The sequence below is a fragment of the Callionymus lyra genome, chromosome 12 (genome assembly GCF_982586985.1).
Source record: "Callionymus lyra chromosome 12, fCalLyr1.hap1.1, whole genome shotgun sequence".
Taxonomy (NCBI): Eukaryota; Metazoa; Chordata; class Actinopteri; order Syngnathiformes; family Callionymidae; genus Callionymus; species Callionymus lyra.
In genome coordinates, this window is record NC_141829.1 from 25548999 (window position 1) to 25692391 (window position 143393).

The 143393-nt window shown below is 40.4% G+C and overlaps 9 protein-coding genes and 1 pseudogene across 10 annotated transcripts in view; 5 read left to right on the top strand and 5 right to left on the bottom strand.

Annotated features, from left to right (window-relative positions):
* LOC148068777 (MORC family CW-type zinc finger protein 3-like) overlaps window positions 1-3546 on the bottom strand; it is an 8296-nt gene extending 4750 nt beyond the window's left edge. Inside the window, exons 1-7 of one of the 2 annotated variants that reach the window (XM_087804870.1) lie at window positions 3501-3546; window positions 1760-1832; window positions 1445-1577; window positions 1159-1379; window positions 931-1087; window positions 538-673; window positions 1-96 (exon numbers count right to left, since the gene is read on the bottom strand). The exon at window positions 1-96 is cut by the window's left edge and continues 33 nt beyond it. In XM_087804870.1, coding sequence (XP_087660996.1) covers window positions 1-96; window positions 538-673; window positions 931-1087; window positions 1159-1379; window positions 1445-1577; window positions 1760-1832; window positions 3501-3539 — 855 coding nt within the window. In that variant the 5' untranslated portion in view covers window positions 3540-3546. Of the gene's footprint in view, window positions 97-537; window positions 674-930; window positions 1091-1158; window positions 1380-1444; window positions 1578-1759; window positions 1833-3500 lie in introns of both variants that reach the window. The other variant, XM_087804869.1, reaches the window with a different exon arrangement.
* Window positions 3547-12068: 8522 nt separating this feature from the next.
* Window positions 12069-16967, bottom strand: LOC148068778 (MORC family CW-type zinc finger protein 3-like). Its single transcript, XM_087804876.1, has 4 exons — window positions 16880-16967; window positions 13633-14090; window positions 13419-13546; window positions 12069-12440 (listed from the first exon to the last, which is right to left on the bottom strand). The coding sequence occupies exons 2-4, from the start codon at window positions 13711-13713 to the stop codon at window positions 12290-12292; spliced, it is 360 nt and encodes a 119-aa protein (XP_087661002.1). The 5' UTR covers window positions 13714-14090; window positions 16880-16967; the 3' UTR covers window positions 12069-12289.
* A 7579-nt stretch (window positions 16968-24546) lies between these two features.
* LOC148068779 (MORC family CW-type zinc finger protein 3-like) lies at window positions 24547-30217 on the bottom strand. Its single transcript, XM_087803453.1, has 12 exons — window positions 30167-30217; window positions 29129-29201; window positions 26945-27077; window positions 26644-26879; window positions 26430-26571; window positions 26037-26172; window positions 25504-25632; window positions 25304-25423; window positions 25131-25228; window positions 24966-25070; window positions 24779-24907; window positions 24547-24604 (listed from the first exon to the last, which is right to left on the bottom strand). Exons 1-12 carry the CDS (start codon window positions 30215-30217, stop codon window positions 24547-24549), a joined length of 1410 nt encoding a protein of 469 aa, XP_087659579.1.
* A 2777-nt stretch (window positions 30218-32994) lies between these two features.
* Window positions 32995-57241, bottom strand: dop1b (DOP1 leucine zipper like protein B). Its single transcript, XM_087804861.1, has 38 exons — window positions 57088-57241; window positions 54116-54291; window positions 52852-53033; window positions 52622-52792; window positions 52373-52562; window positions 52200-52298; window positions 51197-51320; window positions 50994-51103; window positions 50357-50468; window positions 50029-50149; window positions 49837-49956; window positions 49630-49738; window positions 47647-47877; window positions 47305-47570; window positions 46976-47244; window positions 46076-46344; window positions 45856-46008; window positions 45661-45761; window positions 44455-44645; window positions 42687-44268; window positions 41923-42022; window positions 41659-41850; window positions 40121-40243; window positions 39923-40057; window positions 39814-39869; window positions 39621-39725; window positions 38256-38322; window positions 37992-38151; window positions 37602-37684; window positions 37428-37537; window positions 37221-37370; window positions 37076-37137; window positions 35401-35529; window positions 35197-35333; window positions 35074-35129; window positions 34869-35012; window positions 34104-34236; window positions 32995-33652 (listed from the first exon to the last, which is right to left on the bottom strand). Exons 2-38 carry the CDS (start codon window positions 54251-54253, stop codon window positions 33395-33397), a joined length of 6738 nt encoding a protein of 2245 aa, XP_087660987.1. The 5' UTR covers window positions 54254-54291; window positions 57088-57241; the 3' UTR covers window positions 32995-33394.
* Window positions 57242-60207: 2966 nt separating this feature from the next.
* Window positions 60208-69759, top strand: slc5a3b (solute carrier family 5 member 3b). The gene is made up of 2 exons (XM_087804872.1): window positions 60208-60381; window positions 66367-69759. Exon 2 carries the CDS (start codon window positions 66546-66548, stop codon window positions 68658-68660), a length of 2115 nt encoding a protein of 704 aa, XP_087660998.1. The 5' UTR covers window positions 60208-60381; window positions 66367-66545; the 3' UTR covers window positions 68661-69759.
* Window positions 69760-77662: 7903 nt separating this feature from the next.
* casq2 (calsequestrin 2) lies at window positions 77663-83008 on the top strand. Its single transcript, XM_087804875.1, has 11 exons — window positions 77663-78635; window positions 80400-80484; window positions 80859-80959; window positions 81086-81197; window positions 81376-81449; window positions 81512-81642; window positions 81701-81746; window positions 81805-81859; window positions 82201-82301; window positions 82368-82442; window positions 82513-83008. The coding sequence occupies exons 1-11, from the start codon at window positions 78399-78401 to the stop codon at window positions 82723-82725; spliced, it is 1230 nt and encodes a 409-aa protein (XP_087661001.1). The 5' UTR covers window positions 77663-78398; the 3' UTR covers window positions 82726-83008.
* Window positions 83009-84372: 1364 nt separating this feature from the next.
* On the bottom strand, window positions 84373-102034 carry LOC148068783 (vang-like protein 1). The gene is made up of 10 exons (XM_087804874.1): window positions 101907-102034; window positions 97935-97971; window positions 97746-97863; window positions 95913-96081; window positions 92052-92480; window positions 91721-91896; window positions 88743-88876; window positions 86192-86342; window positions 85896-86130; window positions 84373-85631 (listed from the first exon to the last, which is right to left on the bottom strand). The coding sequence occupies exons 3-10, from the start codon at window positions 97814-97816 to the stop codon at window positions 85371-85373; spliced, it is 1626 nt and encodes a 541-aa protein (XP_087661000.1). The 5' UTR covers window positions 97817-97863; window positions 97935-97971; window positions 101907-102034; the 3' UTR covers window positions 84373-85370.
* Window positions 102035-107591: 5557 nt separating this feature from the next.
* Window positions 107592-116034, top strand: LOC148068784 (NAD(P)H dehydrogenase [quinone] 1-like; annotated as a pseudogene).
* A 4074-nt stretch (window positions 116035-120108) lies between these two features.
* Window positions 120109-122144, top strand: LOC148068785 (NAD(P)H dehydrogenase [quinone] 1-like). Its single transcript, XM_087803455.1, has 6 exons — window positions 120109-120112; window positions 121110-121274; window positions 121329-121459; window positions 121516-121629; window positions 121689-121790; window positions 121845-122144. The coding sequence occupies exons 1-6, from the start codon at window positions 120109-120111 to the stop codon at window positions 122142-122144; spliced, it is 816 nt and encodes a 271-aa protein (XP_087659581.1).
* Window positions 122145-138032: 15888 nt separating this feature from the next.
* Window positions 138033-143393, top strand: part of ackr3a (atypical chemokine receptor 3a) — an 8293-nt gene continuing 2932 nt past the window's right edge. Inside the window, exon 1 of the mRNA XM_087804670.1 lies at window positions 138033-138119. The gene's annotated coding sequence lies outside the window, so the exon portion shown is untranslated. The remainder of the gene's footprint in view (window positions 138120-143393) is intronic.

Genomic DNA, 143393 nt, shown 5'->3' on the forward strand with positions numbered 1-143393 from the left:
ATAAGCCAAACTCTTAGCAATGAGCTCAGATTTTACTTTCTGGCCTCTTATGACGATTTGCAATCGAGGCTTCAGGTAGAGGATGCTGCAATACGCCTGCAAATGAAAAAAAGGAAAACCAACTTAAAACATTGTAATCATTTAAAAACGTATAATTAATTTAAGTGAGATAGTAAGTTTGAGCTATTTGACAGAATTACAATAACAAACACACACTCCTGCACTTTCAGGAAGAAGGTGAAATCTTTGTTGCTGCTCACACTAGCCTCACCAAAATAGGTGATGAAGTCTGAGATCCATAACAGAAAACTCTAAACTGCATAAAATAAATTCAGCAAAACTCCATTTCACTACTATGTGAAATCTCTAATGGGGGCGGGAGTCCTTCACTTCAACTTTGCCATCAAATATTTTCCCTTCTTGGTACATAAGTTCCTGGGTGTTTAAAGCCGTTTTGATATAACTTGAAAGAGTGAACAGTTTAATTTAAACCTCTCATATCATGTGCTATGTTTTATTCAGTGTGAGCAGTCGTACCCTCAGAGAGAACACACACTCTGGTGTGTGTGGGTTTAGGCTGTCTTGACGGTGGTTCATTGCGTCATAGACGTCGGACGGAATTTTGATGTCGTAGCTGTCATTCTCGAAGTCCAACTCAGTTTTGTCGTTTTCACTGGTAAAAAACAAGAATCAAAGAAATCGATTTAATAAATGAATATACCTGTCGAAGAACAACAGATGCTTTAAATAATTAAGAAAGATAACATTGTCAGACAAGATGTAAAACCACATCAATATTAATCATTAGATTATTTTAGAGATCACGTTTAACAGAAATTGTCAGGCTTCTATACATCATCCACATTAGTTCGAACACTATACCGGCTCTGAGCTAAAGACCCTAGTTAAGTCACCTGGCAGGATACACACCTTCGTAGATTCCAGATGATGATCCGAGTTCCTGTGTTTCCAGTGAACAGCGCTGAACCGATTATGTTGATCTCTTTGAGCAGCTCCGACTCTGACTTGAATGGAGAAAAGCGTAAAATGTCTTCCAAACTGGCTTTCTGCTCTTGCGGTACACACAGTGGTAAACAAAGTCAAGACAAATAACAAACTGGAGCTGCATCAAAAGAGTCACACTTGAGTGAAGGATATAGCTGTCAGTCTGCTTGAAGCTGATGATCGGCACTTGGATTTGCTCCGCTTTAATTCCTTTCAGGTATGTCTGAGATAGCATTCCGACACACGAAACATTCTTGGACTTGGAGAAAACAATGGCATCATTGCCAATGCGCATAGATCCAGATTTGAATCCATTGCCATAGACGCCGATCGGACTAATGCCTTTCACAGCCTTCTTGTCACTGTAGCCAAAACTGGGTCAATAAGAAAAAAGGGATCAGAAAAAGACTCAACTTCAACTAGACGCCAGTGAAGGTACCTGAGCATCTTGTGCATGGTTTCATGGTTCAGACCGTTGCCATTGTCCATAAAGCTCAGGCACTCCCGGCCGTAGACCACGGTCTTGTCGATCCAGATTTGCTTAGCGTTGACATCTGGGTCATATGCATTGTCTGGAAACAAAATCAAAGACTTTAGTTCAGACGAACAACATTTCTAACACTTCAGGTTGTAGCTGAGGGAGGAAAAATGGAAACAAACAATGTAACCACAAACACACAAAGAGCAATCGTCATCAAAAGCACGGACAGGGTGTGGTTATTCTCACGAGCGTCACCTGCCACTGTTTACTCACCAATTAGCTCTGCGATGGCGCTGAAGGGCCAGGTGTGGCTGGTGGAGTTAGAATGGAGATACTTACGGCAAAGCTGCAAGAAAATGGTAGTCTAAGTCAAACGGAGACACTTTTGTTTAAATTTCGAGATCGAGATCGAGAGAGAAAGAGTCTGTGCGTCAGCAAGTATGTTGTTTAATAGTTAAACACCTGCAGATACGAAACTGAAGAGGTTAAAATAAAAAAATAAAAAAGATGTTTAATCGTACCATGATAATACTTACCTCTTCTAATGTTTACTTTTAGATGGAAAGATATAACTTTATTGATCCCTTGGAAAAATTGGCATCAAATTCTTTGGGAAAACTATAATCTGTCATAATTCAGACGTATTTTCTCTTCACGCCCAGCTTTGTTCAAATAATAAGTTCCAGACCAGGGTCACAAAGCGCTTAAACAATCAAATCAATTCCCAATAAAGTGGAGACTTCCAGGATTGATGACATCCTGTGACAAACCTTGATGCTCGACCATTCAAAGGAGAGTGGGTGTGGTTGGGGTAAATGAGAGTTCATCGAACCGTTTTAAGTGATAATATTTCAGTAAAAAGAGTTAACAAAGACACATATTACATGAGTAAAATGACTTCAAATTTAGTGGCGTGAAAGATATTAGCTACTGTCAGGAAAATAACAGTCTTTCAAGTCTTGCTTCTTCTTGTGCAGTGAATAAATCCAGCCTGGATGTTTTCTCTTGTCTGGACCTTTATCCTAATATCCAAATAATGATCTATATTATTTACCATCATGATAACTTGTATAAAAATGTTTCAATGAGACCAAATTTTGTGAAGCAAGTTTCACAGGTAGCTTTCGATCCTGAGTACTTTTGAGAATCATCATGTTCTTCAAATTTGGAATTATCTTTTAAAAATGAATAAACTAAAGGAAATTTCTTTTTAATTAATTCAAAGTTAACTCTTAAAATCTAAACTCCAAATAACAATCATTAAAAAATACACCAACAGTTGAGGAAGCAACAACCAAGGGCTAAAAAGGAGTTCATTTAAAGACATTAAACAACACTTTTAATATTCAAATAAAAAGGGAACTGTTTGAACTGAAGTTTTGCATTTTTCTCTCTAGTCTGCACTAATTCACACAGCTTTTGATTCACTTTCTATTTCCAATCTAAGGCATCTTCACTCTATAAACTTAAAAAAAAAAAGTGTTAAATGTTTGTTAGGATGAATGAATGTCATGACGTCCTGTGACAAACCTTGATGAATTTGATAAACATACTTATATTCAACACTTTTCCATGAGCAACATTCAGTACGTGATAGGGTAAGAAGAAAATGATTTAAAGACGAATTCCACATGAAATAATATACACATTCACAAAAATTGAAATCCTGTTGCGTGTGTGGAGATGTAAAAGCTTGAACTACATCAAGTGTAAATAGGGGCCTGGTGCCGCTTTAAAACATGAAGCAAAATGTAAGTTGAAACACATGAAATTTATAATTGAAACACCTCCATGCTGCCATAACCACAGCCTTAAAGTTCCGTCTATTCGCTTACATTGTCGAACATCCAATATGAAACCAACTTTATAGTAATCATCGAGTAGGTTGACACCCGTCTCTATATGCGTCAATATTTCAGTTTTTGCAAACACAAGGTCCGCAGTGCTGATATATATCAAACTAGCAGACTTTTAAGTGCATTTAATTGAGTTATTGCTCTATTATTCTACTCACAGTGCTCACTGGAACTCCGCGTTCAGCCTGCGCAGCCATGTTTACACAACACTGAGTCAAAAACGAAACTCATTAGGATTGGGGAAGGAAACGGGTTCTACGTCATTTGGTGCCCCGCCCTCTAACCGCTTCGCTATTGGTTTATCCTCGAGGCCCTGCCTCGGCTTTGAGAAAGCTTAAAGAACTCACCACCCTGCTGGGTGCAGTCAATTTACTATAAAGGCGGGAAATACCCGCCCCACTCCCTTTCCTTTTCAACTCAGCAGAAACTGGCTGACAGTGGAATGTAATGATGGCGAATGAATATTGAATTAGACAAATATGTGTGCATGAAATGCTAAGACTCCCTGGAGAGGGGGGGGACACACATGTCTGCTTCGTTTGCTGAGGCCAAAATAACACAATGGCTGATTGTGTGGCCTGCCAAGCGCTTCCCATGGCTCTTGACAGCGACAGGAAGCGTTCGAGGCTTGTCGACCCACACTGCCTCGGAGATCATGATTATGATCGAGACAGGTTAACGCAATGCTGTTTAATAAGTTCCCTCGCAAACAACACGGCATTCCTGTGCGGTACACTCGACAAGCACACGCTCCAACGTGATGAGAAGAAGAAGGTTGTTGGGCCCTGATGAGTCGAGCTGATTTGTCCCTCGATCGTGAACAGACCACGACGAGGACGACAGGTGTTTAACAACGCGGCTCGCTGTTGTTAGATTAAAATTATTATACACGTATACGCCATACTTAAATTAATGCTCAAAGATAATCAAAATATAAATGATAAATTACTCGCTTGATCTAAAAGTGGGAACGTTTGACTACACATTCACAATCAACATTTCCCTTGGAAAAATTGGCATCAAATCCTTTGGGAAAACTATAATCCATCATAATTCAGACGTATTTTCGCTTATTTATGTATCACATGACTCACATGGCAAAGCTGAAAGAAAATAGTAGTCTGAGACTTTGATGCTCGACCATTCACAGGAGAGTGGGTGTGGTTGGGGTAAATGAGAGTTAATCTCCACAGAAACGATCAGTTTTAAGTGATAATATTTCAGTTAAAAGAGTTAACAAAGACAAATATTAAATGAGTTAAATGACTTCAAATTTAGTGGCGTGAAAAGTATTAGCTACTGTCAGATTAAAAACTGAAGTAACACTTTAAACAATGATGTGAAATCAGATCTTGGTTCAAAGACACATTTAAATTGTAATCACAAGAGAAAGGACCAGTGGAGTTTTCAGTTCTGTGTCCCAATCCTTTCTGGAACAATGATTAGATTAGATTATAAAGACTTTATTAATCCCTATGGAGAGAATTGATGTGTTAGGTTGCTTAACAAATTTGGAAAATGTATACAATCAAGGTCACAGGTTTGCTCCCTTAAAGCTAGTTCTGGCACAGAAACTAAATTCCTTCCTCACACAAACAATAATAAAAACAAAAACATATGAATTATTTTCAAGTATCTGAATAAACTCTCGTTCGACCCGAACAGAAAAACGATGGGAGGCGAACACTAAAACGATAACGAAACAGTTCATGGTGAAATATACAGAACTTCAAAACAAAAGAAAGTGAAACAAGAAAATAAAACAATTAAAATTGAGTGTCACAGTCACGCAATTTGACCCATTCTCACACCAGGTTTTTTGTTTCTATGTTAGCATTTATTTTATTTTTATCCCGAAGGAAATCTCCAGAGGGATTAATAAAGTCAATTTATCTATTTAGTTATTTCCTTTAAATTTCTTAGTTCATATTGTGTGCAGCTAGCAGTGTAAAGTTGCAAATCTTAATTTTAAATTTCAATAAATCAGAATGGAATATGAAAATGAAAATAATATTCTTTCAAGTCTTTCTTCTTCTTGTGTAGTGAATACATCTAGCCTGGCTATTTTCTTGTGTCTGGACCTTTATCCTAATATCCAAATAATGATCTATATGTATTAAAAATATTCAATGAGACCAAATTTTGTGAAGCGAGTGTCGCAGGTAGCTTGTGATCCTGAGCACTTTTGAGAATCATCATATTCTTCCAATTTGGAATTATTTAAAAAAAATGAATGAACTAAAGTAAATTTCCTTTTAATGAATTCAAAGTTAACTCTTAAAATCCTAACTCCAAATAACAATGATTAAAAATACACCAACAGTTGAGGAAGCAACAACCAAGGGCTAAAAATGAGTTCATTTAAAGACATTAAACAACACTTTTAATATTCAAATAAAAAGGGAACTGTTTGAACTGAAGTTTTGCATTTTTCTCTCTAGTCTGCACTAATTCACTTTATATTTCCAAGCTAACACATCTTCACTTTATAAACTTAAAAAAAATACCAATTTATACCAGCGAGGTCACAGGTTTGCTCCCTGGATGCCAGTTCCTGGCACAGAGACATCTCTCTAAATTTCTTTCTCACACATGAAGCAAACAAACAACACCAGCATTAATTTAATTATAATACTGTTATATGTGGTTAAGTAAATTTGATAAACATACTTATATTCAAAACTTTCCATCAGATACATACAGTATGTGAAAGGGTAAGAAGAACATGATTTAAATATGAATTCCACATTAAATAATCTACACATTCACAAAAAGTTAAATCCTGTTGCGTGTGTGGAGATGTAAATGCTAGAGAAAAATTAATAATAAAAGATTGAATCCAACAGTAACAGATGCTTGAATGATAGAAGGGTTTTTCTCTTACAGCCGGAGCACATTGCAAAACTGGAGACTGATTTTATGTATATTTCTGTATAAAGAAATGCGTGTTTCTATGTGCACAAAGTTTGTAAACAAATCTTCTACATAACTTTAATTGGCTGCTGTGCCTAATTTCCGACAAGTTGTGGCTGTGAAATATGACACTTGTGAGGCAGAAACTCTCTTATTGTGGTCAACTAATTGGTCGCCATGCAGTGATGTGTGCGAATCTTCCTCTTCCTGGAAAGCCATCGTCTGCTCCGGCTCTTTTGAGTCGTTCTGCTTCCACAGAAGAATGGCCACATATAGACCTACAGACACAACAGTGCTCAGTAACAACACACACACACGCACACACCACTAATTGTCACTCATCCTTACTGTGGTGTCCACTCCGGCCGTGGCCAAATGACAAAGGCGTCCATCGCTGCTGCGTTGGAAGTCAAAGCTTGTTGTGCCAAACAATCTAACACGTCACCACCTTCATCTTCAGTCTTGGCTGCTTCAACTTCTGTAAAAACAGAGAGAGCAGAGCCTTGTCCAAACTGACATTTGAACATTAAGAAGTGACTTTCATTTAAACAAACAAACGGTTTAGAGGCTGTTGTTAGCCTATCCATTAAGATAGATAATAGGCTGAGGGAACGCTGCAGGGAACTTGTCAAAGATGCTTTCTCTCCTCTTCCTTTCCTCTGTAACCGACCAGTTCCTCAGATGACTCCCATGACCTCTACGCCGCCACCTGACGAGCCAATGCAACTTGGTCGAACACGCTTGACTCTGGAACTGCGTTCACACAGGTTAACAAGGGGGTTGTGCCCGTACTGTGGAGAGTCTGGTCACAGACTACGTTTCTGTCCTAGTCCACCTAAGGTCACTGCTCAGGTGGGAGACACCCTCTCTTCTCCTGACCCTTCTCACTGTATCACTCTACCTGCACTCTTGACGTTTGACATGACTTCGACTTCTGAGTCTATTTTAATAGATTCTGGCGCTGACGACAACTTTATTGACAACGACGCTCTTTCCCTTAACTTTCCCCTGGTTGAGCTTGACGTTCCCCGACCGATCAGTGCCATTTATGGCAGACCCCTGACTGACGTTACTCACGAGACTAGGCCCCTGTCCCTCAGTATTTCAGGTAACCATTCTGAAGTGATTTGTTTCCTTGTAATTTCCTCTCCCTCCTCTCTGTCAGTTCTTGGTCTGCCTTGGCTCCGTCTTCACAACCCTCACTTTGACTGGGTGAATTCTTCTGTCTTGGGTTGGAGTTCTTCCTGTCACTCTCAGTGTCTTCATGCTGCTCCTGTAACTTGCCCTCAGTACGGTGTACATTTTAGGACATCGTCAGGTATCAGACCAAACGGCTTCATCCTTCAGACGAAGCAGCCTCAGACAAACATCTGTCAGACGAAGCAGCCTTAGGCTTCATACAAAACAACATTAGATATATAAATACAATTATCTATTTAATTATCTGAGTTCGGAAATTCACAATTCAAGCAGAAGATTTACAGATGAACACATTTAAAAAAAATAAAAAGCAAGAATACAAAGTTTTGCTAACTTTGGGAATTTACATAGTCAGGTATCAGACCAAACGGCCTCAGAAAAACCTCCGTCAGACGAAGCAGCCTCAGAATGAACGGCCTCAGACGAAGCAGCCTCAGAAAAACCTCCGTCAGACAAAACGGCCTCAGACGAAGCAGCCTCAGACAAAACGGCCTCAGACGAAGCAGCCTCAGACAAACCTCCGTCAGATCGAACTTTGTCAACCTTCAAAATAAAAGTCCCCAGACAAAACTACATCAGATAGCGCCTGGAAAAAATAAGCGAAACATTTTATTGCAAATTGAACCGGAAGTGCATGTGATAACGACGTGATATTAGACAAATCGACATCAGATAGCATCTGGGAAAAAAATCACCGGACCATTTTATTTCGAATAAAACCGGAAATACATGTGACGTCACACGTCAACATGCCATCGGATTTTGTAGTATAGTTATCACATGAATTTTGGTTTTCATTCGAAATAAAATTATGCGTTTATTTTTTTCACCAGATGCTATCTGATGTCGTTTTGTCTAATATCACGTCGTTATCACATGCATTTTCTGTTTTATTTGAAATAAAAAGGAGCGATTTTTTTTGTTTCTGATGTAGTTTTGTCTGGGGAATTTTATTTTGAAGGTTGACAAAGTTCGATCTGACGGAGGTTTGTCTGAGGCCGTTTTGTCTGAGGCTGCTTCGTCTGAGGCCGTTTTGTCTGAGGCTGCTTCGTCTGACGGATGAAGCCGTTTTGTCTAACACCTGACGATGTCCTAAAATGTACACCGTACCTCAGCTTGCTGTGTCTTCCTCTCCTGACCTCTCCTGTGTTCCTCCTGAGTATCACAATCTGTGTGAGGTTTTTAGTAAAGAAGGGGCTCTATCTCTGCCACCACACCGACTGCGCTATAGACTTGCTCCCTGACTCTCCTCAACCTTTCAGTAGGCTCTACAATGTATCTCTCCCAGAGAGACAGGCTCTTGAGACTTATATAGGGAAGTCACTGGCAGCTGGGTTGATACGACCTTCCTCATCTCCGTTAGGTGCAGGGTTTTTTCTTTGTTGACTCTCAGACCTTGATTTGACTACCGGGGACTAAGGCCCGATTCCAATTTTCAGTTTGAGCACTTGACCACTTGGCCCTAATTCTACGTTCACGCGTGCTCGCGAAGTGTAGTGGATTCCCGTTTCTACTTTCGGCGTAGGGATAGTGTTCAAGGTAGTGCCAGGTCTCCCTACTAGAGGTAGTGATGTCGGAGGCACACTTCGAAACCGAGTGCTGACGGAGAGGGAACAATGGGGAGGAATTCAGTACACAAATGTGAGTATTCTCGCTTTAAAACTAATGTGTCTTCATAAAATTCATGTGAAAGCATTGTTTTTGCTGATATTGCATGTTGATAAAATATAAACACACGGTGAAGATGCTAACTTTAGCAATTGTTTGTTCGTAAACTCTTGAGTATGCATGATTTCGACGATATTTCATGCTAATAAACTTTTAAGTCGTTAACCTTCAACAGTGAAGACGTTAGTTGTTTGTGTATTTCATGTGAAAAGTATTATTTATTGCATATAAAAACTATGTTTAATTCGACGCTAATCAAGCATTATTTTCAACGATATTTCATGCTAATACACTTTTAAGAGTAACAGTGAAGATGCTATTGTTTGTGTATTTCATGTGAAAAGTATTATTTATTGCATATAAAAACGATGTTTAATTCGACAAATTTAATTCGACAATTTCTCTAAATTCTACATTCAAATGATATAATATTTTGTGGACTCTTCAAGAATAGATCAATATCAGTCCATGATTGTTACCCATGAAAAGTATTTATTTATCATAATCTTAAATTTTCCATTTAAATGATCTAAAATAGGGGTGCCCACACTTTTTCGGTTTGCGAGCTACTTTTATAATGATCAAGTCCACAAGATCTACCTTCATCAAATTTGTAAGTAAGTACATACTTCACTCAGATGACTTGCACTGAATGAAATGAATGGACTGATAATCAGCCATGATGGAAGGATGTGTGGATTTAATCATCTTCATAAAAATACTGACTAACATAAATAACTAGATTCAAATAGTGCAGCCCGTCAGGAGCATATTTCCTCATAAGAAGATACTTTTCCTCTGAGAGTAACTTCCAAAAATGTCCATGAGACCTGGTCTTAAGCTCAGTGTCAGCCTGTATTAAATCTCACCCTCCACTGCAGACTCAAGTTCAGACTCGTATATACTAAGAATTGCATTGATTTTCAACTAAAAATGGTCATTAATTCAAACCCAAATGGTGCAAAAAAAATATCCAGATGGAAGAATCTGTGCGTGACACGAATTTGAGCCTCTTTCTATGTCAAAATCAACAAAGAATTCAGATGGGTTCATCCCCTTCCATGCCTCCATTTCAATACGTCCATCATGTTTAAATGAAGCACAAGACTTAAATTTCTCCATTTCTGTGATCATGAAATGACAAAAACAAATGAAAACATGAATTTAAACTAACAGTTTACAATTGCTAATTTTAAACATGTCTGACATGAATCACAATATTGTAAATGAGTTCAGATGTGGTTCGGTGTAAATGTTTATATTTTACATACACGCTTATTAACAAGAATACTGCATTTACAGAGGCGAGCAGTGGATTATTTACATTTTAATAAAACACGCATTATTTTGTTCGATATATTATTTAAAAAAACAAAGCTTATAATTCTATATCGTTTTTCTGAACTGCATAAAATGACTGTCGGGAAGTCCGCACGTTTTGCTCTTTTTATTCTCGATTCATGTTAACTTTACCGTGCGTACTCTGGAAGAGGCGGGAGCTCAGATTGGCTGCTGTGCATGTCAATCAAATTGACAACCAATCGGCGCACTGTTGTTAGCAAGCTAACCTGCACGGTGCCACAGCGTGTATGGGTGGGCACATACACAAGCGCTGTGTGCTATGATTGGCACACTGCTTAGTGTTAGAAAACCGTATCGTATCATTGGCTGGACACCTGTCACTCACTGAGGTGCGCTGCAGAGATGTTTTTGTGCGCTGAGTATCTTCGAGCGGTGCGCGATTGCGCAGGCGCGCAGCTTAGAGCTTAACATTGGCTCGCGCCCACCCTCTGGTGGCGCGTTTCTTACGGGGTTCCTGCAGGCTTCGGCCTCCTGCAAGGCCTTTCATTCCTCAGTGGGATCTCCAGCTGGTACTGGACTTTCTCACAGGCCCGACCTTCGAGCCTCTTGACCAAGTCCCACTGAATATCTTGTTTTTCAAGGTGTCGCTCCGACCAGGAAGAGAGCGAGTGAGCTCTGTGCTCTCTCCATTAGCCCTAAGTGTCTTTCCTTCGGGGTCGAGGAGTCTTTTGTGTCATTAAGTCCTAACCAAGAGTCCTAACCGAAGGTTCTCAGTTCCTCCTTCCGGGCGACGACCCTCATGCTGCGGGCCTTTTATCCACGGCCCCACTTGGACCCGGGTCAGGAACGTCTTTACCTGTTGTGTTCAGTGAGGGCTTTCGCCTATTACTCGCGGGGTGAGGCAATCGGCCATTAGCCGGGCCTACCAAGCAGCGGGTGGATCTACTCCTAGGTTTCTGAGCACATTCCACCCGTGGTGTGGCAGCCTCATTGGCTCTTTTGCGGGGTGTGGCAGCAGAGAACGTCTGCTCAGCCCCTTCTTGGGCGTCCACATCAACCGTTGCCAGAGCCTATCTCCTCGACGTGACGTTGGGATCAATAGCTCATACGGTTTTGAGCGCTGCTGTCCCCCCACGAGGCCCGAGGCGCCAGATTTTGGACCGCGGGGCCCTAGCAATGCTGCTTCAGAACGGGGTCCAGCTGGGGGTACATATATCCCGTCGGATAACCGTTTAACGGTTTAAACCAATAGCGAAGCGATTAGAGGGCGGAGCACTTAATGACGTAGAACCACTGAGTTATGATCATAATCTCAGGTTCTACAAATTGTTGCGAGAAAGCAGCTGCCTTCTTGCTGAGTTTTCAGCAAGTGGCGAGTTCATTAAGCTTTCTCAGAGACGAGGCAGTGCCTCGGGGGTAAACCAATAGTGAAGCGGTTAGAGGGCTTTGCACCAATTCGTAGTGATTATGATCATAACTCAGGGGTTTTATTGACACGTAGCAACTTCCAGAATGAAGAACCATGTCCCCTTTACTGCACAAACAACAGGAACACACAAATATTCTACACAAATCTTTATTAAGGGAGCTTAATATACATAACGAAAACCTGATTGGTGACAGCTCCTTGCACAGTGATCCAATAGTAAGAAAATATTATTTCTTGTAAAGACAGTGTAAGAACAATATAAAAGACACATTAACACACATTATCTAAAGCTGCAACAGTGAAATATTATCATTAGACTCTCACACATTGTTTTTGTTTCCTTCAATCATGTTTGTAATAGATATGGACACACATGTATGTTTAAATAAAAAATGTCAGAGGGTGTCATTTAGACGGAATGGCACACGTTTGTCCTCAGAAGTCAGATTGAAGTCCCACAGCCCAGTCTAACCCTTGTTCCAGGATCTCATCGATGACGTTACATTCATAGTTGACTTGGTCCAGGTCCAGGCAAGGCACGTGTTGGACGAGCAGACGTCCAATGTTGTGGCGAAGCTCAACCAGACTAAGAGAGCAGAGAAGACGAAACTTAAAACGGCAAGTATATACACACACACTATATTAAGAGATTCCTGACATTTGTTAATAAATACTAATTAAATTAAATTACATTTTAATCCTCAGATCTTAATTTTAAATGTAAAAGTTTTTCAAGTTTTCCAAATCCCACAGAAGACAAATAAAACATACATTAAATGTGTTGACGAAATATGGTTAGGGAACAAAACTTTTGCAGATTAAAGTACAGGGGGCTGTTCAACCAATCAATGCCTTAAAAAATGCTGTAAACTTCCTGAAGATGAAGAATTTAGAGGAGAATAAAAAAGGGTTGTCTTTGTAATGTAACCAAAGCTTCACCATAGGTTTTTTTGATGACGCCCCACAAATTCATCAGGAACGCTCCATTAAAAATCGTGACTCATGAAAGATTTGAGAATCTCATGCTTCAAGGATGCGTAAACTAGACATGAGCTCCTTTACTTCCTTCTCTATGTTCATATATCATGAGCTGTTTCACGTTGCTGCAGGAGACGCTACTCTGCTATAAAGATCCATATCCATACGTGTTGTCAACTTCCGAGTGTGTGTAAGTATTCCATAATAATTCATGACGATTTTTGAAAAAATCTCTAAGACCCACACTTGTTTTCCTTTCATTTTTACAAAGGAATGATTGGCAACTTCACCTGAAGACATCACATGTGTAATCGAGATCATCAAAACATTTAAAAAATGTACCAAAATTCAAATATAGCGCAAAATATATATATTTCCACAAACACCAGGCAAAACTATACTTTACATTATATTGAACCAATAAATGATCCAAAAAGTAGGTTCCTTCTGTGTATCAATTGATTGACAGCCCCTCAAACCAGTCAGTTTACCATATGGCTCCTCTGACAAGTTGTTTATACTTAATTTTATACTTGAATCAGCTTCCTAAACATGAATTTTTCAACAGAAAAAGTGACTGATGAACCTGTTGGAAGGATGTGACTCTGTGGACGTGCTAGGCTTTGGACTGGATGCACAAGTCAGCTGCAGACGGGACTCGAGCTCTTCACACTTCAGAACCAAACCAGCCTTCTCCTCCTTCAGACGCTCCACCTGTGCGAGTAGATTCGTTAGTTCTGAAAACACCATCTCAAGTCTAGAGTTTCCATGGCAATTTTTGTCAGAGAGAAACCACTGACCTGAGCCTGCAGGTCCTGCAGCTGACACGTCACTCCGTGCAGTTCTTCTTTGTACTGGTCCCTCTCTGCTGTTGCTGTCATCGTCTCGATCAGCTGGGCCTGCTGTGTATTCAGCTCTTCCACAGGATCTAAACATATAGGTTGTATCTCATTTTTAACAACTATTCTGTAGAGTCTGCTCAGCAGTGCTCCAGACTTGATGGGACGCGGTCTCCCCTGAGGTCACAGTGTTGTTTAAGTCCAGGGTAGCCATGTTGCTGTAGTCCAGCAGCAGGAAAGGACAAGGCTCCTTCATTCTCTTCAAGTTCCGATCTTTTTTATTGACCGGGGGGCTGGATTCTTCCATTAAGAAGTTGTCGTCATTGTTGTCCAGAGCAACGACCAGGGACAAGGATTTTGGGTTGACTCTGTTCCTCTTTGTCTTTGGCGTTTGACCGGCGTCTAGCTTTCTTTTTGGTCTGACGACAAACCAGAAACAGACAAGACAACAGCTCAGAGCTTAAAGATTCTGCTGAACTTCACCAGTACAGAATTTCTTAAACAACAAACAAACTACCTGGAGGCTGTGTAGCAGAACCACTTGCTACACTGAAAATCAGAAATCTAGTAAAAGTTTGTCTAGTGAATAGTTGAGTGTAATCATACAACTAGGGCATTCAAATTCATGTTCTCATTGATCTGATATTGGATGCTTTATCAAGGATTCCACCCTTTTTTTTTATCCTGGTTGACCTGAAAATTTCAAAGATTGTATTTGATAACCAGTCAGTTTCCCTAATCAGTCATGGTCAACAATGATCCAGTTGGTTAGGTGTAGTTAAATAGGCCTTGCAGGATAATGGCTTCTATGAAAAGTTAAAGAAGCTATTTTAAAAATAATTAATAGTAAAGGAACTCATCTGTTTCCTGTCTAATGAGTTCTGCGCATTCGTTTGATCCAAGGAAGAGTAACATTTTAGAATTAAAACAGTCAATGTATTATTAGTAAAGAATGATTGCAAAAGTAGGCCTTACAAGACCTTAAATACAACAGTTAAAAAATGAAATGCAAATTATTCAAATTGTTCAGAAATACCAGAAGTTCCGGCGCTTGGTCCAGTCTCTGTCAGACATCCTGGCGCACCCCCAGATCCTTCCAGAGAGTGGCCCCTATCTTGTAGAACGTCCCTTCTTTTATAGCCCTCAAGAACCTCAAGACACTCCCATAATAAGTTAAGTAAGTTCCCCAAATCTGACTCCATAATGAACAACAGATGTTGTTTGACCTACTCACTAACCTAAACAAAGAATCTCCAGACTTCCTTCACACCTGTTTTCTCAAACCAGGTTCGTGGACCTCGTTGCACGAGTGGCACATTCAGTACTTTTAATTTTTATTTAATCAGGGAAAAATCACAGAGAGATTAAAAACCTCTTACAGACTTAGTCAGCTTCTAGTCTCTTTGCAGCATAGAACGAGCGTCTCCCTTAGAGATAGGGTGAGAAGTTCTGTCACTTGGAAGAGACTCGGAGTAGAGTCGCTGCTTCTCAGGAGTCAAATGAGGTGTTTCGGGAATCTCTTGTGGATGCCCCCTTTGGAGGTGTTCCAGGAGCGTCCAGCTGGGAGGAGACCAAGGGGTCGACCCAGGACCAGGTGGAGAGATTTTATCTCTCCCACGATAAGTTCACTGTGTGCGCGCCTTCATACAATTATCCCGATTGTGACACCATAAAGCACCCGCCCACATATGACACGTGACTAAATGATTCTTGATATAACTTCATATCTTTTGGGATTTTTTTTAAGGATTGGATACTAGTTTAGCACTTAGCGTCTGATAAGTTTGCATTGATTTTCATGAGGTGCTGTCGCACGGTGCTTGGTTTGAGTCTCGGGTTAGTTTAATTTTAACAAACTTAAATTAAGACTTAACAAAATGTCTTAATACATAAAACTAAACGGGTTTTCTAGTGTTTATTGAATGTGAATTAGTTACTAAAGTAGTTGAGTTAAAAGACTTCCACATTTTTCCAACTATAAAACCTACTGGATTATATTATATAGATTTGAGCACTGTGTACCACATAAAATCAGTTTGAGGTCATCAAATACAAGTAGAATGAATACGTAAGGCCTATAGGGCGCAAAATATGGAATATATATATATATATATTGAAGTAGGTTTACAAGCATGTATTTTTACTGGAAAGGCTTTGCAGTTATGGTATTAGGTCGAAGGTGTTTGAATGGAGACAGAATCCTCTAGTGGTTTATATACAGTGACTTGCAAAAGTATTCATTTTACATATTTTGTCACATTACACGCCACAAACATGAATATATCTTATTAGAATTTAATGTGAAAGACCAACACAAAGTGTCACACAATTGTAAAGTACAAATAAATTTACATGATTAAAAAAAAACCCAAAAAAAACCAAGTGCAGTGTGTACAATTTTTCAGCCCGACTAATTGCCTACAGGATTTTTCATTAAGACTGCTTAATGATTGAATGTTGACCCAATGACTAAATATATCCACCTGTGTGTAATCTAATCACAATACAAATACAGCTGTTCTGTGATGGCCTCAGAGGTTTGTTAAGAGAATATTGGGGAGCATACAGGACCATGAAGTCCAAGGAACACACCAGACGTGTGGAGAAGTTTAAAGCAGGGTTAGGCTATAAAAAGATTTCCCAAGCTTTAAACATCTCACGGAGCACTGTTCATTCCATTATCCGGAAATGGAAAGAGTATGGCACAACTGCAAACCTACCAAGACGCGGCCGTCCACCTATACTTACAGGCTGAACAAGAAGAGCACTGACAAGATCTAAGTCTCTAGATGGGCAAAGCTGATAGAGACATACACCAACAGACTTGTAGCTGTAATTGCAGCAAAAGGTGGTTCCACAAAGTATTGACTAAGGGGGGCTGAATACTTTTGCACTTTTCACTTTTTTATTTGTGAATTTCTTTTTTAAATCATGTATAATTTTCTTTGTACTTCACAAATGTGTGACACTTTGTGACGGTTAAGATTATGTTACACATAAAATGGTAAATGTTGACATCTCAAGTAGTTTTACTCCTTGAGGTATCTGACCTTGGCTTTGTAGTTTTCAACATTTTAATAGATTTTAGAGCCCCTCTAATCTAAAATAGTAAACTTTGTAGTACATAAAGGATTAAATGTACTCTTCCTGTGATGACGGGAAAAGATCTGTATGACACAGACTGAACTTAAACAAAAGAGCTCCTCACCTTTGTTTGCTAGACAGCGAGTAGTAGTTGGTGTTAAACAGGTGGCTGTTGCTGCTGGACGGACTGCAACCTGCATAGATGATATTAACTGTGTTATTTCACTATTTTGAACACAAACACACTCACTTGCCTGACTGAAGTGGTGGGAGGAGTTTGGGAGAGTTCTCTGCCCTCGCGGAAAATACTGCTCTGAAATCAGATCTGACCCTGCTCTGTGGTGTCACTGGTGGACTTAGCATCGGACTTGTCTGTGCAGCACCAGCAAAACATTTAAAATAAACTTCCAGAGAGAGATAGTGATTTCAGGTAAACTTACCGATTGTAGATGTTGCTGATGTCTCTGAGCTATAATATGCTGCTAGAACCAAACACAAACATCACAGAAGAGTCAGAGACATCAACACACAGATAACCTTAGACCGATATTAACCCTTTCATGCACAGAGGTTGGATATTAAACAAACTGGTGAGTCATGTGACGACGGAGCGACAAGGTGCAAGACAGAAGTATTACATTTTCTGATTCCTTCTTCACTGTTGTGGATACAATGTGAGGTTACCAGGACTATTTTAATCTTTGACAACATCAAAAAACTAAGGCATAAAAAGTTTAAATTTGGAATATTTGTTTTGTATTTGTTTAACCAAGATCCTTAAAATAAATCTACTTCATTTATGCTCTGTCCTACAGGCTCTAAAGGATGTCGTTATGGATTACCTGAGAAAGATAAATGCACTCGCCACCCAGCAGGGGGCAGTAGGCTTGCCTTCCTCAAAATGGCAGCAATTCTTTACTCAGTTTTGATGAAAGGTTGTGTTGCACTGCTCGTCGAAAATCCTTGTCTTTGAAATTGATGCAGTGAACAATCTTCAAATCTTCCAGAGGACTGAAATGAGGCTTCCAGCATGTCCTAGCACAGGTGTATATAAAGGAGGATCACCGCTGATAAGAGGCTGATCCTCGGTCACTCGTCTGCTTTTTCCTGACTTTTAATTTCAGTGGAGACTTGAATTGGTGTCTGGCTTCCTCGTGGTTCCTGACGTCACCGGTAGTGGAGATAACTAATCCAGTCAAATGTGGCATCTCCCAAAACTGTCAACCAGCGGAGCTGTTGGAAACCCAGTTGAGTGGGACACGACTAGACCATCCTCTGCAGCGACTCCTTTTGAACGGTCTTTTAGAGTACATGGTTGGAAGAAGGGAGTTCTTCCCCCGGAAGCAGAAGACCAGCTGTGCCTAAAATTGTGGTCGATCCTTTGGTGGATCCAAGTCAGTGCTAACAAGCTATGTCTTTGTCCATCAATCCTGATTCCTCCCATTGGTGTTGTGGAATCTCTGGGAATGCTCTGTTTCAAATCCATTTTCTGCAAAAGGACTTCCTTGAGTTCTCTAATTTTTCCCCATCAAGTCCCCCTAACACTTTTTCAGTTAAGGGACGTTCTCCGGCCGCTACAATGCAAGTGTCAAGGTGCGGAAGGAAACCCAGGCGCAGAAAGTTCGTCCTTCGTAAAAAATCAGGATATCGTCTAAATAAACGAAAACAAACTGGTTAAGGAACTCCCGTAATACGTCGTTCACCAAGGCTTGAAAAACCACAGGGGCATTGGTTAAGCTGAACGGCATGACTGAATAGTAAATAATAATAAAAAAATTAAAAAAATAAACTAAATAATGACCGGAAGGGAAGGAGTATTAAAAGCATTTTTCCATTGGTCGCCCTGGCGAATGCGAACGAGATGATAGGCGTTGCGCAGGTCTAATTTGGTGAACACAGTGGCCCCTTTAAGAGTCTCGAACGCAGATAACATAAGCGGGAGGGGAAAGCGGTTCTTAATAGTGATGTTATTAGGCGAGCGGTAATCAATACATGGTCTGAGGGACCCGTCCTTCTTGCCTACAAAGAAAAAACCCGCGCCAGCCGGGGAAGAAGAGGGACGAATGATGCCTGTCGCCAATGACTCCTTAATATAAGTATTCATAGCCTCAGTCTCAGGGAGAGAGAGGGAGTACAAGCGCCCTGTTGCGGCTCAGCACCGGGTAAGAGTTCAATCGCGCAATCATAGGACCGATGAGGAGGTAGACTTACGGCACGAGTCTGCTTTAAACGACCTCCCTCAGGTCATGGTACTCACGCGGGATGCAGGAGAGATCGGCGACGAGGTTAGGCGCACTGGAAGAAGAGGCGAGCCTACAGGCAGAACAGAGAGAAAGAGAGGTGAAACACTGCTGGTCACAACCCAACCCCCACCCGACCAACGAGAGAGGAGACCACTGGATCCGTGGCTGGTGTTGCTGGAGCAAGGGGAGACCCAAGATGAGGGGGTGCGGTGAGCAGGCCAGGACGAGGAGCTGGATCTCTTCGACGTGGCCATCAGCGAAAGAGAGGCAGAGCGGTAGAGTGCGCTGCTCCACTCGGCTCAGGACGTGACCGCCGAGAGCTTGGACCGGGATGGGACGTGGCAGCCGCTGGAGAGGAATGTCGTGTCGACTCACGAGCGCCGCTGAGACGAAGTTGCCGTCCGCTCCTGAATCGATGAACGCGGGTACGGACCAGGTGTGCCCGTACCGGCTCAGAGTCACAGAAATGGCGGGATGTGAGGGATGAGGAGATGGTGGTGCCGGACCCGTCCTGAGCCTCCTCTCCTTTACTGGACAGCTCCTGGCACGGTGTCCCTTGATGTCCTCACACTGCACGTGGCAGACAGCGGTGCGATGCATGGGCAGAGTGGAACCGCTGGATGGCAGAAGGGGTTCCCGACCCCGGGACTCCTCGGCGCGTTGACGAATCTCGATGCGGGTGACCAGCTCGATAATCTCGTCCAGGGTCCCTGGCAGCGACAGCGGGATGAGGTGAACCCGGATCAGGGGAGCGAGGGCCTCGATGAAGACCTCAGCGAGCGTGGAGTCGGGCCAGTTGCTTTCCACTGCCAAGATGCGGAACTGGATGGCCGAAGTCCGACACGTGCCGTGCCCCTTGGCGCAGGCGGAGGAGTGATCAAGCTGACCCTCGACCCAGAGGGCCGCGCTGAAAAATGCGCTCCAGGGCCGTGGTGAACTCCTCCACGGAGTCACAGATGGCTGACCGCCGTTTCCACTCAGCCGTGGCCCAGGCTTTCGCTCGTCCGCACAACAGAGAAATGATATATGCTACTCTGGTGCGTTCGGTCGGGAAAGCAGCAGAGTTCAGTTCAAAGTGCAGGCTGCACTTAACGAGGAATCCACTCACTTTACCGGAGTTACCGGAGAAAAGGGACGGGCGGTTGAGTGCGCTGGTGGATGGTGCAGTGACGGCAGCGGCGGTGTCTGACTCTCCCTGACTTGGGTAGCCGGTGTCATGGAAGTCCTGGCAGCGAGGGCAGGCCCGGGGGGCAGGAACTGGTTGGAGAGCACCTCCATCTGTTCACCCAGAGCTTGGATCTGTGCCGCCATGGTGGCCACTTGATGGCCCAGTGTCTGCTGCTGGGAAACGTGCCGGGCGGCCATTGCCCCCATGCCGTACCTCAGCTTGGCGAGGGAAGAAGCATTACTCGTGACCTGCTCAAGGTAAGTCGCACCGGACTCGGGGGAGGAACTTTCCGCTGGGTTCATGGTTGGTCGGTTCGTTCTGTCAAGGTGCGGAAGGAAACCCAGGCGCAGAAAGTGTCTGATTGTCAAACTTGACAGATTTATTAGCAGCAGGCAGAGGGATCGTCACAGGTAGTCCAGGAAATATACATCCAACAGGTACGATATCCAGAAAAACAGGTCAAGGGCGCAGGCAGGCAGAAAAAACGAGAAAACGTACCAGGGTCAAAACCGGGAAGGCGAAACAATGTCGAATTGGGAGTCTAAAACGTGAAACACGAACTAGACGAACACGGGACAACAAGTGTGACGAAGCGACAAAGACTGAGGGAGAGTGAGCAAAATATGAAGGCTGCCAGCAATCACTGGCAGCTGCAGAACGGGAGAAAGCAAGACAGGTGGAGACAATAACAATCAGCAGGGGGAGGGACCGGAAAGGAAACTCACAGACACAGAAGGGAGCAGAAACCAAGAAAGACACACGAGACATAACAGCAAGTGCTTGCCTGCTGTGTGAGGAGCCTAAAGTAGATCTGACACACAGTTGGCTGGTGTGTTTAAAGTTTGTGTTATGTGGGAAGTATGTTGTCTTTAAAGGGCAACTAGTGTGAAAAGCCAACTTTCCTGCATTACTCACATGTTTGAAATGTTGAAGTCTGCCTCTCCAAGACGCAGTAAGTCCCTCATCATGACAATGCTCTGTTTTAAAGTTATTACTTTATAATATAAAGTTCCCTCCGCGTGAAGCCTCGCGGAATGAGAGGTTACGAGTACTATTTGTTCAGAGCCTATTATGACGTGATAATGGGTTTCGCTCCTGCAGCTGCAAAGAGGGTGGTGCTTCTTTCTGTATACACAGTACCTTTGTGGCAAAGACTTCCTGCTTGACTAATCACAAAAGAGTGGGCATGGTTATGTAGAACAGGATTTTAGCTTGAAGACCAAGTGTTTTTATTTGACGGTGCTTAAGCGCATTTTCTAATGTAAATATCTGCAAACACACACACTGGTTAAAGTGTGGGACGCAGGCCACTGACACCCAGGTTCAATTGGTCCACAGGCTGGAGAATTCCCGGGCTCCAACGTCTACACGTAGGCTTTATGCCTCCAAGATCCCTAGACCACAGCTCCTGATTTGTCTCTGCTGTCCTGTCTTTCCTGCAACATTGCTGGACGACGGACAGACTGTAGCAACACTGAGAGTGTTCGCATCAGCCATGGCAAGAAGCCACGTCGGGTGCTTCGGCTCGTACCCACCCTCTGGTGGTGCGTTTCTTACGGGGGCCTACAGGCTTCGACCTCCTGTGAGGCCTTCCAGCCCTAAGTGGGAGTTCCAGCTAGTGCTGGATTCTCTCACAGATCTGACATGAACCTCTTGACAAAGTCCCACTGGACATTTTGTTTGAGGTCTCGCTCCTTCTGGTATAGACATCAACGAAGAGAGCGAGCGATCTTTGTGCTCTCTCCATTAGTCGTTGACAACACAGTTGCTGGCGCTGTTGTGTCCCTCCTGATGCTCATGGCAGCAGCTCACACGGCTGTGCAGCTTGGCTTGCTGCGAATGAGTTACATTTTTATCTTTTAAGGTTTCACTCCTTCTGGTCCGGACATCCTCGAAGAGAGCAATTAAGCTTTGTGCCCTCCACATTAGCCCTGAGTGTCTTTCCTTTTGAGTCGAGGAGTCATCAGTCTTATTGCGTCCGAACCCAGCATACCATCGTCCCGAAGGTTCTCAACTCCTCCTTCCTGTCCTGTGAGGGTTTTGTTTAGTGGCGCCTGGCCTCATTCAGCCGCTTTGATGCCTTATTCATCTGCCACCGTAGATGTTGGCTGGGTGAGAGGTCCCCCTCAGAGGTCTCTCATTATTATTATCCAGGCCTACCAGTCAGCGGGTAGATCTGCTCCTAGCGAATTAGGGGCACATTTCACCCGTGGTGAGGTAGCTTTGTCGCCCTTTAGCGGGTGTTGCAGCTGAAGACATCTGCTCAGTCGCTTCTTGGGCGTCAACCTCAACCTTCGCTAGAGCCTATCTCTTCGACGTGGCGACAGGATCAGTAGCTCATACTGTTTATGAGCAATTTCATCCCTCCCCCCCGAAGGCGCCAGTCGATTTGGATCCTTGGCCGGCGGGGCCCTAGTGATGCTGCTGTCAGGAGCGGTGTCTAGTTGGGGGTAAAGCTTGCCTTGGGTTTAAACCAATAGCAAAGTGGTTAGAGGGCGGAGCAACAAATGACGTAGAACCCCTGAGTTATGATCATAATCTCAGGTTCTACGAATTGGTGCGAAGCGCTATAACCTCGTCACCCAGCAGCTGCCTTTCTCGCTGAGTATTTTAGTGGGAGGAAGTACAGCGGGTACAACTTTCTCAGAGAAATGACAGGGCCCCAATATCGAAGCGGTTAGAGGGATTTGCACCAATTCGTAGAACCTGAGAGTATGATCATAACTCAGGGGTTTTATGCCAAAATAGAAACATTAACAAATATTGAAAGCAGGTTCTTATAATCGGGCATGTAAGGGTTAAATGAGTTCTACTGTCACCAGCTGGAAGATAGAAGTGGCTCACCTGTTTTTCTTGCATCTTCTTTTCTTCTCTCTCTCTGCAAGTAAAACAAGAATTAAAGATTTTAGGAAGACAAAATCCAGTAACAAAAGAAATATGATTTAAACGTCAGATGTATAGATGTACATACTTATAGCCTGGGCTGTAAGTACGTTTGTTTATGTACGTATAATAACACAAGGAATTGATTTTATTTGATTAAACATGACAAAACTTACTTTGAAATGGTACAGAATGTTTTTGACTTTGAGTGTTCCATGAAACTGTGAGTAAACTAGAGATGTAATGTATCTCCAGCACTAAGGCCTGTTCGATATGCATCTCAATACACTGCCAGTCATACTATACAATACAATACACTGAAACCCCGGACAATACGATGCGATTAAAACAAACCTCTTTACTGTCTGTAAGTTGAGTTTGATATGTGATCATTCGATATAGGTAGTTGGGGTTTGGGAATGTAATAGTCTACTCAGCTTCCATACCTTTAAAGCACAATTCTGTTTTACTCTCTTACAATTTGAGGAAAGCAACTTGTAGACCACTGTACCCTTAACAAAAAAAATTAAGAAATTACATAATTCAGTATTTTCAGACAGATCACTCAAATTCATTTACACCAGTAACATTGGAATTTTAGAATATAAATAAGATTAGACATCAAACACGTAAATGTAAAAAAAATGTTTTAGCCCTTTATAACGTAAACAATATAAACTTCAAAAACTGCATATTAAACAATACTCATTTCCCTCAACACCTAATACATAGCATGATCCATTTAATGTGACTCAGCGTAAAATTTTATATGAGAAATTTTAACCGTAACTTCTGTGTCAGAGCCTACAGCCTACAGTTTAGGGTGCCTCGTAAATCGATGTTACTATTGCATTTGCCAATGCAAAAAGGCTAGAGCCGAAGCATCATGAATTTTTACAAAACAAATAAAATCCAATCCACCTTGAATCTACCGATGCAGCCGCATCTTAAAACAAAGAAGTGAATCTCCACATCCCGAGAGGGGATGGAATCTCCTTCCCCAAACCGAACATGGACATTTATTTTTTGTTGAGTGGTTCAGACTTTTATCAAACAATAATATGAAAGGCCATAACATAAAACAGAAAATGCCTTGTTATCTGTAGTAATCACTTTTCTACATCACAACTCTGACTGGATCTGCGATTTCAGTGCATTGACACCTAGTGTGAAACGTTTGAGTTTTTTTTTTCAAAAATTCAGATGTTTACACTATCAGAATAAATTTTAAAAATATTATTTATTTATTTCTGACTTGTGGAAACCCTGGTAGAGTCCCTACATGTGTTTTAAAGTTTTTTTCCAAAATAATTATGATTATGAAAGACAAACAACGTGTCCTTGTGTGATCAGCAAGTGTTAATTCATCCAAGTCTCCTAACTTAAACTTCCCATGACCTGACCTCAGAATAGAGGAACATAAAACCCAATGCTTTAATTTAAGGGTATGGAATATTTGAACTCTGCTTCCACTGAGACTTACTGTTTTCTGTAGGTCTAGGTATACGATTGCTCGTCATCTGAATCTTCAAGCTCTTGTGCTACCTGACAGCTCCTGGTTTTTAAAAAATATGAATGAAAATGAGTTTTGTTTTCTCTTCAATAAAAGCCTGTGTCACATCCAGCAGGTTGAGGACAGAGGCTGGGTGACATGGCATCAAATAATAGATTTGGTATAATTAAACATGTTAAACAGGATTGGGAAGTATTTTAAAGTCATCCATCTCACCTGTACTGGGGGTCTGGATTCATGTTGCATGACCATTTTTCAGGAAGCTTTTTGATGTCGATACCATCAGGAAGTTTACGCCAGTTCATGCAGACGTCACACTGGACCCAGTTCTGGTCAGGACGCTTCCTATAGAGCAAGGTTTAAAATTAGAATCAACTCAAGACTGCTCAATAATGTCAATCACAATGTATCTTCCAAGGGTGTATTTGTGGGGTTCTCACCCTTTTTGCGGTGTTGTATCTCTTTCCAGTATTCTTCCAGTTTGAATCCTAGACTGTTCATTGTATTCCTGGGTGAACAAAGAAAGTCAAGACCACACAATATAGGTAAAAGCAGGTAGAACCATTACCTGTATTTGTCGTTCTCCATGAAGCTCTGTTTGTTATGTGTAGGCTCCAGGAAGTTGCACTCGATGACGCCGATGACCCCGACTCCTTTGGTGTTTGCCTGTCACAGTGGAAGAATTTGTAAGAATCAGCCAAGGAAATAGAGATCTTTTTTGGCTTCAGAAGTCAGACTCACCTTGATCTGACATCCGACACGCTCGTATGCTTTGATGAGTCGATTCTTGTGATACATCATGAGGCCGTACTGGTCCTTTCTTTTGGTGTTGTATCCAAATGTGATAGAGACATTCTTGGTCTGTAATGTAAATGAAGGACTAATTTGGGACCTTTTCTTTTAGAAAAGCAACTGAAAATGAATCTAAGAGCTTTACCAACCTCACTCTTAGGCTTGTAGTGGTCTTTTTGGGTGAAAGCCAAACTCTTAGCAATGAGCTCAGATTTTACTTTCTGGCCGTTTATGATGATTTGCAATCGAGGCTTCAGGTAGAGGATGCTGCAAAATGCCTGCAAATTAAAAAAAGGAAAACCAACTTAAAACATTGTAATAATTAAAAAACATATAATGAATTTAAGTGAGCTATTTGACAGAATTACAATAACAAACACACACTCCTGGCACTTTCAGGAAGAAGGTGAAATCTTTGTTGCTGCTCACACCAGCCTCACTAAAATAGGTGATGAAATCTGAGATCCATAACAGAAAACTCAAAACTGCATTAAATAAATTCAGCAAAACTCCATTTCTCTACTTTGTGATGAAAAAAATTCTGATGGGGGCGGGAGTCCTTCACTTCAACTTTGCCATAAAAGTTGTTTTAAGCTGTTTTGATATAATTTGAAAGAGTGAACAGTTTAATTTAAACCTCTCATATCATGTGCTATGTTTTATTAATTGTGAGCAGTCGTACCCTCAGAGAGAACACACACTCTGGTGTGTGTGGGTTTAGGCTGTCTTGACGGTGGTTCATTGCGTCATAAACGTTGGACGGAATTCTGATGTCGTAGCGGTTCTTCTCGAATTCCAACTCAGTTTTGCCGTTTTCACTGGTGAAAAAAAAGAATCAAAGAAATCTATTTAATTAACAAATATACCTGTCGAAGAAAAACAGATTCTTTAAATAATTAAGAAAGATAACATTGTCAGACAAGATGTAAAACCACATAAATATTAATCATTAGATTCTTTTAGAGATCACGTTTAACAGAAAATGTCAGGCTTCTGTACATCATGCACATTAGTTCGAACACTCTACCGGCTCTGAGCTAAAGACCCTAGTTAAGTCAACTGGCAGGATACACACCTTCGTAGATTCCAGATGATGATCCGAGTTCCTGTGTTTCCAGTGAACAGCGCTGAACCGATTATGTTGATCTCTTTGAGCAGCTCCGACTCTGACTTGAATGGAGAAAAGCGTAAAATGTCTTCCAAACTGGCTTTCTGCTCTTGTGGTACACACAGTGGTAAACAAAGTCAAGACAAATAACAAACTGGAGCTGCATGAAAAAGAGCCACACTTGAGTGAAGGATATAGCTGTTGGTCTGCTTGAAGCTGATGATCGGCACTTGGATTTGCTCCGCTTGAATTCCTTTCAGGTATGTCTGAGATAGCATTCCGACACATAAAGCATTCTTGGACTTGGAGAAAACAATGGCATCATCGCCAATGCGCATAGATCCAGATTTGAATCCATTGCCATAGATGCCGATCGGACTAATGCCTTTCACAGCCTTCTTGTCACTGTAGCCAAAACTGGGTCAAAAAGAAAATAGGGATCAGAAAAAGAATCAACTTCAACTAGACTCCAGTGAAGGTACCTGAGCATCTTGTGCATGGTTTCATGGTTCAGACCGTTGCCATTGTCCATAAAGCTGAGGCACTCCTTGTCGTAGACCACGGTCTTGTCGATCCAGATTTGCTTAGCGCTGACATCAGGGTCATACGCATTGTCTGGAAACAAAATCAAAGACTTTAGTTCAGACAAACAACATTTCTAACACTTCAGGTTGTAGCTGAGGGAGGAAAAATGGAAACAAACAATGTAACCACAAACACACAAAGAGCAATTGTCATCAAAAGCACAGACAGGGTGTGGTTCTACTTCATATTGGTGCTCCGCCCTCTAACGGCTTCGCTATTGGTTTACCCCGAGGCACCGCCTCGTCTCTGAGAAAGCTTAATGAACTAGCCACCCAGCAGGGGGCAGTCCACTTCCTAAAGAGGTGGGAAACACCCGCCGCACTCCCTCCTTTACAACTCAGCGAGAAAGCTCCTGACAGTGGAATGTAATGAATGCGAATGAATATTGAGTGAACAATGTGTGCACAAAGACTCCCTGAAGAGGGGAGACACACGTCTGCTTCATTTGCCTAGGCCCAAATCACAAGTGATGATTATGTGGCCTTCCCACGGCTTTTGACAGCGACGGGAAGCGTTCGAGGCTTGTCGACCCACGCCGCCTCAGAGATCATGATTATGATCAAGACAGGTTAATGCCATGTTGTTTAAGGAAAACAAACAACATGGCAGTCCTGTGCGGTGCACTCGACAAGCTCACGTTTCAACCTCTTGTTGGGCCCTGATGAGTCGAGCTGAGTCGTCCCTTGATCATGAACAGACCGCGACGAGGAGGACGACTGGCTCGATGCATGGAGTCGGCCATGAGGTATGCTAGAGCGATCAGGTAAGTATCTCTTGCAGACACATTGCCCTCCTGCAGCGCACTCGACGGGTTCACCTGAGAGAGATGTTAGTAGTGCGCATGTGTTTCCGTCTGTGAGTGTGACATAATCACAGGCGTCGTTAGAAACTTTTGCCGCTAATGCTAAGCTAACATGCTCCGCCGTTCATAGACGGTGAGAGTTTCCTCTCAGAACACAGTTCGAAGGAGGTTTTAAACCCCTTCGTCCGGGTCATGCCGAGACTGTAATAACGGAGTCTGTCCACACGAATGAGGGGCAGACTCAATCATGTGTGTTTTATTTCCAGAAGAGCAGATGTCCGCAGATGAGCAGATGTCTTTACACTCAGGTGTTCACAGACGCTTCTCTGACAGGTTGGGGAGGCACCTCGGGTCAGGCCTACGCCAGCGGGTAGACCAGTGTACAGTCACATAATCTGGCTAGAGCTAAAGACAATTTACAACGTGCTGCTTCACCTCTCTCCCCAACTGTCACGGTCCAACGTCCTAGTGCTATCCGACAGCTCCACCGCCATGGCGTACATTCATCGCCAAAGTGGAGCCAGATCCCCAGCCCTTCTGAGTGTGGCAAAGAAGTTTTGGCTGTGGGCAGACGGTCACTTGCTTTCTCTCAGAGCTCAGCATGTACCGGGCAAGCTGAACGCAGTAGCGGGTGGGGGCCGTCCACGACGAATGGAGTCTGTCCGAGGCAGTGGAGAGTCGAGATATGGTCTCGGTTCGGTAACCCGGTGGCAGACCTCTTTGCCAGCAAGGAGAACTTCAGATGTCTTCTCTGGTTCTCCCTCAGGGCATCGGATTAAAAATTAAAATTAAAATTAAAAACATCTGTTTATCTGCCAATCACGCCTTAAATCGTAGATCAAAGAACGAAGCAAGACACACCCGGGAAGGGGGGGGTTAAGAGACGGAAAACCCCACCCGAGAACATTTGAATGATTAGGAAAGGAAACAAATTAGGAAGTACTCTTCAAAGGGGATCGTGGCACAGGGAACTTGAAAGAACCATTTGAGCCGGAAAAGACGACCCCCTGGGCGGGAAATTGGCTTTAAATATAGTGATGTTTCTACAGATCGAGACCTTTTCTGCCCAGGGCTATTGACCTGAACAGTTGCCGGGAGAAAGTTTGACCGATCGATCGTAAAGCTTGTATTTTGTTTGACATGAAGCGGCGGATAAACGACCCGTGACACACTCTGAATTGACCATCTTTCTCCACAAAGAAGAACACATTAAGAATCGGAACAGGAAGTGACGGCGTGTTGGAGCGACCGGAACGGACTCCTGTTTTGAACGTTTTACCAATTAGCTCTGCGATGGAGCTGAAGGGCCAGGTGTGGCTGGTGGAGTTAGAATGAAGAAACTTAGGGCAAAGCTGCAAGAAAATGGTAGTCTAAGTCAAACGGAGACAATTTTCTTTAAATTTCAGCACATACTTCACATATAAGTGATATGAGGGTCAGAATTAAGGTTCAGAAGCATAAATAAGAGAGAGGGAGAGATGGAGAGAGAGAGAGAGAGAGAGAGAGTCTGTGCGTCAGCAAGTATGTTGCTTAATAGTTAAACACATGCAGATACGAAACTGAACAGGTTAAAATAAAAAAAATAAATAGATTTTTAATCATACCATGATAATACATACCTGTTCTAATGTTTACTTTTGGATGAATAGATATTTATTTAAGAGTAAGATATGCTTTATTGATCCATTGGAAAAATTGGTTGCTATGTTATGCCCCCTCCCAACTACACAAGCTATAAATCATTTTATTCCAAAGGTTCCAAACAATAACACACTTGGAAAATTTATAATTTTTAATAAAAATCATTAAAAAATACACCAACAGTTGAGGAAGCAACAACCAAGGGCTAAAAAGGAGTTCATTTAAAGACAGGCCCACTTTAAATATTTAAATAAAAAGGGAACTGTTTGACAAGAAGTGTTGCATTGTTCTCTCTAGTCTGCACTAATTCACAACGCTGTTAATTCACATTCTATTTCCATTTAACACATCTTCACTCTATAAACTTTTTTAAAGTGTTTAATGTTTGTTAGGATTAATGAATGTCAGCTGCAGAACAATATTTCGATTTATTGTTTATCCATGATCCTTTCAACATCCATATTAATTCTACATTATTTATGACATCACAAAAAATCCCTTTTTCCCTTCCACGTATTCACAGACGATTAAAAGTTGCACAAATCTTTCCCAAGAGCCGGCTGGGTTTCACTTTCAGAGCGACGACATTCAGCGAGCATGGAGCAGTTAGGAATGTGAGCTTCTTCACAGTGTTAAAAACAGGTCCAGAGGTAAAACTCTTTCAACAAAACATTACAACATTCGATGTGTGCTTCAGGAGCAGGCGATGGATCTTCACAACATACATTTATGGTTAAACATCAAAGTGAAGCATCTCTCCTCCCGATACAGCAATATTTGGTTGTGCAAATGGAACTGTTCACTGTAGTCTCAGTTGTCCATGCAGTCCAGGAACTCCTCTTTTGGGGGATTCCCTGGAAGGAGCAGCAGAGGGTCTGGAGGAAAGGCAAAAGCTGGGTGATGGAGGAGATGGAGCTCTGGCTGAGTAGAGGGAACTCCAGTCGGTCCTCCACGGTCAGGTGCAGCGGGTGAAGAGTGTTGTCCCTGATGGAGGATAGTCTGGAGAGTGTCCTCCTCTCTCCCACCTCCTCCACCGAGTCCAGCGAGCGGCCCAGGACAGAGCCGGCCCTCGTGACCAGCCTGTTCAGTCTCTTCCTGTCCCGGTCCGTGCTGCCTGCTCCCCAGCAGACCACAGCGTAGTGGATAGCAGAGGCTACCACAGAGTCATAGAAGGTCCTTAATAGTGGTCTGCACACTCCGAAGGACCTCAGTCTCCCCAGGAGGTGGAGGCAACTTCGGCCCTTCTTATACACGGCGTTGATATGTGTGGACCAGTTCAGTTTATTGTTGAGGTGAAAACCCAGGTATTTGAAGCTGTCCACCAGCTCAATGTCCGAGCCCTGGATGCTCACCGGTTGATGTGGTGGGGACTTTTTCCTGAAGTCAATCACCATCTCCCTTGTCTTACCGGTGTTTAAGCAAAGGTAGTTGCTCTCACACCAGTCAACAAAGTCCTTGATGACTGACCTGTACTCCAGCTCGCCCCCCCCAGACACGCAGCCCACAATGGCCGAGTCGTCAGAAAACTTCTGGAGGTGACAGCTGCTGGAGTCATAGGTAAAGTCCGCCGTGTAGAGGGAAAAAAGGAAAGGTGACAGCACTGTCCCTTGAGGCACCCCGGTGCTGCAGATGGTCACCTCAGACCTGCAGTCCTGCAGCCTCACATACTGCGGCCTGTTGGTGAGGTAGTCCATCGTCCATGCTGCCAGCTGTGTCCCAACTCCTGCGTCCTCCATCTTCTTCCTTAGCAGCGCCGGCTGGATGGTGTTGAAAGCACTTGAGAAGTCAAAAAACATGACTCTCACAGTGCTACCGGCGGCTTCCAGATGAGTCAGTGCCCGGTGCTGCAGGTAGATGACGGCGTCTGAGCAGAGACTCCAGGACTGGGGGCCAGCCTCAGTGCCTCCGTGAGACGTTCTGAACAGGGAAGACACATGTTCACCTCAAACCCCACATTGATCAGTGTAAGGGTCCTCGGACCAACCCTGGATGAGTGGCAGGTAGAGATGATACTGGTCAAGTTCTCCGCTAAACATCGCAAATGCCTGGCGCTTCAAGAGCATCGGCTTCTGCTCCAGATTGGCAAACAGCTTGAGGGAGCTGCTCTGCATACCTGCAGCACAAACATGGAGACCAACACGCCTTAGTGTTCCGACGACAACATTTTCAAGGGAATCTAGTTTTAGGACAATTTCAAGGTTTAGTTGAAAGATTCATCCTTAATGGCAACCACACAATAAATGTTTGCAAATTTCTGCAAAACATTGTCCAATGATTCACATTTGATATGTCAATCAAACTCAGCTGCATTAAAAAAAATTGTTTGTTGAACAAATGCTAGTGATGCTATGTAGGTCCCGTCTAGATGTAACCAAATTCACAATTGCAATTACCACTTTAGATTTTTATTTATTAATTGATACTTTGTTTATCATTTAATTTTCACACATTTTCATTTAAGCATTTACACAAGCAAAAAACACATACACTCTAAAATATGGCGCAAGGTTCCAAAGTCATTGTCACTCCCGTTAACTGCTCAATTCCTGACCTGTACTGGCTCAATCGGGATTCTCTTATTCTGAAAATCCCAACATCTGTTCAGGGTAATACAAAAAACGGCCCATTTTTCTGTTTCAGTGAGTCAGTATTTTTTATTTTTTGTTTATCTAAAAGATTAAATATTGACCGAATTTTCAATTATGATGATTTCTTTTAGATTCTAATAATAAAATAGCACTGTATTTCGTTTTTCGTTTTTGTTTTTAAAAAGGAAATTTAATAACCACTTGTTTTTTGTTTTTTAAACTCTGCTCTCACATCGAAAATCTATCTAGTTATTTCCTTTAATTTCCTTGTTCATATTGTGTGCAGCTAGCAGTGTAAAGTTGCAAATCTTATTTCAATTTCAATGAATCAGAATGGAATATGAAAATGAAAATAATAGTATTTCAAGTCTTGCTTCTTCTTGCGCAGTGAATACATCTAGCCTGGATATGTTCTTGTGTCTGGACCTTTATCCTAATATCCAAATAATGATCTATATTATTCACGTCCTGATAACTTGTATAAAAAATGTTCAATGAGACCAAATTTTGTGAAGCGAGTGTCGCAGGTAGCTTGTGATCCTGAGCACTTTTGAGAATCATTATATTCTTCAAATTTGGAATTAGCTTTTAAAAAGGAATGAACTAAAACAAATTTACTTTTAATTAATTCAAAGTTAACTTTTAAAATCTTAAATCCAAATAAAAATCATTAAAAAATACACCAACAGTTGAGGAAGCAACAACCAAGGGCTAAAAATGAGTTCATTTAAAGACATGCACACTTTCAATTTTTAAATAAAAAGGGAACTGTTTGAAGAAGTGTTGCATTGTTCTCTCTAGTCTGCACTAATTCACAACGCTGTTAATTCACATTCTATTTTCAAGCTAACACATCTTCACTCTATAAACTTTTTTTAAAAGTGTTTAATGTTTGTTAGGATGAATGAATGTCAGCTGCAGAACAATATTTCGATTTATTGTTTATCCATGATCCTTTCAACATCCATATTAATTCTACATTATTTATGACATCACAAAAAATCCCTTTTTCCCTTCCACGTATTCACAGACGAGTAAAAGTTGCTCACATCTTTCCCAAGAGCCGGCTGGGTTTCACTTTCAGAGCGACGACATTCAGCGAGCATGGAGCAGTTAGGAACGTGAGCTTCTTCACAGTGTTAAAAACAGGTCCAGAGGTAAAACTCTTTCAACAAAACATTACAACATTCGATGTGTGCTTCAGGAGCAGGCGATGGATCTTCACAACATACATTTATGGTTAAACATCAAAGTAAAGCATCTCTCCTCCCGCTACAGCAATATTTGGTTGTGCAAATTGAATGTTCACTGTAGTCTCAGTTGTCCATGCAGTCCAGGAACTCCTCTTCTGTGATGCTCTCCAGCCTCTCCAGGACTCTCTCCGAGCTGGCAGGCGGGTAGTCTGCCACCGGGAGGTGGTGACTCGGGTAACCATTTTGGGGGATTCCCTGGAAGGAGCAGCAGAGGGTCTGGAGGAAAGGCAAAAGCTGGGTGATGGAGGAGATGGAGCTCTGGCTGAGTAGAGGGAACTCCAGTCGGTCGGTGCATGACTCTTCGCTCAGCCCGTTTAATTTCTAAAAAGATCAGATCAAAAGTTCAAAAGAAGTTGAACGTGCGAACAAGTTTAAAAATAAGAAATTAAAAAAACATTGTTGTTCTGAGTCGCAATAAATAATCAATAGACTAACGGCAAATATCTTTATTGTTAATTTATTTGTATATTGTAAACAGTTTTTTTTTTTTTTCGGTCTCATATCTTAATATATAGCTATATAAAATATATTTTGCAGTATATTAAGTATCGATATTAACTTAAATTAATCAATTTCAAGATTCATTTTCTACCTCAATTGACACTTGATTAACCACACTCAGGTAAACTCTGCTAAATGAAGCTACAGTCCTGAATTTACTGATTCATAGCGTTAAGCTCTTGTTTTCTGCTTGCAGTAACCGTTTGAATATTGTTTCAATTGTGCGAGTGTGACTTGTCTCATGTGCAGGCAAGTCATTTTGACTCCTCACCCCGTATCTCTGCTGTATCTCCTCCAGTATCCTGACGACGTGAGGCGTGCACTCCTGCTCGCCCTCCATCACTGGGTTTCCTGGACCACTGTAGCGGTTCACGTCAACCTCAGGAACAAATGCCCAGCGGTACCTGTGTATGTCGCAGAAAGACCATGTCATTTTCTCCTGCTGCATCTACGTACATGAGGATCAACGACTTCTAAAGAAAACAAAAACAACTCATAACAGTCAACTTGTGGACATAAATGAAATCAACACTTGTATTGCGATTGTACGTTTGTGGAGCACTGTAGCAAGAATCAGCTCATGAGTGAAATTCTTTTATGCCTACATGGGGCCTAAAAATCCAGCCTAAATCATTTAATACGACTTTGGTAAGCAAGGCCAGATTCCGTCAAATTACTCCGGGAGCCTTCAACTTATTATCCGCGAGCCTCCGTCTTATCACTCCGCCTGATTCCGTCTTATTATCGGCCTGACTCCATCTTATTACTCTACCCGGCTCCGTCTTATTACTCCGTCTGACTCCGTCTTATTACTCCACCTGGCTCTGTCTTATTACTCCGCCCGACTCCGTATTACTACTCCACCCGGCTCCGTGTTATTACTCCACCCGGCTCTGTGTTATTACTCCACCCGGCTCCGTCTTATTACTCCGCCTGACTCCATAATTACTCCACCTGGCTCTTCTTACTTCGTGTAGATCTGTCTTATTACCCCACAAGCTAAGGGAGACCGTGAGGCTATGAAAGAACGTCTTACATTTGAAACAGTGGAATCTTCTCTGGGGGAAAAGCCAGCGAGGTGTCAAGAAACTTGCAGGCCGATAGGTACATGTGAAGGTCTGCCTGCGGAAAGTGCAGCGGGCCGTTCCTTTCCACTGCCCCTCGAGCAGCCTTGGTCTGCCTAGATAGAAACACCAGTTGAGTGTCACATCAGTGAACCATGTGAAGCATCATAAACTCACTTGGCGGCTTCTTTGTCCACCCGCAGCGCTTTCTCCAGACGGCCGAAGATGCGGATCTGTGGAAGCGTAATCTTCAAGTTCTCTCTTTTTGAAAGGTAAGGTAAAAGGAACAAAAGATCTCACCAGCTCGGTCACCATGATTGGCCACAGTGAGGTTAGGTGCTGCGACGAGATCCGCAAGAGAATGACTCGAAACATCAGGAACATCTGAGCAGAAACTCCAGGACTAGGGGCCAGCCTCAGTGCCTCCGTGAGACGTTCTGGACAGGGAAGACACATGTTCACCTCAAACCCTACATTGATCAGTGTAAGGGTCCTCGGACCCACCTTGGATGAGTGGCAGGTAGAGATGATACTGGTCAAGTTCTCCGCTAAACATCGCAAATGCCTGGCGCTTCAAGAGCATCGGCTTCTGCTCTAGATTGGCAAACAGCTTGAGGGAGCCGCTCTGCATACCTGCAGCACAAACATGGAGACCAACACGCCTTAGTGATCCGACGACAACATTTTCAAGGGAATCTAGTTTTAGGACAATTTCAAGGTTTAGTTGAAAGAGTCATCCTTGATGACAACCACACAATAAATGTTTGCAAATTTCTGCAAAACATTGTCTGATGATTCACATTTGATATATCAATCAAACTCAGCTGCTGTAAAAAAAAAAATACAAATGTAACATTTTTTAATTAAAATGTGCATTGTAAGGTTTATTATATTACTTTCAGAATACTTTTTTTAAATTATTTTTTGAACAAATGCTAGTGATGCTAGACAAATGTTGAATTTGCCTTCAAATATATTGAAAGGTGTTAATCCAATTATTACAAACAAATTCAACCTCTTAAATATGGAAAGCATTGATGCCAAAAACTTTAATAATACAATATCAACACTTTAGAATCATAATCAGAATTCTTCTTTTGTGCCATTATTAGTGGAGAGTCCCCTAATTTGGCATGTTTCGGTCCACTGTGCAACATCAACATCAAACATCATAGAATAAAATATTAAAGATGAATACAATAACATTTACATAGTGCAGTTATGGAAGTGTGGACATTTACAGCGTTGTATTAATGAGTCTGGAAGGGAAATAGGGGAAGAAAGAATTGTTGTGGCGGTGATTTAATGACTACAGATGTCAGCTTGGACGGGGGGATCACAGAGGTGTCGGAGGTGTGAGTGCAGACGGTCAAACCCGCAGTAGTGTTCATTCAAGCTCTGAGCAAGGGCGAGATTGTTCAGAGCTGGGGGGGTCTCGAGGCTTGCAGTTTGTTATGCTCTTGAGCCCTTTCCACACTGCTGCCGAGTCATTGGTCGAGAACTGCTGCTTGAGTTTATTTGAGTGTACCACTTAAGCTTCCTTCAACTCCCTTCTAAGCAGTACCTCAGCTCCTTGTAGCAGTTCTTCACTTCTGTGAGACACTTCCTTCTCACGTCGAATCTGGCTCAATTTAGGTGAACCAGGGTTTGTCGTTGTGATAACACATCCTGGTGCGCGTTAGCACAGTAACTGATTCTGTACACCAGAGGTTGTAAAAACACACACCTCCACCTGGAACCAGATCTATCGTGCTGTCCAGGACATGTTCGCTCAACCACGTGTTAGCGGACATTGGAGAGAAAAACTCCAGGTAAAGGTGCGCACGCTCTTTGCCAGCGAAGACGCACGAGCACTCCAGCCCGTTTTCCCGCTTGCGTTTTCTCCCTCTATTGGCCAAAAAGTGGTCCAAGTCTGAGGCAGGCAATAAAAAAATGGTAATATGCCTGTTGGAGCAGTAGACATTATATTGAGTAGATCTATAGAGTTGTAAGAGCACGCAGACGCACTCTTAACGGACAAAAACGGAATTTAAATGTTAAATTTAAATTTATTATGAATGTAATGAAGTTTTAGAAACAAGGGAGATAATGAGTTTAAAAAGTGGTTTTAGAGAATGTTAGTATGTAATGATTACACACACATATTGTGGACCGTTACCACCAAACACTTTAGACTTACCCATGAGATCTTTGAACGTGGTCTTCTCATGGGTCAGCAGGTGGTCAATTATGGACTTCCAACTGGAGAGAAGCTCAAATGTTACTTGACTCAACAGCTGAAGAATACTCATCACGATAGAAAGACATGTGTCATCTACACTCACCTTGGGAAACAGGAGACGTCCATGGTGAAGAACAGCGGGTCCATGAAGAGCTCAAAGACTTCTTTCCTCCAGGCCCTTTTTGTGTACGCATACCCACTGAGACTGCTCAGTAGCTGGGCTCCAGCCTCAAAGCTGGGCATGTTGTAGGCACTAGGAGACGCATGGACAGTCAGTCCGGGACAACAGCACAGATGCATTCACACTCACCTGTGGTTCTTCAGGTATGGGAAAACGTAGTACATGAGACGAGAGATGAGAGGCACAGCCTTTTCCTTCTCGTCGCTGCGGTACACCATGTCCAGCAGAGGGGCCAAGACCTTGATGTACGATGAGAGGTATGATTAAAGATGATGTTTGCAGGGGATATTTTTAGAAGCCCACCTCTGCCAGCAGTACAAGAGCCTGGACGCTGTAGACGGAGGGAGCTGAGGATGAGACCATGGTGCTGGACTGAACCATCGACTCTGACGATCGAAACAGATGAGGAAAAAGTTGCTTATCATGACTACGTTTTTGTAAAAATAAGAATAAAATGGGGAAATAATAATTATAATATTTAATTTTAATATGCAATTCAAAGGCTGTCTTTGTACATTATTCAATTTAAATACAAAATAAGCTTGGAAACCCCCAAACAGTTATATAGAAAAAAAAACTATATAATTAAACACATTTAAATCAGTATCTTTATTTTAAGATTTAAGTGTTTACAAAGAAAAAAATGAATACAATTAATTATTATTATAAAACAAAATACAAAATAATTAGTACCATAATGGTCAAAATCCACATCTGCATCTTCGTGTTCATCCGCCTCAGGGCACACCTGAGGCTGAACCTTGACCTCCAGGCTCCTACTGAGCCAACTGGTCTGCTCAAGTGATGACCCTGCAATACCTCCCACTGCCTCCAGGATGCGCTGAGTCACCTCCTGCAGTACATGTAAGTAAGTAAGTAATATTTATTTATATAGCGCTTTGAGCAACAATGTCAATGAAACCATGGAACACTTAACATCTCCTATGGACTTTTTACCTGCAGATCTCTGGTGTCTTTCTTATTATCCAGGTTAGGGAGTCTGTTGACGACGTCATTCAGGATGCTAAAAGATCACAATAAACCAGTTGGACTCAACTAAACAAATCAAATGGAATATAAATTGACAGTATTGTCTACAGGATTTAACCTATGATTTCTATGAAATCCTCAAATCTTTAATTTAATCTATTAACTCCAGACATAATCTGGAAGCAGATACGTGAAATATTTGTGATATTTCAACAAGTCAAACAGAAAACAAGAGTTTTCAAAATATGTATGACACAGCTGCTGTGATGAGTTCTCTGAGAAGGAGTGGGCATTTGTAAAACAAGTATTTATTAAGTTATAAGGGGAATGTGAAAGTGATTTTATTTGAGTAAGAACATTAGTTGTTCAGTAATGAATGGAGGTAAATCGGTGCAATCAGAATCTAATTGAATAATTAGAATATACAAAGGTCGAATTTGTTTTTATTGAATAGTTGAATTCAAAAGTTCGAATATCTTTAATTGATTGTTTTTCTATTTTTTTTTTAAACAGAGTTTGATATTCTTATTCCAATAGTTAAAAAAAAATTAAAAATATATTTTTGTGTAATGTGAAACATTTATAAATCCATATTTTAAATAATCAATCAATCAATAAATCATGTGACACGCAGATGATTATGTGATGACATAGAATAACTCTGGTGTGTCAATTTAGGTTTTGTCCAAACAAAGCTTTCATCTCATCTCATGTTCATCCTGTGGTTTAAATATACTGTAATATTAAAATAAATAAAGTGTTAGCTGAAAACTGGACCACTAGGTTTTTATAGCTCACTCTGCTGTGATTGGTCAAGCATCGGGACTGTCACCACCCGTCATCAATCCCGGAAATCTCAAACTCCAAGTAACTCGTTGTATAAACAAAGCAGGGGGTTATTACAACTGGCTAGAGGAGGAGTGAAGCCCACTGTCAGGTCCTAATGGACTCTGCTCTCGTAACTTCTTGTTCGCCAAGATTTCAGACGGGGGAGAACTTTATAAAGTAATCAATTCAAAACATCATCATGATGGCGGCTTCTCTGCATATCTTGGAGAGGAAGACTTAAACATTTGAAACAAGAGAATGAGTCAGGAGAGTTGGGTTTTTACATTATTTGCTCTTTTACAAAATATGATAATAACCAATCAATATAGAATTAATTGAATTCAATGATTCAAAAATAATCATTAAATGTATATAAAAAAAACAGAACATTTCTAACATTTTTAAATATTTTTAAATCTAAATAAAGCCAGTAATATATAGTTGTAGTACTGACAGGGACACCTTTTCTACATTGAAGTTAATCTGGGACAGAAGTGGATTTACCCGAGCAGCAGGAAGTGACCAGGTGGAGCCAAGTTGAGCTGAACAGACTCTCGTAGGAGAGTGAGGAGAGAAGTGATGTTTTCCTGCAGAGCTTGAGCCGGGATGCTGCCAGCAAGAAGGAGATTACTGACACAGTTGTTCAACACAGCACTTACAGGGACCACCATCATAAGAAAAATTGCTCATTTCCTACCTCTGAATGTAGGTATAGCTAAACTGCAGCATGGGAACATCTACCAGAGACGACTTCTAAGAAAGAAATGATGATATTACACAGGGATGGATTTTAAGACAGCAAGTACCTGATCTCCTTTCAGTTGATGTGGCTTCTTCACCACCTCCTTGATGTGCTGTAAGATGGTGTCTGTTTGGAAGCTGCTCAGTGACTTCACTAGATCCACAATCATGAGGCGGGCCTCGCCGGGTACCGGCAGCACCTTCCAATGCAAGACCATCAATGATCAGTTTGTTTCTTCATACAGGTAAAGCAACTGTCCTACTTTGTTCTTGGGTCTTCTTTTACTCCTCCTGCTGCTCCACACAGCTCCCAGTGAAGCCATGAGCTGGACACCATAATGCCCGTTGAGAGGAACCAAGAACTCAAGAATACGCTGTCGTAGAATCTACAAAGGCAACACAAACATTGATCACAAATGAACTTAAATGACCAAAACCTCATAGAATCCATAGCTTTTCATAAGATTTAATGAGCTGGCCACTGTTGGAGCAGTTACAGGAAACTAGGGCTGTGTAAAGGAAGGAATCTGGAAATACGTCACGCATCTGGTTACAGGGGCAAGGATTTGATATATTGCAATATTTTGTGATACTGGAGGAACAAGTATAGATTAGCGGTATTGCACAAATGAATACCCTACTCTGGTATTACAGAATTAGAATCCCTTATTTGTCCCGCGAGGGGAAATTCGGTAGTGCTTTTTACAGCCATTCACACATACTGATGGGAGTAGGCTGCACACCTGCGCCAAGTCTACCATCAGGAGCAATCAGGGTAAAGTGTCTACAGACCAGATGACTGTTTTCCTTTGTTTGAAACCAAAATAGGCCCAAACATCATCATTAAAATGCTGGAGTCAACTGTATCATCACGTCCTCAATGTAATCTTGTGGGATTTCATTGTTCCTTTAGCTGTGGGGTTGTAATGACTTCTTCTCTATCAAACAGAAGTGTAACTGCAATAAAAAAACGCAGGGAATATTTGCATGTCAATTGTTAATTATTACAAATTTACAAAATGTTATTATATTTTACACACACTTTATTGAAATAAAAAACACACAAAAAAAAAAGAAAAATATCAAATATGATCTTGGCCAAAATAAATTAATCAATAATAAACTTTTTTTTCAGTGCTTTTCCAGTTTTATATATTCTGTTTTTTTATACATTTATATTTTTATTCAACTTCATTGATAATAAACAATCACATTTAATTTTTTTTATTATCTGCCACAATACAGTATAACAAAATAAAATATATGAATGCCATAATAAACATTAATCTGCAACAGAGTCACTGAGCTGGAGTCAACAAAGGCATAAGAGTAAATTAAAAATATTTTCATATTGATTGAATACATAATTATTAATTAAGATTGAGTATCTCTAATTATGTTATTTCATACACATGAAAGCGTGAATGTAATTTTCTCCAGTGAAAGTAATTGAGTTAATTATTTAGTCTGGTATGTTTCAATGTGTAACCTGTGTATAAAGAAAAGTTTTCTTTGCTGCCAAGATCATAATTCTGTGTTGATCTTTATTCTGAAAAATGGGCTTTGATAATAATTCATGTTTTTAAATTGTCTGGAATGTGTGGTTGTAATATTTCCTCCTTAATCTACACATCTCTTACCAGAATTCTTCTAGCCTTGGGCAGTCCCCTAAAATGTGCCAGTGATAATATTCCGCAGATTCACATGCTCTGCAGCCACTCATATCCCCGGCCCTTGTATATGACTTTTTTCGCGGTGAAAAAGTTGTGTGCCTAGTGTCAGAATGGTTTCTTCAGGCTACCTTGGTGCTTTTGAAGTAGACAGAGTTAGAGGTGTGACGTCTGCTCTGTCCAGTCTCAGTCGTCCTCTTCTGTGAATCATCTTTGTTGACGATGCCCCACAGCAGCACCATGCTACTGAGCATGTGTGGCAGCGCCTCGATCACAGCGTTGCGTGCATTGCGGACGTCCACAGGATCGCAGGCGACCACAGACTATAGAGAACAACATTCAGGTGCAGTGTAAATAAACACTAATTTTGCTCTTTCCTCTGCCAGTTTACTGACCTTTTTGTTGTCCAGCAGACAGAAGTGAGTAATGGTGGTCAGGCCTTCCAGCAGAGTGAGCGGGTAATCTGGGGCGATGTTCTCCCTCCTTCCACTCAGACTGGTGAATCCACAAAGATGAAAGTGAATGTGCAACATAATTGCTTTGTAGAACAAATGTATCACAGCAAAGGCCTTCGGGCCAAATTCATCCTGAAACTATATGAAGACATTGAGTAAGAATCACATCAAGCGCTTATTGAAATTTGCCTATTAAAGCAGCCAAAACTATCAGACTGAAGAAAAAGAAATGTTTCTAACCAAAAAAAATGAATTGTTCACTTTTTTTTATTTAAACATTACAAGTGTAGCTCCAACTAAAACCTGTTGGAATTTTTTGTTTAAGGATGTTTTTCTTTAAATTATTTTCAACTATCACTTTTGTGTTAGTATTTTTCGTTCCTTAACACATTTTTGAAAATATATTTGGTTGTAGTTTCTAGTATAATTTTTTTAAAAATATAATGTAAGTTTAATAATAATAAAAATGATATTGTACTAGTGTCTTTTGCATTTGATATTTTTCATGACAGTTTTCAAATCTCTTTGTAGCAGCTTAAGATAATTATTGGTAATCCAGAAAGTAATGTTTTTTTTTTTATAACTAGCTGCAGATGTATGGCAAAAAAGCCTACAAAGAATAAAAGTAAGACTTTGTTAACACTCTCACTTCCTTCTGAGAAGTTTTATTGACAGTGACACTTCTGTGTTTGAGTTTCATCTACCTGTGGTTTGTTTTCCCTCCGTCGTGTTCATAGACCTTGACCAACTCGTCCAGGTTTCTGCAGATCTGATTGATCAGTGGAGCCACGATAATGCCCAGGGAGCGACCCAGGTAGGGCAGAGTGTTGCAGAGCAGAGACACCCAGTGTGGGTGCATGCCATAGCCGTACTGTGGCTGCAGAGCTCGGGACGCAGCTGAGACGAACATCCCCTGTGCTGTGATGGGCTGGTTTTGGACGTACTGGGCTGCCTTGATGGACTGCTGAAAGAGGACGGCAGTCTGCCACTCACGTGCCAGGGGGCTGCTGACTGTGGGTGACCCTCGACTCTCGCCGGCTTGACCGGAAGAGGAAGCTGGCGCGGTGGTGCTGCAGGGCAACAAGTGCTGCTCCAGGACGATCAGTCCCTGCAGGAGTTTGAGCAGCTCTATTTGTAAAGTGTACTGTTCTTGTCCCACCCCGGCGCCTACATTGACAAGACTCTCCTCAGAGAAGCCTCCGTCCTCGTCCAGCATCTCCACGCCCAGTGGACCCTTCTCGACACCCTTCTGGCTGACAAACATGGACGCCGATAGCGTGAGGAGTGCATATTGCTGCACTTTACATTCTGTGAGAAGCTTGCGTACAACCTCTAGTGCGGGTCCACTTCCCTCCTTCTGTCTCTGCACCATATCATCCAAACGGGTGATCATGCGGGTTAGGACCTCCACGCTCTTCACCTGCACCTCTCGGTTCCCCTGCAGATCCAGTGGAGTGAGGGGCAGGTAGGAAGGGTAATAGGAGCAAATTAAGCGGAGGCACATGGACACCAGGAGTTCAATGAGGAGAGACGGAGGCACAGAAGGGCTTAAAGAAGGCGACAGCAGACCGCCATAGAAGCCCTTTCCGTCCTGAGCCTGCTGATGGCGCTGCAGGAGGTTAGAGACCAGGTTGAGATGTGCGGCGGAGCTGGTGTCCAGAGACGTGGAGCAGAGAGAATCTATCAGTGGACACTGAGCACTGCTCCTCAACAGGCTGTCCAACAGAGCCAGGCCCTGAAGCAGGTGGCGCCATCCGCCCGAGACGGGATAGAGCAGCACGTGACGGAAGAGTGAGTCGATGGCCTCCTTCTTCTCACGCTCCTGTTTGAGCAGGCGGGATCTGGCCATGGCCTCCAGCTCAAGATCCTCCTCATCCTCGCTTGACAGGGAGTCTGAGGCTTGTGTGCGCTCGGACTCCACCCTCCTCAGACCATTGACCAGCGCTCCCTCTTCGATGCTGCTGTAGGCCCCTGAACCTGAAGTTGAGTTCTCAGTGGACAACTGTGCAGCGCTAACATCAGCTGACTCGGTGTGCTCGCTTTTCTCTTCCTCTTCTGTCTCCTCCACCTCCACATCCTCCTCCGTCACCTCGCTCTCACTCCTGGACACCAACATGGCGTCCGGTATCATGGCAGAGTCTGGTTCACTTTCCAGCTCGATCCACAAGGACTCCCGATCCACAATGTTCAGAAGGTTAAAGGTGATGAAGTCCGGCAGGGCATCGCTTGAAGTATCCAAGACTTTTGTTGCATTTCTTCCCCTGTTATTCAGACACTTGAGATTTCCTTCAACAGAGAAAATGTTTTAAGGATTCTTCTTCATAATCATCATCATCAGAATACTTGACTATGTTTCTGCAGGACATATTTTATTTTTAAGCTTTTTGCACTGAAACTTGGTTTTAAGAAAATGGAGTTGTCTGCTAAAAAAGGTTATTATATTTAGCACAAAGATTTGTTAGAGGAACTCACCAGCAGTAAGGTTTTGTTTAATGCTCTGAATGGAGCTGCGCTGGGTAGAGGGGTGAAGCAAAAACAGCAGAATGGGCTCCAGGATTCGAATGACGTCGTTGAGTGACAGAGCACGGACGAGCCAGCACTGAGCTGCTGCACTAATGGAGCCATCAATGCAGCTCAGGCTGTCCACCACCACACACAGAGACCTGACAGAGACACAGTAAAAACAGTTTAATCAAAGTCAAAGTACACTTTTGTAGAGTAATAAATGTCCCTAAAAAATAACAATCACATTTTTTTTCATTTTTCCCAGTCATTTGGTTTGTCGGGTTGCAAGGTAAGAATGTGTGTGTGAATGGTTGTCTGTCTTTGTGTGTGCCCTGCGACAGACTGGCGTCCTGTCCAGGGTGTCCCCTGCCTCTCCCCCTATGACTCTGGGATAGGCTCCAGTCTCTCTGCAACCCCGACCTCGGGATAAAGCGCTTGTCAATGAATGAATTTGTTGAATGAAGGTTGACCATTTTTTTAAATATCTAAATATTTTTTAATTAATCCATTTTAGATTCTAGAGTTTTATATTCTAATTCCAAAATATACTATATATACAGTATATATACTATATTTAAGGTTTTATTTTTCTTATAGTAAAATACCAACAATTTATTTAATTTTTAAAGGCTACGAATTAAAAATAAAAAAAATTATTTATATTTATTTCAAGTGTAAAAAACGTTTTATTCATTTTAAACATATTGAAACTTTAATGATAATAAAAAAAGAACACCTTCAACCTTTTAATATACAAATGATCAAATTCAATTATTCAATAAAAACAAGTTCAATATATTTCTTATTTAATTAAATTATTTAATGCTTAAATGGCAATGATACATTTCCATATAGTCCCACATTTTTCTCCAAATTCCCATTCCAAGTGGAGAAGTAAGCTGCCCACTTCAAAAATAAAATTCAGATGTATAATAAAAAAATGAGATGACATAGTGTTAATCAGCTGAGGTCGGGTTTTAGGGTAAACATTTAGTTAACTTTAGTTAAACTAATAAGCTGATAGTTTGCACAAGACCCACTCACTGAGCTGAACACACAAGAAAAGCATCCAAGTTGGTGTATTTTGAATTCGTCCTATTCTGGCGATTTAAATGGCTCGAATTTAAAAGGTCTCTCTCCTTCAAAAGGCTTTTGGTGTTTGTATATACGTACCGGTCAAAAGAGCGACCGTGGGACATGCTTCTGTTGGTGTGGGCCTCACGGGTCAGGTGCCACAGGAGTGTGAATCGATGCAGAGCTTCCAGTCTGATGGCCTAAGGGAGACAAACAGCTCTTTGCTTAATCACACGACCTTTAGAGAAAACAAGCAGGAGGGGAAGTCTTCCTCAAGTGTTTCAACATGCTCACCTTGTCCTTGTGAAGCAGCCCCTGGCAAATGATGTCCTCACAGATGGACGGTGAAGGAGCTAAACAGTGAAGCCGGTAGAAGAGTTCCACACAGGTGGTGTGCTGCTCTTTTCGCTCCATGTCCAGCTGGTTCCAAAGCACCTTGGACACACTCTGAGAGAAACTTCTCTGTCAGCATCACTTTATACAGCCACGGATATATTGAGGTTTCAATCCTGACCTGATAGAAGTTGGTCCTCTCCTCCAACGCAGAGAGAAGCGCAGGATAAATTGGTGGTATGGTTATCATCTGCAGACGTCCACTCAGAGGGTTGGAGTCAGAGGTCTGGTACCGCCTGTGCTTATCCTGAATGACCAGAACCAACGACTGAGAGTGGTTGATGACTTCCAGCAGGGAGGAGATAGCGGTGTGCTGGATGTTGTAGTCCCTCGACATGCAGCACAGAATCATCAGAGCTCTCAGCCACACAGGAAGGCCATCCATTTTGTCTAGAAATCAAAGGGTTCCCATCAATTAAATCATGAACGAAACCAGTTTGCTTTTAACGATGGAAATGATTACGAAATACTGTTGTCACCACCATTAACAAACCAAGAGAGGAAAATGCGGATGTTGGTCATTTAAAGACAACTACATTTTCAATATTTTATGCAATACTGAAAATGAAAAAAAAAAAATACACTTTTTTGTTTGTATGAAAACAAAAGCTATGCTATAGTCTCAATTTTTGGTTTGTCTTATTTGTTTATCTTGTGTCTAATTTCCAGAGCTGCACACACAGACGAGATAATACTCACATAGTGCCAGTGATAATAACTCATTAAGTAGTTGGCTGACACAGATGGGGCAAAATGCAGCCACAAAAATAACAGGAAAAAACCCACAGATAAACTTTTAATCCATTTAAACACCTGCTGCTTAATGCCTTCAATATCATAGGAATGGCTTTGCTGAATGGTCCATGACAAATGACAAAGATGAACTACATGAAAAAACATTTTTAAATTCAATATAAAATTGTTGGTATGATAGGACATAAAATTTATATATATAACGCAGCTGGAAAAAAAAATAAAACTGGACTACAACTTGAAACTAATAGACAACACTCGGACCCACCCATGTCAGTGAACATATCATTGTAGAGAGCCAGTCCCTCCTCTTCACTGAGATAAATGGGGAAGGTGGTCACCTCCAGCAGCAAGTGGCAGACGGCGGTGAACGCTTGGCGACAGGACTCGGAAATCTCTGCTTTACCTCGGGGCATGTAACCCACACACCAGTCAATCTGTCTTACAGATCCATCGTCCTGCTTCCTATCCGCTACAGCTGTGGGCTGCAGCTCAGCTGCAGGCTCTGTGGCATCCTCTACTTGAACCAGCAGGTATCTATAACACGAAAAATACATGTTATTTTAAAAGCACTATCTATGTATGAAGCTTCAGCACCTGGTTGTTATGAACGCCAGGATGTCCTGCAGACACTGTGTCATGGTGTCCACGCTTCCACCTCTTCTCCAAGCTCCGTCACCTTTACTCCCGTTGGCCTCCACCGCCATGGTTGGAGGGAGATGTTGCTCTGACGGGGAAGCACTGATCCCCAATCCGCTGTCTTCAGACGTCATGGTCACTCCAGTTGAGGGTTCAGCCTCTTCTCCTGGATCACTGCTCTGCTGTGGGTCCTCATGCTGAGCATCTTCAACCGTGGTACTTTCCTTTTGAATACAATATCCAGACTCAATTATTGATTAAAAAATATTGATAAAAATCTCAAATCCTTTAATCTCGCACCTGAGCGTCTTCGTCCTCCTCTTGCTTACTTAGCTCTACAACAGTGTTTGCCTCAGGTTCCACATCCATGTAGGCAACAGGCATCTGGATTTTGCTCAAGACTTTGAAGCAGGCACGGAGACCTTGAGTGATGTCGTCCAGGCTGACTGAGGCCATGTGGCTGCACAACGTGCGCAGCAGGATCCCCAACATTTCAGGGAGAAACTGAGACTGAATGTCGGCGTGCAGCTCCTATGACAGGCGAGGGTGGATGAGTGAGACATGTTCCACTCTATTCAAACTGCTGGAAAACTGGTTTCTATTTTTTTTTGCACTGGGTTTACAAATGTGTTAATGTTTATTGAGTTATTGAACAACTAAAGTTCTCTTGTTCATCCAAAATGTGACTAAACGTCATCTGTCTGCTTCTTGAAATGATCCGATTTAATTGTTTGGAATGCTGAGGTTGCAACTTAACAGACACTGTTCCAATTTCCTTCACTGTAAATCTATCACTTAAGAGGGGGCCAAAGCAAGGTTCTCGACAGGGTAGAAGTCAAGTGAGGAAGGAGGTCATGTCATATTCTCTTTTTTAAGGCCTTTACTGGCCCACCATGCAATGGAGAATTTTGTAGCATGTGATGGAACGTTGTCTTACATAAAAACAATGGTGTTCTTAGGAGATGCAGACGATTTACTGTACCACTGAAAGTATAGGTTTGGAAGTTGATTTTGTGTCCATTTTGAACACGGAAAGGTCCAAGGGGACCTGTGTGCCTGTTACTGATCTAGTCAGGGGCCATCTGGTCTGTCAAGAGTCACCTTAACTCATCAAAAAAATGCATGACCCCAATCTTGACTTGAATTGTTTCAAGTTATGTGTCCTGTAGCATTTCTAATTTTTGACAGTCAGGTTAATCTCTTGTTTGGCCCATTGTGTCTGAGCAGAAGATGCTGCCTAATGATGATGCACACCTTGATATAGGGCGTTCATCTCCTTAGGCCTGGTATGGCTATGGTATGTTCAAAATAATAACTTGTATAATATTAAGAATTTTGTAAAGGCGCTATTAAAAGTAATATCATGTTTCTTTGCTCTCATTGTGCCTTTCTCTATACTAAGGAGTCTGGAACAACAATGTAACTAAGAGGTCAAGGGTTAAATAAATGCAGATTTATTCTTGGAGGTTTTCAGATTAATTATGTTTACCAGTGATTCATTTTGTGTGTAAGCAAATACACTTTAAATCATTTTCTATTACAACTCTATACAGGTAACATAGGTATATTTTGCTTAAAATAATTTCTGTCAGCATCCTTTTCCAAAGGTACGTGTAAGCAGACTGAACAATAAAGTGGGTTAATGAATTGGAACTTCTTACATAACACAACATATGTACAATACGAAAGTTTCACACCTGGACTTTTATTCTAGATTTGTTTATTAAGTCAGTGTCCAACTGCTGCTGTGGGACTTGGAACAATTTTTAAAATGAAACCTAACTATTGTTTCTTTATGATAGTTTTAAGTGTGACTCAAACATCTAGAAAAAAACCTTTAGAACACTCTTTGTGTCTTACTCTTTCTTGATGAACCTGTTACCACAAGTGTGTTCAGCAGATTTTTACTGCCTTTAAAGTGTGAAACATTATTATAAGCCCCTTACCTCGTTTCCAGGAACAGTTTGAATTTTTCCAATCACACTGACTGTTTAAGAAACCATAACGTGTGACAGGACTGCAGGTGAATTTGCTCTGTGTATGGACAGTTATTAGAAAAAGTGCAGGGAACTACCATAGTGACAGTTATACGAGCGCCAAGTCTTGTTTCTTATTTTTTAACAAGATGTTGAATTTTAGGATAAACCTTTGAGGAGTCACAGTAGTATTAATGCTCATGTCAAATAGTGTTTGCTGGTGAATTGTCGATAAAGGGTTAAATGGTGCATGTTTCTAAATGTAGCCGCTTTCAACTGCGACATGAGTTTGGAGAGCATTATTTACCAGAGGAAGAACATCCAGCAGGAACATCATTAGATTGGAGATCTCAGCCACTGTCGGAGGAAGATGACAGCGATCCTGTTGCGGTGCTGATGGAGGGTCGTCTCTGGCACTAAAGACAAAAATATTGTTTTGGTTGTTATTTGCATTTTCAATTTCCAAAAGCAGTGTTAGCAGTTTTTTTTTATAAAGAAGAGATGCAAGTCTAACCTGAAGGCGTTGCAGAAGCGTCGGGTCATGTACTCCCACAGGTATTCACTGTTCATGGAGCTCACCAGCATGTTCATGGTCTTGATAATTTCTGATGCATTCTTGTTCTCCTTAATCTTGCTGGAAATATCAACAAGAAGGACATAATTTTTCAAAAATTCAAACCTGAAACATCCAGGATTTTGCTCTCACCTCGTCAGCTGAGTGCCCGAGAGAACTGAGCTGGAAATATGTTCTCCATCCAGCATTGCTAGGCAGTAGCGGTGAAAAGCTCTCACGACCTCTAGCAGGATGTTACCCAAAACTGCCGGACCTGTCAGACATCAACAACTTAATAGAACAGCGTTTGACAGAACTAACCTGCATCTTGTTATATAAACTAATCAAGTCTCTCGTGAAATGTTTCAATGAGTCTAAGTAATGTATCTTACACTTAAACATTTACTATGTAATGCAAATTTGGAAACATTTGAAGGATGTGGAATTCCTTGAGGTGATTAGTGCAATATCTCCATCCTACCAATCTCAGGTTTGTCCAGCATACTGATGATGATCCGAAAGGGTCGCAAGTATCCACCGACGTTCTCCAGGCTGCCCTCTGAATGGTTTTGTTCTAGTATTTGAATCATTGCCTGCAGTCGAATGAGAGACAGAAGACAAACAAACATGCAACGTCAAATGTTGATTGAACACAAACACTAGTTGTACGTTTTGACTTTGGTTATTTAGTGTGGAAGCTACAAATGTTAAAAAAAGCAAACAGAAACATAAACTTGTTTAAGAGGCGTACTGGATTATGAAACTGGTAGAAATCAATCCATGCTGCATATTATATTTCCTTCCTTTCACTTTCTTTAATTGTATTTCATTTCATTCCATTTTCAAATGCATCCCAAACACCACAATAAATCCTGAGTTGTTTTTTTAATAATAGATATGCTAGCAGCTGTCATTTGGACTATAAGTATGTTTAACCTCTATGGGAAGTCGATAAGAGAAGCCACATGTCATTAATGAAGAGTTTAAACATGTTTGGTCAATAGAGGGAAAGACAATATTAGTAATAATTTGTTTCTGTGTGTTCACTGTTAGGATCAGACACCTCATGGTCATGAGAAACTATCAGACAACATAAGTTTGTTGTGTTGGAAGTGCACCTGGACAATAAAATCTCGGGAGTAGGTGTTGAAATAGTAGGTGGCGTGGTCCTCGTTGGTTGTGGACAGGGTAGGATGCGGAGCCACCATTTCCCCTTTGGTGTTTGAGCCTGAAGAGAGGATAAGTCAGAGAACAAACATTTAGATGGTGAACCGGGAAAACCAGTTCTGTAAAGTAGTGAATAACATTTGTACTTCAGCACCTAGAAGCCAGGCATAAAGACGTCTGTTCAGGGACATGTCTCTGCGTAGAAGTGTCTGCACAGCAGCAGACACAACTGACGTTACGTCTTGGGTGCTCAGAGAAAGGTTGGCATTTTTCGGGTCCTGAACCAGAATGGGGACAAATACAATCAATTATTAAATGTTTACACCGCAATCTTCTTTTTAAGATTGTGTTCTATGTTTTAGCAGCGCCGGTCAACTGAGAGGAATTCATACATTTTTGTCTCAAAATTTACTTCATGAATACATATACAGTACATATATTATAGTCAAGAGGCAAGGGGACCCTTCGGACTGGTTTCCAATCCATCAAAAGTCACCACGTTAAAACTCACATCTACAGACAATTTATTCTTCAATTTATTTAATTTCTGAAGGTTAAGGTAAAAGAGTACAAAATCAATTTCTTCTATTTATCACAAGTTTGGTCAATAAGGCTAAATTGAAAATATATTTTTTAAATAAATTATTTTAACACCACGTTTACAGGGTTTGTCCACCGTTCTTTAGAACATTCATATGATTTATTTAAAATAGAGGCATAATAAACATTAGCATCCTGTTTTTAATTAAACATTTTCATTGAAATATTCTTAAATTTTTTTCTTTTTAAATTTACTATTTTAGTTAAAATGCTGGTCTCCCACCATGGACGAGCATAAGGAAAGAGCACTGAATAGCAACTGTTTGAAAGTTTAATTTAGTCAGTAACAAGTGGGAAGCTATCATTGTTTCTAGTTTGGTGACGTTGTTTATTTACTAAGAATAATATAACACTGAAATTGTATCTTCTTTAACAAAGGTTTTAAATAATTTATCTTCTTTTTTTAATGTTGATAGCTGCCTAATTTATCAGTCTTATTTCTAGACTTCAGCAAACCAACTACAACTACAGACAGATCAATTCTCGTACATTAACGACAATCCTGTAAGATCTAAATATCACATTTTGGACAAGCTTAGTGAAGTCTGTGAACTAACCAGACACTCAGCCAAAGGGAAAAAGTAGTGCAGGATTTCAAGGGTGTTCCTCTGAACTAGAACATGCGAGTCTTGCAGGGAAAGACAGATAGACTTCACCTAAAGAAAGACAAACCAAATATCAAAATATTGATACTCATTTGCCCAAAGACTGACCAGAGAAACTGACTCACCACCAGATAATTATCGTGGCCTAGCATCTGAGTCTGCTCTTGCAAAGGGACTCCACGGTCGAAGTGTGTCACTATGAAGACGGTGGCTGGCAGTCTCACCATAGGAGTGATCAAAATACTTCCCCACAGAGCGGCGTAGAAGACATCCTGACCCACCAGCAGCGAGAGCTTCATCAGTAAGATGTCAGTCCTGCACAGACAGACGGTTGACTTTAATCATCCTATATAGCGGTGGAAGGTACCTTTTACCGATCATAGACATCCAGTCCCTCCTCAAGTCCGGGCAAAAGTCCAGTAATGAATGCTTGGAGACTGGGCAGCAGAGCTCTGTGCAGCGGCAGATAGTAGCGCTCGTAAAGTGTGAGGAGGATTGGCTTCACTGCCATTGCAGCATGTCCCAACAGAGGGAACAACCCGGAGCTGAAATTTAGAACAATGTTAAAACACACTCCTTATGACTTGAGTGCTTAGTCCATTACCTGTAAATGAACAGATCCTTTGCTAGCCATTTTGTGCCAATAATTTTAAAGATAACCTCGTAGGTCTCAAGGGCTTTCAGGTGCACCCCGCTGGGCAGGGCAGGGTGTAGACACTGTGCCAGGCGCTTGCCTATGATCAGCCTCTTGGGCAGCAGCGAGTAACGAAGGTTACTCTGCAGAGCCTGATGAAGAGCCAAAGAATATCATTTAATCAGAATCAGAAAACTTTTATTGCCAGTATTGTAAAACAAAACACTGTTTTTTTTTTTGTATTGGCAAAATAAAATGAATGACTAAAAAAATAAAAGAAAACTACGGTAAATACATTCAATTTTACTAAACAATATTCATTATGCGGACAATAGAAGGATGGAATGAGTTCTTGAACTGTGATGTTCTGGTCCGTATTTTTATTGTATTAGACCCCAAATCTTAAATCATGTTAAAAAAAAACAATTATGATATATATAATTTATTTAATTTATTTTCTTATTTTTGTCTAAAATAATCAAAATGTTTGCTTCTCTTGATCCTCATACAGCCATTTTTATGGACTTTTATAGCATCATAACAGCAGGAAGAAACCATTGAGACTCAGCATGTGACAGGTGTTGTTACCTTTAATATAATTTTGTTCACTCCACTTGCTCCACAATAACGCAACCAGTATTGTGACCTCTTTAAAGAGGTCCTGAGTAGACATATTTGCATCTTCTCGAAAGACGGTTATCTCACCAAACACAGCTCAATGGAAATATACAAACTGAAATGGCTGCAGGCTCAGTGTGTTTATACTCAGTTAATATTACCAATTCTTATTACCATATTTTTCTTAAATTAAATTAGAGAATTTTATCTTTTTATTTGAGCTTTTATCAAAACAATTCTGTACATCTAAAACATAAGTTTTCTGTTTGGTATTCCTGTCAAGACTGAGCAAATATTCAGGGCAAGACTCATGTGCACTTAAAGAAACAAACAAAATAAATACAAGTGACATCTGTCTATCTCCAGGTGAACAGACAAAAAGTGTTGAAAAAGAATTGAACCTGAACCATCAAGTGGAGGTCTTGAACCATAAAGGAGGTATAGGAAGTAAGTAAGTAATTATTATTATTTGTAAAGCAAAGACCAGGGTCACAATGCACTTAAACATACAACACCTCAATACACAGTTAAAATACATGCTTTAAAAGAAGAATATCATATATAAAGAACAATTGTGATCATTTCAACAGTGAAACAAACAGTGAAGTGATCGTACCTTGTTGAGTTTACCCAGAGAGGATATTAGATCGGCCCACTCACTGGAGGACTCAAAGTTTCTCAGCGCCTTCTCAATGACTGACGCATAGTTACGATAGCGGTAGTCACTCTGCAGCTCTAGCTCTTCTGGATCCATGTTTGGTCAATCTGATCGCCGCATGCTGTGTAGAATGTCTATACAATAGAGAATGAAGATGAGAAGAGGAGGGAACCCTCTTGGATATCTCAGAGGCATGGAGGAGTGTAATGGAATTAACCCATTAGCTGTGTATATTGACATCGACAGACCACGGGGCAGTGAAAACAAACATCTCTATTCATAGCTGGTTGCTGTTTATCGTATTGAGGCGTCCGAGTCCTGACAAACACCTAGCGTGCCCGTCCACAAAGAAAAACCAGTTGGGCATGAAATATAATTGAGCTCTTTTATGAGTAGAAAATTGTATTCTGTTAAAGAAAAACTAAATAGATTAGTAAATTAGATTTATCTTCACACAACATGGGGCTCAGAATACACTATCATTCTATTCAGTTTAAGACTTTGTTTTGCAATAAAGCTAAAAAGGCCATGTGGCTTTGTATCCACGCAAGCACCTTTCACAGTAACCCACTACTGCTAGATGTTATCAATACAAAGAGGACTATGTGTACCAATACTCTATATTATCTAGTACTATATTAGCACATATTTAGAGGCCTCGTGAAGCAGCTGAAGCAGAATCATGATAAAATGATGCCAGGTTTTATTAAATTAGTTCATACCAGTAAATACTATCTAGTGGCTTTTTAAAATGCTGATGTTGTTGAATGAGGCCTCATTAATCCATCACTAACAAAACCCGAAATGTATCATCAAAATTTGAGGTGAGTCCCCCAATGAAAGAATCAGCATGCATTTAAAAATAGAATCACGTCAGATCACATTACTCCTTCTGCACCTGGACTGGCAAAAAATTTAAAGGAAATCCACAATTTTCATGAATATTTGCATCTGCAAAGGGGTCTGAAAATATAAAGGTTTTAAGTCTATTTAAACCAGATCTAAGACAAAACAAAAACTACCAATTCTGCAAGTAAAAAATATCTTATGGTAGTAGTGTGTATGTGTGTGTACATGAAAAGCAATACACAAAGATGGCCGAGAGAAGAAATTGGCAGGATTAGATGAGACATCTGGACTTCCTGTGGATGAGCTCAAGGGATGGTGCAATCATCCACACACTTAGCAGTCTGATCACATGACGGTAAAGTAAGATAAACAAATAAAAATATAAAACACACACACTTCCTCACAGTTGAAAGCAGGAAATGACTTGCAACAAAGTTCTACTGACGAATATGTAGCCATGTCCTTACATTTTACATTTAGAATTGTTGACAATTGCTCATGAAGACATCTCATGGTACAAAAAGTAAATCAACAGGATTAGACAAACACACAACAAAAGTAAATGTTTGCTGCACAAATACAGAGAAGGTGTTATATCACAGTAGAGAAAATACAGCCTAATTAAATAAGAAGAATGTTGCTTAATATCTGTTGAACCGAGGTCAGCAATAAATATCATGAATACACGTGAATGAAATTGTGGTGTTGAAGAATGCCCATCAAGGCCTTATGGCGGTCAGGCACAAACATGTTCCACACTACAAAACTAAGCTTACATTTTTAGATGAATACATACATGCTTGATGTATTCCAGGATTCTTAACTTCAGAAATACTGTAGTGCACGTTCCACCTCTGACAATGTTCGTGGTCAGAGTCTAACCCTGAAGTATTCACAACAACATACATTAAAATTACACAAAAAACATCAAACACCACTACATATGCAAGAACGGAACTTGTTGTATATTTTTTTAGATGAAATAAGAACTCCTACTTCTGCTTCTCTGTTGGGAACCAGATGAATGATCATCAACACTGTAAAAACCAAAAACAGCTTCATCAAGATGTTTGACCGAAAAGAGGAAGTAAACAAGTAAATTCACTTCCTCGGTGAATGTGTCAGCAAAGTTTCAATTTTAAGGTTACAGTAGGTTTTCCCAGTGATGTGTAAAACTGTAAAGAGCTTCCAAGTTTGTGCAATACATGGATATTGTGCTCATATGGATACGATTAAACTTGTGCTCTGGATTCACATGTTTACGATTACACTACAAGCAGCAACATGTTGACTGTGAACATAGTTTTCATTTTATGTTGTCAAACTAACAAATATTTCATGTCCACTGTATTAATAATTTCATCAATCATATGACTAGGTTTTGTACTTTGATGTCATGTTTTGCGACTATAAATATTGTTTACAGAAATTGCTCAATTCATTTTTCTATTGCTATATTAATTAGTCACTGTACACACAATAATAATCCAAAACAGTTTAATCTATGACCATATGTCAATATAAAAAAATGTCAAATTGATTATAAAAAGAAAATAAAAAATATAGTCTCACATTCTTATACCTTCATTAGTAAATGCGTTCACTGGTTGTGCTTTCTTCCGTTTTTCTATAGATGATTGTGTTAGTAATATTGTTTTATTATTTTATTCTGTACTGCCACCACACAATTTTGTTGTGTGTACAACACTGTTGATGATCAAAACACTATTTAAAAAGAAGATTATAGCAGGATTTAAGTCGGAAGTAAAAAGATGACACCTACTATTCCATATGATTACAAAAGTATTTACTTTTTAAAATTCATGACAATAGACTTGCAAAGATTCTACAGGCTTGTGCTTGAGTCACCTGACTGGCACCACCGCTTTAAACAAAACAGACAATTGTCAGTTGTACCCAACAGCGTCTCAAAAATATACAGCATTACAAAACAATAAAGAAAATCCGTAAACGTATGTTAGTATATGACAAATATAAAAATAAGGTTAATATTGATTAAACGCCAGCAGGCTAACAGTAAACACACAGCTAGCTAAACATCAGGTACTTCTTCGACTCACCAAATACAGAATATTTCCGTCAGAGCAGTATGTGTACGAGGAGCCGCTGCAGGGTATCCACTGAGCATCATCTACGCGCACTAAACTCAGACATCTTCGTCGAAGCACCTGTTTCCAAGCCTGAGAGGAGCGAGAAGCGACTGTGACGGAGATGTTCCTGACTGGGCGGCATCCCCACTCAGCTGAACGCTCGAAGAATGGCCCACTTCCTGGAGCAACAGGAGCGCAACCAGTAATGTGAACGCAAATTTAAATGTTTCTTTGACTGATGACAGCTTCTTTGAATTTGGTACTGAATAATACAATATTCAAAACTTGGGCTCTGTTTTTAATCCAACGTAACTTACATAATAATTACAATACAACATGGAGCAGCCTTAGCGCACCCCTACTGTTGGTCCCGTCTAACATTTATGCTGTCTCACTTGACTCAGATATTTGACGGGGACATGAATTCTTAGGAGCTCATAGTTAGAAAACACTTATGATCAGATGTGGAGTTGCTAAATTTAAAACTACATATAGATGTCACCATAAACTCTTCGTGTGTGTCTGTTTTCCCGAGTTTATTTATTTATTTTTCAATTCTTTCATTATAATTGTTCTTTGTTTATTGTCATACAGACAACAACGCATATAAATCTCTATTTTACCTACGTTATAACTTATTTTTTAAGACTTTATGAATAATAAAAACAACATTTATTCCCTCGTATGTCGTGCATGGATTATATGGTGTATTCTTTTTAATGTATGCTACTATATACCCTATATGATATCTCGTATGGTTTAACTGAAGAAACTGATTTTTGGTTGGATTATTATTTTAATTCCATTAACAACCTCTTTGTGTTGCATCTTTCAAGACAGTTTATGGTGAAGGAAAAAAGACAGCTCGATCGTATTCAATATCTTAACTCTAGGTGGCGCAGTTGCTTTAAAAAAAAAATCTGACCAACTACACAGTGAAATGATTAAATGTGCATGTTAGGACATATCACATATATTATAATGACTGGTAAAAAAAAAAAAGGGAAAAAAAGAAAAAGGCTGCATTAACGGATAGGAATTAAATGAATCACTATGGAAGGAAAAATGCTTTGAGTTATTTTTTCAACATTTGTTTGTCTATATATTAGCTTAATTTCATACTATTATAACACTTAATTTACCTGCATGTGCATATTGAATCTTGAATTCTTAATGAAAGTGCAGGGCATGGTTGTATGGCAGCACTTTAGCATTTAACTGCAGCTTATTACACTTCTACTATTGTATCTTTATTGGTATCACAAATATTTGTGAAGTGTGATGACCAAACCTTGTGTGCTTCTGATATCGAGGAAAGCGAGGATCATGTGTGGTGCAGACACACAAAGACTGTGCAAACTGGATCAACCGGAGGTCAATTTAAATAGAGAAGAAAGCTGCTGTGAACATAGGGCATATTTATTTTTTCATACTGCCTCAATGTTTCCTGTCTGGTAAAATATATATATATGCATTCATGACAATGATACACAGCTTGCATGCAGATAATTTAAAACTCAAAATCTCATTATTTCATTAATTTTGTTGAACTTTAATAACAAATTTAAATTTGTATTAAGGGAACAATGCATATGCATTTTAATTCCAAAAAAGCAAAACTAACACTATAAGCACAGAGAAGTTTGTTGAAATTGAGCACAGACAGTAGGATCATAAACTTAGTACAGACATTAAATATACATTACATTTATTTGTTATTAGTCACTGACTTGTCTTAAGGCATCGTTGATAACCTAGCTCCACCACGCAGTGGGTCACACTGAAGCGCAAAGCACTCTGGGAAATGAAGTATCTAGACAAATGGAAATTTCCAATAAACCGGTGCAGAGAGTGGAAATTTACCCTGCTTCCCTCCCACCATTTATATGTTTTGCTGTGTCTCGGGCTCACTGAAGGTTTTATTTGAAGTCAAGAAAAAGCATGTTAATCTTGTTATATAACTGAATTCTTGACATAATAAGTAATCAGGAAATGTTATAAATGGTTTTAAAAAACACTTGATCTGCTACCACTGCTACTATATAAATACAATACATCAAAATGTGGGGATTATTTTTATGAAACACGACTTTGTTAAGGAAAACAGTGTCATGTTGCAGGACTATTGATGGAAAAAGTGTGTGTAAAAGTAGAGTGGTTATTACCTATTACGACCTTTTTGTAAGAATTATATTTTCCAAAGAGCTTTCCAACATTTGGGGTCAGTTGTCAAATGAAAACAAGTGCAGCTCATAAAAATCCAGAGGAATGCAAAACTAGACACTTCTGATGGTTAGTAACTTCCTGTTTCTACCAAAATTAAGCAATCACTAGACCAATGTTGGAGAAACAAACACAGTTAAGCTTATTCTAGTGCAGCTAGGTAGTTGTCTTTTTAAAAACATGTTTTTATACAATCTTATCTCACCATCTTATTGTTATTTATTTTGTATTTCAGAATTGTGTGTTAGGTCACAAGGTGTCGTGTTCTGTTCATGATCTGGACTAGCATCTTTAATGAGTGAAACTCATATTTTAGTGCTTCATGAAACAAAACATGTACACTAGTAGATTTGTAACATTGAAAGCATTTTTGATGCATAACCTATATTCGTGATTTAAAACTTCTGACAATATGATATTGAATTTGCCGTTAAAGCATAACCCTGAATCACATAGGGACAATATAATCGAATAGTTGCTAGAGTTAAAGAAATAACCGGTCAAAAATGTGCGTCAAAAGAGCAATTCATTTCTTTTTAATCGGTTAACAATCCCGAGCGTTAAAGTCGTGCGTGCGTCTGTGGTGAGTTCAGGTAGTTGTCTGCAGAGATGTTTAGAATCATTCACTGTCAGTGACCAAATAAACCCTTTAAATTTGTTCAATTACATTCATTAGGTAAAGTAAGTTTTCCACAGCGTGGGGTAATAGTTTTCAAGTATATATAGTAATGTTACAACTCCGAAAAAAAATCCCGAAACATTGTAGCAGCGAATTTCCAACGGGCTTCGCAGCACTCGAACGCGTCACGAGTGAGTTCCACGTGTGGGGCGTGGCCTCTCGTACCCGCCGCTACTATATGAAGGAGATGCTGCTCTGTGACAGGAGCCAACACAGACCCAAACAGATGAACTACAAAGACTGAACCCAGTCTTCAAGTTGTTTCGATAGACGTTTGTGGCGTTTCTAAGTCGTTTTGAGACATATTGAGGAGTGTCCGTCATCATCTGCTAGCTAACAACATCCATCTGTCAACAGAGCCGGTGAGTCTCTCTCGTCATTCCATGTCTGCACTAAAGCCCTTTAATTTATTTATTTTTAAACCAATAAGTAATACTCACATTTGCACTTGAATAATTAAGACTGCTTTTTTATATTTTCCAACATGTGTCATCACCATGGGTTGTTGTCATACCAGTTGTTGACGGGCCAGATGCGCGCACAGTTCGTTTAGAAATAATACATTTTTTAAACTCATCGTAAGTGAGTAGAAACGACCAAATACATCACTATATGTGTTATGGTGGTCAACAACAAAGACATTTCTGAGATGCGCAGCTACTGCCGACGACCGAATGAGTGAGTGACTGTTCTAGAAACCTCCTCCCGCCTGAGGTGCGCCACTGCCGCCCGCTGTTTAATTCTCCTTTATTATTGAAAGGTGCGTTCAATGACCACGGAAGTACGTTTACTTAAAATGACGAAGAAGGAGGTGCGTCATGTTCGGCATTTGTGGTTCAAATTTGACCTGAAATAAAAAAACAAAGAATGCGAAGAAGAGACAAACGTTTTTATTTAGCTTATTTAGGTAATAAAAAGTAAAGCTATTAGTAGCAGGTGTATTGAAACACTACAGAGTGATATCCAATATTTGGTTATTCCGAGGTTGTGTCGTTGGGGCAGCAAACAAAGCAAAGAGACCCAAATTCCCCTTTGAAAATCACCTGCAACTCTGCAACTGATTTGAGATTCACAAGATATGTGATCTCCCTGCCATCTTCTGTTTCATAATTCTCAGTTTTTGAGACAAAATCAACACCCTTGTTTCATCAAGACAAACCAACAACATGACATTTATTCTTGTTTATTGACTCCAAAATGTACCCCCAAAGTCACTTGTTTCCCCCCTCCATAATCCCATGCTCTAGCGATTTGAATGTGCCAAATAGTTGCAACAAAAAAAAAAAGAAATCCCTTTTCATGTTTAAAAAAATAAATAGTCTGTGATAAAGAGTAAAGAAACTTGATTACTTGACTTTCTTGACATCCCATCGACGTCACAGTTGAAACTTGAATGAGTAGATGCGGAGAGTAGCTGGCAGTAGGCTTACATAACTTGCTGGAGTAAAAACACAGTCAAGCTTACGCTTTATTTTCATCAGAGTGACAAATCCTTCAAAAGATTCTTGTATCCAGATGTAAATCCGGAACACCATCATTCTTAGTCATCTGCAATCTGGTTCATCTGCAACATCAGTTATTTTGCTAGCAGATAGATAAGACAGACATGACTTATTTTAACACACAAATATTATTTGAGGACTGTCTATATAACTGAGTTAAACAAAGCTCTGACAATGTTCCAGTCTCTGGTCACATGTTAAAACAAACCTGTTTTGGTGTTTTTCCTCCTCTTGAAAAAAAACCCCGCCATACTTTAATTAAAAGTAAATAAAAGTAACACCTGCTTTGGTGTCGACGAGATTCAACAAGTTATGTTAGTTTAGTGAAGTCGTTTGGGATGAAACGGCACTGTTCTTTAGAAATTGTCCTCAGGGCTTCTGTTGATGTTAAGTTAAAACCTGTTTGTGTCACCTCGGGAATTTAAATTATTTACGAATTGAATGTTTCATTATAAGTGAGACCACCATCATCCCTAAACCATTGAAGCTGAGCTGTAAACGGTACAGCAGAGCGAGTACCTCATCAGGTGTTTCTCCTGTAGTAGCTGATTCAAAGCTAACATCCATTCTCCATGGCTGGATGTGGACCGTCCCTAAAAATATCCAAGTCAAAGAACACCTCAATGTGGAACAACAAATGAGTCACTGAATGCATTCTCTGATATTTTAACCTCCGAACACACAATCTGCAAGTTTAGCACAATTATGACCATCTAGATGCTGTAAATGATGATTCAAGTCTTAGCACAATTAACTTGTACTTTGTAGTAACAATAGAGAATAGAGTCTACTCTTCCTAATATTTTTCCATTTCAATTACATTTAGCTACGTTTATAAGCAAAACGGACGTTGTGTGTGAGATTCCACGGCGAGCTAGAAGAGGGAATGTGAATTATTATCATCATATATATGTGATGCAGATGAGCCGTCCGAACAGGAGAACAAGTTTTATGTCGAAAGTCTATTTACACTAGCAACTCATTTAGGTTATCAGTCAGATGCTACCGAGATAAAAGTTCTATTTAAAGAAGCAACCTCTTTTGGTTTGTTGAGATATCCACCAGCGACCTGTGGACGGCTGCTGGGTGTGAAATCTGACACGAACAAGTGATGTGATGATAATAGATAGATACACAAATGGGTCATGGAATCAAAGATTAACTCATAAATAGCACTCGGCACAATGACTGTCTAAAGTTAGAAATTAGTGATGAAGGTATTACACATGGTGACTCCATAAACATGCAATGACAGATACAATGTAGGTCATGAATAAAATGAGTTTATAAAGTTAATAATTGCCAGGTGTTTATAGCTCATTACACGCTTATCAAGCTAATCTAAAAATTATCATTCCCAATCATGAAAACAACATGTTTTTTTAATATTCAAAATATATCATTGAAATTTTTAAAAAAAAGGAAAAACTATTTGTAATTAGATCCACTGCCTTAAAGAGTTGCAGCAGGCACTAATAACAGTCTACAGTCCTACTTTACTCATTTTCTACTCGCCTCATGTCAACTATGGGTGGGGATTGCTTTCAGAGTAATATTAATTAATAATATAAATAATTAATGCTATTATTAACTGTTCCTTCTTGGAGTTACAGGCAAAAATCTATAAACAAATTACAGTTGCAAACGGAGTTAAATTTTCAATCATCCAAAAACCTCCATACTGCTCGTCCTTAATGTCCCTCTTGTACCAAAGCCTTGACATGATGCATTGTTTCGAAAAAATGTAAAAGCTAAAAGGCTAACATAATACGGACAGAAAACACTCTGGGTTAATATCATGTGAGCTGCCAGTGTAGACGGTAAACACTAAGTTGACGAGCTGTATGGAGGTACTTGGATGTGTTTAAGTTTCCCTCTTTGGAAGAGGATGATAAATAAAAAAGGTGCTGTTTGTGACCATCATGGGATGTAAATCTTTGCCTATATCTTGAAAAACACAAATTACTCTGAAAAGAATCCCACAGTTGACACAATTAAGTATTAAGTTTAATAAAGCCATACACTCCAGACAAGTCATTGATCAAACATTTAAACAAATGAACAAAGATGCAACACTTCTGAAATAACATTGTGACAGTCAGTAGGATTTATATAGTGATTAAAGCAAACCTATTTTTCTCACCAGTAGATGGCCTCAATTCTCAAATGATTCAAAGATAAATCTAAATCTAGTAAGTCTGTGCAAGTTTTGTTATCACGTCACAGAAATTTAATTTTCACTCACTTGATCAATAAAAAACAAATTATTTATTAGGTCTGTGCGTTTGATGTTTAGATGAGAGGATATGTGAGCATTATAAGTCTATGGTGTTGACACACCATCAACCTTGAAACACGCCTGGTGACTCTGGTGATAACACTATAACACACTGATGGTGACATAGATAAAGATTACATTTTTATCAACAAAGAACACTGTGAGATATGCTTTGAGCTGTGCTTATAAGACTTAACTCATCCTTTAAATTACAATTTAACGTTATTATCGTATCCACAGGACAAGATGAAAATGAAAATACATTTATTTATGGTCAACAGTCTTGAAAAAAAGGTCTCTATTGGGAGTTTTTAAGCAGTATTATTCAGATGTATCCAAGGTAAAGTAAGTCCCTCATCATAATGATGTTTTGAAGTTATTACCTGATACATTTTATCCCTGTCTGAAATAACGAGAGGTTATGAGAGTGAAACGCATTATGACATAATAATGGTCTTTACTCCTCCTCCAGCCAGCTGTTATCACACCCTTCTTTGTTTATATATTTTGTATATACCTGTATACCAATATACTAATTCCTTTGTTTAGTCCCTTGGAGGTGTAGACTTTATGGATTGATGACGCACGGTGACAAACCGCCATGCTTGACCAATCGTAGCAGAGTGGCCGTGGTTGGGGTAAACAAGATTAATCTCCAGAAAAAAAGTGTTTAAGCACATTTTCTGATGTAAATATTTCAATTTAAAAAAAGAGTTTTGTACAAACAGAAACATACTGATGAGTACAATAGAGGTCAAAGATTGATTTAAGAGATACTTCAATCAACACATTAGTTGCCCTTTAATTTCGGGATTCTGGTTCTGTGGATTTAAAACATTAGTAGGTTCAAAAGCACAAGTTAAACCTCAGGATGAAAAAACAGGTTTCTTTTCTACCTATCCAGAACAAAAAATTAAAATGCTTATTATTTTTGTTTGGCACAATTATTCTCTTAAAATATTGGTATTCGTCTAAACTCTACTGTTGTATCTATTTGCATGCCACTGCAACTTTCTGCTTTAAAACCAACACTTTTTACATCTTGGCCTAGAATGATTTCTTCAACCACATGTGGATTATATAATAACTCAAAATGAAATGATGTGAACATAATTGAGTTTGTGTGTCTCAGGGTTGGTTCTGATCACTCTTCAGTTTGATAACAGAAGAAAAACAAAGGTTTCATTTATTGGTACATTTTTGTGTGTGGGTTTATTTTCGGTGAAGTCTCCAGAGAGAGCTGTGCATGTCTCTAACACAGACGCAAGCCAGATGTGTTCACACAAGTCTGCATTTAGATTTGTGTTGTATTCTTTTATATGATTCTTTCGAAATTGATTATGAACTTTTTGCATCTGGAAAGTCTCAGGGACTTACTGGCTCAAAAAAACAATCCAATTGCTTTCTGAACAAAGAAGGCAAAGAAATCAAAGTTGGACTGACTCGATATTAACATGAGATTCATGATTCTCAAGACACATGCAGTCTTGGCAACTATGGTAGATATCATTTAAATTGCTTAATCAGCACTCAAAAGCTGGCCTGTTGCTGTGCAGGTTTGACCTGCAAAGTCTTTGGCTGCATGTTCATCCTCTTTTTGACTCACCGTAATTCCTTATATAACAGCAATCAGGACTTTCGCTGCAGAATAGTTGGAGTTCATCTCCGTTCAAATGGATTAATCCTAACGTATCTGCAGGCAAGTGCAGACCCAAAGCTGCTTTGGTTAAAGTTAAACCCCCATTTGGTCAAGTGTAAAGATAAACTATTAGTACTAAGTTTATTGTACTATTAGAAGAGCTGTTCAGACCCCAACAAAACTTGTTCATATCAGGACAAAGAAGAGAGATGGACATGTTTGATTGTGAATTAAGGTTTTTGTTGTTAATCTGGATTTAGTTGTAAAAGTTTTGCCTCTGACCAGTATGGCCTTTCAATGCTATGGCCAATTCTGAAGTAGCAGTAAAAATGGAAAATAGACTTTATTAAAGCATTCAATCGAGTCACTAAAATAAATCAAATCATTGATGTGACTGTGGTGAAAAAATAAATAGCTTTAAATCATCCAGAAACCTTTTGTTTAAAGCAGCTGTAGGTGGTTTAGGTTATTTTTGTACTAAATGATTTTAATGAAACTTGTGATAACACATCAACTTAAAACTAGTTGAATGACTCAAATTTACTGTGACTTGAGGTGTTTTGTGTGATTTTTATTTTCACTGCAAAAGTTCTTGGGGATGGTGTGAACATGCTACACATGGCAACTTTTGCGACGTTTAGCGAGTCCTCATGGGAAATGTGGTCTCCCGTTGGGCTAAACACTACGACTTTAGTCCACTGGTGTCGCTCGACTTCAAATCGCATAGAATTGCTTTAACACTGTGCGTTTACTACTTACTTTGAAATGAGTTGGAGAAAATCTCAAGTCATAGAAGTTGTTCTACTGAATTGATCGTATGCAGAGTTTTGTTTATAAGCTCCTCTAGTTTACAATCCATTTTCTTATATTATTCTGCCTTATACCAAGTCCCTAATAAGTTGCTTCTTTTTGCTTTGTTGTCACATAGAGCTGTGAAGACCAGACTTTCTCAGAGTTGTCAAGAGGCTTGCCCGTATTCATCAAGACTTCAGTGCCTGTGGCTAACTCCTGACCAACAACACCTGATAAATCGGACCTGACAGAGGACACTTCAACCGCAGCAGAGCTTTCCTCTCATCAAGACCTCATCATTCAGCGTCTGGCAAAATGAAACACGCTATGGAAGCAGCGGACATTGCCGTTGTTGCCCTGTACTTTGTGCTGGTGATGGTCATTGGCTTTTTTGCAATGTGGAAATCCAATCGCAGCACAGTTGGTGGCTACTTCCTGGCCGGCCGCTCCATGACTTGGATCGTAATTGGCGCTTCCCTCTTTGTCAGCAACATCGGCAGTGAACATTTTATAGGTCTGGCTGGTTCTGGAGCTGCGAGCGGTTTTGCAGTGGGAGCGTGGGAATTCAATGCCCTTCTACTTCTACAACTGCTTGGCTGGGTGTTTGTACCAGTGTACATCCACTCTGGAGTCTACACCATGCCAGAGTACCTTTCAAAGCGCTATGGTGGAAACAGACTCAAGGTGTACTTCGCCCTCTTATCCATTATGCTTTATATTTTCACCAAATTATCTGTGGACTTGTATGCCGGTGCCCTCTTCATTCAAGAGTCTCTTGGGTGGAATCTCTATGTGTCTATTGTTTTGCTCATCAGCATGACTGCCCTTCTCACTGTCACTGGTGGCCTGGTGGCAGTGTTGTACACCGATGCTCTTCAGGCCGTGTTGATGATCAGTGGAGCCCTAACTCTGACCATCTTAAGTCTGATAAAAGTCGGTGGGTTGGAGGGCGTTAGAACTAAGTATATGCAAGCAGTCCCCAATGTGTCTGCCATAATAGCTTCTGGAAATTTCACCTATTCTCCAACCTGTCGTATTGAGCCAAAGCCAAACTCCCTCCACATGCTCCGTGGTCCCTTGGACGAAGACAACCCCTGGCCAGGGTTTTTGCTCGGCCAAACACCCGCTTCTATTTGGTATTGGTGTGCTGACCAGGTCATTGTTCAGAGGGTTTTGTCTGCAAAAAACATTGCTCACGCCAAGTGCTCAACTCTAATGGCTGGCTTTCTTAAAATCCTGCCCATGTTTGTGATTGTGATTCCCGGAATGATCTCCAGAATCTTGTTTGCAGACGAGATAGCATGCATTGGACCAGATCACTGCATGGCTGTGTGTGGCTCCCAGGCAGGCTGCTCCAACATAGCCTACCCTCGACTTGTCATGGCAGTGATGCCGGTGGGACTTCGTGGACTGATGATGGCTGTCATGATTGCTGCCCTCATGAGCGATCTTGACTCCATCTTCAACAGCGCAAGCACAATCTTCACCCTCGACATCTACCAAGGTCTGAGACAGAGAGCATCTCAGCGAGAGCTATTGTTTGTGGGTCGCTTGTTTGTCATCGTCATGGTGGTCATCAGTATTGCTTGGGTTCCCGTCATCATTGAAATGCAAGGTGGACAGACATATATTTACATCCAAGAGGTTGCCGGCTATCTCACACCACCAATCGCAGCCCTGTTCCTACTTGGTGTTTTCTGGAAGCGCTGTAACGAAAAAGGTGCCTTTTGGGGAGGCATGACAGGATTCACACTTGGCACCATACGACTCATTCTGGCATTCATCTACCGCCAGCCTCGTTGTGATCTACCAGACAACCGGCCTGCCTTCATTTACTCTGTCCACTACATGTATGTGGCGGCTGGTCTGTTTTGGATTTCAGGGTTGGTGGCAGTGGTTGTCAGTCTCTGCACTGCTCCTCCTGATGATAAACAGATTAGCACCACAACAGTCTGGGATCTCCGCAACATTAAGATGGTTCCAGTAAACGATAAGGAAGAAACTTACAAGTTGACTGAGATCAGCAAGAGCATGGACGACAGCAGACTAATCAAAGAGCTTCCTCCTGATGTCAAAAGTGGACGAGGTCTAGATGGGGCAGAGATCCGCCTACTGGTCCCCTCTACTGATCACGACCCAGCCACCTCCAGCACTGAACCATCCCCTACGACCACGCCGGCCAAACACTTTGGAAATGGCAATGTGACCGTAGATGAGGTCGACTGTAGTGAGAATGACCGCAGCTGGTGCATGCGAGGTCTGGATTGTTTTTGTGGTTACAAGGAAGAGTCGAAAAATCTGGACAAACCAGACATGAAAGCGGTTGCAGAGATGCTCTACGAGCCACCCAAAGTCAAGCTTCTTCTCAACGTGGGTCTGGGCTGTGTTTGTTCAGTAGGCATCTTCATGTTTGTGTACTTTACATTGTAGAAAGTTGTACGGATAAGAACTGCTTTTTATTTGAAATGAATTTACATGGGGAGTTTGTTTTGTAGAGATGTACTCTGGACATATTGCGAAGCTTTTTCTGTAATATTTACAGTTTGTAGCACTGTAACAGGGATCAAACTATTTTTGTTAACACTGCAAATGTTCTCCTGGTGGGTCTGTGCACTTTTAGTCAAATCAACATTCTAAATATCTACTGATATTTTTTTAAACTATATGCTCTACGTTTTGCCCTATATGACATATGCACTTCTTATGCTAAGTTAATTTCAACCTTTTAGTGTGGGTTTCTGTTGTGGTCAGTTTGTGTTGGCCAATTTATTCTGTGATAGCCTTGTTTAATTTTAAAAGTCAGTTAAACAAAACTACTTTCCATTTTAAAATTTTGCGCTATGTTGGCAAATTAACAAAAAGCGTTTTCGTACCAAAAGCTGTTGAACATCTTTTTTAATGTGAACAGAAATATTTGTTATTATCTGGTGATGCTCACTAGTTATACCCAAGTTATACCTAAGTACAACTTATGATAATATCAGGAGGACATCAACCATGACTCGAGATGGTTGGTAACATTTTTTTGGTAAGCAGAAGACCTATTCATGTTTTACTTCTTCCATGCAGTGTTAAATTAAACCTTAAAAAAGGAAAACCAATTGTGTCTTGATGTCCGACCAAGTGTGCTGTTTTTTATTATTTTGGCGCCACACTAATGAGTTCACAATCTCATAGATTTGCTCAGAATGTCAAATGCATTTCTTCTGTTTACGTGGATTCACATTTAAAGCCATCTGATGAATTACCAAAGTGCGTGAAGAAAAGTTGTTTCTTTTTGTTTGTTATTATTTTAACAGGCTGAATTGGAAGTGTTGTTGGATCCCAACGTCTCATATCATCTCGCCTGAAAGGCGCGTTTACTTCCTCATTGACATTCTGACTCCAGAGTTGCGTGACCATGATCTGGACCAGCTGATGGAAGTTGTTTTAAATGTGATTAAATGTTTTTGGAAGCTTTGAACTTTATAATTTTTTTCTATGGATGTTATTTTTAGAATCTGAAAATAAAAGATTTTCTGAAAGATAAGTTGTCTTCTGTCATAGACTTTGTCTTGAGCATTCATTAATCACCCAGATTCACCAGATTGACCCGATGACAGGAGTTTTGATCAATTCATGGGAGTCAAACTCAACTCGCTTCCGAGTGTTTCGTATCGTGTATTCTGATTTTTTTTTGTAAAAAATGGTTTAATTTGCATTTGAGCTTTGTCTTTCCTATCATTAATTTATTTACTTTCTGCAGCTTATTCCCCTATGGGGGTCGCAGGAGGGCTCGAGTCAATGCCAGCGGTGGGGCACACCCTGAACAGGACACTAGTTTGTCGAAGGACACACAAAGACATACAGCCACACACACACACACACACACTCATACCTATGGACAATTTCTACACTTCCCAATTAACCTCTGTATGTTTTTGGATTGTGGGAGGAACCAGAGAGCCCGGAGTAAACCCACGCAACACAGAAGAACATCCAAACGCCATACAAAGGTTGCAAGCTGCCTCCCTTCTAATCCTTGTTTTTCTGATCCTCTGTGATCATTTGAAATCTGCCCATTGCACCAACTAGCGGAAACTGAAAACACACATGGCTCTATCTTTTAAAACGAAGACTCAGTAGCATCTGATCATTGAGCTCCTTTTGTTAAAGGTCAACTAATGAGTTGATTTAAGCATCTCTTAGATTGATCTTTGACCACTATTGTACTCAAAATCATCATCATAACTAATTTTTTTCGCACAAAACTATTTTATTTGAGATATTTAGATTAGAAAATGAGTTTAAGCACTGGAGATTAAATCTTATTTACCTCAACCGCATCCACTTTATCCGCTCTCGTAACCTCCCGTTTGCCGAGACTTTAGACGAGCGAGAACTTTATCATGATGAGGGACTTTTGCAATCTTGGAAGACAACAACATTTGAGACATGTTAGGAGAGTTGGGTTCTTACATTAGTTGCCCTTTAAAATACATGTTTAACTAATTAAACTAAACATTTAATCTCTGGTACTTGAACCTGTGCAATGTGGCTTTATGTTGCATATATAATAACTGGATGTAAACGGTGTTCGCCTCTCATGCACTGTTCTGCTCTAAAAAAAAAAGGGACTCTTGGGAAGGCTTATGTTCCATTAACACAAAAGAGGTATGTGAGAATATGATTATAATAAATTCCTGTTTCCCTCTGGTGTAATAACAACAATGTCTGGATCTGATTTCCTTTTTATTTGAATTAAAGCCGCCAGCAGCGTTGTGTTGGTTTACACCATGACACTCTTATCACTCCACCTCTCCTCTTCTCCTCCACCAGCCTCCGCCTGTCGCTGCCCTCCCCCTGCAGAAGCAAGAGGAAACTAATGATATTGTCCTTCTGGAAATCTACTGGCATCCCAGCTCAGCTTTGTCCATTGTCTGAGCTGGATAACAGCTAATGTTGAATTGTTGGACTGAAGAGACCTTAATGCCACTGCACTTCCCAAACAACACAGTTGTTTGTCAGTCACTCTGAACTTCACACTTCAATCCTGTCCATAATGTTGTGGTTAGTTTCTGTCTATTTCTGGAGCGTTACTGCGAATGGCTGCACACACATTATGCCAAAGTTCCTGTCACATGGCCTGAAGTCAGGAAAGAGTGAAGATCTGAAAACACATTAAAGGATTAGATCTTCAGATCTTGTGGTTTGGATGGAGATCTCAGAAGGAAGGACGGATGTTTTTGGGGAAGATTTAGGCAAGTTCATGCAAGTAATTAACTGAAACCCGGTCCCAGGAGTATCGGATTCAAATATTTTGAGTCAACACAAAATTAACTGTCAATGGAGAGCTTTGTCTTCTGGCTCAGCTCTTTCTCTACCACCACAGAGTACTCATGACTGAGGACGCCGCACTTAGCTCCATCCTTCCCACTCTTGTAAACATTACAAACAAGAATTCCGCCACCTGAGAAGGATCTCATCTACCAAGTCAGACCACCTTTTCCCACCTCACACAATAGTTGGGCACAAGGGGGAGCTGATCCTCATCCTGTGAACTACAGGATGTCTATATAGACTATATCTAGTCACCATTAGACACATGTATTACAGAAGCAAAGGAAACACTAAATAATTTAGAATAAAGGATTGAAATTACAAATATACACTTTTTCAACAAATATTGGCGTAGCTTTTAACCCCTCAACATTGATTAAGACTTAAAACAATTTTATAACATTCACTCTGACTTTCTGTGTCAACTTTCTGTATAAAAGTAGATGTACAATGTAGTTTAGTCATGTTTCGTCCTGTGTGAAAAACGCTTTGAAACAGTTTTCTAAAAGTTCCAATGTTAGTCAGTAGTAGTAAAAGTAATTGTTGTTGTCATAGAATTAGTGATTAGTGACAACAGACCTTCAAAAATAAGTATGTTTTACCTTACACACATGTGGTGAACGATTGTTTGACTTTATGATGAGTTTTCTTGATGAAAAGAAATGTTTCTGAATAATAGATAAAGTAAAGTTCAGATCTTCGCCAGAATGCAAAATTTGCCAGCCTTTATCAAATGTCAGCAACATTCCTTTTGTTTTGACTTTTATACACTTTGTAGTTCTTTCCCACCACTGTTGTAAAAGTTTTTCCTCGCCATTGCTCACTGTACAGCTCACTGTACAGTGTTTTGTTTCTTGCTCTTTGTTGAATTGCTGGGATCTATTTTTCCTTAATCAACTGTAGTCTTATTTCAACTGTATAGTGTCTTGAGATAACTTTGTTATGATAAGACACTTTAAATAAAATTGAATTGAATTGAATTGAATTGTTGTCTCTTGATCGTAAACCTCATTGAATAGCACAAAATAGTGAGACTCAATCTCACATCTTCAAGTTCAAGTTCAAGTTATTTAATTGTCAAATATACATATATCAAGACAATACAGCATAGATGAAATTGTAGTTATCTCAGACCCATGATGCAAAACATGAAGACTGTTCAAAGGACATTAAATAAGACATTAAAAAAAAATCATAAAAAAAAACAAAAAAAAAACAACAACAAAATGAAATAAATAATCAACTAATAAACAGAATAATAAAGTTAAGGCACAGGTAGTGCAAGCAGAGGTGAAAGTGATGGTAGAGCAGGGAGGGAGTTGAGTCTCCTGAAAGCCTGGTGGAAGAAGCTGTCCTTTAACCTGCTGGTTCTGGCCTGAAGATGCAGTCTCCTCCTTGATGGCAGCAGGCTGAAGAGGCTGTGGGATGGGTGAGTGGGGTCACCACTAATCCTGATGGCCCTGCTGGTGATGCGGGTGTTATAAATGTCCACTAGGGGGCGAGAGACATCAATAATCCTCTCAGTTTCTCTAACGCTGCGCTGCAGGGTCTTGCGGCAGGACACGGTGCAGGCGCCGTACCACACTGTAATGCAGCTTGACAGGATGCTCTCGATGGTGCCTCTGTAGAAGGTGAGCATCATGGCTGGTGGGGCTCTTGCTCTTCTCAGTCTGCGGACGAAGTACAGATGCTGGTGGGCTTTTTTGGCCAGTGATGCTGTATTGTGGCTTCAGGACAGATCTTCAGTGATGTGCACACCCAGGAACATGGTGCTGCTCACCCTCTCCAATGCAGCTCCGTAGATGGTTAGTGGTGGATGCTGGGTGTGAACTCTCTCACAATGAACTCCTTAGTCTTCTCCAAGTTCAGGTGGAGATTGTTTTCTTTGCACGATGTGGCCAGCCTGTCTACCTCACTCCTGTAGACGGTCTCATCGCTGTTGTTGATAGGTAGGAGCTGGATGATGCTTTGTTCAGTGTGATGTTGCTGGAGGTGTTACTGCCGACCCGCACTGTGGTCTCCCCGTCAAGAAGTCCAACAGCCAGTTGCACAGGGAGGTGTTGAGTTCCAACTGGTCCAGTTTGTGGATGAACTGCTGGGGGATGATTGTGTTGAATGCTGAGCTAAAGTCGATGAACAGCATGAGTGGATGGCAGCGGAGATAGCATCATCAGCCGAGCGGTTAGACTGATCTGCAAACTGGAAGGGGTCCAGGGCGGGGAGCTCAGACTAGATATGTTACAGGACTAGCCGCCCGAAGATCTTCATGAGGATGGTTGTGAGTGCGATCGGACGGTAGTCGTTGTAGCTGGAGGGGGACTTCTTCGGGAGTGGGATGATGGTTCTGGCTTTGAGGCATATGGGGACAAAAGCTGTGACTGGGTGCTGTTGTTTGCCTCAAAGCGAACGAAGAAGTTGTTCAGCTGGTTCAGCAGCGAGGTGGAGCTGTCGCGGGTCTGTGGAGGGGGCTTATAGTCTGTTATAGTCTGCATCCCTCGCCACATGTTTCTGGTATCTCTGCTGTCGTTGATGCGGTAAGCAATCCTCCTGGAGTACTCCCTCTTGGCCATCCTGATGCCCCGTGACAGGTTAGCCCTGGCCGTCCTCAGACCCATCCTGTCTCCTGCTTTGAAGGCTTACGTTCCGAGCTCTCAATAGCCTGTAGACTTCACTTGTCAGCCATGGTTTCTGGTTGGCCCGAATGGAGATGGCTCTGGTGACTGTGATATCGTCCATGCACTTCCACATATATGAAGTAACAGACTATGTGTACTCTTGGAGGTCTGTAATGCCGTTGTAGGTGGCTGCTTCTCTGAACATGCTCCAGTCTGTGGTAGAGAAGCAGTCCTGGAGTGCTTCTGAAGGCCCCTCAGGCCACATGGAAATTTGCCTTTTAGCTGGTTTATTGACCTGCTTCAGGAAAGCAGTAAAGATATTGGTTCAAGGAGGGACGCTGGCATGTAGTGAAGTCCTTCTCCTACTGTTTTTACTCTTTCCTCGACTGCTTTCCAGATTGTGAGTCTGTATCGACAAAATGTTCTGCTGTTAGAGTTTGAGTGAGTTTTTAATGCATTTAAATCTGTCCTGGGCCACACAGGTGTGTTTGACAAAAGAACAAGGAAACTTCAAAAGCCGAACGGTGTTGCTGCTTTTGTTTAAAACAGAAATGCTAAAGTCAGCATTCTGAAAACTTTTTTAGAGTTCCCCTACATCTGGGTGACACTGTATCGCTGGTGTGTGCGTTGTACCTCTGGAGTTAATGACCTTCTTATCATTCCCCTGCACTGCATGATTGTCAGCCGTCCATGAGATATGGGTTCATTACCAAACAGAAGTATTTACGTCCGACTCAGGTATCTTTCTTGAAAACATTTCTCTGCTTTGAGGTCAAGAAGCTGCTACTCTGCAGCTTCAGACTTTTAAAGAGGTACAAGTAACTGTTATTGAGCAGGTTGGATAAAACTTATTAGTGCAAAGTTTCAGGTTTTCTCTGTCATGTGACTTGTGCTGAACAACTTCTTATTTTCCAAAGATGGGGAATGATTAACAACAGCTTGTTGATAACATTTCCTTTCTATTTATCTGCTACCTGCGGCTTCAAAAAGATCACCTGACCGGTGTTCACCTGAGCTAGTGTCAACAGAAGACATGTGACTAGCTTTATGGAAAAATACAGCATGAGTTGTTCAGAGAAAGTGAAACAAGATGACACACACACAAGCATGCATCTGCATGTTTAACATATTTACGGGACTCACAGAAGAGCCAGGAAACAGATCAAGACTTGTCAAAGCAACCCGTTTTTTGAACAATTATTCTTGTGTGTTCATCTACATTACATAACAAGCATTCCCCCAGGTTGTATCAGGGCACACCAGCTGGTCAATGTGACAGACCTGCATACAGAGATCAAAACTTCAAATATAATCAAACTTATTGCCACATGTTTCCATCTGTTTGGTTCTTAAAGTTGGAGAAGCAATGCAGTGACAAAGTGGCTATTGTCACATGAATAGACGCCCACATCTGTGTTTGAACAAGTCAACTGCAGCACCTTATGTGTTCAGCAGAGAAAACATCTGCCAGTCTTAAGATCCTTTTAGCTTTTTTCTAATTATTTTTTAAATTTGCTGACTCTTCAAAGTGTTAAATGGCACGAACAACAGTGATAGCACATGGTAGGCACATACTATCATAACCATGTTATTGTTTTGTCATTAAAATCGATAAATACATGTATTTCATTGCAGCAGGGCAGTTTTGTGTCGTAGTGGTATGTGCTCATACCCATAATGTAGGAGTAAAATTATTGTGGAATCCAAACTGGACACTATAAATGAATAAATACTTTACAAATTACACTCTCACAAATATCCCTCAGTAGGGCTCCCCAATTCCAACTGCATAGAAAATGAATAATTAAATTACAAATTTTTGGCCAGTAGAATGCAGTCATGCAAAGCATGCTGGGACACTTAAACATGTTCACCTTTGGAAATACCACTTCTTACAGAAACAGTTTAATATCCACATAATATAATTGTTTCATGGCACATTCTTTGAGAACATTATAAGCTACTAACCTGGTTTAGTTGTAAAAACATTTTCTACAAGAAAAAAAAGTTTAATCAGACATATACGTCTGGTTCCAGAGTGTATTCTGTGTATTCTGTGTATTTTATACAGTTATGTATTCCCAACACACCACAGCATAGAACAGGACACTGGCCACTACACTACATGTCTGTAGAGGCCAGTGTCCTGTTCTATGATGTGGTGTGTTGGGGTGGGAATGTGTCCAAGAGGAGTGACAACAGGTTGGACAGATTGATCAGAAGGGCTGGCTCTGTGGTTGGAATGAAGCTGGACTAACTGGTGAAAGTTGCTGAGAGGAGATCACTGGAAAAACTACTGTCCATCATGGATGATGACAGTCATCCTCTCAACACTGTCATCAGTGAGCAGAGAAGCAGAATGAGTGCACAAATGCTCCTTCCCAGGTGCAAAACAAATAGACTCAGGGACTCATTCATTCCTCGGCCTATTAAATTGTGTCTCGAAAAGCGCTATATAAATAAATATTACTTACTTACTTACTTACTTACTTACAATTCTGAGTTCGGGGGCAGGAGTGGAGTAAAAATATTATGATGCTCTGTTCTATGTTAGTCTTTGTATCCTTTTTATTTGTTATTTTGCTTTGATCTGTGTTCTTTATCTTTAGACTTAGATTGTATCCTCTTGTTCTTTCTCTTTATTTCTCTTTGTTCTTGTTCTTATTTTACTTTGATTATTTTTTATGAAAAAATTGCTGTATTGTTTTTGCTGTGGATAATTAGAAAAAAACAATTTAAATAAAGTTCTACCACCCTACCTACCTATTCTACTATTGTTGATGTGTCTGACCCAGGGGCATTAATTGTGTGGGGTGCCTCAAGGCTCCTCACTAGTCACTAGTGCCGTTGACCAACAGATTCAGACAAGACATTTGAACTTCAGTGTCAAAATAGAAACTGTCTTTCATGTTCATTTGCACATCAGACAGTTGTTTGCGTGTCTTGGTGCAACAAAAAAAAAAGGAAATCAATTTATAGTGTAAATTAACAATATATTTTATTCTTCTTGAATGTGAATGGAAAAATGCTATAATTAGTACCAGAAAAGAAATAAAATAAAATATTTATATGTGAAAAACGGTATTGAATGTTTATGTTTGTATGCACAAAAATAAAACACGATTTATTTATTATTAATACTACTATGTTACTTTTATTGGTGTGCACCCTCAAACCTTTTGTTAGTTGTATTATTATGGGGTATTATCGCTACCGTTTGAAGACCCACGCTGCCATCTGCTGCACACTACACGCACCTGGAGTTTAAACCTTTTCCAACTCTGAATTATTATGAACAATCTTCATCATCTTGAATGATTTATTGTTTTTCAAAGTAACTATAGGTTATTCCAGCGCAGCATGGCATGCTTGTTGTTGACATAGTTTGTACAAGTTTACAACAGAAATGTCCTTAAGAAGATATTATATGGATATTATTTTAATATTTCAATTATTGGTTACAGTAGGCTCATAATTGAAGAGTTTAAATACAGTAAATAAAAGCAAAGTAGATAATCTCTAAATAAATACTTTGTGCAAAAATAATACTAAAATAAATATAGAAAAAAACAATTAATCTTGGAAAAGTAATTTAACTTAAAATAATTAAAAAAAACGTTTATATCCAGATTTAATTTTCTAGGGAAAGAAATTGAGGTTAACAACAAAACAAACAAACGAAAAACAGAACCAATCTAAAACAATAAAAACATAATCATCTTGTCATATCATTAAGACTAAGATGTGATTCATTTGACTTGCTAACTTTGCATGACAAACTTTAAACTTCTTTAAACTTAAAAATCTTTAAACATACCCCATTGATGATCATCATGACATTAGATCTGAACTTCTTTTTTTTTTTTACTTGGGGCTTCACTCTTCCTCTGAGCCAAAATAATCTCACACAGTCACAATCAGGCTCCTCCCACTTCTCTTTTCTCACTTGCAGATTTATTTTTAGATTTCAAACAACTGGTCTCCTAAAAATGGGCCTGTCCTGCATGGTTGGAGGTGGAGCACTGATTTGTTTTAGCCCCTCAGTCGCTGACAGACAGGCGGAATCCTGCAGTGAACGAGAAGAGAGACGAGGATCTGAGGATGTTGGATTCATCTAGATGATTTGAGGCCTGATACAAGTCGCTGACAGAGTTCCTCCTCTTAAGAGCACTCACTGGATGCACCACACTTGTTGATCAAGAACTCCTAAGAAACTCCCAAGAAGCTCTGGACTATGTTCTCCTTGTGGTTGGTGCTGCTGCCGTGCCTCGGTCTGGTGCCAGGGGCCCCGGCTGAGAAGGGCCTGGAGTTCCCACATTATGATGGGAAAGACCGTGTTCTGGACATCAATGACAGGAACTACAAGAAAGCCCTGAAGCAGTACAACATGCTGTGTCTGTTCTACCACGAGCCCGTCCCAGACAACAAGGAGCTGCAGAAGCAACACCAGATGATCGAGTTAGTGCTAGAGGTAGGAGCAACAAGGGCTAAAACCTGTCATGACATTAGACTTGCAGGACAACCCAAGCCTGTCCTCCTTTTTTGAAATGTCAAAGCTCAACAGGCTCTGACCTGACCTTCAAAATATCCCAGATATTTGTGTACATTTTCAGGAGGGGGTCTGGAATTATGGGGGGTGGGGGTTAAAAGAAAATTTCCCAACATAGATTAAATCCTGCTGTGGCTTCAATACAAAATATAAAATAAATGTAATAACTAAAAAATATATAATATAGGAGAACATTAAGAAACCCCAACAAGGAAATGATAATTAAACACTCAATTACATTTAAAACCAGCTATAAAATAAATATTTGTTAGAAAAAATATAATAAATGTATTTATTAACAGACAAATACATAATGATGAAAACAATGGAAACAACAAAATGGAAATTGAATAAAATTAACAAATAAATCTGAATTAAATTTAATAGAAATAAACTTTAAAGATTTTTTTTTGCAAACAGCCCTCTCATTGGTTCATTTACAATAATTGTTGTGTGTTCTTGTCTCTTGACAAATAGATATACATATGTATATATTTATTTACAGTTTGTTGGAAGAATTGTTCAAGTTTATTCATGATACCACCAAATTAGGAGATCTGTATGACTTTTCTTGTCTTGTAATGTAAAAGTTCAGGTGCTTTGGAGTTCAAGATTGTGTCGTTGATATTTGGAGACGTTGTGTTCTTCGACCTTTAGTGCTGATGGGAATTGCTGACCTCTAGATGACCCGTCATAAATAGAGGGAGCAAGCTGTTCTGGCGGTTCTCAGGTTAACGGAAAGTAAAAAAATGTGACACATCGGGATGTCAACCAGTCAGAATCATCTTTCTCTATTAAGACACGGACAGGACTTTACGAAACTGTATAAAAGTCCGCTCTTTTGTAGTTATGGGCTGATAGAGCTTAGAAGGTGGCGCCATCATTGTAAAAATTATGTGATGTTTCATTAGAACGGTTGTTCAAAACAAAGGAAATAGTGGACTCTGAAAATAATGACACTAATGCTAGACCAAAATCATACAGTGGTATTATGGGTAGCTCTGTGCTAACATATTTGTTCTCTGACAAATCTGAAGTCATAAACCGACATCAGGATTCTTGGCATATCTGCAATTGATGTTCAGTTTGAGATTTTGGCTTTAGAGGGTGTTTTTATTGAGCTCTTATTATAGAGTCTAAATGATCACTAGTTTTATAAAGTAAATGTATAGTTGGTTTATTGTTGCAAAGAATTTCATTGATGTTGGTTTTCGATGCGATGGCTGTGGTGAAGGCTAGGCTGTGGAGCTCACGGTTTACCACTGCTAGAAAACACATGGAAGCTGCTACTGCCCCGAACTTCTCAACAGTTCGTAACAGATCTTCTACATCGACTTTACATGTTAATCAGTGGGCATCAAACAAACGGTATGTTTGGTGTGAACGTACACTCCATTGAGTCTGTGATCTTGAGTCAATTCAAAGCTACTGATCACAATGAGACATTTTCCTTGAGAACCCTGGTCTTAGATTTAGATGAACAGATCCTTGTCACAAATTTCAGCGAGAGCAGGAGGTGAAGAAAAAGCTGAGTCAGCTGGATAATAAACAGGATAATGAAGGTGACCTAACCATGTAGAAGTAGAAAAGCGGGTCAGGAACCATGAGGGAAGTCAAGATCAGTTTGTTTCATTCTCATCCCTCATGCATTATTTTCAATTCATTGTCGTCTCTTTCCCTCTGCAGCTGGTGGCTCAGGTCATGGAGGAGAAGGAAGTTGGTTTTGGAATGGTGGACTCACACAAGGACGCCAAAGTGTCAAAGAAACTGGGTCAGTTGTTGAGCACTCAATTTTGTGACCTAAGAAGATTCCAGTGTCTCTTTTATTACTGTTTGTTTTTAATAACTTTTTGTGTTGTTGTAATACAAATTCCCCAATTGTTGTTGTTTCTTGACATTATGTTTCAGACTGACAAAATACATAGGCAATAAAACACAAACACAACTTTAACTACACATGCAAACAAGAGTACATACATACCGATATAAAGTGTATATAGATACGCTCACAAATGTATGCACACATATATTCATAAACTTGCTTGTACACAGACATATATACACACATCCATGCACACATATGTCAGTGAATAACTTTTTCATTTAAAAAAAAGTATGAAAGAGCGTTTGTCTATGACATTGCAGGTTTAGACGAGGAAGGGAGCGTCTACGTCTTCAAGGACGATCGTGTGGTGGAGTTCGACGGTCTGCTGTCGGCCAACACGCTGGTTGAGTTTCTGTTGGACGTGAGTCGACCCCACACAAGCGTTTGAATGGTCTACACAACTCTGAGTGCCTGAGTCATTTATACAACCCTAAGTTTCTGAGTAATCTACAAAACTCTGAGTCTCAGTGATGTTACACCTTCGTAGCTGCTGGAGGATCCTGTGGAGTTGATCGGGAACGCTCTGGAGCTGAGAGCCTTCGACCGCATGGACGAGGACATCCGCTTGATTGGATACTTCAAGAGCGAGGACTCTGAGCGTGAGTGTGATTGTTCTTCTTTTGTCCTTCAACTCTTAGCTCTGCAGCTTTACAGCTCCATTTTTAACACACAGCTGCTAAGTTGTTCAGTCACGACTACGTCCCTCTGAGGCTTTAGGCAGAGGTCATAGTTCATCTATTTCAGTGTATCGTCTGAATCCTCTTCGCTCTTCATCAGACTACGAGGCTTTCAAGGAAGCAGCCGAGCAGTTTCAGCCCTACATCAAGTTCTTTGCTACGTTTGAGAAGGCTGTAAGTAACACAAAGATCTTCTACTGGGTTCTGGCATGACGTCTCACTCTCATGTGATTCAGGTGGCCAAAGAGCTCACGCTGAAGCTCAACGAGGTGGACTTCTACGAGCCCTTCATGGAGGAGCCGGTCACCGTCCCGGGCAGACCACTTTCTGAGGAGGAGCTGGTGGACTTCATCACCGAGCACAGACGGTAAGCAGGTCAGTACTTTTGATTTGAAGACAGGAGTGACAAGAGTTTGTTCCTACAGGCCCACACTGAGGAAGCTACGAGCGGAAGACATGTTCGAGACCTGGGTAAGTGACTCCTCCGTCAGCAGAGTGTCAAATATCAGCTGCTTTTGTTTGGTCTCAGGAGGATGACATAGATGGAATCCACATTGTGGCGTTTGCTGAGGAAGAGGATGCAGGTCAGTCAACAAATCTCTGACAGCTTAGGACAACTCCACCGTGCCCGCACTCATTTCTTCACCTACCTATTCTGAAATAGCATTTTAACTTCCTCTACTAATTATCCCTAACTTCTTCTCTTGACTCTCCTTCATCTATTCCTGGACCTCCTTTTTTCCCTCACAACACTAAATCATCAACAAACGTTATGGTCCATGCAACCTCTTGCATAGCAACAGAAAGAAGGCTCAGGATTTTTCACAGTGGACTCTGTCCTTGATCTACACAACTCTGAGTGTGTGTTTGTAGTCTTCAAACACTCAGTGAGAATGATCTTGTCTAACTTTTTCTTGTCTTCTAGATGGTTATGAGTTCCTGGAGCTCCTGAAGGAAGTGGCCCGGGAAAACACTCATCTTCCCGACCTCAGCATCGTCTGGATTGACCCCGATGATTTTCCACTGGTGAACTGAACCTTATTCTGACTGACACATGCTCAGACATGACATTTGTTGTCTCTGCTTCTCCAGTTGATCCCGTACTGGGAGAAGACCTTCAAGGTGGATTTGTTCAGACCACAGATTGGAGTCGTCAACGTCACAGATGTAGGTGGAGGAAGTCTCAATGAGGAAGTGTTGATGTGTCGTTGATGGGTGCATTTGTGTGTGTGTTTAGGCGGACAGTGTGTGGCTGCAAATGGACGATGAGGATGATCTCCCCAGCGCTCAGGAGCTGGAGGACTGGATTGAAGATGTCCTCTCAGGAAAAGTTAACACAGAAGATGATGATGATGATGACGATGACGACGATGATGACGATGATGACGATGATGACGATGATGATGATGATGATGATGATGATGACAGTGACGACGATGATGATGAGTGATTAGTTACTTTAACTTAATATACCATCAAGTCGTGAAGATTCCAGAAGTGCACTGACTGTGGTTCGAATTGCTTGATTTGTGTCTATTAAACAGAAATTCCATGAAACAGGAGAAGTTGCCGCATGTTCGGCCAAAACAATTTATTTAATTTCCTCTTTGGATTTAAGAAGCTGCTGAAGCTTAGAACAACAAATTCAACTAATCACTAATGAGCTGCAACAGAAATTCCAAAAACCTTCAGGATTTAAAAATGACTGAATAAAAAGATATTAAGAGGTGTAAGAAAAATTGTATTTTTTAATACTGACACCAACAACACACACATGGAAGGACCGTAAAGTATGACTACAAGAAAGCAGTCGAGTAAGGCAGCAGAAACCTGATGAGGCTGTAAACTTGACGCCTCCACCAAAATGCCAACACATTAGCATTGCCACTTAATTAAATGTGCTATTTTAATTCAACATATTCTCACTCTGACGCCTCCTTCAAAGTAAGGCTGGTACTTAAGTATGGTCATCGTAGAGTTATCACCCCGACTTCGCCCACTTACAGCCCACAAGAGCTTCTGTCATTTCTATTCTTTGGCGCTTAAACATCTACGTGGATTGTCAAAAACTGGTCGAGTGGTTGGTTCCTTTGGATCAGGGATTCTTTTCTCAAATACCCATTCTATTTGATATAATTCAACAATTTTTATACATCAGAAAACATGAGGTTTTAATTTCAAAAGTCTCTTTGGACCATCACAGAGTCTCCAAGGATAATTTCGAGCATTCAAACAAGACATGGTCAAAGTGTGGGCAACATAAAGCATGTTTTATTCCAGATGATGTTGGAGTTCTTTCATCTTTCTGTTGTCATATTAAACACTACACCTTTTTATTATTTTATTTTTTTTATTTTAACTAACAACAGTCATAAAAATCATACTGTATAATAATATAATTTATAATATACTTATTCACAATTAATGAAAAAAAGACATCATTTAAAATTAAATGATTGATCCTTAACTAGTGGAAATGTTTATGATATAACAATGAACATCGTGTCCCTAGAGCTCTAAAACCTAGAGGTGGGCTGTTCATGACCGGGCAGCAAGAAATCGAAGTCCATAAGTCCATGGCTGAAGGAGGGCTGGCCTCATCCTTAGAGATAGAGATACGGTGAGAAGCAAGATCATCTGTTAGAGGTTCCGTGTAGAGCCGTTGCTCCTCCTTGTTGAGAGGAGTCAGTTGAAGGCGCTTGGGGAATCTGATTAAGACTGGCTGCTGGTAGGGAGTTAAGGGCATGTCCCACCGGTAGATGACCAAGGGGAGACCCAGGATACACTGAAGAGACCATGTCTCCCAGCATACCTGGAACACCTTGGGGTCCCCTGTGAAGAGCTGGATTATGTATCTGGGGAGAGGAAAGTCTGGGCCTCCCTGCTGAAGCTTCTGCACCCATGATCCAACCCAGGATTAGCAAAAGAAAACAACAACGTTCCTGGGAGAAACATGTCCTGTCGTAGAGACATGACCAGACCTCCAGAGCCTCTCCAGATGGGATGGCTGGTTGAAATCTGACTGTTTTTACTCACTTCATGAGGTTTCTATCGTATATTACATGTGAAAAAGTAAACAACAATGTCAACAACACACTTGTGAGCTTAGTAGAAATGTTTATTTCGCATAATTTAAAAAACATTCGGACCACTTGGACACAGACGCCGATTTTTATGTTTGTATTCAAAAGAGAAAATAAAAAAACACCCCAACATCCACAAACTGAGGCACGTCGGACAGAATGTTTACAAACACCGACAAGCGTAAGAGTCTACACTACAACATGACAGCAACATGTTTCATAAATATCGACGATGAGCCTCAAATAGATAGAAATACAAATATTAAAATCAAGTTGCAGTTCCAGTTGTAACCAGAAGAGAGCAGCAGAGAAGTTTGGCAGCAGTGATCAAAGATTCATGACAATGAAGTGATTTCTAATGAAGTAGAAGATTTAGGAATTTCCTGAACCATGTTGCTATTCAGTTATGGTTCCAATTTTCTACACTTTAATAATGATACTACAAGTTATGTGGATTTCAGAAATAAATATGGTTAAATATCCGGGGATAAATGAGGAAATACACAATGTGAGACCAAATTATGTAAAATGAATGTGGAAATATAAATGGAAACAAACTTTTCCATTTATTTTTTCTTAATGATCCTTATATTTTGGCATTTCTTGTCTTTTCTTTTTTTCCTTAATTTATATTAATTAAATTAATTTTCCGATTTCGGACAGGTCAGCAAGCAATAATCCAGTTAAGAAAACTATTTACAGCCACTTTCACAAACACAGTGCATACAAACGAGGTTGTTAAAAAAACAAATGAAAGAGGTCGATATAAAAAGTTGGTAGCGACACGTATAAATACTGTACATACATCTGGTCAGCTGAGCCCTTTCATATGATGGACTCTGACACCATGCAGTAAAGAAAGAGATGTAGTGCATAGGAGGAGCGTTCCACTTGTGTGCTAAATGTCCTCTGTAGTATTGGCACCCTCTTGTAGTACTTGTAAGATGGACATTGGACAAGAAGACAAGTTTTTGTTAGAAAAGGACATGACAAAACGTGCCCGGGGTGGCTCTCACACGGACGTCTCTGACTGCAGCAACAGCAAGAACTTGTGGGTCTTGGGGTCAATGAACTCCTCCCTGAGTCGGATGTAGGGGATGCTCCTGATGGTGATGGCCAGACTGAAGTCGAGACACTTCAGCAGGAACTCCGTCCCGTCTTTGACGCCACTTGTCACGGATGCATCGCTTACCAACGTCCACTGGTCGGCCATCCAGCGCTCAGAACCGTACTGAAGAGTGGGGCCCGGGGCCAGGTAAGCCTCCAGGAAGGCCTGGCGATCAAGAAGGAACACAAACTGTGACCGGTACGGTCTCAGCCTTACACTTAACTCTTTAGTCAAAACAGCTGTTTTTTTCTTATATATGGTTATTTCTTCCTCCACCTTCATCTCTACATTGTGTTGTGCAATGTTTTAACATTGTATTATCATGAATTTAAATGGGTAAATATAAGAGAAAAGTAAAAAGTGTAGTGTAAGAATGGCTGATATTTTATGACACTTGCCAGCTCTGATGTATACGTAGGTCTCGCTCACCTTTGGACTCATGTTATTGACCAGGCAGAAGGCCAGGTGCTTCTGAATACTCTCCATGCTGTGGCAGTGCTGCCTCCTGGTGGTCCGGAGGTATTTCTGCAGTGCACGTGCCATAGAGGGGAAGACCGCTAACGCAGCTTCACGAACATCCATGATGTCGGAGGGCGTTGCTTGTTCGTCTTCTTTCTTCATGCGCCGCACATGAGTGAACGCCTCCTCCACCGCCACCACCAGACTGACACACAAACATGCATCATGAACCTCTCACTAAGTCACATGAGCTCCAGGTCACTCACCGGGCTCTCCGCTTCCGGACTCGCCTCTCGTAGTCGGCCTCCTCGTAGTAGAGCTCATTATGGGCGCTGTCTTTCCGTTTGGTGGCAGCTGCAACCATCGCCCGTGACTGATTCCCATTAGCAGGCTGCGCTCCCGCTGTGTTCCCCGGAGCTGCAGAGAGGAGGACAAAGGCAGATTGATAACATGATCCATGAGATGGAGGAAGCATATCACATAAGATTGATTAGTCTCACACTGAAGGGATGGGAGGGAGAATCGGAGTGAAACATTATAATGGCATCACAGTGAAGTCAGACATTTTGGTTTAAAGATTTTCTGAAAATAATCGGATATGTGTCGCCTTCTTGTCTGATAATGAGTGTATAATCAGGAAAACAAAATTCCCATCAAACCTGCAGCTTTGAGTGAATCAATTGAAGCATTTGTACGAGCAGAAACAAACCTGGTTATTAAATATTAATGATGTCTTCTGCATTCATCAGCACAGGTAATGAGTCCTTACAATTGATATATTTCACTTTCATATGGAAAGCAATGCAAATTTAGTAAATTGAAAATTAGTGCAGAAAAGATCCTCATAGAATTTTCGCTGTTACTCTTAATAAGATTTGAATTAATATTCCCATATTTTAAATCGAAATTCTATATCTGACCAGGTAAAGGATTTCAAGCTTTTCACTTCATGAAACCAAAAATCAAATTTTAAAAGTTAAATCGACAAAAACAAAACACAAAAAATGCTGAGCCTTAACAAACTTGAAAGAGAACACACATTAATAAAAAATGTATTGTCATCAGGCATAAATCCATCTAATCGAGGTGTTATATAATCTCTAATGATTCTAGCACATTCACATTAAAGGTGAATTGATCCAAAACTTGTCTGTGATGTTCATGCTAGCATAATAACCATCAAGCCTGTGGATTTTATCAGCTTAGATGTGGCTAACAATTGCATGTTCCACTCACTGTCTTGATTGGACTATCAATTTCAATAGTTAAGACTGACACGTCAAACCACACTGAGGTGTTTTATTGTGCTGCAGTAGGTGCAGAATTTGCTCCTACTGTCTACAGATTTGGTCTCGTATGCAATTATTTGTTGGTTGAACAACAAAAGTCATTGGCCGGGTTTCCAAGATGGGAAAAGAAGCTCTTAAGTGCTATTATCATCTTTGGAGTGCTCTTACAAACGTTATAAAAGGAAGGAAGAGTTTCCCAGAGTTGCTCGTAGCTTAAGAAGATCTTTCACTAAGAAGGAAATGTAAGATTGAGCTGACATACTCAAATGCGCAGTGATACATACACGGATGATGCGTTCAAGAGCAAAGGAATTTCATGATGAAATCTGAAAACACACCATAAATTAACTGCTTGAATCCCAATAAACCAAGTAAAACATATAAATCGTAACATTCTAATAACTACACATATAACACATGTAATTGTAATTGAACTCAGAGACGCTTCACCTTTTACAGTAGATGCCAAAACACACTAATAGCTTCTTACAAAGCTTGGCTTAATCTTCAGGTTCTCCAATGAAGGCAGTTAAGAAAGAGTCTGGGAAACACCTGCACTTCCTGTTAGCCGAGATCCTTCTTAAGAGCTTTCTCACATCCTTACGACCGAATCTGGGAAACCGGACCATGGTGTGTCAAAACATGGACAAATAGACTTATGGGCTTCATTTTCAGGTCTTTATTCACAGTTGTATTTCTTTACCCTTTCTTTCTTTCTTTCTTTATTTCTATTTATTCGTTCATTTTTAGTTTTTTCCTCAAATGAATTGTTGTACACCTGTGGAACACTGGTAACCATCTTTAGCATGAGACTAACATTTAGCACACAAATGCATCTGAAATCATGATACAAGCTCTGAATGCTTTGGTGACTAGCTGTGTTGAAGGAGTCAATACATTTAACTGATTGTAGCCATTTTCTCTCTCGTCCCAGGCCTGTTTGTGGAAGCAGCCATCGTACTTATAAATATATATATTTTTTTAAACATTCTGATTAGATGTATAGCTAGAAGATAGCTAACCTGGAGGAGTGTGAGATTTAATTCCAACAGTAAAGAAATACATAATAGACTCTTTAAGAAAAAGCATGATTGGACTGAAGAGTTTTGCTGTTTTGTGTTGCATGAGACACCTTCAGTATTCTCAACATACGTGCAGACTTATGCCGGAGCATCCGCAGGTTCAGCCTCCTGCCCTACATTCTTGCAGCAGAGGATTCGGCAGTAATGAGTAAAGGAGCAGTGAACGAGTGGTGGGGGTGGAAATAAAAGAGAAAGTAATGAATCAAGCATGGAGAGTGCAAGGAACATAGCTGTATGAATTATTAAAATTCCCCCCAGGAGGACTGGAGTGGGGAGGGGCCATGCTGATGGTGCACGAGCCTGACCGTGACAGTTGGAGTCAGTACTTACAGTTCAACAAGTATGCTTTCAGTCTCTGTCTAAACTCTGCACATGAAAGAGATGAGAGGGACAGAGAACATCACCATGGAGAGGCAGAAGGTGAAGATGACACATGCGTCACAAACCATCCACGTTGTAGACCTTCAGCCCGGCCAGGTGTTTGGCGGCTCTGTGCTTGGCTGCCGACAGAACCGCCGGGTTGTGGAGAGGAAAGTCTCTGTAGTAGAACTCCAGGATGGACAAGGCTGCTCTCTGGATGCTACACCAGAAAAAAGAGGAGTTAATCTAAACCTTGAGGTTCAGGGGACATAGTGGCGCCCTCAGGAACTGCGAGAGTAGCCTTTTTCAAAACAGTATTACGTTTTGTGTTAAACTCTTTATGATTTTTGATTTGTAGTCATTGATTAATATCAAAATTCTAAAGCAAGAAAGCTTTGTCTTGCTGTTATGATTTTTATCAGGGCTGCTGCCCCTTCATTTTACCAAGTATACTTAGGTTTAGGTTTGGTAAGTATACTAAGGCATATGTACTTGTAATGTACTAACTATACTAATTTGATATTTCTTTCAACTCAATTGGAACATTTTAAGTTTTTAGAAGTATACTCTCTAGTATATGCATCTCAGAGACGTCAGGGTAGGCAGGTGAGGCAGTGCCTCACCTCTTAATGCACAATCAATAACAAACTTTGTTGACATGCAATTGACACGTACCGGTTGCCGTATCTCTGAATGTGGCTAATATAATGCTCACAGATATGTTCATTTGCCTTGATTTTCCACAGTCTGGCTAATGTTTTTAACCATTAAAGTTCAATGTTTGTAAGGGTATTATTTAGTTTAGCTGATCAGAAATACAGCCGCAGTAAAAAAACACGCTTATGAGCCTCATCAAACTATGTCACATCGCCAATGAGAGAGACTTTTAAGGAAATAAGGTGGACTTTTACATCAAAGAAAGGGAGGTTTGTGTGGCAAATCAATCATAAAAAAAGATAAGGCTTAGAAAAATACAATAAAATATTTAAAAACTACATTTGGCCTTAAATAAAATATTATTTGTTTTCTAAAGCTTATATTGACCAATTTATAATACATTCTAGTCCATAAATCTAGCCTATTACAGAACGCACCACGCAATATTAACCAATCACAAGCAACATAAGGCGTGTCTTGTGTGATCGATTCATCGTAACTTAACATTTTAATACAAATATAGTGCTGACATCATAATGCTGTCAAGATAACTGTCACTCGGGATTATTCACTCTTGAGCAAAATTTAAATCTGGATAGTTCTTGCTAAACTTTACAGTAACTTCCCCTCAGTAGGAGGAAATAAACGTTTGGCTTTCAAATTAAGAGCATTTAATCAGCAAGTCTTCCTTGTATCCTTTATTATCATGGTCATACTCTATATTGTTTCAAATCCACGTTTGCTTATCCTTTCTTGAAATTATTTATCAGTTCATTCTTTTTTTCTATGTCGATTGACTTTTTAAAACAAATTTAGATTTTCAGCCTATCGAAAAGGTCTCAGATCATTAAATATGGCAGGTTAAATATTTTGAATATATAACTTTACAACTCTTATGTCAATGTCAAAGATGGTTTATGATGCTATAAAATAATATTTATCCACAATCGATGACTGCCAAAGATCTGGGGAATGTAGACTAACAGCCCACAAAATATCACAACAATTTAATATAGACTATTTGAGAAAGCATTAATGAAATCATATATTTTTTTAAATAAAATCATTTAAAAAATGTTTTACCCAAGACCATGCGTGTGTGTGTATATGTGTGTGTGTGTGTGTGTGTGTGTGTGTGTGCATGTGTGTGTGAAGAATGCTGTTGAGATATGAAATAACCAGGACCCAATTAAATAAGCTTCTCTTTTGGGTTAATATACTTGTAAAACTGACACTAAAGGAGTCAGTGCCTTAACAACCATGAACCTCACTGCACGTCACTGATGCATCTATACACTACTTTTACAAAAGTATACTCTTAGCACACACACTAAGTATACTTAAAAAAAAACACGATAATCTCATGGTAATGTGCAGGACGTATACCAGACGGTGCCTGGGACGCAGACCGAAAACCTTTCGTCAAAGGCCAGACAGACATGGTCATGAAGGACAGAAGGACATGGTCATGTTTCAAAAGTGTTTGTGCTCTAATTCTGTGGACCGTCCTTTGAATCACAACACAACAGTTCAATGTGTGTATCTAACAAAAAAAAAATAGAGATTTTCTGCCACCCATCACAGACTTGAGTATAAGTACATATCAGCGTACTATTTTGTATTTTGTATAGTTTAGTATGTCAAAAGTGAACTTTAAGTCTACTAATTTAATTTATACTTTAAAGTATACTCATAGCAGACTCACCCAACGCTAGCTGAGAAACCAACAACTGTTGAGCCCAGGCACAGCTGGGGCAGGTGGGATTTATTTTGGATGGTGTGCCCACCTCAGGCTGTAGACGACTAAATTAAATCACATGCCAATTAAACATGCGCTCGTGCAGCTGTGCTGAAAGCAGATCACCAGTTGGATCAAACCAGAAGGCTCAGGTTGAAACCAACGAGAGACAGAGAAGGGATTTGCTCAAGGATATATTTCCACCTTTATCGACAGTCCTGTCCTTGATGACGGATTATAGACTTGAAATGGATAATTTAAATACACCCAGCTGCAGCCATGAGTTCACTGAGAGGGAGTGAGAAGTGTTTTGTTGAGTGTGAAAGTGATTTTATTTGAGATAGAAGACTAGTTTTCAAGGTTGTTGAACATGAATCTCACTCAAAACCATCATAAAGAAACACTGGATTAGTTTCTGCTCAGGAATGTTTAAAATTCCACTGGAAAATGATAAATGCATCATTTAAATTTGTATAATTCATGTCCGTTTAAAAAGCTTTGCTTTTGTTTTTAAACTTGAAAAGAGGGATTAACTCACAAGCAAATAAACTCAGCATATTTTAACAATTCTACAGCTATGAAATAAAATAAATTGGAAGTAGATAATCATGGAAGAATGGATTTCACACTCGAGCTCTTAATCTTCTCCACCTGCACACATGTTCTCACCTGAACTGCCCGATGTTGTAGTGACGTGTTTCACCATCGGTGGAGCGGATCACACACACACTGTAGCATGGTTGGAGGTGACGAAGCTCCAGGAGGACCACCGCCAGATAGTGAACAAACAGCTGAGAGTCCACCAGGGACACGGCGAACTGGACCACACCGTGGTAATCCTCGTCCTGTCGAACACCAGACATCAACAAAACCATCTGATGTTGAATACATATTTAAAAAACAAAACAGGGATCATTCTCAGCCATATCGATGACAGATTGCTAGAGTTAGGAACCTAATTTTTTAATTTAGATAATGAATAGGAAGCAGTGGAACTCACCTGTGCGTCCAGGATTCGGACCCCGTAGAAGAGCCAGTAGGACATGGTGAGCAGGAGTGTGAGTGTGATGAGAAAGGCACGACATGCACACACTCGCGGGAGGCTGGCCCGGCCGGGCCGCAGAAAAAGCGCCCAGACGGCCAGCAGGAGGATGAGTAGCTTGAAGGAGATGGACAGGAAGAGACCCTCACAGGCCGCCCCGCAGGCCTGCAGCCTGTCGGGCCACAGGATGACGGGCAGGAGCAGGAAGGCCAAAGGGGTGGCGAGCACCAGTGTCCCCACACACAGGCCCACACCCAGAGGAATGTAGCGTCGGAAGTTCTGGGTTCGGTCCTGGATTTCTTTCCCGAGGCCGACCACTTCCTCCTGAGAAACACTGAGCTCCGAGGTTCCGGTCACCGCTGTGGTGGTTTCTCCCCAGTTGTCATCCTGAGAATCAGAAGATAAAAAGAAGTTTCACAACACAACTAAGATACAGTCTTTTCTGTGTCTGTCATTAACCCCTGTTTTCCATAATTGACTTTCCCTAGGGTGTTGACAGCTGCACAGAAGGTTATCGTCTTTTGTGGATATCTACACCTCATCATTAAATGACTGCACCTGCACCTATTTAGTCTATTGTTATTTTACTTTTAGGTAGAGGCCGTGGAGCACCCAGAAATGTAACTGTTTTGTTATTATTATTATATTTATAGGCGGTTACTTGATTAATATTTGAGCCACAGTACTCAAACCTTACTTATAGACTAAATAGGTGCAGGTGCATTTATGTTATTTTACTTTTAGGAAGAGGCCGTGGAGCACCCAGAAATGTAACTGTTTTGTTATTATTATTATATTTATAGGCGGTTACTTGATTCATATTTGAGCCACAGTACTCAAACCTTACTTGGAATGAGATGATGAAAGGGATGACTCTCCTTTTATTATTTTTTTAATTTACATTTAAACATTGTGTAACACTCACAGGGATTTTGAGCGACCTATATTCAGAAAAGGGACAACGTTACTATCTCGGCTACAGAATGTGATGTGATGTATGGAGTTGTGGTCTTAAAAGGGTTAGGTCACAGAAGAGGATTCGAGGACAGACTCAGCAAAAGTGAAGCCTTCCATCCATTAGCAGAGCCACAGAACAAGTGCAGCAGAGCTTAATCAGGGGCTGCCGCGAGGGTCCGGAAGATGAATGGGCATGAGAGGGAAATGAGAAAAGGAGGAGGGGAGTCGTAGTAGATGGTAAGCCGGGGGGGTGGGGAAGTCCGTCTGCCACTCTACTGTTGTGAAAGCAGAGGTCAACATTGTTCAGTATGACTTCATTTAATATCCAGCCACATCTCTCACATCTGTGCTCACACAAAGGCACTGAAACAATAGCTGCGTACTCGGATGACTCAGATCACTGATGATGATGAAGATGCACCTTCAGCCTCCAACATGGCTACTACTAAGAATGCTTCTGACACGGTCTGATCTCATCTCTTGAGTTTCATCAGTGACGTTGCACCAGACTGGAGACACAGAGAGCACATGTTGGTTTATCCCGAATAAATCAAATCTCAATTCTAAACAAGAGTTTAAAAAATATATAGGGTTTAATATATTTGGATTTGACCAACAATGTTGAGCTTGAAATAATTTTCCTAGTAAGATTTAGAGTTTTAACTATAAATGGATTTAACTGAATTAATTTTATAATGTTTCTCGTCATTCTCATCTTTTGACAGGAAATACAATGTAAATCAACATTTTCTGATGTCTTTTTTTCAAGTATTTATTCGATTGTACACAATTTAATTTCCTGCACTATGTGCTGTTTTAGAGAATTATGTTTCTAGACACATAGACTGGAAAAGCTCTCAGAAGAGTCGACACTCCTTGTTTGACTCGGCTCTGCCTGAGTGAACATCATCAGGAAACCGAAGCTGTTGCCTCCTGGCTTTAAATAAGAATCTCACAAAGCAGCAAGTATCAATGCTGCCCTCCGCTGATGACTCACACACCAGCATAGAGGCCGGCATCCAGGCAGGGATCGTCATGTCACAGACATGCGTGTAAACACAGGGGATTAAAGAGATCATCTTTCCTCAAAGTAACATTCTGGCTGAAGCTAATATCCAGCCAGAGAAGGTGAACTCTGGACACATTTGACTGCAGGGCTGGAGACATTCATAGTCAGATCACCTTACAACTCACAATGGACGGAAGCTACAAAGCTAAAATCACATGACATCCTGGAATGTGGCTTTTCTGGGAAGCAGGTTTGATGCAGGAATAGGTTTCTTAAAGTAATTCCAGAATCTTTAAAACATTTGCAGCTGAACACTAGAATATTAATATTGCTAATATATATCCTCAGTGATCTAAACAAAATCTGGGATGAATTCTTTTTTGTTGTGTATGCTTTTTTGATTTTTAAATTTAACAAATTGATATCTGTTTATTCAAATATGGACCATTGAAAATATCTTCCAGCAACCTACAGAGAGTGAGTGATAAATACAACTGCTGGAGTGCCATCATGATGATGCACTAAGCTAAAAAACAGCAAATGCAAAAAGAATACAATCTAAGGCATGATTTATTCTCTTTAGGAATAAAAATTCAAACGTACAATATCTGCCCTTGAAGTTAAAGAATAACAAAGACAATTATGATCCTTAAATCATAAAAACACTGCATTACGACTCAACATAGATAACACTACAGAGAGAGGAGCAGAGAGATGAAGACAGTGCTATGAAACTAAGTAAATAGAAAAAATAACAATATAGTTAGAAGAGATTTCAGTGTAGATGAATGTCTGGGTCACCAACTCAGTCGGACGTCAGAGACATTTTTCACCAGGCTCCACAGAAAGGAAAAATGATGCTCTATTTATTATAACTGCGTAAAAGGTGTTTCATTTAGAAAAAGAAGACAGATTTTCTTGGAAACTCTTGACTAGTGGAAATAAGTAAAATAAAAATTATAGTAAGAAAACTCTGTTTCAGAGTCCTCATTTCATATAAAGAATGCTTAAACACAAACTCACACATTGGCACAAAGTCTCTAAAAGCTAGGAGACATTCACGTACAGAACACCACTGTAGGCAATCGATCAAATACACATAGATGCAAAAACACAAACATCTTGTTATAACCAGTCCAGTCATGGTTTTTTTCATACACTTAATTTTAGTTTTTTGGCAGGTCATGCTACTGTATTTTTACCTTTTTTTTTAAACTGAAAGTCAGTTGGATGAATAATTAAAATAATTAAAAGATGCAATGAATGATATTTTTTTGAAAGTAGCAAAACCTTTGTTTATTATGTTAATTGATGTTGCATGATAGGATAAGGTAGATGTTGAAATAACTACTCAACTACAATTCTTGAAAAACAACCACAATATTTCGCCTCGCCTGTTCTCCGTCTGGTGTTGACTCAGATTAACATGCATTCGGACTTTGATCAGCATTCCAACAGAGTTCAGCTTTTTGTGTCCAATTTAAATCCACTAGGTTTAGAGACCAAAACGGTCTGGAGATGACTGGTCCAATTTAGCAAGTTTTCATATCAGCCACGAAAAAAACAGTGCAACACTTTCTTTTATGCTGTCAAACTTTTCAACAGCACGCACAGACACTCAGTGTGGTCTCACTAATCCTCTGACCTATTTGATCTCCAGTCTACCGCCGAGTTTGTGCGGCGTGTGCACTGTGAGGGGAGAAGTTCAAGAGGTCGAGCTGCAGAGGTTGTGGCCAGATTAGTGGGTCAGCTGAAGTGTTGTAATAACAGAAAGCGAAAATAAAAAAAAGCCGATTTTGTTTTTCACGAGCCAGCTGCAGACTCCACCGTCATGTGACTGTTGTTGGGCTCACCTGGCCGTCCTCTCCCGTGTCTGCTCCCGGTGTAGGTTCTCCTGGCAGTGGCTCGCCATTGTGCACGGGTGACTCCTGGGTGGGCGAGTCAGGAGGGTTGATAACAACAGAGCGCTCAGAGCGACTGCTGTCTTTGCTGCTGGCCTTGTGCCGCTCACGGGTTCGATCCCTAGAAGACCCACACAATGAGTGCAGGGCACACAATTGAGATTTACCAATTTACCATTTTAAAAGAACCCCATAAATTGTTCAACTGTGCAAAAGGAAAACGAAAACAAGTAACAAATGAACAGTATAAAAAAGATTACCAATCTTAAAAGCAAATATTCTTACATAGGAAGGTAAACAGCAACACCTAACACGTTTAACAAACATATATAAAACAATAAAATAAACACCTCCTACAATGTAAACTAACTTGCTTTTGGGTGAATGTTCATTCTAACTAGCATTAGCTTTTATAGCGTTTTGAAAACACTCATATATTTCTTCACTCTGGCTAACATTAGCTTTGATAGATACTTGGAAATAATAAGGTTCATTCAATCTGGCTGTTATAGCTTCTCTTTAAATTCTGGCGACTGGTGAAATGTATTTTAGGCACGGCTCTTTTCCTGCACTTCTCCCTGCCTAATAGAATAAAAGAAACAGATGAAAAGTGCTCTAACTCAGACAATACTAATTTCATGTAGAAACCAAGACATTGACAGCTAAGGATGAATAATAATAAATGTGTATTATGCACCATGTTTAGAAAGTTGTAGAAGAAACACATTTTAATTATATAATTGCAAAAATCATACAGAATGAACACAAATTATTCTAAAAAATAAAGGGAAATGATTGACAACCAGTCCTCTCACAAATACACACAAAGACACTGCAAAAAAAAAATAATTGAAAAATCAAAATTTGAAACCGACGAAACCAAGGTCCTCAAAACTTACAACCCTGTGATGCACTTGAGGCACTAAAGGGTTCTGCAAACAAGAGCCCCCAGATAGACAGGATATGATGAATGTCGAGACGACACCAAGATTATAAACAGAACAAGAATGCAAATTTAGTTCATCAGTGTGAAGAGTTCTACACACATCGGCTTTACTGTTCATGATTATCTCGAAACTAAGAAAGACTTTAAAAAATGTAAACATAGCCAGGTCAGTGTGACGAGGAGCCGCCAATGCTGATAAATCTTCGTTGTTACACAATCTAGTCTCACATTACTATGTTTTTATTGCAACCTAGAATATTGCAACCAAAAACGGTGTATGTTAGTCGTTTAATACACAATCTGGGAAATCAATGTACATAAAAAAGTGTTTTGATGCAAAGCACATGTGCAAATGGTATGCTAATTTCCCAGATTGTGCACAGACACGAATATACAGAACTTGGTAGTTTGTAAAAATATTTATTAAAAATAGTAGGTTAGTTTTTGTGTGTGTGTGCCTGGTATTAATGTCTTATAGACTCCCAAACTGCCCAATAAAATGGTTTAATTTAGCATGAAGGCTACTGACACAGGGAAATGTATTTTATTCATAAAATTGGGAGGTTGCTACTCAAAACAACATCTGTGATATTATCATTTAGATAATAATGCTCTCAATTGGTCTACAAATTGATCTCGTACCCTGAGTGTAACAGGGAAGACAAACATTCAACGCTGTGATGGAAATTTCAACAAGCACATGCAGGAACACAGATCATTTGTATTGAGAATCACACGGTTTATTTAAGTATGTCAAGTATGGTCATTTGTGTGTACACACATTAGTGTTACATTCATATATAAAGATAAACCCAGAAGAAACAGAGGTGGAAACATACCCATGACGGTTTGATCTCCCGGAGCGGCTGGAGTGATAGGAGTAACCCGAGTGTGTCGACTCAGTGTCCATTCCAAGTCTCTTCCGTCGAGAGTCGTCTTGTCACGTTGGCAGGAGTCCTTAGGAAGAGTAAATGGGGTTGCTACGGAGACGTGACTGTAAAAGGCCTCAGGAATCTGCCACTACTGACCACAACTCTAGAGACCTGTTTTACTGGCCACCATGACCTACAGGAGAAGAATAAGGAGAGGGGATGAGAAACAATAACACTTTTACAGAAGTACAGCCAAGTTCCTTTGGGAAAAAAAGGAAAAAGGTTTCCTTGAGGCATTCTAAACAGGAAATACATATTCAAAAAACAATCTTACCATTTTATTCTTACATTCGATTTGAGTCAAAATAAAGGAAATGTATTACTCCAAAACTGATTTCGCCTCATAGGACCAGAAACACATATTCTATCTTTATGAAAAATTGTCTGGCTTAACAGAGAGATCTTTCAGGGCCATACTTTACAGACAACTACCTTCTCACTCAAGACCCTATAGATAGCTACCTGCTTCCTTTATTTATTCTCTGCAAAGTATGGGTGTTAGAGAGCAGGGTAAGCTGGAGAAGGTCTCTTTCTGTGACTTCCCAAGATGTTTCCCAAATAAATGGCTAGAAAAACAGACAGTTGAAAGTGTAAAGCTTGAACACTGTAATCTTGGAATGACTAAATGTTGGCATCACAATAATAAATAATCTATTTTTTTCCCTTTAACTTTAAATTGCTATTACATTTAAACGTTATGCTATTAAAGAAATGGAAGCCACATAAAAGAACTTGGACATGTTTTTCTTAATCTTCATAAAAAAAAGAAAACCAATATAAGTAAATTTAACTGTATTTTTTTCACATATCAAAATACACTATTCTATCATAATGTTTCACTGTCACCAAATAATCACTTCCTGGTTCAATGTCTGCAGCGAGATCCAGACTCGCCGTGTCTCACCAGGAAAGACCAGACTGTCTCTACTCCAGCTGTCGTCGTCCTGACAACCGCCTGCCAATCTCCATCCCATTTTAGTAGCAGGGATTATTTTGTCATTTCATGCTGTCTATTATCTGCCTGCCAGAGGTTTTTGTGAGCCACATTGAAAGTCTGAGGTTTGACGTAACACATGAGTGACAATAGCTCCCAAAGCTTGCAGTGTCTACTCGTGGAACAAAAAAGCACTGTGTTTCATTGATGGATTTTTTTCATGCTAAATCAGAATCTACATGGAGGAACATTTAAAGTGATGAATGTGGTTCTTGAGTCATCTTTATGTTGTTCCACTTCTACTGCAACCACTGCTATTGGTGAAGAAACGGGTCCCTGTTTTCTCATTTAATTGAGACAAAAAGATCTCAGTCAGAGACGGCGCCGATGAAGGTTCTGTGAGGCTTCTTAAAAGGCACCACCTAGATAAATGCAGCAGTGTGTCGTGAGTGTGGTTGAATGAGATGCTGGAGCATTAAAGTTCAAACACATGCTACTGAGGCAAATCTCAACCGACATCTGGAGCATCCACTGTTGCCCTGGCAACCCTGGAAGGAGGCCCCCATTTAGTAATAACAATCAATCAACCCTGCTGCACATTTGTGGGACCGCCTGTGTGTGGAATTGATCTCATAATAAAGTGTGACATTGAGAACAAAAACCAAAAAAGCGTCAGCTTTCTGCATTTAAATTATCCACAATATTTTAAGACACATATGATCCAATTATATAGAGTATATTAGACTGACTTTATTTGAAAAATACATTCAATATTTCCTTTGACGAAAATGTCTCAATTTGCTTGAATTAAATTGAATTTAGACTTTTATTTTATTGTATATTTACACAATGTACATTCTTAGCAGCACGGTTAGTCACAGGCTGAGCTAGCAGACAAAGCATATGTGTGACACTTTCTCTTCATCCAAGTTTTAGTTTAGTTAATAAATACAATATCAGACCAACAAAAACTATAGGTCAAACTGTGTGGGAACTTTCCTTCTTTAGATACTATAGTATAAAGATCCTTGTATTTATAAAAGCAAGAACATTTGCTAAAATAAAGAATATGTTCTCTGTATTGTTGTAAAAACAACTGAAAAGTTGAATACTTACATTGAAACGTTATGTCGTTAAAAAAAACCCAATTTTGAATGAATTTACTTTGACTTTTTCTGATTTTGGAGAGCTCATGAAACAATTTAAAACACTATAAGCCGATGACTTAAATAAAAAATGCCCTCCACTGAGATCTCAGGAAGTGGGCCAACTCAGATCCTCTAAGGGGCCACTCATGGAGAGGCATCGTGAACCAGGCCATGTGGAAAATCGCCGCCACAGGGTTAGAAAAACTATCAATTACAAATCATGGGATAAATATGAATGAGGCATGCTGGGGTGGCAGCGGGCGCCCGAGATGTGCACTGTCCTGGTTCCTAAATGTCAAATCAAGCAAGGAAATCCAGTCATCTCGCCATAGCTAAAGAAGCCTTCGGCATTCTCCAGTGATGTGTTTCTGCATCACTGCCGGGCATTCCAGCTGACTGCGCCAACAGGAGTGAGGAAAGTGGCACTAATGCAAAAACAACTCTAATTTAAATGTTTGTTTAAGCCAGGGAGGCTTAGAGCGAGGACGTCCTAAAAACACAGTTACCACAACTGTCTGTAAAAATAACAACGTGATTTGGAGACTCTTGTTGAGCTACTCTCATCATCTATTTCCTCCACCAAATGACTACATGTTGTCCCTCAAGATCATCTAGTAACTTTGATCAAACTGCACAATTGTACATTACACATAGAGTTTTATATTCTTATTCCATTCTCAGTACTCGTTTGGTATTGTCTAGTGGCACTATTATACCAAAATGTATATAGAATTAATAGAATGAGGATATCAAACTCTATGTGTGAAAAAATTAATGCAGTCATTTTGAAAATATATTAAAAATGGTCAGGCTCCTCCTTACATCACTGATCTGATCCAGCCTTACACCCCAGCTCGGGCTCTGAGGTCTGTGGATCAGAATCTACTGATGGTTCCTGAACACGGTTCAGGACCAGAGGAAAGAAATCCTTCCAGGCTGTTGCTCCTAAGCTTTGGAACGATCTTCCTCTCTCTTTGCACTTGATGGAGTCTACTGACTCTTTTTAGAAACATCTTAAGACGTTTGTATTTGTTCAGGCTTTTCCTTGATTTTCTGGAACCCCTGTTGTGTTATCACTTTTATCTTGACCTTTAAAGTATATACTTTATTGAATATTGTTTTGATTGTTTAAGCGCTTTGTGACCCTGTTCTGGAAAATCGCTATATAAATAAAAATTACTTACTTACTTAAAACCAACCATTTAATTAAAAAAATATTTAATTAAATTAGTTTAAATAAAATGTGAAAGCTTATACACAATTCCACCATTCAATGTTCTGATGGCACGAATATACTTCATTCATGAACTACATCTTCTTATGTTGGCTCACAGATATTTGGAAAAAGATAACTAAATAATAAATAAAAAAAAATCTTAAAAGAGAAGCTTGGTGGGGAGTAATGGAGAAACCTGCCACAGTTATCTGGAATGCAAACTTCTCTCTCTGTAATCTCTTCATGTGGAACTAAATAAAAGTACAGTGGAGGGAAGAAGGGGAGGTGGCGGGCGGAGGGAGGGATGCAGAGGAGATGCCTCAGTGTTTCCCTTCAAGTGGTCTGCTTTTATGACTGCAGACACGCATAGGCTCCGCAATCCTAAACACTATCACGATATATTCCTAAAATAAGATCTCTCTCCACGCATGTCGTCCACCTGGTTTTGCCTCTCGTGGCCTCGCAGCTCATGACAGGTCCGTCCATCCATAAAACATGACCGTGGGTGCAGCATGTCTCCCTGATATTGAGATAATGTGGGGCAGGCATGTCGTCACCTGCTCCAGATGCTGCGTAGAAAAAGCATCGAGGGCTCTAAAAAACAGCTCCAGCACACACGTTGTCTAATAAATAAAAAAGGGTAAAAAAAAAAATCAGTATATCTTAAATCGAACCTTCACAGCGGCGCTGACATTGAAGGTAAATCCACGATGACGAGATGAGATGAGAGAAACAGTCTAGAAACGTAGGAAATAAGCCGTTTTTCTTACCTTTTTCTTCAGTTTGGTGCCATCTTTGTCCACCGTGTCTCACCGCCGAGGCGCTTGCTCTACACGAGTGTGGCCATTGTGATGGCAGGAGTCGGAGGCTGGCAGCAGAAGACGGCGGCGTCCCCGCGGAGATACAGCACGAACGGCAGCCCGCCAGCAGAGGTCGCACTCGGTCGCGATTTAGTAGGAAGGGACCTCTATCCTCGCGTGAACAAGAGAGGAACCATTTCTATATATTTGTAATTACGTTTCGCGAGACTCTACACTCCTTGGGGTAGATGGTCATTGCAGCATTTTCACATTTCACGCACATAAATATGTTTTGAATCATTTTTAATTTTTTTAAATGGAAAAATACAAAAACGTTTAAAAAAAAAAAGATGGACACCAGAATCATGAAGAATGTAGGATGAGCCGTCATCTTGAGCCAATCGGTACAAGAATCATCCGAGCCTGTAACTTCTATTGTCTTATGTTCATTCCCGTTTGTTTATTTTTGTTGTCATTTCATTGATATTCCTTTAATTGTTTTCCCTTGGTTTATTTGAAGGCCAGATTCAATCCAATTTTTGGTTATATTTTGGATGAGAGCATGTTGTGTATGTTAATTTGTTCACCATCCATTTGATATGAATTTGGGTTATTATTTGGCAGTGAAATTGTGTTTAGAACCTTCTAATTCTTTAAGTATTTCGTTGTTTTTTTGTATTTGTTCATTTTGATTTAGATTTGATTTGATTTTTATATAATGCTGTCTTCGATGTGTAAACATAAAAATACCACAGTCAAATAAGGATAAAGCAGCCTGATATAGGAAGACCGTGATGATTATAATTGATCAGATAATTAGAAATGAATTAAAACAAATGATGGTTACCTGGTGAGTCTTCCTACATTCTCATGTGAGTGCTGACTTCCTTACTTTTGGCTCAGCAAGACCAATCTGGAAATGTTGATTAGAAAAGGCTTATTGTCCTTCTTGGCCCCAATTTGTGGTTAAGTCTGGGTCCTCATTGTGTACATCATGAGTGTAGTGTGTCATCATTACTGCTGCACTGAACATGAATAATACCCAGAGCCTGTCAGCCACATTACACTGCAGCGACTCACGTAAGAGCACAAGGCCAAGCCCACAGTTTCCGCACTAATGGAGAGAAGAAGCAACATGGGTCATATTTGAGTTCACTTCCTCTCTCTGATCTCATACAAGATAAAAAAGGTCTTTAGAGCGAGGACAAAGAAGAGGAAGAGGGGCCTCTGAGTTATTTTGACAAATATGGCTATTATCATGATCATAGCAGGAGCAGGAGACAATTCAATAGTTCTGTGTCTTAATCTAGCTTTGGATAAAATAAGATTTGAAACCACCACAATACTTTCAGGTGAAGCCAGATAATATTTTGTTGAATATAATTATTGTATTCTCTTGAGTTTTTCTGTTAAACCAACTCAACAGAATGAAAGGCATTGGTGCTGGATGGAAGGATACGGACAAAGAAATGAATTGGAAAGAAACTCAGTTGAGGCTCCGGAATGTAATATCGGAATCATGTTGATTGCAACTAATGTAATAACAATGGTCAATTTAAAATTAATAAATTAACCATGGACAATTTGATGGAGACAATTCCGCCCTCTGGTGGTCCATTTTCACCCAAACTGCCATTTAGCCCTTTATTACAAACAGTGTTTCTTCTTTGGTTTAAATACTTTTGGGGCATAGTTATTTTTCTGGGCTGAGTAGTGCAGCAGGTAGCCTGCACCCTATATGGTTAGGGGGACTACACCCACCTGGGTGGTGAGTTCAGTGAGCTTTCTCAGAGATGAGCTGTATGAACCTTATTCATGTACTCAATATGTATCTATCTATATTGTCATTGTGTTGTGTATGTCATAAGTGTGTGTAATATTTTTTATTTTGTTACAATACTTCTATTGCAAAGTTTATAATACTCATTAGAACCTAGATTCATATTTTCAGACTGGGTTTGAAAATTTGATTTACGTGGGACAAGATGAATTGAAATTTCCTAAACAGTGGATATAGTTTTTAAGTAGTTCAACCAAAATGTGTGTGATTTTGGATAGAGAAAGGAAATATGCCAAAAATGACAATTGGAATTTGAACACCTGTCACATTTATCATTTCTTTCTGGGTAGATTAGGAAATTTTAGTTTAGAGAAATTAATCCTTTATATAACTTTAAATTGGATGAGGACAATGGTAACTGCTTGAATAGTTAGAGAGAGTAAGATAAAGTTCAAAACTATGAAAAAAATAATCAGTTCAACTGATGAAACTGATAATAAAAGGGAAACATTAAGAATGGGGATTATAATCTTATAATTATATTTTTGGGTCTAGACAAGAAGGAGGTGAACCTGCAGTTAAAACAAAACTCTGCAGCATGAATTCTTACCCACTCTAGTAGAAGAACTCACATTTCCCCAATCCTATAAATTCTGCATTGGCTGCCAGTTTCTTTCAGGATCCATTTTAATATTCTGGTTCTTACTTTCACAGCTATTCATGGTCAGGCTCCTCCTTACATCAGTGATCTGATCCAGCCTTACAACGCCAAGAAAATGGATCATATAGGTAGGATGTCAGTCGATAAAAATCAGTATGGATCCTTCAGCTGAAAAGATCAACATTAAAGCGCAATTTTCTGGAAAAGCTATAAACACTGCGGCTTCTGCTGCTGCTCCTGCTGCGCCCTCGATCCTAGCCTTCCAGCTCTGAGGCCCACGGCTGCTGCACTCTGAGACTTGTCCAGCTATGAAGCCTCCTGGGGTTTGCTAGGGCTTGGCCATCTTTCCCATAAGCCTGCTGCTGCTAAAATTGGGCCTCTATCCTTCACATTGGGTGACTGTTAATTTAATACATTTTTTTGGGAAATTGATTTATAAATCTATTCAATCAGTCCTATTCTTTCATTTTGCTGCAAATTGCTTGCACTAGAGTGACTGATATTTTATGCATATGAATGTCAGAAGTATGATCAAATCCTGGTGTTGTGGTCTTCATAAACACTGCTGATTACATTTTGTTTCGTTTTCATCTTTCAAGCAATATGAGGCAGAGCTGCGATTCATGTTCAATCCAAAGTCAATGTTTATGTGATTAAATCAAGTTGTGGGTTCTTACGTATCCCCATCTGCTACCGAAGACTCTGTGACTTCTGACATCTCAAAAATATTGATAGAACTTGGATTGGCTCACTTCTGACTCAGATAATCTCACAGATGTATCATATTTAACATATTCCAGCCTGTCAATTGTCTTACCCACCCAACATCTACAATTCCAAGTAAATCTACACTCTTGGACCCAATTATTAAAAATAAATCTGCTTTTTTGCTAATGATCTCATTGACTCTGCTCATAAAAACCTGCCCTCGTACAGTGATAAATAGAAACTATAAAATGAAATGAAATCAGGAAAATGCAAATCTGAATACTATTTAAGATTGACATCCGCAAACTATAATAAACCTTCCTAATTCTGGAAAAAGTTAAAAAATTGCATAACCCTACTACCCCTGTTTCACACCCACAACTAATTATTGATTGTTCCCGGTCAGTTACTGATATGTAAGTAAGTAAGTAAGTCATTTTTATTTGTAGTAGATCTATTTAATTAACACTTTATTTATACTGGTTATCTGTTTGATCGTTTGTTTTCTGTTTTGAATCCTGTTGTCAAGTAGAGTCCTCCATTGCAGAATTTATTTTGGTTTTGAACCAATCTCAACTGATTCTGTCCTTAAATCTTTACAAGCAATTGACCCTAGGAAGTCTTAAGGCCAGGTGGCCTGGATTATTATTTATTAAGGCTGTTAGCAAATCTTGAGCTGAATCACTGACTAACTCTTTCACTTATCTCTGTCCATTAATGCTATCCCAAAATCATGAAAGGATGTGTACTGTATGTTTTGCCTATCCCTAAATCCCTCTGACCTGAACAACTATCAGCCTATCTCAAACTGTCTGTTGTTTCCACAATTATGGGATTCCTGGTAAATGACAAATTACCTTGTTTACTGTAAAGTAGTCAGCTTAACTCTATTCAGTCTCGATTTAGATCATAACACAGCGAGAGTGTGAAGGACAACTGAAGAGGAGCCTGCAGAAGAAGGTCAACACTCTGTTTGAGGGGATCGCTATCACAGGGAACTCTTGTCCTCTGAATCAGATCTACACAGAGCTCTACATCACTGAGGCCTACATCAAATCAGCAACCCAGAACCGGACCAGACACTACCATCAGACAAGAACCCCTCTTTAAAGCGTAACCTCAGAGTGACAGACCAATCAAGAGCCTGTTAACAAAGGGCGTGGCTGGTATTGGAAAGATCCTGCTGACACAGAATCTGACTCTGGACTAGGCTGAAGACAGAGACAGAGACAGAACTTCTCACCCTATCTCTAAGGGAGACACCGCCACCCGTCAAAGGAAACTCATTTCAGCCGCTTGTATCAGAGATCTTGTTCTCTCCGTCATAACCCAAAGCTTATGACCGTAGGTGAGATGCAAAGCATCCCCGCCAGAGTTGCACCTCGTTCCTGTCGATGAAAACCAGAAACAGGATTGGAGACAAAGCACATCCCTGACGGAGACCAACTCTTACCGGTAATACATCCGATCTGCATCAAAGGATACGCACCCATCTCCCGCTGCGGGAATACAGTGATTGTAGAACCCTCAGTAGAGAGCCTCTCACTCCATACTCCCGAAGCACCTCCCACAACTTCGCCCTGGGCACTCGGTTGTACGCCTGCTCCAAGTCCACAAAGCACATGTAGACTGGCAGGTCATACTCCTGAAGAGTTGGTCCGTAGTTCAACGGCCAGGACTAAACCCGCATTGTTCGTCGAAGATCTGAGGTTCAACCATCGATTGGACCCTCCTTTCCAGGACCTAAGAGTAGACCTTACTGGGGACTGTGATGCCTATGTAGTTGGCACACAACCTCTGGTCCCCATTTTTAAATAGGGGGACCACCACCCCGGTCTGCCAATCGTAAGGTACCAACCCAGACGCGCACGCAATGTTGAAGAGACGAGTCAGCCAAGACAACCCTTCAACACTCAGAGCCTACAGCATTTCGGGGCATATCTCATTAATTTCCGCAGCTTTCCCACTGTGGAACTTTCTCACCACCACAGCGACTTCAGCACAAAAGATCAGTGAAGCCTGCCCATCGGCCTCCAGCTCTCTCTCCACTAGAGAGGGTTGGATATCAGGGTTGAGGAGTTCCTCAGAGTACTCTTTCCAACGGCCAACAACATCCTCAGTTGAAGTCAGCAACATTGCAACCTAAACAGCTTGGACACTCTGAGGGAAGGCCCTCTTCTGAGGTGCTTGACTGTTTTCCAGAAACGCCATGGTGCCGACCGAAAGTCTTCCTTCATGGATTCTCCAAACTCTTCCCACACCTGCTTTTTAGCCTTTTCTTAAGGAGTCTGGCAAGACACTAGGTCTCGATAAGATTCCTTCTTCAGTCGTACGGCTTCCCTGACATCTGGTGTCCACCATGATGTCCTTGGGTTACTGACCACCGCCACAAGTCAGATGATACGATAACAAAATTGATTATTTACCTCTGGCATAGGGTGCTCTGGTACCAAGTACACCTATGAGCTTCCCTATGTTCGAACATGGTGTTTGTGATGGACAAGCCATGACAAGCACAGAAGTCCAAAAACAAATGACCGTTTGGATTAAGATCAGGCAAACCGTTCTTCCCAATCACGCCTCTCCAAGTTTCTCCATCATTGGCCAAGTTTGCGTTGAAGTCTCCCAGAAGGAGAATGGAGTCCACAGGTGGGGCCCCGTACAGGACCCCTCTAAGGACCCCCAAGAAGGCCGGATACTGTTAGGGTGCATATGCACAAACAACAGTCAGAGTTATACATCCGTTCAGTCTAAGCCGTAGGTAGGCAACCCTCTGATCCACAGGAGCGAACTCCAATATACAGGCGCTCAGCCGGGGCTTTTGAGTATCCCCACATCCCCCTGACGCCTCACACCATGAGCAACACCGGAGAAGGACAGATTCCAGCCCCTATCGAGGAGCTAGGTTCCAGAGCCCAAGCTATGCCTGGAGGTGAGCCCCACCAGATCCAATTGGTAAGGCTCCATCTGCCGTGCAAACTCAGGCTCCTTACCCCACAAAGGGGTGACGTCCACATCCCCAGAGCCAGCCGATGCAGCCCAGGTCTCGTACCTGCATCGTTTTCCACAGGTGGTGAGCCCATGTGATGCAGATGGAATGGATGGAATGTCAATTCGGGTTGAACCCGGCCGGGCTACGCAGGTCATCCGGCCACCAGGCGCCTCGCTATCGATCCAAAGAACCCTTACCCTCTTGGTGTGGGAAGGGTAAACTTAATTTTAATTCATTACGATTTGTGGAGACGATTTTGGACAATACTTAGTCTGAACTCTTATCCAGGACCTGTTTGCCATGGGTACCCCTACTAGAAGCCTAATCACTCATTACCAGGCTCCCGGCAATATAGCTCACTGAATCATTGGGATACACAAACTCCCCCAACACGGTAAGGTGATGGTCCTTGGAGGAGGAGCAGAAACCCCAATTGCGTTATGTGACGCAAGACTAGAGCAGTTTTATCCTGTACTTCTCGCTGAGAGGAGGCAAGGATTAACGAATCGTCCAAATATGTCAATATTCTGACTCCTCTTGACCTTATTGGCTACAGTGCTGTCTCTACGCACTTTAAGAATGTCCTTGGAGCTAGCGAGTACCCGAACGGCAGGCAAGTGTACTCGAAAACCTCGTCCACTACCGCAAAATCTAGATATTATCTGTGGCGAGGAATAATCGTCAAGTGAAAATAAGCATCTGTCAGATCTATTGATGTCATCCAAGCGTCTGGTCTGACACACTCCAACAGTTGTCTAACTGTCAACATTCGAAATGGTCTCTGCGCTACATAAGAATTTAGAAGATGCAGATCCAGGATTACTCTCATCCTGCCTGATTTCTTCGGAACCAGGAAGTACTGGGAAAAGAAACCTTTCTCCATCTCTGAGCTGTTAACATGTCTACTGGTTCCTTTCTGGAGGAGATCTAACAGTTCTCTCTGTAAACATGTCATGTTTGAGTGCGACATGTTGTTTTTAATATCCCGTTGTAAGACGGTGGTTGACAGCAGAATTGCAATGCGTAACCCTTTCTTAACATTCTGTCGAGCCATGCGGACAGTGGACCTCATAGACTCACCCAGGACAGATGAAAATCTGTCAGTGACGGGGAAAACTGCATCATAGGTTGACCATAAGAGCGTCTGATAAATGATACTTCACTAATGTTTATTTTTATCAATAATGGGAAAGCAACAGACAAAGGTTTCAGATGGAGTCTCCTTTATGAAGAACACACCAGTAAAAGCACAAAAGAAGCCAATCTTGGACTTATGTTCATATTGTGTACCAGTTGAACATTAATGTAAGTTAGCGCCAAAAATGATGTAATGTTAAATAAAGTTAAGGACTAAGGAAGTGAGACAAATGGCAGGAGCAGAGGGCCTGTATAGTGGGCCGGACCCTTCCCTAAAGTTGGGCTGAGAGTAGATTTAATTTATTCAGGTGCCGAGGCGGAAGCCTCAAGGGATAAACCAACAGCGAAGCCCGTTACAGGGGGGAGTATGTGGGTAATATAATTGAATTTAAAAGACAACAAACATTATTAGCGTGCTGAAAAGTAAATAAAACAACTACACACTAGCTTATACATAAAATAAAAATTTAAATAAACAACTAAGCTCTCCTTCTCAATCAACAGACACCAGACACCAAATCCTCTAGAAAACCTCTTTGTCTCTTTTTCACCTCACAAAGTTAACAAGTGGGCACTTCTGGTCACAAAATGTTATTTTTTTCTGTCTTTCAACAATCTTGTGGATCAAGAAAATCACACTTCTGGTTACAGGTTTTTTTTATATAAATGAACAAATAATAAAATAAAGTCTACTTTCAGGTTTGTTGACAAAGACATGAAGTGAATCATGACACAGCAAAGCTCATAAGGAAGAAAATGGATGAAAATGTGTCTTCACAGAGAATCATCAATCTGTTCAACTACAGGACAATCTAGGACATCTCCATGGATGAACTGTTTCCTGTTCTTACTGTCCTCAAGAGGAACATCTGGACAGGTTTGACCTGAAGAAATATTCTTCTTTGGAAGAGGGATTTGAGAGGCTGCTGCTGGTGGTCCAAGCTGCAAATTAAGTTCTGTAAGTTAATCAAAGACCGAATGATCTTTGATGCTATGAACTGAACATTAATGTTTGATTTCTTTAATTGATTTTATTCAGGTGGAACGGGTATAGACTGTCAGAGAGAAGTTGTTCACTTCTGTCCTCAGTCCGTGAATTTAACAGTCTTGTTACTCATCACCTCACACGGTATCATTCAGTTTAATAAGCTCACTTGGCAGAGCAAAAGTCTCATGCGAAAAGTTGACGCTTCCAGACCCTCATCCGCTTATTTTCTTATTCATTAAAGGCTATTTATTTTTGTACACGATGATAAATGCAAAACACTATTACTGAACACTCTTTCACTTCAATAAAAAAAATAACACACAGAAAACAAAGACTTTCTATCAGAGAATAAGACAGAAATGCTGTTTTTTTTTATTGTGAGTTTGATGAGTTCACTGTTGCCTGAAGTTACAGATTTTATTTTTCATATTATTTAATTTATTTAACAGTTTGAGTTTTGTATTGTTGTGCGTTTTTATTACAGTGTTAAGACACTCAAAAATTGTCAATCGTTATTGGCCACAAGAACTATAATTGGTGCACCCTTAATTAATTGTATTTGTCTTTGTTTATTTACGCTTGGCAAGTTTCCCTTTATCCCTCTCTAACAAAAGTTGTTTTTTTTAAAGTAACTAGTATTGTAAGTAAGTTACTATTTTAAAGTTACATACCCAACACTGGTCGTCAGTTTGTTCAGTGAAACAGCTGATTTTAACTTGCATCAGCAGGTTTCTCCTGTAGCTGTGTCTTATAGGTTTTAGCATAGAATCGACAGATGCTTCAACTTTTTCTTTGTCCAGGGGTTTATTGTGTTTGTAATAATGATTTAAGTTTCTCTGCTTATACTTGGTTTGTTAAGTGAAAATGATTGTTTTGAACTGCAGAACAGAATATAAATGATATTTTAGATGACACACACATTTGTAGAGGGATGAAGGCATGAAGAATTAAGCATATACCCGAAACAAAGTCACAGTGACACTAGTGGTGGTGAAGTTTATAGAAAGGCTGTGTCTTGATGACTGGGAAGTTGAGGTTAGACAATTGGAACCATAAGGACTGGATGTGTGTGAGGAGGTGGTAGGTCGAGTTGTGAGGCTGCAAGAGTAACTCATAGCAGAAGAGACGGGTTTAAACTTGACAGCTATATAATAAAATGTTTGGAGGAGGAGCTATGATTATGTGATCGGATAAGAAGGCGGCTGATACACCCAGAGCACTGGATGAGTGAAAGCAAGACTGAGAAGATAGGGAAGGATTTGTAAGATTGAGATTACAGACATTCTTACTAATTAAACGTACGCTAAGCTTAACAAATACCAACTTGTGAGAATTTAGCCTGTTGTTGCCACAGACTTGTTCTGCTCTTTGAACCAGCATCACAAAAGCACTTACAAATTAAGAAAATAACGAAAGAAAGTGTAATCATTCTTTTGACTATAACCCAAACATGATATTTTCATTTCTTGGATCCACTTGTTTTTTCTCCACAAGGAAGTCTGGAACCTGATTGCTTCATTTTTTATTTAGCAAGTCATATTTTGGAATTTACCTGGTACAACCTGACACCTCCTTTTTGTGAGAAGAAACACAACCGTATAGTATAACCGATAAAGGCTTTACATCATATTTATTGTTCTTTATTGGTTCAGAAGCTGTAAATGTATGTAATACTGTATGTGTGTAATACACATTTAGTAAAAGATTAAAGTAAAACAAAGCCAAATACACACAAATGGCTGAATTTGGTTTGAATAGAAGAAGAGTAGGATATATTGATCATATGTTTGAATTGGGAAGATTCATGAAGTGACAGTTCATTATTTGACTTATAATAAACCTAATTAACAAACATGTTACGGTGATCAGATGGAGAGTAGTTGTCAGCCACTCTCTAGGATGGATGAAGTCATGTTTGGACCTAAAAACCATGTGAATGATTTAAGAGTCCAGAAGTCCACCTGGTCAACAAAAATCTCTCGTCATTTGCTGACTAACTCAGCAGAAATAAAACTATTTAGAAACTATTTTCAAATCATGAAGTGAAAATTGAAAGAAAATTAGAGAGACAGCAGAATATAAAGTTTCTTTAACAACATACAAGCCCATTATTTTTGTTCCTTTTTTATTTCGTCTGAGAGAGCTGGACCTGACCTGTCCAGGAGGACCGGGACTGGAGCAACTGTCTGCTGGATTGGAGAATTCAGGCTGGAAGCTGAAGACTCTCAGGTTGACTGAGTTGCAAAGCAGATAGATAGCGTACATTTAGTGATGCTCCTCAAACAGGGTTTGAAGGAATATGAAGAGAAGCAGGCTTAAAAGGGTCCCAGCCAAAATGTGATCTTGGTCATTAGAGGATATTTGTTTCATTTTTTAACATGTAATTTTGCTTCGAAACGTATCTTACTCTTGTTCAATAAATAAAGAAATGATCATTCCAGGTCAAAGCAAAGTCACAATTAGTCTGTCAAACTGAGCCTGAGAAACCTGGGTATTGTAATTGACAAAGACATGTCTCTAGTACAACCTGCAAAAAAAATGACCAAAAGGTGTTTCCTTGAACTGAGAAAAATCTCTAAACTTAGGAAAATGATATCACAACATGATCTGGAGCTTGTAATCAGTGCGTTTGTGTATTCTCATTTGGACTATTGCAACAGTTTATTTTTATTCAGTTCAAATTATTTTAATAAGGAGCTGTCTCGCCTGCAGTTAATACAAAACTATTTTGTATTCTAACCTCAAAATGACTTGGAACTCATAAGATCTGAGGTATATTTACTTAAAAAGTACATGTTGTAAACTTGTAAATGACTCAAGAATGATGAGTTGATAGAAAAAGGAACATTTAAATTAGAAAATAAACTATGTGAAATACTTTCTGTTGATGTTGGATGTCATAAAATGAACATATATATCTTATTTTGCTCTAATTCTGACAAACACACACACACACGTGCTGTGTCTCAAATTGCGTACTTCTCTTAGTATACTGGCAGTAAGTATGCATCAGGATAGTGTACGTACTAACTATTACGCAAATTCCCGACAGATAGTATGTCTCAAATCAAACACTGCCACTACGCACTAACCGGATATGACGTAACTTCCGTTTACAACGTCTACGTCACTAAGATGGCGGCTGTTTAGGGTAGAAAGCTTCAATCTACCCATACTCAGTTTTGTGGGCTTGTTAGTACGCCAATTTAGTATGCATGGCGCACTAAAGAATCTAGATGCACTTATGCACTAGAAAAACTAACTTTTAGTACGCAAGTATGTAATTTGAGACACAGTTACGGACACAGAGAAGTTGAAAAAAAGCGGTGTAAAAGCTGCGAGCTGATTGGTTGTTCCTGATTGTTGATTGGCAGCACTTGTGCGGACTAACGAGCCGGCTGCTGTCAGGAGTTAAAAAGCAGAAGCTTCGCATCTCTGATCCACTGAGACTCAACTAAGGTCAAAGGTCCTCTCTCCCAGCTACCATGGGTGAGTTTGTCTTTGGATCATTTTGCTGAACTGCCTCCGTTTGTTTTGACTACCAAGTTCAAAATCTCAAGTTAACATTTGATCTTAACTGTGTAGGAAGAGATTTAATCGCAACTTTTTTTTAAATGTAATAACTTTAAATAATAATCAAACTCTAGGTGTTAAATGTTAAATAGTGATGGGTCGATGAGAGGCATGAAGCGTTTCAACGCATGTCGATACTGTGTCACTGAATACTGACAGTGTATATACACGTCGTATTTTTGTTATTGCTGTATCTCAACTGAAATTGTTTTTAAACCCCTTGCCTCTGTAGCACTCTGACTTTTTTGGAATATAAAGTACATTTGCCTTCACTACAAAAATGTATTTTATATTATGTGAACATGTAAGAATGAATGAAGTGTTTTTTTTTTTTTCTTTAAGAGTTTTAAAATTAAGTTGGTTTCTCATTTTTGATACCGTTCCTCCTGAAAACATAGAAAAGATGCCTCAGCATTGAGGAGTTTGATTTATTAAAATGAGACAATTCTGTCAAAGACATTTAACCTGAACCAAACAATATAAATAGTAAACCAAGATTCACTTTAAAATAAGTTTGAATTAAAAAATAAGTGGAAACTACGAAAGTTTAATTAAATGCCCTTTTTGAAACAAGATTAAAATGCTCTATAATTTTAGTTCTGAAACGCAAATGCTCCGCGATCCCGTTGACGGATGCGCTTCCATTTTTAACAGTTTGGCGCATCATCTTCAACAGTCGCGCTATCGGTCACGCAAGTTTCTTAAAGCGATACACGCACCGACGTGTGTGTTGCTGCCTGAGCTCGACGCATGCGCTGACGCATCCCATCACTATTTAGTGCAGCCTGATCTTCACATGACTAGACATGAAATGAGCAGTGGTCACTTTTGAAGCAAGTTTGTATCCAAATACTGACAGATTACCATTTACACATTAATAGAGTACCTGATGGTCATTTGAACAGTAAAAACTTTTTTTTTTTCTTTTTTACACACCATTTGAGGAACGGGATCACAATATGGAACGTGCCCAAACTTTTGTCTTTAAAAGCTTAAGGTGTTAATTGAACTAAACATTCGCCCTTTAGAGAAACTGTTCAACTTGCTTAGGGCCTGGCAAGAACCACTAATGGCCAACAGGCATGGCTGCTGTGGGTTGAACTGCAGTCAAAGTAATAGTCTATGGTTCCTGGAGCAGTGTGACTCAAAGGAGTCATGAGTTTGCGTTTGGTACAACTTTCATTTCTTAAAATGTAATGTTAAACTACAATCTCACTCTTTCAGCTTCAAAGAAGGTTCTGATCATCTACGCTCACCAAAGCTCTGGCTCCTTCTCTGCTGCGGTCAAAGAAGCAGCTGTTCAGGTTCTCACTGCTCAGGGCTGCAGTGTCCAGGTGTCCGACCTGTACGCCATGAAGTTCAAAGCTGCTGCCACTGCTGAGGATGTTGGTGGGTAAAAGATGAGGGTTTCTGTGGTCTAGTCTGAAGTCTTGTCGCCTACAGGAGAGGCAAAGGACCCCAAACACTTCAAATATGCTCAGGAGACCAAGCTGGCCTGGGAGGAGGGAAGACTCTCTGCTGACATCACTGCAGAGCAGCAGAAGCTCAAAGAAGCAGAGCTGGTGATCTTTCAGGTGATGCTTGACTGTCGCACTTTTACTATCAGGTTCTGACTGTGCTACACTTTCAGTTCCCCATGTACTGGTTCTCCTTTCCTGCCATCTTGAAGGGATGGATCGACCGTGTCCTCACTCTGGGCTTCGCCTACACCCATGAGAAGAGGTTCACTAAGGGTATCTTCAAGGTACAACTCAAAGGAATATAGACTTTGAAAGGCGGCATTTCTTGACTGTGTCTCTGCAGGACAAGAAGGTGCTGTTGTCTTTCACCACTGGCTCTCACGAGTCCATGTTTAGTTCAAACGGCATCAACGGAGACATGAACGTGACCCTGTGGCCGATGCAGGTATGTTTGACTCACTCGTGTTCCTTAACCTTCTGACCTGGTGTCTCCCCCTAGAATGGCATCCTGCACTACTGTGGCTTCCAAGTTCTGGCCCCTCAAATCTTCTGGGCCCCATCTGATACTCCTGCTGAGGCTCGTGATGCCATGCTGGCATCCTGGCGTCTTCGTCTGCAGAGCGTCTTGACTGAAGAATCCCTGGCCTTCCCTCCCCTTGAGGACTTTGACGCAGAAAAAGGCTTCCTGCTGAAGCCAGACGTCCAAGAGAAGCACGCCGGAAAGGAGTTTGGGCTCACTGTGGGAATCCACCTGGGGAAGCCCCTGCTGCCTTACAGCATGATGAAGGCTGGAGTCTGATCGTGTCACAATAAACATTTTGCTTGTATATATGCTGGTCATTTGCTTAATATTTTGTCCCAAAGATATCTTTTTTTTTTTTTTTTTACTCAAAACATGTAAAGGGTTATTAGATTATTCAACTTTACATTCTCTAAATTGATATCAGGATCTTAATGGTTAAGTTATCCAAGAGGTTCAGATCAAAGCAACTGATAAGATGCAATGTCTTCCCAAAACTCCAGTTGACTTGCTTTGGTTCCCTGTGGATGGCTGTTTCTGTTCAAACAAGGATCAAAATGAAAGTTGGTGACATTGAAACTTTGTCTCCCACTAAATGGGTTTTAAGGTTTATCTTGCATGGTGAACTACTTCTTGGCTGTGCCCTCAGACCTGCTCCCTGTTAAGTTAACCTGATGAGAACAAATTTCTCTTGAGGCAGTGGTTATATGCTTGGTCTGTTTGACTAGGCTTCTATTTCTAAGGTATGATTTGACACCAGTTATGCTAATCTCTCACGTGTATAAAGGGACTTTAATGTGAGGTCAATTTGAGGGTCTAATGAAATTTTAAAGCGGAGACCTCATGACACTGCACTGAATTCCCATCCTACCCTCGCTGAAATATGGGTCATGTCTCTTCTATATGTGCAAAGTGAAAATGGTGTAACTAATGAATTTTAGCTCAAGTGTGAACTTGGAGCCGTTTTAGTTTCCTGGACTTGGTACAAATGAATACTCCATTTGGATTTATGATGAATCAGTCACTCACAGGGCATACATGTTGATGCTCTGTCGTCTCGTTTAAGACTTGTCTTCTGTCACTAACTGGTAGGTTCAATTGCACTTGGCTCTATTATGCCGCAAACTTGTGTACTTGTATAAAGCGTTGAGTCTTTTTGCACGCAGGACTGCTGGCCGAGCACTTTTCCCAGAGTTTGTTTGGATGTGTAGGAAATGAGGGGGTGTATAGGCACGCGTCAGGAAGTGGCCTCAGTCCTGCATCATGAACATGGGATTCAGGCTTCACAGAAGGTTCTTCTACATAAAGCCGGAAAAGTTGTGAATCTTATGAACATTAAGATAAGGTCCAGGTCGGCATGGTTAGGCTCCTTACATCAGTGATCAGAATTCGCTGATGGTTACGTGCACACGCTTCCAGACTAGACATAAATCCTTCCAGGCTGTTTCTCCTAAGCTTTGGAACGATCTTCATCTATCTCTGCGCTTGATGGATCGACTAACTACTTCAAGAAACATCTTAAGACATTTTGTGCAGGCCCTCAATTTTCTTGGGGCTGCTGTGTTTGTCTCTATCGTCTTGGCCTTTTAAAGTATGCATTTTAACAATGTATTGTTTTTGGTTGTTCAAGAGCTTTGTGACTCTGGCCTGAGAGCCGCTTTACAAATACTTACTTACAATTGTCATCAATTCCAACCATGAAAATGTTCTGTGTTTTAAAATGTGAAATAATACAGTCTGAAACACAGACACAATTAAACATAACTAATAAACAAAACTAATAAACTAAATTCAGATATACAACCATTTATTCTCTTTTTTTGTTTACATCTGCCAAGGAGGTCAAATGATGGTTGTTGTTAATAAGGAAAGTTATAAACAGGTAACGCTGTGGTTAGTTTCGCAAACCACTTAAGCAGTAATTACTTCCACTGCACTTCCATATTTGGCCACATAGTGGTACTGCAGCAACAGTTTTCCATTTTCAAACCTCGAAATAAGTCACACTATTGACAATGACTTTATCCTTTTAGACTTGAAAGTAAAGGGATATTTTTTTTATACGAAGAGTTTTAATATTGTGTTCCAAACCTAAAAACAAAAGTTAATCTTTTATGTGCTTGTAGCTCAATCATACATTGGCACAATACCTAATATTGCGACTTATAGATTTTTTTAGGTAACTTTTTGATTTGTAGCCTCTAATAATAATACACAAAATGATTTTTTTTTGTTGTCATACAAACACTCACAAACATGTTATCATGCCAAAGCACGTGTTCTGACAGTTTAGTAGAATCAACTTTAGCCAGACACTGCTGGTGCTTCACCAATTTGGTCATCCATCATTGCATCATTCTTTCTTGGTCACTTCACAGTTGATCATCCTACTTCTGAAACCACTTGTCGCACCATCTCCTGATAGTCTGTCCCAGCTACTTGGGGCGTGAGTCGGGAGAGACCTTGAACAGGTCTGCAGTCCGAGTACTCTAAATCAAATTCTACCTGCTTGTGTTAAAGCTCCAGACGTCAGGAGAGTGAGTGGAGGAGAAGCCGTCAAGTGTGGCACATGTTTTTACTGGAGTTGTCGTCACTGGGCAGATGTGATGGATATCTACTTCCAGATGTGCCAGTTCACGTTTGATGGCCTCTTTAAAATGTTTTGTCCCCAGAGGGAATACTTTTTTATTTTCTACCAGACATCTGAAGAAGGTGGAAGAGACTTTTGAAGCAGCCGATGAAACTGCTTGATGTGGTTTTGATGACGTCACAAGTACTCCTGTACTCACAAGTGCCTGGAACAATAAACACACCTTTATTTACATCAGAACTGGCACAAGAGGCTTTAACCACAGTTGTGGTTGAGCAGTTTCCATCATTATCAGCGGAAACACTTGATCGCATCTGAACTGGTTCAATGAGTTGTGAAATAGACTTGATAAACTTGAACAAAATGAACATGTAGTTTAAAAAAACTGACATGGAGAAACTGTAAAGGCTTAAAGTGTCTGGGTAATATTGGTTATCTACATACATGGGGTTGACTGGTAAGTGGTAGACTAATAAGTTGTGGCACCACCTCACAGCAGAAAAGTCTAGACCGCAGCCTTTGTGTGTTTTGGAGATCTTCCTGTGCTTATGTGGGTTTACTCCGGGTACTCTGTTTTCCTCCCACAAACATAAACATAAAACATACAGTGGTTGATTGAAGAAAACAATTGTTCATGGGTGTAAGTAACCCTGAGTAGCTGGGATAGACACCTCTATGTGACCCTGGTCTAGAAAAGCGCTATACAAATAAGAATTACTTACTTACTTACTTACTATGTGCATAGCAACCTCAAAATGGGATGAAGACCATGAGTACCAACTCTGACTTTTGGAGGCACATATGTAACAACATTTCCATTAGAATTACAAACAAACATTTACAGCTTATCCAATATAAAGTCATTCATAGAACTCACTATACTGCTTCAAGACTACACCGGTTGGGTTTCGCTTAATCAGACAGCTGCTCCCTGGACACAAGAGACTCTAACTTCCACTCATTTTGGCTTAATGTTACAACTAAAATATCATAATTTCTGAAATTCACAGTTCCATGCTGTCCAAAGATTTTTATATTGGGAGACACTTCTGAGCTCCCCCTACTGAGAAAAACACAGACCACATTGTTAACTTGTCTAAATATAGCCAAGCAAACAATCCTTCTGAACTGGAAGACTAAGGAAAGTGTCAATATCCAAATCTGGAAAGTTCTTTTAATGGATTATATCGAATGAAAAACTGTTAGCGTCTCTTAATGACCAAATGTCTAACTTTGATCTAACCTGGACCCATGTCATCTCACTTTTAACTGCCTGACTTCCAACCCTATACAAACAAATTACTTGTCATGCTGTGCATCACTAGATTCTCTCTGTCCTGAACCTTTATTTTGTTGATATGTCTTCCCACACACACTGGCACTGGTACTGGCACGCGCACACACGCACACGCACACGCACACACACACACACAACTTTGATTTAATAAGTCCAAAAGGGATTTGCTAAACCTAAAGGTGAGAAAAAGGACATTTGAAACCTGGAAACAATTCAGTGGGAACACTAAAAGAGAGTTTGTGTACGAAAACCTCAAAACGACTTGGAACTGATGGCACACGCACACACAGAGAAGATTAAAAAAGCAGTGTAAAAGCTGAGAGCTGATTGGTTGTTCCTGATTGTTGATTGGCAGCACTTGTGCGGACTAACGAGCCGGCTGCTGTCAGGAGTTTAAAAGCAGAAGCTTCTCATCTCTGATCCACTGAGACTCAACTAAGGTCAAAGGTCCTCTCTCCCAGCTACTATGGGTGAGTTTGTCTTTGGATCATTTTGCTGACCTAACTGCCACTGTTTGTTTTGACTACCAAGTTGTTTAGTTCAAAATCTCAAGTTAACATTTGATCTTAACTGTGTGGGAAGAGATTTAATCAAAACATTAAAAAAAAAAAAAAGCCTTAACCTTAACTAATCAAACTCTAGGTGTTAAGCTTTTCCCAATGAAGCTATTTAGTAGTGATGGGTCGATTGAGGCGTCATGAAGCGTTTTAACAGATTTCAACACTGTATTGATGCTGTGTCACTAATTACTGACACCTAATGTAAATTTGTATCATGTAAGTGAATGTCATGACGATGCTTGTGATCTGGGATTTTTATTTAAAAAAAAAAAAGTTTTCCAGAGTTTTATAGTCTACTTTGTTTCTCTTTTGATTTTTGATCTCGTGCTGTGGAAAAGATGCCTTAGCACTGAGGAGGTGGATTTATTTAAATAAGAAATAAAGATTCTATTGAAATTTAACCTTCAGAAAATGGTATAATAAATTTAAGATTCACCTTAAAATGACTGACTTAAAATAGATCAAGTGACATTTGTAGAGTCATTTGAACAGTGACGTGCTTGTCAGTAATTTAAAACTATGCATTTTAGGTGAGAATGTACAAAGCAAACTATTGGCTTATGTTGACCAAAGAAGTTTAAAAGAATGTAACTTTTTTTTTAAATGTGTAATGCACATCATGCAATGTAAAATGCATGCAAGTCCTCATTTAGACATGCATTTCTTAGATTGACTCCTTTTTAGATGCCACAGCTCACTGGTAAAAGTATTGTGTTGAAAGATTTTTTTAGCTCAAGTCTACTCCCTAACATGAGTGAGGTGTGTACTTTCTGTCTAAGGTGATCATTTATTTTTTTTGTGATAGTTTAAGTTTATTGTATTGCTACATTTGTGGAATGGGACAACAATATCTGGATATCTTTCATTTCTTAAAATGTAATGTTAAACAACAATCTTACTCCTCTAGCTTCAAAGAAGGTTCTGATCATCTACGCTCACCAAAGCTCTGGCTCCTTCTCTGCTGCGGTCAAAGAAGCAGCTGTTCAGGTTCTCACTGCTCAGGGCTGCAGTGTCCAGGTGTCCGACCTGTACGCCATGAAGTTCAAAGCTGCTGCCACTGCTGAGGATGTTGGTGGGTAAAAGATGAGCGTTTCTGTGGTCTAGTCTGAAGTCTTGTCGCCTACAGGAGAGGCAAAGGACCCCAAACACTTCAAGTATGCTCAGGAGACCAAGCTGGCCTGGGAGGAGGGAAGACTCTCTGCTGACATCACTGCAGAGCAGCAGAAGCTCAAAGAAGCAGAGCTGGTGATCTTTCAGGTGATGCTTGACTGTCGCACTTTTACTATCAGGTTCTGACTGTGCTACACTTTCAGTTCCCCATGTACTGGTTCTCCTTTCCTGCCATCTTGAAGGGATGGATCGACCGTGTCCTCACTCTGGGCTTCGCCTACACCCATGAGAAGAGGTTCACTAAGGGTATCTTCAAGGTACAACTCAAAGGAATATAGACTTTGAAAGGCGGCATTTCTTGACTGTGTCTCTGCAGGACAAGAAGGTGCTGTTGTCTTTCACCACTGGCTCTCACGAGTCCATGTTTAGTTCAAACGGCATCAACGGAGACATGAACGTGACCCTGTGGCCGATGCAGGTATGTTTGACTCACTCGTGTTCCTTAACCTTCTGACCTGGTGTCTCCCCCTAGAATGGCATCCTGCACTACTGTGGCTTCCAAGTTCTGGCCCCACAAATCTTCTGGGCCCCATCTGATACTCCTGCTGAGGCTCGTGATGCCATGCTGGCATCCTGGCGTCTTCGTCTGCAGAGCGTCTTGACTGAAGAATCCCTGGCCTTCCCTCCCCTTGAGGACTTTGACGCAGAAAAAGGCTTCCTGCTGAAGCCAGACGTCCAAGAGAAGCACGCCGGAAAGGAGTTTGGGCTCACTGTGGGAATCCACCTGGGGAAGCCCCTGCTGCCTTACAGCATGATGAAGGCTGGAGTCTGATCGTGTCACAATAAACATTGTGCTTATAAATGTATGCTGGTCATTTGCCTTTTTTTTTTTTTCCCTTTAAAACCTGTAAAGGGTTATTAGATATTCTTTAAATTGATATCAGGATCTAAATGGTGGTTATCCAAGGGGTTCAGAGCAAGGCAACCGGTAAGGTGGGATGTCTTCACAAAACTCTAGTTGCTTTGGTAACCTGTGGATGGTAACTGTTCTAACAAAGATCAAAATCGGACTGTGACATTGGAACTTTGTCTACATTTTTAGTTTTCATATTTTTTACTAAATGTGTTCAAGGTTTTGTCTTGCATGGTGAACTACCCTTTCCAAATTCTCGACTGTCCTGGCTGTGCCCTGTACTGCTCCCTGAGAACCACTTTCTCTTGAGCCAGTGATTTTGCTCTTTCCTGGATGACGACGCTTCTATTTCTAAGGTGTGCTTTATCTACATGATTTTACACCTGTGTATAAAGGGGCTTTAATGTGAGGTCAATTTGAGGGTCTAATGAAATTTTAAAGTAGACCTTTCTCATGACATGTTGCACTGAATTCCCATCCTTCCCTCCTGAAATATGGGTGTCTCTAAATGTGCAAAGAAAAAATGGCATAGCATAACTAATGGATTTGAGTTCAAGTGAAACTTGGAGCCGTTTTATTTTCCTGGACTTGGTACAAATGAATACTCCATTTGGATTCATGATAAATCAGTCGCTCACAGGGCAGACATGTTGGTGCTCTTTAGTCTCGACTTGTCTGTCACTAACTGGTAGGTTCAGTTGCGCTCGGCTCTTATGCTGCAAACTTGTGTACTTGTATAAAGCATTGAGTCTTTTTGCACGCAGGACTTCTGGTCGACCACTTTTCCCAGTGTTTGGATGTGTAGGAAATGAGGGGGTGTATAGGCACGTGTCAGGAAGTGGCCTAAGTCCTGCGTCATGAACATGGGATTCAGGCTTCACAGAAAGTTCTGGGTTCTTCATAAAGCACCAAATTCATGTACAGTACCATGTGAACATTAAGTTAAGATCAGGGTCGTCCGGAGATGTCGGTAGTTCTGGTTCACCACCAGGATCACGTAGAAGGCTGTTTGTGTCGTGAATCTATGCCGATAAGAGCTGTTGTGTTTCCGAACCCAGATTGTTTATAGATGCAAGTGTTGGCCCGTCTGTGATCTGGACGTCCCATTGTCCGTCCCAGTTCTCCCACCCTTGTTGCAGGGAAAGCCATTTTGGGCCAGCTCAATGGCAGGAAGTGGGCACAGCCTGGCTGACAAACCAAACAAGCTTTAAAATAGAAACAATATATTCAGGAAAGAATCTTAGATTTTGGACATTTTAGTTTGACATTTATGGAAAAGTTGCTTTCTTAAGATGCTTGATATGACAATCAAACTTGAGTGGCCACACGGTGGGAACAGTGGTCTTGAAAAAGCACACACATCAGACTAATATTAATCTGAAATCAACTCAAAAAGTATCAACGACATATTTATGAGCAGAATGTTTCCAAACATCCCAGCAGGAGAAATGAACCCACGAACACCATGATTCAGTGGTTGGCAATTATGACCAGGGTTACGTAAATATACAGTAAAAATGACAAAAGTTATTTTCTTTGTATTAAATAAACTGTTGAAACATATATGATGGGAAAGAATGAACCTTACTAAATGAAAACGTTACATATGTATGAAAACGTGTAGGTGTAACATAAATTAGAAAATGTAATTAATAAAAAAGAAAGATACAAGATATATGTATTTAATACCCAAAATATTTAAGAAAGAAACTAAAGGAAGCAAAAATAAAATATTAATTCCAAATCACATGAACAAACATTTACATATCTGGTTTGTTTATTGAACTTTGTTACATGTATGAGCGAGGCAATACTTGAGTGACAGGTTCAGTAATGTAGTGTGGAGCCAGATGTGTGCGTGGATGGCGGGATGTTTTCACTGGGCCGTAAATGGGGATCTTTGTTTTGACCAGGTGTCAGTGGGTTAACAACAGGCCGGTCGTGACCACGACACCAGTGGCTGTGCTTTAGTGCAAAATCAAGAGAAATGAGCTGACCATCCGAGCTGTTTAAATAAAACCTGCCACAGTCTACCTGCAACAACATGATATAAAGTATGTACTGTATATATACTGTTAAAAAATGGAATAGACAACAGGTGGAAATTATAGGCAATAAGAAAGACACCCCCAATAAAGTAGTGGTTCTGCAAGTGGTAACCATAGACCACTTCTCACTTCCTATGCTTTCTGGCTGATGTTTTGGTCACTTTTGAATGCTGACGGTGCTTTCACTCTACTGGTAGCTAGAGATGGAGTCTTGAACCCACACAAGTGGCTCAGGTAGTGCAGCTCATCTAGGATGGCACATCAATGTGAGTTGTGACAAGAAGGTTTGCTGTGTCTGTCAGTGTAGTGTCCAGAGCACGGAGGCGTTACCAGGAGACAGGCCAGTAAATCAGGAGGCATGGAGGAGACCGTAGGAGGGCAAAAACCCAGCAGCAGGACCGCTACCTACCGTACCGAAGGAGCACTGCCAGAACCCTACAAAATTACCTCCAGCAAACTACAAATGTGCATGTGTCTGCTTAAATGGTCAGAAACAAACTCCATGAGGATGGTATGAGGGTGTCCGACGTCCACAGGTGCGGGTTGTGCTTACAGCCTAACACCATACAGGACGTTTGGCATCTGCCAGAGAACACCAAGGTTGGCAAATTCGCCGTTGGCTTCCTGTGCTCTTCACAGATGAGAGCAAGTTTACTCTGAGCACATGTTACAGACGTGAAAGAGTCTGGAGACTTCGTGGAGAACGTTCAGCTTTCTGCAACATCCTCCAGCATGACTGGTTTGGCAGTGGGTCTCTAATGGTGTTGGACGCCATTTGTTTTGAGGGCCGCACAGCCCTCCATATGCTGCCAGAGGTGGCCTGACTGCCGTTGGGTACTTAGATTAGATCCTAAGACCCCTTGTGAGACCATATGCTGGTGCTGTTGACCCTGGGTTACTCCTAATGCTAGACAATGCTAGATCTTATGTGGCTGGAGTGTGTCAGCAGTTCCTGCAAGCTCACGTTGCAACACAGACTTTAATCCAGGTTTTGGGAGGAGTTTTCTCAGGAGACCATCCGCCGCCTCATCAGGAGCATGCCCAGGCGTTGCAGGGAGGTCCTACAGACACAGGGAGGTCACACACATTACTGAATCTCATTTTGAATTGTTTTAAGGACATTGCATCAAAGTTGAATCAGCCTGTAGTGTGTTTTTCCACTTTAATCTTGAGTATGACTAAATACCAAATCCAGACAGACCTCCAGCGGTTAATAAATTTGATTTTAAATGATAATTTTTACGTGATTTTGTTTTGTAAAGAAAATAATATTTAAATAAATATTAAGTACTTGAATAATAGCTAACAAGTTAACAGTTATATATCTCAATCTGGTTATTTTGTATTTAAACTTGAAGCACTCAAACTAAATAGTTGGCTCAGGTTGACTGCATTGTACACCTCCAAAGCTGACAGAAAAAACACAAAACAAAAATGTGTTTTCGAAACGTTCCTTACGGTTTTTTTCTTCATATTTTTATTGAGTATTAACTTAAGGAGTTTTAATTTGAGAATGATCTCAGTGTCTTGAAGGAGGCTAGGTTTTTCCATAAAATAACAATTGACATATGAATGTATAAAGAGCATTGACAATATGAACCGTGTTTTATGTAAAGAAAAGTAATACGCAAATGGAATGAGAGACACAACCAAAACGAATGTTATCCCTCTTGAATTCGCAGAAGCTAAATTTACTTCTCTTAACATCTCTTAATACAGGACACCTTTCTCTCTCCTTCATCAGCGTTCAAACTCTGCTTTTCAGAAATCTATTAAATTAAATTGAGGTCACCTTTGTTTATTTAAATCTTTTGGGGCCACATCCGATGTCTCAACAGGCCCCTGGGTTTGACACTCGCAAGGCTCCGTTAGATGAGGATTGGCAGCCATAAAAGAGGTTCCTACTGGTGTTTGTGTGCCCCTGCGTGTTTGAAATGAACTTCTCCGTTTACCCCAGCTCACAGTGTCCTTTGTGTGCTCACCGTCATTACGGAGCGCAGGAATTCAGAACGACATCTGATTACAATCATCCCCCAACTGCTCTGCCGCAGTTCCTCTCTCCCCGCAAAAAAAGGGGGAGCTTGGACCTGCATGGACTGTGTTGAGGTTGTGAGAATGAAAAATTCATGTTGGCAGCCGCAGCTCAACTCTGATGTTGGACCTTCACGCTCCGGATCGTCCTGCTGGGATCTGACAATGGTGCTGCTGGCTTGATGAAACACAAAACTGGAGCTGGTCATATCACACATGCAGTATTCCACCTCGCCTCCTGTAATTGGGTCGGACTGTGTTCTCCCTGCAACTCAGCTACAGCCTGATGAGAAGAGACTGGACGAATGTGTGTTCCCTGAACTTTCTTCACCTCCTTGTGAGGCTGATTGATCTTTTTATCCACTTGCCGCTTTAGACTCGAGCTTCAGACATGAAACAAAGAGGTGTTTAGTACTTGTCTTACTTAACTGGAGGAATTCTTCAAATTCAAATTGACAGTTTAGAGTAAAACTACGAAAAAAACTATGATACAAATCTAGCAGTTTTTTTGACAATCCAGTTGCCACTGACATTTAAATGGGTTATTTATATCTCCTTGAACCAGTTGGTATGAATAATATACATAGTTTCCTATGTACTTATTATGAAAGTATGAAAAAAACAACTTTCTTCTGCAGTAATATCCGACTCTTGAAACGTCAAGGTGCTCTTCTCACTAATGTGCTTTTTAAATACTGTGTCATTATCTCACATCACGCCTTGATCTTGTTGCACAGAAAAATGTCCAGAGCTACCGCTGATTCAGCTTTGTTGTGAGTTGTAGTTTCCACAAACGTAGTTTTGTTTGGTTTGAAATGTTATTTTATTTTTGCTGTGTTTATCAGCCACACCTTTAAGCCAGAGACTTGAAAATAGTGGCTACACTAAACTTGTGCAACAAGGATTGTGGACCCTACACCAGACGCTCAAAATGAAGCAATGAGTTCACTGAGAGGGAGTGAGGCCAGTAGTGAAAGTTTATTTTGGCAAATATGTCAAATATTTCAACTATTCATTCTGTTATTGATTGGAGTGAGTAGAACATTCAGCAGATTCTCTCCTTGTATCAGGTGGAGGCCCAGGTGCAGATGCTGCCACGATATTGTGTAGAGTAGACTCACTGAAGATTATGAAGCTGATGATGGAAGGTAAGGAGTCAGTTACGAAGAAAACGTTCCCACTCCGAAGTGAGATCAGCAACAAAGAAGTGAGGCTCTCTTGTGTTGGATAGAAAAGGTCAAACCTTAAAGGTCCAGTTTTATGGCCCGATGACCCGGTCCACTTTCTCCTCCCACAGCTGTGTGTGACAGCATCACAAAAGCTTCTAGCAGCAGTCAAATCGAACTAAATCAAGTTTAAATGCTGCTGGAGACAACAAGTGTTCAAGATGGAGTGGAAGAGACCACTTCAAAGTCCCTTTGCTCAGGCGAGGATGCCAGGACAGATTTACTCTCATGTCATCGATCTGTTTTGCCAGATTGGTGGTAAGACACTCTTGTCTGTGCTTCACCGATGTGACAAACCTATGCATTTGACAGACTGTAAAAGTGATCTAACATAACAGCTATAGGGCCTTCTCCTGTTTTTACTTCTGCATCCATCCCAACTCTCCTCACGTGCACCTTTAATTTTCCCACCATCAGAAGCACGCTCAGGATGTTGGCGCTCACAGCTGGAGCAGCAGCTGTGAGGGAACACGAGCCAAGACGCTCTTTACAACGTCCGAAAACACAAAAAAACGACAACAATGGCCGCCTCCTTCCTCTTCTCTGACCCTTCTGCAGGAAGTGTCTTTCATGCTCTTTTCATCCTCCTCTCCATCCTTCTTTTGTGTCGTCCGCTCAGCACCGTGAGTGAACACAGGAAACCTGTTCCTCAACAGGGTTTTCTCACACTCATTGACGGCGGCCATGTTAGCAGCAGTGTTGTGATTCACCACATGTAGATAAACAGAATCTGTTGCCTGGCTGTGTGGAAATTATCATGAATGAGTTCTACTAACATAATGACACCAGTACTGACATAAATGTAGTTGCCACACCCAAAAAGAAACGCAGCTTTAAGTTCTTCGTTACCGGCATTTTCAGATAAATATCCTAATTTGAAAAACATTTAAAATTAAATGTATTTAAAATTGGCATCTCAAAATCACATCTTTAAAACCTGACCTAACATGGCATGCTGTCTCACATACATTATTCCCAAATTAAAACACTGGCAAAACAACAACCAACAATGAGTTTGATGCAATGAAAAGATTAAATGTGCCGCTAAATTTAATGAATAATATAATTTGTGATGTACTTTACATTAAGAAATGTTTAAATTGCTGCACAGATCAAATAAAATGAATCAAAAATAACAAAGCAATAATAAAACTGACAAAAAAAGGGGTTGAATTTGTAGCTTTTGCAAAAAGGTGGGTTATAAACCCCTTTGTTATCTCTGGGTCAAGATGACCCGAAGGCCCGAAGTCAAGTTTGAGGTATCCCTTGTGTTGTTTCTGATTATGCCTAGGTCACCTTGACCTAGAGACAACACAAGGGATACCTAAAACACATTTGATTTCATGCCCATTGACCATGAGGTTGTGGCGCACTCAGGTAGTCAGGGAGGGCATTCCACAGCTTTGGGGCTGCAGGTGAAGGCCAGGTTGCCCATGGTACATAGCTTGGTTCTGGGGCCTTTAATTGGTGTTTGTGTTTGTGGATCAGAGGTTGCATGAGAAAAACTTGGGGGTTAGAAGTTCCTTGAGGTATTGGGTGGCTTGACCATGGATGCACTGGTGGGTAAGGAGGACAATGTTGTATAAATTTTGACAGAACATGTACTGCTGAAAAAGCTTTTTACAATAGGAAAATAAAACTTGAAATAATACTGACGGATGTAAGACAAAAAAGAAAGTTAAAATGAAAAGAAAATGTAATACTGAATGTAACGCAAAGTACATAACATAACAAAGTCTGGTACAATGATAAAATGATTCTTGCAAAATGACTGACGGCGGTAATACAAAGTTGTAACAAAGTTGTTACGGTGGGAAAAACAGATGTTATGCAACACACTCAGAATGTAACAAGAAAGGTAGACCCAAAATAATACTGGAAAACAAAGCACATTGAAACGTATCAAAATTAAGAAAGAACCAGCAGCCAAAGAAGCCCAGTAAAAAACCCGAAGAGCTGACAGCGGGCCTGGCTTTGGTCCAGCCTCTGAAGTGCTGGGAGGTGAAGCTGCATCTTGCCTGAGGACTCAGTGAGTGGCGGGGTTAAGACTGCACTCCCCATTAGGCTCCTTCCTAAATCCTCTCCATCACTCTGTAACGAGAACCAGACCCTCTTCACCTGGTACCCTGCACATGCAACACATAAAGTCCTCACTGAGATATCATCCTGCCCTCCTCCTGATTTACGCTCTGGATTTAGTTTCATGCATCGCTGAGATTTCTCCCCGCAGAGTCGTACAGAGGTTGCTAACATGTTTCAGTCCTGGGCCGGCGCTTCACCTGTAGAGGGACTACAAAGCCTGGCTGGTAACAGAGACCTTCAGGGGAGCAACTCCAGATGCTGAGTGAGTAGTTCTCCATGTGCTGCCGTCATGAAGTGAGTGCAGGATCAGGAAGGAAGTGAATGTGAAACACCTGGCAACTGTCTTGAGGTAGCTTGAGTGGATTCTGCTCATGTTCTGTCTGGGTTAAATTGAACCGGTCATAATGTTTAGATTTGGATGTCCTCTCTTTACTGTGACTCACAGTTTCTCTGTCTATCGTGCTGATGTTCAATATTTATCTCCTGAGCTTGTTAGAGTGCTGTTTACCTCCAATAATGCCTCAAATGTTTAGCTTCTCTCAAGTGCTCACGCTCTCCCAACCTTCGCTGTTTGTAACTGGACCATGGTTTCATATACACTCCATCACACAGTTTACCACCCAGGAACACACAGCAGTGCTCAGACTACCACTGTTGACCTCCTCAGTCTGGACTGGATGTAAAATCATCTGTATAATCATCTTGACAGACTACTTTTAAAATAAAGAATGTTCCAATTTAATGACTCTGGAAAATATAAGAATGTGTCAAAGTGTGTTTAAAGGGATTAAAAGTGTGCATGACGAAATGTCAAGGTTATGGTAATGGAGAATGTGAAGAAAGACAAGCATAGAATCATCATGTAGATTGTAGAAGAACAAAAATTTCATTAAAATTTGTTATTTTCAAAAACACACTTTCAAATAAAATTAATCTCTTGATACTAAACCATACATATTTCAAAATAAAAGTTTAATTTGTTTTATCAAAATCAGAATTTATATCCATCCTGCACTTTCACATATCTCCATTAAGATTATCACACATTAAACAGCGCAAGTTGCGGTGAGCTGATATTTACCACAATCTAACACTTTTAAATCTTGTAAATGCATAATGTTGATGTTAAGAAGGTGATTTGTATAAATCTAAAAGTAAATCTAAAATGTAAATTATCAAATTTCTATGAGAGGGAAACAGGTTATATTGCAGTGGTGGGCCTTGCATTACACACATAGGCCTTCAGTGGCGCACGTTTGAATGAATCCACCTCTTAATAACTACTTTACGGTTATTTATACACCACAGGGATCTGACCGTGTACTGTAATAGGTCAATAAGACGTTTAGATCACCATCAAATGAACACAACATCAGTGCATTATATCAAAATATCACTCCGACTACAGCATAACTTTCTTAACAACCTCCAGCTTTTCTTGAAATATCCTTCTTGAAAATGGCTTTGCAAGTATATCCACGACCAGATCAAGCTCTTCAGCCATTGTGTGTTGAAAAACAAACAGTTAAATTAACTCAAATCATCGTTTCAGCTCCATGTGACTTGTCTTAGTGCTATCCAATCAGAGGACATGAACATAAAAAATGAGATGTACGCCTTCTCATGGACAGAATCCGTCATTCAGAGATTCATACAATCACAGTCGCCTGCAACCAGACATTTCTGCAGGTCTCTCCATCTTCAGCATGACCCCCATGAGCCCTACTCAGGTTGATGAACTATGTGAACACAACATCAGTGCATTATATCAAAATATCACTCCGACTACAGTCTGTTTGGTTTCCATGGCCACGACACACGCTCTGCTTCGCAACATTATTTATAAAAAAATTCATTTACTCGTCTCGGAGTTAGCATAACTTTCTTAACAACCTCCAGCTTTTCTTGAAATATCCTTCTTGAAAATGGCTTTGCAAGTATATCGTGGACCAGATCAAGCTCTTCAGCCATTGTGTGTTGAAAAACAAACCGTTAAATTAACTCAAATCATCGTTTCAGCTCCATGTGACTTGTCTTAGTGCTATCCAATCAAAGGACATGAACGTGTCACGTGTTCAACGCACTCAATGTGTTCAGCATCATGGAAGCTGTGAGAAGAGTAGCGGCCGAAACGCTGACGTTGATGTGGCCAATTCGAATCTGATATGATTGACTAGCATGAAGGTACAATCCTGGAAGCAGTGCGCAAATTGCGCAAGCAATAGGAATGCTATGAAATGAAGAGAAATGAGGAATAATTGAATACATTTATTATGAAATAAACAATAATAAGTAAAAAATAATAATTTATTTTATTTTATTTTATGAATATGTTTAGGCCAGCAGAGAAGTCCTTGCTGGCCCTGACGGCCCGCCACTGGTATAATGTAAGTTTGTGTCTCAAATGAACTAAATCTTGGCTGTTATGAGCTGATAAGGATGAATTCCAAAAGATCACACTGGTTCACAATAAATTTATGAATGTGTTTTTTTTACATGATTAAAATGCATTTATAATGTTTAAACTCATAGCAGGAATGAGAGTGACTTCACAGATCAACCTAATCATTCCTTGAATTTTCAGTCAACTTGGTCCTCTGTTCTGGTTGAAAAACCTTATTTATTTACTGGGCAGGAGCTTAAATGATCAGATCCAGTCAGATGGCTAAAGTATAGCAGCTCTGTTTTCTTGCTGCAGGGAAGCCTCAAGTACATTCCAGCACGACTGACGGACCATCTACACCACACAAAAGGGGTGAAAGTCAGCAACCTCACCTGTGAACTCTGTGTCAGCAGCAGTTGTTCAGCAGGTATATGAGCGTTGGGTTGGATTACTGGACGACAGCCTTCGGGTAAAAAATGAGATGGACGCCTTCTCATGGACAGAATCCGTCATTCAGAGATTCATACAATGACAGTCGCCTGCAGCCAGACATTTCTGCAGGTCTCTCCATCTTCAGCATGACCCCCATGAGCCCCACTCAGGTTGATGAACTGTGTGTGTGTGTGTGTGGGTGGGTGGGTGGGGGGAACCTGCAAATGGAAAACAGAAACTATCTGTTTCTGTGACTTACTGCCGTGTTCCGACATGACGCGGCTGTCAAATGGATCAACAGCCACAGATTGTCTCCGGTTGTTCTGTTCTAGTTTTCACCTCTGAGGCGACTGGATGTCCGGATGACACCCTGGGAATCTTCATCTCCAGCTTCTACAACTGCTACAACTTCCGACCGACAGGCCTTTGTTTGGTTGGTGTATGAACTTGTTGGTATCGACAGAAGGCGAACTCCTTATAGGTCCAGGAAAATCTCCCAGTGGAGCCCCCAGTTCGTCCTTCATGAAAAAAAACACCATTTGTTAAGTAGACTTAAGGCTATAGAGTTTAGAGAGTGTAGCAATGTTTTATCCCTACAAAGATTACAACTAATCTTAAACCTTTCTATGATCAAACCCGTTGTCAGTCTCACCTGCCAACAACAAAGCTAGTCTCTTAAGTAACATAAATGGTCGCCATGGAAACTTCTATATTGACCCTAACCACACTGAAATTGTTTTAAGCAAAATGAAAAGTCTTAAATCTGAAAGAATAAAAACTCTTATAGATGTTTGGCAGACAGCAAACAAGAAAAGCTGTTTGGGTAATTCTTAAAACATTTTATCAGAAAAACTTTATAGGAAAACAGATGAAATAATTCTGCAGCAAGTGTGAGTTGACGTGTGAGCGAAAGCAAACATAGAGTTTGTGACGGAGACGACTTGTCTGACTCGGTCAGGCTGCAGCAGTGTGCTGAGAATGTGGAAGGCCAGCGCGGGACAATTACTGATTGTCAAGAGTTCATGTGAAAACTGGCCCTGAAGCTCTCACGGCTCTCACTCATTCATTAGATCACAGCAGCAGGAAGCGTCTACGGCGGCGAAGCCAAGGAGTTACTAAGTGGTATCATCACAGAAGCTTGTTTAATAGAAGCTAAACCAGGCTCTACAAATAATCTGGTATCTGTTTCACACTCGTCTTGATGTGTGTTGTGACACCAGGGCGCTCTCTCAGGTTTCACACATTCATCTCTGTCATTGTGAGGCACATCGATGTGCTCACTGACAAGGTCGGTCTCAGCACCTGCATGGACTCATTCCTGCAGACAAAGAATCATCAGCTAACACCAGTCCAGTCCCTTGAATGGCCGCAAGTCTTTTCTGCAGAATATTTCCATTGCGGCTCTCGTCAAGTTCAGACAAGTCTGCTGTCAGCGTCACCTGCACTGGAGCTAATTGGAAATGAGCGATTAATTCACTGAAAGATGTTTGAGAGGAGGAATGCGAGGGAGAGAACGGGCTGAGAAAGAGTCAGAGTGGGACGCAGTGAATGGAGATTTGCACAAAAATAGAGCAGGTCTGAACCCCCCCGCCGTGTCGCCACGCTGGACTACAATAGAAACAGAAGTCATTAGCAATAACTCTCTCACTCCTGCCTATGTTTGCCTACCCCCTCCTAGTTTCTCCCTGTTTTCCTCACTCTGTCGCCCACCCGTTTCCATCCCTTATCTCTTCATGGTCGTGTTTATCCCACTTAGAAACACGTTTGTTATGATGGGGAACTGGAATGTGAGCGATTTCAGACACAAGTTCAGTCAAAGTTAGCGAGTCTCTCGACCAAAGAAAACCACAACTGACATTGGGGGAGGAAGTCGCCGTGTGTAGCAGCTAATGGAGCTGCAGCTCCATTGAGGGTCTCCGAAGGAAACCAGATCGACCAAGAGGAGCATAAAAACACAAAAAGAATCTAAAGCAGTTCACTAGTTTGACTAAGGTGTTTTGCTTCATGTAGCCTTCATTTGTGAAAAAAATGTGGTTAACTTTGAGATCTTAGATTAGGTTATTATTTTTGTAATACATAAGGACAAATGAAAAAAATACAAACATTAAATGAAAATGGAAAGTTTTCTTCATATAATTCATTTAATTATATAATTTGGAAATAAATAAGTGTAATAAATAAAAAAAAAGTAAACAACAACAATAAGAAGATAAAAAACCACAGGTTAAAAAGAATCCAATGAAAACAGGTTTAAGTAGCTACTTAAGTGTAGGAAAAAATACTTCCTATAAACTTGAAATGACTAAAAAAAATGACTATATGATTGACGTAACATGAAAGTGACTGTAAATTGGACTTTGCATATGTAAAAAAAAAAGAAAATTGTTTCTTTCCAGAACTGATTTGTTCACACCAAATGGGTTTCTTAATACTTTTTTGTGCTACATACGCCCAATGTTGTGTGTAAGTTTGAGTCTTTAATTTCTGACAAAGCAGCTACATTTTCTGGGGGTCTGAAATGAATGAAGAGTCAAAATATTGGATCAGAAAGTGTGAATTGTACCTTTATCTAATGTGGTGGTTTGATAAAATGAATGAAAATAAATCAATATAAGTCTCTGGTATTGTTCAGTGGCCGGGCCAAATGTGGAGGTCAATATTGTAGTGCAACAGTAAAAGATCCTTTACATGTCAATCAGTCACTTTCAACACAGATGTCAATGAGTTCACATATTTATCAGGCAGACATCCCCCCTAGTGGTAAACATGGTATCATTACATCTGCTCATAAATAGAGTGGGGCCAGAGGCCTCTTTTTAACGAATGTTTCACGTGACTCGAATGACACAGAGTTGCACTTTGACTCTGACATGTATCACACATACCTACAAGTGTTTCACTGGGTTATGTTCAGTGAAACACGTTGTTTTTGCTGTACCTCAGTACTGTTGGTTTGTCTTCAGCTTCTGTCTCACCAGGAGAGACAGGTACCGGTCCGCTGATCAAAGGTTCCCTCTGCTGTGTTTAAGGACCACACTAATGAAAGAGGTGAGGTGGGGAGGGGGGGTCGCTTAAACAACCTCGTTGCTATCGGCGATCACAAACTTGCTGCTAGAAACTGAAGCTGCTGTCAGATGAAGACAACATCGAGAGAGTGGAACACAAACCTGAAGGAATCTTGAACTTCTTCACCTTCGACGGAGGGGTAATCAAGATAATTAAGAGCGTAAAACCCACTCAGGATAAGACTTGTTCTGTCGAGGTATTCACGTCTTGATATTTCTACCGAGCTTCACAAGCGTTTGTACAGTTGCTCTGAGACAAATGCTGACACAGTTTGGCGGTAAATTGTCGCACGCTTTGGTTGAAAGATTCACAGCTGCCATCTGCTGTAAGTGAAGCTAGCAAAGGACGATGCTGTTCTGACTCGTGTTAGCAACAATGCGGCGTCATTGTACAAAACGTTTAAGTAGTAGAATATTACATAAAAAATGTCATCCAGTAAAAAACATTTACATCCTGAGAGACACGAAAAGAATATCAACCATATTACTCACAAAACTTACAAAATGATATTTTTATTATGAGCAGGTAACATAGTAACATTCACTGTAGCGAGAACTGTTAACAACATTCACCACACATTATTTTTTTTAGATTTACACAAATGACATTCAAATGTTCAACTTATATAAAAAATAAACGTCTTATGGGACGGTACCTGTAGCACTTTTTATTTTTATCACCTCTTTACTCAATGTTAAGGTTGTTGTTTTCTGTATTGTTACTTATCACATCAAAAAGAAAACATGAAAAACGTGTAAGCATGTCTCCAGTCTCACCTCAGTCATGAGGCTTCTGTGGCGGATGTCTCTCGGCGAGGCTGATAAATCCCCCCCGATGCTCCTGATATGGAGGACAATGGGTCTGCGTACGCAGCGGCAGCTCTCTGTAAAGCCTCATTCACACTGACTTCACTTCTGCGCATTAAATGAGGTCACAGGAGCCACTGCTGCCCCGCGTCTGTGTCGCAGTCAAAACAGTCGCAAGAATGACCAGTTGCAGCACCTCACTTCACTCTGACTTTATCTATACAATATTTCCGAGACATTCCTGTCTTTGTGCTCCTGCGTGTCTTTGTGTTGAACTTGGGACTAATAGCTTTGGTGGAAGCAGCTGTGAGGCCACCAGAGTTGCAGGTGAGATTCCGGAGGAAAACTTTTGAATCAACAATGAATGAAGATCCTGCAGCTGAAGCCGGTCCTCCACTAATGGTGTGAGTTGGCATCGAGCAGCAGAGACTGCATGGCTAAGTTTGTTTTGATCATGTTCGTTATTTGGGAGTATTTTTTCAGTTGCGACTCTGAAACCACAGAGTTCAACCTGCTCGATGACTTTCTGGTTTCACATTTCCTCAACTGTAGAGGAGTCTGAGAGGTCCACACCCTCCAACGCTTCAGCCCTGAGAAAACGTTTTTAATAATTGTCATAAAACATTTAAACAATCAGCAACAACAATTTTTTGTCCATTTCATGACTCTGAACTATAGCAACATTCTTCGACGGGATGGTTTCTCATTGAAAGTACCATATTAATTTAAAATTCTCATTTACTTAACAATATATTCATCGCTTTGTGATTTGAAATGATGATATAAATACAAAACTAGAACAAACAATTTAATTCTTATATGTACATTTAAAAATCATAATTTTTTGTCCTGCAGTTTTACATACCACACAGAAACATAGTTACAACACTCAAACTATTGCAGGAGCCAAGGTCTTAAGTAGGAAAGTTTCTGCACAAATTGACAAATGAACAATGGTAGCTGCACTGAGGTTAAATGTACACTGTAACACACTGTAAGTGTCTTTGTATATGATTAAGATTAAAAAATGTGTAAATCTATAAGGTAATAACTAAATATAAATTCTAATAACGTATTGAAACAAATGTTGTAAAATACATACGGTATATGTCTCAAAGTATGTCTATTTTGTCAGTTACAGGCTATTACGATGGTTTATTTCCTTCCTTTAAATTCCTTTAAAAAAAAAAAAAGGCTGGCTTTTATGTGATGTCATCTTTTAACTCTTAACTGGATTTATTAATGTTTTTTTCTTTAAGCATTTTACTGTGTTATAAACGAAATGATTAACTCATTAAATGTATTGTTCACCATTTAACTGTGTTCAATGTTTTTTTTTTTTAATGTAGATCACATTGTGATAATAACAATTTATTATTTATTTATCTATGAAAAATGGCAGCTGGTCAAAATACAAAGTTAATTACAATATATATATATATATATATATATTTTAAATATAATGATATTTACAGATGAAAATACATCAATTCGGACGCTGCTATTTATTGTAAACTATAACTTTAATGATACTTTTTTTTTTTTTTTCTGTTTCTTCTAAAGAAGTGTTTCCTACATCAGTAAATGTTCACACGCATAAACAAAGTGGACGTTTCAGTCTCTCTCACTCGAAACTGGCGGGGCGGCTGCTCCTGGACTCAATACGCATTCAGGAGGCGGAACGTTCCTCGGTATCAGCAAGTGCAGGACGAGAACGACTCAGTCAGAACCGACAGAGACAAGAGCGAGCACAAGTTCGGAGCTTTCTTTATCTTTCACCAAGTGAACGGAATCAAGAATCCAGAGACACGTTTTCACCGGTGAGTGCAGTGATGCGTTCAAAGACCGCGGGGAGTTTGCGATTAAATAGCCAACAATTCGATTAGTTTAACACGTTTATTAATGGAAGAACATGGAAGGTTTACTGTTAAACAGCTTTTAAAACAGTGTTAAAAAACACATTTTGTATATTACTTCACGCTTGAGTCTTGAGTTGAGGCTTTTCTTCTCGTTTAGTAAATGACTTTTTTCTGTTTTAAGCGACTTTCACTGAATTCTTGTGCGCTCGTACAACCGTCGACTGGCTGATGTTAATCTTTAAAGAGACAAACAAGAGGAACTCGTCACAAACCCGGTGCACCTGTGTCAGCCTCCCTGGGCGTCATTAGCACAAGAAAATGCCTTTTATTGTCTGTGTATTGAGAAACAAAAGAGCTTTTGGGCTCATTTGTAACTGGATGCTGCTGACAGAGTGACAGAGACATTCCCTCTCACACACACGCCGATCGAGAAGTGTGTGTGTGTGAGTGTGTGTGTGTGTGTGTGTGTGTGTGTGTGTTATCTGTAATGAGCTTGAAGCCTGTGGGCTACCTGGCACCTTCAGGTATTTTCCATATAATATGAGGGACTTAGAGAGCACTGTGTGGATTATCTATCTCACCTTTGAAAGGCCTTTCTATTACAATGAAGGCTCCAGAAATAACGCTCTGTCGAGTCAGCTAAAAATACATTGACCCAGAATTCAATTGTCTCTTAAAGTTGTTCAGGATTATCAAACGTTAAACCTCGACCTTAAGAAGCTTTTGTGTGAGTCGCTGCCGTCAAGTATTCCACTGTAACTACCAAATAATTACCATGTGACGTTGGATTAGACTGAAACTCCTGCTTATGCTGTAAATCATGTTGGAAACAATTGTGAGTGTTGCCTTAAAATTATTGAAACGTCCTCATTATACTCTGAGGTGAGGTGCTGCTAAGATTTGTATTTCGCTGTTTGTTCATTTTTATTTTGTAATTTTCTTCTCATGACATAAATATTTCCTACACTTGTAGGCTTCATAACATGTAAAATGTTAAGAGAGTCATATAATTATGAATATAATTAATATTATTAAATATTATATTAAGTATGTAGGACAATAAAATTATGAACCCAAATGTTATGTGAAAGGAATTGATTTATTGATATATTTTTAAGAAACAAAAAGCGTTAGTTTGCTTTTCATGCCGTGGCTTCGTGGGTTTACTCCCACAGTTCAAAAACTTACAAAGGTTGGTTAAGAGCTTTAAAGTGTCCGTAGGTGTGAGTGTTTGTATGAATGCTTGTATGTTTCTGTGTGCCCTGTGACAGACTGGCCACCTGTTCAGGGTGTCCCCCGCCTCTCACCCAAAGTATCTAGGATAGGCTTCAGTCCCCCCCTTGACCACACAAATGGAGTCGGTGGTAGAAAGCGAATTCATGAATAATAAATCAAAGAAAATGATCGACAAGAAGATCTCAGGAAAACTAACCTTCACAAGTTTAAACTGCATTAAAAGGAAGGAAGTCTGGAAAAAAGTCATTATTTTAAATATTTATTATCCTTGTTTATGTGTTGAGGTAGTTGAGGTGCTAGTCAACCAAAGTGACTGTATTCTTGTCTTGTCATAATGGAAGGAGTCAATGTGAGTTGAGGAAATCAGAGTAGCTTTTAACAAAACCGCAGTAAAGAGAGTTGGACTGAGGCGTCACTGAGACCAAACACAGTGTGGCAGGTGATTACAGGTAACAACTGCAACACAGACAGATGTCTCATTGCTCTCTGGACGTGTCACTCGGTGGCCACTGACCCTGGTTTCGGGGTGTGTTGCCTGGCGTCAGGTCTCCTGCTGATCCTGCACACAGCTCACTCTGTGGGAGGACGAGTCAGTGAAGAGTTCAGCCCCTCTGCTCTGGTTTGATCTGTGACCTTTGACCTCCGCTCTTTCACACTGCGGCAGGCTGCCTGCTGGAGAGAGACATCCCAGTGCTGAAGTGAATGTTTTACTGCTGGAGTCAGGTTTTTACACACAGTAGGACTGCCGTAAATCAGAGCAAAAACAACCTTAATGCATGTGTGGAGGTGCATATCTTACAGAAGCTGACCATTTCAGATCGATGTCCTCCAGTTCTGAAGTCAAATATTAGGTCCAGTTTGAGCTGGCTCAACCTAAATGCACTTGGAACTTTTATAAATGGGTGGATCCTGTAGTAATGACTGGAGGAAGTTTTACATAAAGCCAGAATCACACAAGCTTGTTGTCTATACTTAGTGAGACCAGGACTTACTCCTATCTACCATCAGAGTTTCTGCCCGATCATGTAAGAACCAAGACTACAAAGCATTCTGTAATGCTACCAAAAAAAAAATAATTCTATATTGTGTTTACAATAAACAATAAAAGGTTCTGATTATGAAATCTTGTGTCAGTGACACCTTCTATTTGACGATTCAGCCGAGGTCTGGGTCTGCCCTAGGACCTCTCCAATGAGTCCAAGTCTCTCCTGAATGAATGAAATATTTGCCTTAGACACCCAAGTATTATTTACAGTTAACATGCAAATATTTGATATAATTGTCTATTTTTGTGTTGCAATTTAACATCCAACCACCAGATGGGGCCAGCAGACGCCATTACATTCTCTTTAACTTAATGAACAATGAAATCCTGAAAGATACCAGTGATAAATCACGATACTTATCGTATCGTTCTTTATTTTCTTTGATTCATCTTTCTGACTTTGTTGATTCCTTAGGACATTGGTCCCCAACCTTTTCCAACTCAGGGCCCACTTTTAAGTCTCAAAAGCCTTTGCGGCCCAGCCCATAAATACGAGGGCATTATAATGCGTTCTCAGAGCACTTTTTTGAATTGAAGATTGAACATAAAGGACTGAAATCTATAAAGGAGAAACATATTGGAAGTTCCACAGTCACTAACATAGCATCTGTAACATGTTGCAACACCTTCAGTATTAGACGCACACACGCGCAAGCATACACACACAGGCACACACAGACACACACACACACAAAAACGTTTTACGTCCTTTTAAACTTAACGAGTTTTAACATTTAAACCATTAGTATGTGTATTTTTATATTAATATAATTACATCCACCCTCCAACAAAAACGATTTTGTGGCCCTCTTGCAATACCTTTGCCCCCACAGATTGGGAATCACTGCCTTAAAATATTGACCTCTGCTTGGGAGGAAATGTTGATTGGTATTTTGGTTGCCTTATAGAAACAGAAGGCTTTCAATAAAACTTTCAGAAAATGTATTAAATGGGATGAAGTACTGAATATCACATTTGGGTGGTGTTCTTGCATTGACACCTGGATCTTCAAATCTTTTGAAGGATTTATCATTCTCAGTTAAGAGTTGCAGCATCTTTAGCTTCTGCAATGTATTTTGTTCGAGCGCCATTCTTTTCAATAATTAAACACATAAGAAAATAAATGGATGTTTTTTTTATATAAATTGGGTGTAAATGAACAACTTTGCTAGTCTACAGATATTCTATGAAACTTTATTTGTTCAGTCGTTTCTCCACCACGTATCAGCACATTCCCAGATCAAGCATACAGATGGCTCACCTGGTCATCCTGATATGAGGCTCATGAATTCATCTATGATCAGACTCAGATGTGAGAGTGACGTAGTGAAGGTTGTTTGATCATGTGGTGACAGCTCGGTCGACCTTCTGCCGGCTGCGTGGAGAGAAGAAAAGAAACACAGCCTTTCTTTCGTACAACATGCCTCTTAAGTGAAAACATTCTTTAAAGTGGCATCGAGTTTCCTCTCCTGACTTTATCTTGGAATGCCAGGAACGCTGCGGAAATGTTTGGATTTCTGAGCCACTTCCTTACTTTTAATCTGCCGTCGGTGCTGCTGGACTCTGTGTCAACATTTGTTTGTGCTGCCCTCTGACTGTTCATCAATCATGGACGCTTGTGACGGGACGATAGAGCTGTGATGAAACCATGAATGCTGTGTTTTCACAAGTTAACCACATTTACGTTCCTTCAGGCCGCAAGTGACTGTGTGTTTTATTTGCTTACGCCGGTAAAGTAATCTGGCTTCATGCAGCAGAATACTGTTGCCTTGTTAAATCATAGGCAAGGAAATGAAAAATGATTAAAATGCAGGGCTAGGGTATTTTCTTTTCACCGACAACATGATTCTGTGCAGTTGTTAGGTAGATTGAGTTTAACAGAATTCACTAGAGGAAACCGAAAAAAGGTTACAGCTTTGATTCCAGCTATCTGGACACCTGGAATGGTGACCTTTCTGTGTGGGGTCTGTGTATGATTCCGTGAAAATTCTGGTTTCCTTCCTCAGTCTAGAAACAAAACAACTTCTCTCAAGTTGATCAGTAACAGTAGGTCATTCTGCTATGATTGGTGTGAGCACACCTTTAGATTTGACTTATTCACCCAGAAGAAATTCTGAGTAGAACCTCTTCTCTTTCAAGAGAAGACTGTTGGTTGTCTCCTAGAGTAGTGAGGTGTTCAGCTGGGGGGATGTCCCGGGGACAGAACCAGGACTCGCTGGAGGAGTGTTTTGCTTCCTCTGCGACCTGGACTAATGGAGGAACAAATGTATGGGCGGTTGTCATGGTAACAAATACGTCTTCTCAAAGTCAACTCCGAGGTGTCATTATTTGAAACAACTCACGGATCATTTCGGAGAACTCATGGAAATTCACTTCAGCGAGTCTTTTGTATTTCTCGTCCTTGTTTTGTTCTCTCTTTCTTTGTGTCTCCGTACGAATCATTAACCACACTGAAGTGATCCTCCTTCTGTCATCCTCCAGCTTGTCGTAGGAGAATTAATTCCTCGACACTGCAGGCAAATAGAGGCAGTAAAATGAATGACTGCCACCTCAGAAACAAAACAAAGAGTGTGAGAGCTCTGCAGCGAAGTGCTGAGGGTCCAGACAGCTGCTGTTCCCTTCAAACCTTCCATTAGCTGCTAAATAGACGCACATTTGAAAACTCACACTCACTTTACAACAGTGAACAGTTTTCCTCACACGGTAGTAGTTTACTCCTTTCATTACAAACCCTTCACCTAGGGATTCAACTTTTATATTCCCTCCTTGAAACTTTTATCAAGAAAGTTTAAACTCCATTGTGAAGTAGAGAACGGAAACATGGTGCTCATGTTTATCTTGATTATTGAAGCACCCAGCACTTCTGTAGTAAGACCACCCAAACACAGAGCATACTTACCATAGAACTATTGATATGATTAAAACATTCACACATTTTTTTGTAAACAGAAAAT

What these genes read in the sequence shown, in the direction of transcription:
- LOC148068785 (XM_087803455.1), top strand. An exon ending in TGCCACTGCTGAGGATGTTG is followed by an intron (nt 121,275 to 121,328) that starts GTGGGTAAAAGA and finishes TGTCGCCTACAG; the next exon opens with GAGAGGCAAAGGACCCCAAA. An exon ending in TGACCCTGTGGCCGATGCAG is followed by an intron (nt 121,791 to 121,844) that starts GTATGTTTGACT and finishes GTCTCCCCCTAG; the next exon opens with AATGGCATCCTGCACTACTG.
- dop1b (XM_087804861.1), bottom strand. Translation starts at nt 54,253, where the DNA reads ATGGATCCAGAAGAGCTAGAGCTGCAGAGTGACTACCGCTATCGTAAC. An exon ending in TCCCTTTGGCTGAGTGTCTG is followed by an intron (nt 51,321 to 52,199) that starts GTTAGTTCACAG and finishes ATTCTGGTTCAG; the next exon opens with GACCCGAAAAATGCCAACCT. An exon ending in GTCTGCTGGACAACAAAAAG is followed by an intron (nt 41,851 to 41,922) that starts GTCAGTAAACTG and finishes TGTTCTCTATAG; the next exon opens with TCTGTGGTCGCCTGCGATCC.
- LOC148068783 (XM_087804874.1), bottom strand. Translation starts at nt 97,816, where the DNA reads ATGGACACTGAGTCGACACACTCGGGTTACTCCTATCACTCCAGCCGC. An exon ending in GTCCGGAAGCGGAGAGCCCG is followed by an intron (nt 86,131 to 86,191) that starts GTGAGTGACCTG and finishes TTTGTGTGTCAG; the next exon opens with TCTGGTGGTGGCGGTGGAGG. An exon ending in TCAATAACATGAGTCCAAAG is followed by an intron (nt 85,632 to 85,895) that starts GTGAGCGAGACC and finishes CTTGATCGCCAG; the next exon opens with GCCTTCCTGGAGGCTTACCT.
- slc5a3b (XM_087804872.1), top strand. Translation starts at nt 66,546, where the DNA reads ATGAAACACGCTATGGAAGCAGCGGACATTGCCGTTGTTGCCCTGTAC.
- LOC148068778 (XM_087804876.1), bottom strand. Translation starts at nt 13,713, where the DNA reads ATGACAGCAACAGCAGAGAGGGACCAGTACAAAGAAGAACTGCACGGA. An exon ending in TGCAGGACCTGCAGGCTCAG is followed by an intron (nt 13,547 to 13,632) that starts GTCAGTGGTTTC and finishes CTACTCGCACAG; the next exon opens with GTGGAGCGTCTGAAGGAGGA. An exon ending in GAGTCACATCCTTCCAACAG is followed by an intron (nt 12,441 to 13,418) that starts GTTCATCAGTCA and finishes CTGCTCTCTTAG; the next exon opens with TCTGGTTGAGCTTCGCCACA.
- casq2 (XM_087804875.1), top strand. Translation starts at nt 78,399, where the DNA reads ATGTTCTCCTTGTGGTTGGTGCTGCTGCCGTGCCTCGGTCTGGTGCCA. An exon ending in TGCTGAGGAAGAGGATGCAG is followed by an intron (nt 81,860 to 82,200) that starts GTCAGTCAACAA and finishes CTTGTCTTCTAG; the next exon opens with ATGGTTATGAGTTCCTGGAG. An exon ending in ACCCCGATGATTTTCCACTG is followed by an intron (nt 82,302 to 82,367) that starts GTGAACTGAACC and finishes CTGCTTCTCCAG; the next exon opens with TTGATCCCGTACTGGGAGAA.
- LOC148068779 (XM_087803453.1), bottom strand. Translation starts at nt 30,217, where the DNA reads ATGTATGTTGTGAAGATCCATCGCCTGCTCCTGAAGCACACATCGAAT. An exon ending in AGTGTGTGTTCTCTCTGAGG is followed by an intron (nt 25,633 to 26,036) that starts GTACGACTGCTC and finishes TTTAATTTGCAG; the next exon opens with GCATTTTGCAGCATCCTCTA. An exon ending in ACTACAAGCCTAAGAGTGAG is followed by an intron (nt 25,424 to 25,503) that starts GTTGGTAAAGCT and finishes TTTACATTACAG; the next exon opens with ACCAAGAATGTCTCTATCAC.